Consider the following 144179-nt stretch of genomic DNA (forward strand, 5'->3'; position numbering starts at 1 on the left):
TCTTCAGCATGCAGCATCATATCTTCAGCATACAGCAACGTATCCATCCCATCAGGCAAGAGAGAAAGATCACAAATCACGGTTACATGTTTTGACTGTCTCTTACTTTTAAATCACATGCTCACTCTCCCTCTTAGTCACACCCACATACAGCATACCCCATCCCTTTTTCTCTCACCCTCTCTCGCTAGCCGTCTTTCCACCTGATCAATGCGCTCATTTAGTTTTTGAGTCAGTGAATATAACATACCTTTGACATGCATGATTTCTCCGGGGTGGTCGGTGTGTCAGTGACTCAATCCTAACAGGCTTTTCCCACAGCCCTGACCCATCCCGGGCTAATGAGCAAGGACAGTTTGAGTCATCGGGTGGGACAGGCTGCCATGTTGGCTGTCTCCTCACCCCCGCAACAGTCATGTGTTGTGTCTATGGGCTGTCAAAGGACTTCTGAGCAATATTCTTTCGCCCCTGCAAACCCACTGTCCTCGGGCTGACATTAGAACCTTTGAACGCACATGGGGTTTAATTTGTTACCATGGTGAATTTAGTATCTGTAATAAGAGTACAAAAAAACCTGAAGTAAAGAGAAACTATTTACACTAGTACGCTGGATTATTGTAGTATAATGAGCATGGGTTGGGAATTGAAATCTCTATGAATTTCAAGAGGTTTGGAGTGAATGTGTTAATATAGTTCAATGAACAGACCATTATCAGCGCCTATAAGTGACCCTCTAGGTACCAGACAGTAAATCAAATCAAATAAAATTTTGTTGGTCACATATACATGTTCAGCAGATGTTAATGTGAGTGTAGCTAAATGCTTGTTCTGACATTGTAACTATCTAACAAGTCATCTATCAATTACACAATTACCTAATACACACACATCTAAGTAAAATAATGGAATAATCATATATAGATATAAATATATGGATGAGTAATGACCGAGCGGCATAGGCAAGATGCAATAGATGGTATAAAATGAGTGTATAAACAGTTGAAGTCAGAAGTTTATATACACTTAGGTTGCAGTCATCAACCACTCCACAAATTTCTTGTTAATTATCATACTATAGTTTTGGCAAGTTGGTTAGGACATCTACTTCGTGCATGACACAAGTAATTTTTTCCAACAATTGTTTACAGACAGATTATTTCACTTACAATTCACTGTATCACAATTCCAGTGGGTCAGAAGTTTACATACACTAAGTTGACTGTGCCTTTAAACAGCTTGGAAAATTCCAGAAAATTATGTCATGGCTTTAGAAGCTTCTGATAGGCTAATTGATATAATTTGAGTCAATTGGAGGTGTACCAGTGGATATATTTTAAGGCCTACCTACAAACTCAGTGCCTCTTTTCATGACATCATGGGAAAATCAAAAGAAATAAGCCAAGACCCCAGAAAAAAATTGTAGAACTCCACAAGTCTGGTTCATCTTTAGGAGCAATTTCCAAACGTCTGAAGGCACCACGTTCATCTGTAAATACAATGGTACACAAGTATAAACACTATGGGACCACGCAGTCATCATACCGCTCAGGAAGGAGACGCGTTCTGTCTCCGAGAGATGAACGTACTTTGGTGCGAAAAGTGCAAATCAATCCCAGAACCACAGCAACGGACCCTGTGAAGATGCTGCAGGAAACAGGTACAAAAGTATCTATATCCACAGTCAAACGAGTCCTATATCAACCTAAAAGGCTGCTCAGCAAGGAAGAAGCCACTGCTCCAAAACCGCCATAAAAAAGTTTGCAACTGCACATGGGGACAAAGATCATACTTTTTGGATAAATGTCCTCTGGTCTGATGAAACAAAAATAGAACTGTTTGGCCATACTGATGTTTGGAGGAAAAAAAGAGGACGCTTGCAAGCCGAAGAACACCATCCCAACCGTGAAGCACGGGGTTGGCAGCATCATGTTGTGGGGCTGCTTTTCTGCAGGAGGGACTAGTGCACTTCACAAAATAGATGGCATCATGAGGACAGAAAATTATGTGGATATATTGAAGCAACATCTGAAGACATCAGTCAAGAAGTTAAAGCTTGGTCGCAAATGGGTCTTCCAAATGGACAATGAGCCCAAGCATACTTCCAAAGTTGTGGCAAAATAGCTTAAGGACAACAAAGTCAAGGTATTGGAGTGACCATCACAAAGCCCTGACCTCAATCCCATAGAAAATGTGTGGGCAGAACAGTAAAAATGTGTGTGAGCAAGGAGGCCTACAAACCTGACTCAGTTTACAATAGCTCTGTCAGGAGGAATGGGCCAAAATTCACCCAAGTTATTGTGTGAAGCTTGTGGACGGCTACCCGAAATGTTTGACCCAAGTTAAACAATTTAAAGGCAATGTTACCAAACACTAATTGAGTGTATGTAAACTTCTGACCCACTGGAAATGTGATGAAAGAAATAAAAGCTGAAATAAATCAGTCTCTCTACTATTATTCTGACATTTCACATTCTTAAAATAAAGTGGTGATCCTAACTGACCTAAGACAGGGATTTTTTCTAGGATTAAATGGCAGGAATTGTGAAAAACTGAGTGTAAGGTGTATGTAAACTTCCAACTTCAACTGTACATATGAGATGAGTAATGCAAGATTTGTAAACATTATTAAAGTGGCATTATTAAAAGTGACTAGTGATCCATGTATTAAAGGCAGCAGCCTCACTGTGATAGTGGTGGCTGTTTAACAGTCTGATGGCCTTGAGACTGAAAAATACCTTCTGACTCTCGGTCCCAGCTTTGACGCACCTGTACTGACCTCGCCTCATGGATGGTAGCAGGGTGGACAGGCAGTGGCTCGGGTGGTTGTTGTCCTTGATGATCTTTTTGGCCTTCCTGTGACATCGGGTGCTGTAGGTGTCCTGGAGGACAGGTAATTTGTCCCCGGTGATGCGTTGTACAGCCCGCACCACCCTCTGGAAAGCCCTGTGGTTATGGGCGGTCCAGTTGCTGGATCAGGCAGTGATACAACCCGACAGGATGCTCTCAATTATGCATCTGTAAAAGTTTGTGAGGGTTTTAGGTGACAAGACACATTTCTTCAGCCTTCTTCACCACAATGTCTGGGTGGGTGGACCATTTCAGATTGTCTGTGATGTTTATGCCCGAGGAACTTAAAACTTTCCACCTTCTCCACTGCTGTCCCGTCGATGTGGATAGGGGGGTGCTCCCTCTGCTGTTTCCTGAAGTCCACAATCATCTCCTTTGTTTTGTTGACATTGAGTGAGAGGTTGTTTTCCTGACGCCACTCTGAGTTTGTTCGTATAGGTGCATACTAAATACCCCATATGAAATACAAGAAACATAGTATGGTTGGTGCTTCAGATGAATAGTTGTATTTGTAACAAATAAAAAACAAAGTACTATATTGCATTCAAAGTGTTTGTATTTCTCTCTCTTTGACAACAGTGGGTGGCAGAGACAGATAGGAAATCACTCGGACAAGAGATTCCAAAATGTCGCCACACATTGGTGGAGCCTGAGGCTAATCTCTAAATGAAAACAACAAGACACCGTAAACTCTCTATCCCCTGCCAAGAAACAATTATCTGCTATCATCCCCTCTATAAATCACACAAAAAAGTGTGTGTGAATTGTGTGTGTACATGCATGCATTTGTGTGTGCGTACGTGTGCATGTTCTGCACATGTATACATTGTGTGTGTGCACTGTGTGTAGTTGCACATATATGCACTATGCATGGGTTCTAGTCAAATAAACGTGTCACTTGGTGGGAAAGTTACTGAATTTGAATTGTAAAGGGAGCTCAATTCCACCCTGCTCTGCCTCGGGAGTTGATACTTTGGCGTCCAGATTCCCGATATAGAGACCTCATCTCAAAAACCCCACCAGTTCTACATCAGGTCCTTGTCTGTCTTTCAGATGACTGACAAAGGGACACTTGGAATCTCCCCTAAACAGCTGGCTGACCAGACCAGTAAGTACAGTGGCCTGTGGACTGACAGCTGAAAACCACTATTCAAAATAGACTGTGCTTCATTCCTCTACTGTTGCCGATGGACCGGACAGCTCAGAGGTGATTTCTGGTACAGCTTGTGTGTGTATGTGTGTGCGTGCGCGTCTGTGTATGAGTGAGTGTGTGTCTGATTGTCAGTACCAAGTGTGTGTGTGTGCTTGTCTGCTTGTGTGTGTGTATCTGCGTGTGCAAATATGTGCGTGTCTGACTTCATTTGTTTGTGTGTGTGTTTGTGTGTGACTGTAGGTCCCCGGTGGCTCACTGCCCTTTAGCCCCTTCACTTTGCATTAATCTGCAGTCACTTGATAAAAGAGGAGCGTCGGCCAGCAGCGATGTACGAAGGAATTCAAGTAGCCAGTACACTCAGGCCACCCCAAGTCCCCTGATAGAGGAGAGACCCAGTGCAGTGCAAGGGTGACACACACACAAATGCTACGCACTACACACACATGTACTTGGTATACACACACGAAATTGGTACCCACCACACACATTACCCACGACACACAGCACCAGAGACATGTGGATGATGTCATTCCCTGCCGCCCTCCCACTAGCCTGACTGCTGCCAACACACAAACAGACAAGGCCCAGCCAGGAAGCAAGATCATACCAATGGAGGTCTCCCCTCTCAAGGCTGTGAACAATAAAATGTCGGCAAGTTAGTCATCCTCATTGCATCCCAAAATGAAATAATTAGGTTCTTCAAGTCTGTGAGGTGCCGTTACATTTTTAAAGTCATTTGAAAGTAAATCGGTCAGACTTTGTGTTTACTCGGCCCACCCAATAACTGCAACATTAACTTTATTATAACTATCTTTATGGGACTATTGTTATAGTTTGACAGAATGTAGTATGCCTCTATAAAAAAAGTATCTTAAGAGTATGAAAATGCAATATTTACGAAAGGATGCAAAAACACAATGTAGGATGGGACATTGTAGTGATATAGTTCTGTTTATTTTCAGACATGGATAAGAGATCATTGACATTCTTCTTTGACTTTTTTTTTTTACAGCAGCTGATAAAACAGATAAAATCTTTTAGTTCCTCATGTGTGCGGATGTAAAAAAAAAAAAAAAAAAAACTAGAGTTGACTGAAAAAGTACAGAAGATACTGTAGCTTCAAGTGTTAGAAAAGACACAGTGGCATCCAGGAAATCTTCATCTTCATTCCTTCGACCGTTTAGAAAACTCTTTAGTTTGAAAAGTGGATTGTCGAATACATCACCTATGTCTTCATTCTAGCGTCATCACAGAGTCAATCAAATATTTTAAAAGCTGATTACTTTATCCATATTACATAGTTACCCCATCCTTAAAATTATATTTATCCTAAATCACAAATGTACCTAATTTTATTGATAAATAGGAAGTCATCGATGGAACCTGGGAGTTTACTTTCTCACATATTAGCATTAGCATTGTTGCGTGCAAAATAATAAGACTTATAGGAGCCATGGTAGCATGATCGAAGCATTCCCAAATCAACTCTGTCACTTCATTCCAATTCCCTACCATTCCCATTGCTTTGTGTTGTTAGGTTCTAATTCTCAGAGTAAAAACACACATTATGAAAGCCCAGAGGGTCAATACAGCTGCATTCAGACAAAACACATTTCCACCACCACAAGTATATAAACTCCAATTTAGGCACTCCTCCTTCTCTCAAATCCTTACATATTCTATGGTTCAACAGGAAGACTAAGTAATAGGGTAATAAACCATAATTTCTCCCTTAAGGGGATCTGACCTTACCTCAACCCCTCATTTGCCTAATCCACAGTCCATCCGTATCCCCTGTAGCACTCCTGTGACGTCTTCCCGTCCATCCAATACATTCCAAAGCCATCTGGCTCCTACAGATAACCATTAACTTCTGATGTAAAAACCAGTCTCTTTCACATCTTAGATACTATAACAATGTTCCAAGTTTAACGCAGAATCTAACAGTATCCAACACCGTTAACACTAAGTAAACAACTTTAAAGATCGCGCCAACAGACATAGTCGCCCTGCTTCTAGCTCCTAGACAACTTTGCAGTATTTTAGTTTTTTTTGTATTATTTCTTACCATTATTTTCTCTATTACCTACAGGCGAAAATAACTTTTGGATATTAGATTGGTGGTCACTCACCATAAATTGAACTTCCTGGACCCTTTGTTTAAACTGCCCGAGGCAACTCCATTCATCCCGGGTGACACTCCAAAACAACTGCCGAAGGAGGAGAAGTGGGGACTTAGTCAGACTCAGGAAAGAGGCATACCACCCACTGCTTCAGAGTATATTACTCTGTAACAGTCAATCCCTGGACAATAAAATAGATGAGCTCAGGGCAAGGATCGTCCAGACAGAGACATATTCTGCTTTACAGAATTGTGGCTCTCTCTGGACACATTGTCCCCGTCCAGAGAACCAGCGTGGTCCTACGTTCATTGTGTGGTCAGGAACAAAGAACTATCCGGGAAACACAAAGGCAAGGAGCATGTTTCATGACAAACAACTCATGGTGTTATTGGGTAACGTACAGGAAATCAAATCCTTTGGTTCTCCCGATCTGGAATACCTCCTTCAAATGCCGACCACATTACCTCCCAAGATAATTGTCTTCGGTTATAGTCACTGCCATGTACATTTCCTCACAAGCAGAGACTGCGACGGCACTCAAGAAACCGCATATCCTGAAGGCACATTTATTGTAGCTGGGGACTTTAATAAAGGAAATCTGAGGAAAACACTACCAAAATGCTATCAACATCTTTGCTACTCATAGTGCGAAAATTCTTGTTCATTGCTACTCTCCCTTCCAGGATGGCTACAAGGACCTAACCTCCCTTCGGAAATCTGACCATACCTCTTCCTCAACGTCAACAAAAGCTGATCGTGGACAGGAGTTGATCGTGAACTACAGGAGACAGCAGAGAGAGCACACCCCCATCCAAATTGACAGAGACCTGAAATGATCCCTTCACACCAACAATGTGGTGAAGGCGCAACAACGCCTCTTCAACCCCTAAGTCCCTCACAAACATCTACAGATGCACTCTTGAGAGCATCCTGTCAGGCAGTATAACCGCCTGGTACGGCAATTGTACCGTCGATAACAGCAGGGCACTCTAGGGGTGGTACGGTCAGCCCAACGCACCATCGGGGGCACACTGCCTGCCCTCCAGGATATCTACAGCACCCGGTGTCACAGGAAGGCCAAGATCATCATCAAGGACCTCAGCCAACCGAGCCACGGACTGTTCACCCCGCTACCATCTAGAAGACAGAGACAGTACATCAAAGCTGGGACCGAGAGACTGAGTGTTAAATAGCCACCACTAGATGGCCTCCACCCAGTACTGTGCTATCTGCCCACTACCCTACTCTGCCCCTCAGTCACTATAACTAGCTGGCCACCACCGGGTACTCTAGCCTGCATCTTAGGGACTACTACATAGTCAATGACCACTGGTCACTTTAATAATATTGACATACTATTTATACATCCATTGCTGTACTACATAAAACATTTTAAAAATACATTTGCGATTATTGTGTGCTTGTTGAAATTTACTGCACCGATCGATAGGAACATAAGCATATCGCTGCACCCACTATATAGCACTTGTTAAACTGTGTACGCAAACAATAACATTTCATTTTAAGAAATCAAAATCTTCGGTCGCTGACTCTCCAGGTCCATAGACCACTCACTAAAGGTAAATATGCAATTTCAGTGAACTATCCCTTTAAAATGTAAAACAAATAGGCACAATGAGCTAAAAACATTCTTACATCACCAGCATTGCTTCTCAGCCCATGCTAAACTATTCTGTCCAGATATCCCATACAGAAAATATATTTGCTTTCAAAAAAAGCAGTCTAGTGACTCCAAAAATATTTTCCCAAATAACTTATTGGCTTTTAAAATGCAAACCAAGGAAACCTAGGTGTTCACTGTTTCCTGTAGCATTCAAAGAGCAACAAGGAATTTACACAAGAAAACATCTCACGTTACTTGACCACTTTCTAAGTACAAACTGCTTGCGAACTTTCAACTCAAGCCTTAACACATAACCGACCATAGGACCTCTCACCACACGTGCTGGGCCCAGTGGTCGGTTACGTGCTATGGCTTAAGTTCAAAGTGCCGCAGTCTCAATCACAATTCAACACTGCATTGCCATAGGAGGGCGACTCTCGTCTAACTCTCACTCCATTCGCTAAGACACCAGCAATTTGGCGGCGTATAGAAGTAGTCCGCCCAGGCCGGCAGCGGTCGCTATGGCGATGGCCCTGGCCAGCAGGAACTCCATAGAGTCCTCGAGCTTGGTGTGTAGCCGCAGCACCTGGCGCTGGGTGTCCTCGCGGCTGCCCGAGTTTTCCACCACGTGACTGGCCAATCCCCGCTTCTCATTTAGGGGCATCTGGGCAGCCACACGCTGCTCCGCCTGCTCCTGGGTCAGCCCGTCCCGGTTCATGAGGCGCGACAGCTGGGTGGCCGGGTCACTGGATCAGGAAAAGAGAACATGCTTAACCCTTTACACTGGCAGATTTGGACAATGATAAGCGCCTAAATTGGAATGCAGTGGCTGTACAGTAACATGATATACATGACATCAGAGGGTTTTGACTGACATTGCATGAGAATAAGTCGCACCCATTCCTCCAGCTAATTGGGCAACTTTTGCAACTGTTTTGTTGTCTGGGTGAGGGAAATGCTGTAAATTACAAAAATGAGACTTGAGGAATATAATACTGATTTGATGTCATACAATGCACTCATGACTCTGTTCTATGGCCACCAAAATTACAATGTGCTTCTGTGAATTGCCTTGTGAAAGCTTAACACTAATATAGTATTTCATAATTTAGCTGGTAATGTTAGCGAAAAGAACAAGCTTTATATGTATGCCCACCTGACCCAGATTATGATTTATAATGGACCGTTGTTGGAAACAACACCTCCACTTCGCTGATCTTCAACACAGGGGCCCCACAAGAGTGCGTGCTCAGACCCCTCCTGTACTCCCTATTCACCAATGACTGCGTGGCCACGCAAGCCTCCAATTCAATCATCAAGGTTGCAGATGTCACAACAGTAGTAGACCTGATTATCAACAATGACGAGACAGCCTACAGGGAGGTGGTGCAAGGCGCTACAAAGAGTAGTGTGTATGGCCCAGTAACCCGTACATTGACTTGGTACTGGTACCCCCTGTATATAGCCTCATTATTGTTATTTTACTTTAGTTTATTTAGAAAATACTTTCTCACCCTGCACTGTTTGTTAAGGGCTTGTAAGTAAGCATTTCAAGGTCTACACCTGTTGTATTAGGCGGATGTGACAAATAACATTTTATTTGACCCATAATGTTCCCCAGATGTTTGAGTGTCCAGTTTTCAGTTAGTTAGGGGAACATTCTATGTACGTTAGCAAAAACCTCCTGAAACCTATTTAGCAGGTTCTGGCATTAGAGTTAGGAGATTATTCCCTAAATATTAAACAGAATGTGGTCACCATGACCTCAGAACATTCCATATTAAATGTTCTAGACACGTTTAATTGGAACGTTGCAAGAATTGTATCCATGGAATATTCTTTGAAGGAATATTCCCATAACCCTCTGAGAACTGAACACAGAAATGTTCTAGCAGCGTTCTCACGAAACGTGTCTAGAACATTAATATGGAATATTCTGAGGTCATGGTGACCACGTTCTGGGTAAGTTCTGTTTGACATTAAGGAAATGGTCTCTTGGAAACAGTACTTGCCCTTGTTGAACTTCTCTCTGGTCTCGGTTAAGGAAAGCTAAAAAGGCGCCGCTTGGTCGTGCGCAGCACGAGGTCAGCATTCAATTTACCTGAATTCTGAGCGCAGCGCACTACCCCAAAGCACCGTGCTGCAATAGTTGTCATGATACTCAGTATCACAAAACTCAATGTATCATGGGAAGGAAAGTCAACATGAAGCAGAACACATTTCTTGAGGAAAATAGTCCTAAGGTAGGAAGCAAACAGATATTGTCACATTTATTTATATACACATTTCCAAGCTAGAGCACATATTTTATGTTGAAACCTTTAAGCAGGTTCAAACCTTTAGAAATGAAAGGTCGAAGAGCCGTAGTTGGTCTTACCAGTACACCACCACAGTGTGGTTAAGGAAGCGGGTGAGACGCCTCGTCTCGAAGAGCAGGGGCACGTCTAGCACCACGTAGCGATAACCTGGAGGGGAAAGAGCAGCAGCACTACAATAGAGCCCTCACACCAGAGCCATGGAACTGCTGTACTGTACTGTCGCTCCTACCAATCCACTCTCTATGGAAAGTTACAATGTTAGGTATTCCATGGTTTATTCTCCATATGTCCCATTAAGAATTCCTTACACTTTTTCATATGATAGTTATGACATATGCAATTTAGTGGCTTTACAATATATGATACATTTGCTGTAGACGGGAAGACCACCCCAGGAAAATATAAATAATTATAATGTACTGCTGTAATTGTCTTTTTTACACTTAGTTAGCTAACCTCGGAGGAAGAAAAATAAGATCTGTTTGAGCATGGCCTTGTGGATCTCTGGGTGGGTGATGGAGTTAAGCAGGCGCCGCTTGTCCTCGCTGGCGAAGATGAGCTGACCCAGCTTCTGCCGGTCGATCTCTCCATTTTCCAGCAGGATCTCGGGGCCAAAGTGCTTCACGATCCGGCAGTAGGCCGGACTGTGGGGCTCCACCACTGGCAAAGACAGGACACGGTTAGCTTAACCTGATTAAAGACATGTTCATTAAGGCACGCAACAGAATGTGTTCTCAAACATTTGCATCGGAAAACAAAAATGAGCATTTCTTAAATTGACAAGTCCATGTAGTACCTCTCGTTTTCAGTCACATTTGACCCCCTATTTGGTGTCTAATGAATAAGACAACCCTTGCCACGGCTTTCTCACAGCCATCCAATATAAATATGCCTGTGTTGTCTAGGGTTGAATAGTTTCCCGGGATTTTACAAAAATGTATTTAACCGCCAAAACAGGTAGTCTCAATTTAAAGCATATAAATATGTCTGGATTTGATTAGAGCTTCTAACGGCTTGAACATTCAAGCCTGATGATACCTGATGAACCCTACATTAAGAATATTTTATGAGCCCATGCCTAAAAATGCCCAAATGATTTTGCCATTAACCAATGATTTACATGATAGATAGACTACCGCACATTATGCACGACAGAAGAACACGACAGAAGCCCATAGATGTAGTTATGCTAAATGGTAAGTGAATGCAACAAGCTCCAGTAAGCTAATCTTTTTGAGTGTGGACTGTATTATGCTGCATTACATGGACTGGAATTACACACCGCGTTCAAACCATGCGATGCTGGTGCTGGACATGCAGCCTATAAAGGCTAGCGAATTTGATTTAAATTGTGAAGTATAATAGAGCTTATTTTAAGCATATACAGTTGAAGTCGGAAGTTTACATACACCTTAGCCAAATACATTTACACTCAGCTTTTCACAGTTCCTGACATTTCATCCTAGTAAAAAATCCCTGTCTTAGGTCAGTTAGGATCACCACTTTATTTTAAGAATGTGAAATGTCAGCATAATGATAGAGAGAATGATTTATTTCAGCTTTTATTTCTTTCATCACATTCCCAGTGGGTCAGACGTTTACATGCACTCAATTTGTATTTGGTAGCATTGCCTTTAAATTGTTTAACTTGGGTCAAACGTTTCGGCTAGCCTTCCACAAGCTTCCCACAATAATTTGGGTGAATTTTGTCCCATTCCTCGTGACAGAGCTGGTGCATTTGGAAGACCCATTTGCGACCAAGCTTAAACTTCCTGACTGATGTCTTGAGATGTTGCCTCAATACATCCACATCATTTTCCGTCCTCATGATTCTATCTATTTTGTGAAGTGCACCAGTCCCTCCTGCAGCAAAGCATCCCCACAACATGATGCTGCCACCCCCGTACTTCACGGTTGGGATGGTGATCTTCGGCTTGCAAGCCTCCCCCTTTTTCCTCCAAAAATAACGATGGGCATTATGGCCAAACAGTTCTATTTTTGTTTCATCAGACCAGAGGACATTTCTCCAAAAAGTACGATCTTTGTCCCCATGTGCAGTTGCAAACCGTAGTTTGGATTTTTTTATGGCGGTTTTGGAGCAGTGGCTTCTTCCTTGCTGAGCCGCCTTTCAGGTTATGTCGATATAAGACTCATTTGACTGTGGATATAGATACTTTTGTAACCGTTTCCTCCAGCATCTTCACAAGGTCCGTTGCTGTTGTTCTGGGATTGATTTTCACTTTTCGCACCAAAGTACGTTCATCTCTAGGAGACAGAACACGTCTCCTTCCTGAGCGGTATGACGGATGTGTGATCCCATGGTGTTTATACTTGCGTACTATTGTATGATGGAATTTTCTGGAATTTTCAAAGCTGTTTAAAGGCACAGTCAACTTAGTGTATGTAAACTTCTGACCCACTGGAATTGAGATACAGTGAATTGTAAGTGAAATAATCTGTCTGTAAACAATTTTTGGAAAAACTACTTGTGTCATCCACAAAGTAGATGTCCTATCCGACTTGCCAAAACTATAGTTTGTAAACAAGAGATTTGTGGAGTGAAAAACAAGTTAATGACTGTAAACCTCAGACTTCAAATGTATAGGCTACCTTTCATAATAATTTCATAATTTCCTCCTCGCTTTCAACAGCTAAATTAAATATGTTGTACTTATCTTCATAATTGTAAATGACATAATGAATAATATAGGACTAGAATAAGATGCAGACAGCTTTCAATTATTTTCACAAAGATTGAATGGTTATGGTCTGAATAAATAGGCCTAACTTCTGTAGCCTATCCCCATTGCGTGTGTTCTCTCTCTCTTCTTTCAAAACTCCCCGCGAGTTCTATTGGCTGCTGTAATTAACAATCAGCAAACAAGAGCTTGCATCCCACTTCGAATAGTCTATTATTAAACGGAAAAGAAACAAAAATGTCCAGCAAGAGATTTTAGTCTAGCTTTTCCTGGGACTCCAAGAGCTAACCCACTTGGCACAGATGTCAATTCAACGTCTGTTCCACATTGGTTCAACCAGTGTGCGCCCTGTGGGAAGAAGCGTTTAAAGGAGAGAGGCCAGCGTAGCGCAGGTGCGTAATTGCGCAAGAGACAGAGGCTATAAGTTAGAAGTTTATGCATCACCCATCATTCATTAGATAAATAACCCTAATACTGCATTCAATGTATTACCTGAAAGAGGTAGGGTAGGATTTTATATATACTGAACAACAATATAAACGCAAGTGTAAAGTATTGGTCCAATGTTTCATGAGCTGAAATAAGATCCCACAAATGTTCAATATGCACAAAATGCTTCTCTCTCAAATTTGGTGCACAAATTTGTTTACATTCGAGTTTGTGAGCATTTCTCCGATGCCAAGATAATCCATCCACCTGACAGGTGTGGTATATCAAGAAGCTGATTAAACAGCATGATTACACAGGTGCACCTTGTGCTGTGGACAATGAAAGGCCACTCTAAAATGAACAGTTGTCACACAACACCACAGATGTCTCAAGTTGAGGGAGCGTGCAATTTGAATGCTAACTGCAGGGAACGTCCAGCAGTGCTGTTGCCAGAGAATTTAATGTTAATTTCTATACCCTAAGCCGCCTCCAACGTCTTTTTAGAGAATTTGGCAGTACGTCCAACTGGCCTCACAACCACAGACCACGTGTATGGCTTCGTGTGGGTGAGCGGTTTGCTTATGTCAACGTTATGAACAGAGTGCCCTATGGTGGAGGTGGGGTTATGCTATGGCAGGCATAAACTACAGACAAACACAATTGCATTTTATCGATGGAAATCTGTGACCAACAGATGCATATCTATATTCCCAGTCACGTGAAATCCATAGATTAGGGCCTAATTCATTTTTTGAATTGACTGATATCCTCTTAACTCAGTAAAATCAGTGTGTATCAATGTTCAGTGTGTATACAGTGCATTTATTCCACATTTTGTTATGTTACAGACTTATTCTAAAATTGATGAAATAGTTTTTTTGGGGGGCGTAAATCAGAAAACCCGTCAGTATCTGGCGTGACCACCATTTGCCTCATGCAGCGCGACATCTCCTTTGCATAGAGTTGATCAGGCTGTTGATTGTGGCTTCTTCAATGGCTGTGCAAAGTTGCTGGATATTGGTGGGAACTGGAACACGCTGTGTACACGTCAATCCAGAGCATCCCAAACATGCTCAATGCATGATATGTCTGGTGTGTATGCAGGCCATGAAAGAACTGGGACATTTTCAGCCTCCAGAAATTTTGTACATATCCTTGTGACATGTGGTCGTGCATTATCAGGCTGAAAAATGTGGTGATGGCAACAGATGAATGCACAACAATGGGCCTCAAGATCTCGTCACAGTATCTCTGTGCATTCAAATTGCCATTGTTAAAATGCAATTGTGTTCATTGGCCATAGCTTATGCCTGCCTATAGCATAACCCCACCGCCACCACGGGTCAGTCTGTTCACAATGTTGACGTCAGCAAACCACTCGCACACACACAACGTCATCTGTCCAGTACAGTTGAAACCGGGATTCAGCCGAGAAGAGCACACTTCTCTAGTGTGCTAGTGGCCATGAAGTCGGTTACGACGCCAAACTACAGTCAGGTCCAGACCCTGGTGAGGTCAATGAGCAGGCAGGTTAGCTTCCATGAGATTGTTTCTGCAGAAATTGTTCCGTTGTACAAACCCAGTTTCATCAGCTGCCCAGGTGGCAGGTCTCAGACGATTCCGCTGGTGAAGAGCCCTGATGTGGAGGTCCTGGGCTGGTATGGTTACAGATGGTCTGATGTTGTGATGCCAGTTGGACATACTGCCAAATTCTTTAAAACGAACGTTGGAGGCTACTTATGGTAGAGAAATGAACATTAAATTCAATGGGATAACTGTGGCACTGTATTGTGTGACAAAACTGCACATTTAGAGTGGCCTTTTATTGTCCCTAGCGCAATCTGATACCTGTCAGATGGATAGATTATTTTGGCAAAGGAGAAATGCTAACTAACGGGAATGTAAACAAATTTGTGGACAACATTTTAGAGAAATAAGCTTTTGGTGCATATGGAAAATTCCGGGGATATTTTATTTCAGCTCGTGAAACATGGGATCAACACTTTATATGTTGCGTTTGTTTAGTGTAATATACCAGTTTCTCAGTTACTTATCCTTGGAAAAGCGAGTGGGTTTGGGATGTAAATCTCAGTAATTCTCAGTAACCCGGTTCCCGCTATTCAACCCTAGTGTTGTCAAAACAGACAGAATCCCTTTAAATATGTCAACAGGACAGTTATTTCAAAAGGAGTCTGGATTGAATACGACTGGATTCATGATGGCATATCAGAAAAGGCTGGTGGGAGGAGCTACAGTGGGTACAGAAAGTCACCACCCCTTTAAAACATATTCACATTTTGTTGCCTTACAGCCTGAAATGAAAACATAACATCCAGCTTTATTTACACACAGTAACCCACAATATTCAAGTAAAACATATTTTTTACACTCTGGAAACAAATTGCAATTGCAATTGCAAACTTGCTGAGGTATAACCAACCACCTTCCAGATCACAAATCAAGCTAATTGGCTTCCATCTGTGATCAATTGTAGTGACTTTGATTAGTTCAGAATAAAAGCAGTTGTTGATAGAAGACTCCACTGCTCAGTAGTGCAATTCAAAGCAAAGAATCCACTATGGGCGGAAAGGTACTTTCAAAAGAGCTACGAGATAAAGTTGTGGAAAGGCACAAGTCAGGGGATGGATATAAAATATTTCAAAGGCTTTGTCTATCCCTCTGAGCACAGTTAAGACCATTATTAAGAAGTGGAAGGCGTATGGCACCACCCAGACCATGCATAGATCAAGCCATCCCTCCGAACTGGATGACCGGGCAAGGAGGAGACTGATCAGAGAGGCAAGAAGAAGAGAAAACACATCAAGTCTCATTTGAGCTTTGCCTCAGATGAGACCAAAATTGAACTTTTTGGGCTGAATGTAAAAAGGTCTGGCGAAAACCCAATACAATCTTTCCACCCAAAGAACACCATGTCTACAGTAAAGTATGGCAGCATCCTGTTGTGGGGTTGTTTCTCTTCAGCAGAGACAGGAGCACTTGTCAGGAAAGAAGGGAAAATGGACAGTGCAAAATACTGACAGATTCTTGAGAACCTGCAGCCCTCTGCCAGGAAGTTGAAAATGGTTCACGTTTCAACATGACAATGACCCAAAGCACACCGTCAAAGCAACCGTACAGTGGTTGAAGGACAAGAAGGTGAATGTCCAAGGATGGCCTAATCAGAGCCCCGACCTAAATCCCATCAAGAACCTGTGGAATGACTTGAAGCGTGCAGTTCATGAGCGGTCACTGTGCAATTTGACTGAGCTTGAACAACTCTGCAAGGGAGAATGTACAAAGTTAGCAGAGACGTATTCAAAGAGACTCATGGCTGTAATTCAAGCAAACGGCAGTTCCACCAAGTATTAACTCAGGGTGGTGTTCACTTATCCAAATAGGGTATTTGACTGTTTGAAATAATTTTCAGATTTCTTTGTATTAAAACAATTCACTTGGATATTGTGGGTTACTGTGTGTAAATTAAGTCAGATTATATGCGTTTTCATTTCAGGCTATAAGGCAACAAAAGGTGAACATTTTGAAAGGGGGTGATGACTTTCCATACCCACTGTATAGAAAGAATGGCTGGAATGGAATTAATGAAATGGCGCCAAATGTGGTTTCCATGTTTGATACTGTTCTATCGATTCCATTCGAGTCTTTACAATGAGACCACTCATATCTCCTCCCACCAACCTCCTTTGCATGACATAGTGATCAATACAAATAACTGGGGCACGCTCAAGTAAATTTTGCAAGGGCTTTAAACTGCACAATGGTTTTTAAAACAAATGCAAATACAAGCGTGTGGAATGTCAAAATGGACCCAACATCCATTGAGTGTGTGTGTGTGTGTGTGTGTGTGTGTGTGAAAAATCCCTTTCAGTCCCATAGCCTGTACCTTTTCGAGCCACCACATCGGCATCGATAATGGGGCAGCCAAGCTCTCGCAGCAGAGAGGACACAGTGCTCTTCCCTGAGGCGATTCCTCCTGTCAACCCCACCAAAAACATCCTACAGAAACACGAAGATAGGTCAGAGTAGGTATTTATATTTATTATGGATCCAGAGTAGGTATTTATATTTATTATGGATCCACATTAGCTGCTGCCAAGTCACCAGCTACTCTTCCTGCGTTCCAGCAAAGTTGAGGAAAGTTATACAATTTTAAAAACCTTACAATACATTCAAAACAGATTTCGCGACACATTAAGTGTGCCCTCAGGCCGCTACTCTACTACCACATATCTACAACACAAAATCCATGTGTACGTGTCTGTTTGGTATGTATGTATGCATGTGTCTGAGCCTGTGTGTGTCTCTTCACAGTCCCTGCTGTTCTAGAAGGTGCCTTTGTAGCTGTTTAAAAAAAATCTGATTCTACTGCTTGGATCAGCATAGAGTTCCATGTAGTCATGGCTCTATGTATATGACATTTCGCAGACGCTTTTATCCAAAGCGACTTACAGTCATGTGTGCATACATTCTACGTATGGGTGGTCCCGGGAATCGAACCCACTACACTGGCGTTACAAGCGCCATGCTCTACCAACTGAGCTACAGAACCACGTAGTAGTACTGTACACCTCACATAGTCTGTTCTGAACTTGAGGACTGTGAAGAGACCTCTGGTGGCATGTCTTGTGGGGGATGCATGGGTGTCTGAGCTGTGTGGCAGTAGTTCAAACAAACAGCTCGGTGTGTTCACCATGTCAACAACTCTCACAAATACAAGTATTTAGGCCTAAGGTTTGCAGTGTGGTTAGGTTTAAAATCACACTTTCAGATCAATTGTAGAAATAGGCGGGGTTTATTACTTTGTGGCAACTTGTGATAACCCTGATTAAATCAGTAAACACATTTATGAACTTACTTTTGACCTCAATAGTCCTTTCTTTCAATTAAAAAGTGTGCAGGGGTAACGTTAGGGCAATCCGGTCCAAGAGACTGCACTGCAGCTATAACGTTAGCTCGCTAGCTGACGTCAGTTGTTGACAAGTCTTGTTCTTGTTTCATAACACGTTTTCAAAACCATACCTATTTGCTCCAATAAGTCTGCACAGTCACTGCCATTTCGGCCACAGACATTACGCATACCGTTGTCGACGATTTCAGCGCAATACAAGCCCAGCTTGACGAAAGTTGACAGTGTTCGGTTTACGTTAGGTCAACGATTTTTATAACTAATCCACCGTAGACCACACCAGATCGCTGTCTCATCAGCAACACTAAAAAAAGTACGTCCGGGTCACAGAATTGAGAAAATATTCAAAATAAAAGTCCACCACGTAATAGTAGAAAAGTGTCAATAGCCTGTATGTATTCATGATATATGAAAAATAATTGTCTAAACATTAACAATGATTCATATTTCTTCATATTTAAGTGACATTTGAATTAAATGTGGGTTTTTAAACATGTTCCAAGGTCAAATAAATGCCCCAGAAGCAAATCACTGTATATGGAATACACATTGGTTTATAGAGCAAAAACTATTCTAGGTGCCGCAGTAAAAGTATTGTAGGAAATACTCAGTAGGATGTATATGGTGTCATTTCATGAGGCTCTGAATAATATGTAGTATTGCTGGCCTTTTACTCCACCCATTCCATTGGCCACAATACAAATCACTGTATATAGAATACATATTGGCTTATAGAGCCAACACTATTCTAGCAGGCAATACGCAGTAGGGCCTATAGTAGGACCTCTGAATAATACAGTGATTCCTTATTTTCTCAGCACTATCTAGATCACAAATTACGTTTTTAAATTCAACACAATGATCCCATTGTTGTCTCTACCTTCTTGACCTTTGTGCTGTTGACTGTGCCCAATAATGTTTGTACCATGTGTTGCTACCATGTTGTTGTTATGTTGTGTTGCTACAATGATGTGTTGTCATGTGTTGCTGTCTTGCTATGTTGTCGTCTTAGGTCTCTCTTCATGTAGTGTTGTGGTGATGTGTGTTATGTCCTGTGGTGATGTGTATTTATTTATCTAAATCCCAGGCCCCATCCCCACAGGAGGCCTTTTGCCTTTTGGTAGGCCGTCATTGTAAATAAGAATTTGTTCTTAACTGACTGGCCTAGTTAAATAAAGGTTCAATCAATTAAAAATTAAGGATTTCACGATGGAGTGGAGGCAAGGTAGTCCAGATCTCCAGGGCCCCCACTTCTAGAGGACACCCATTAGGACCCCTGCGTAGAGCCTCACCTGATGGCCCACATGCTCCTACTCCTGTTGCTTCTCCATCAGTTCAGCCATGTGGATGCAAGATGTTTTTTTGTGCAACAGTGGCGTGCAAATCAGTACTTTCAAGACATCTATAGGGTATGTTATTTACTGTTGCTATTGGCTGAGATTTCATCCACATTTCTTTTAAGTGCATGTGTTAGAAAGTATAATAATCACTGGGAGTGGTCAGGGGGAGAAGGGGGCAGGCAGCAGGGTAAGATCAGGGAGTGGTCAGGGGGAGAAGGGGGCAGGCAGCAGGGTAAGATCAGGGAGTGGTCAGGGGAGAAGGGGCAGGCAGCAGGGTAAGATCAGGGAGTGGTCAGGGGGAGAAGGGGCAGGCAGCAGGGTAAGATCAGGGAGTGGTCAGGGGGAGAAGGGGGCAGGCAGCAGGGTAAGATCAGGGAGTGGTCAGGGGAGAAGGGGGCAGGCAGTAGGGTAAGATCAGGGAGTGGTCAGGGGGAGAAGGGGCAGGCTGCAGGGTAAGATCAGGGAGTGGTCAGGGGGAGAAGGGGGCAGGCAGCAGGGTAAGATCAGGGAGTGGTCAGGGGGAGAAGGGGCAGGCAGCAGGGTAAGGTCAGGGGGAGAAGGGGGCAGGCAGCAGATCAGTGCATGCTCAGACAGTGAAAGAGAGGACAGAGACCTATGGATAATCCTGCTATTTCATTTGCAATTCATTCTGTTCTGCAGCACAATGACAGCATTGATAATGCATTTTGGAAAGAAGTTCTGCAATGGCCAACTGCTACAAAAAAACACAGAAAAGATTAGTGTCAGGTAGCTTAAGTGGCTGTGGAAAGATGAGAATGGTGATACATGCACTCGTGTTATGCAGCTAAAGGAAGGATTAAGCAGAGTAAGGTGCTGAGGCAATAACTATGTAAAGAGTCTGGGCCAAACACTGGTGTAATCAAGTGCTTGAATTAATTGAGTCACAGGAAGGAGTAGTAGGGTGGACCTAGTCCTATGGTAGGAGATGACTGTACAGATAGTGATGCTGTTGTCTGTGGTGCTAGACTTAACTGTGTTGTTGACCGTACTGATAATTTGACCATTGATCAGAATAATTTGACAGATTATAAACGCTGCTGAACTAAATTTGACAAATACATTGTATAGGGTGGTCGTGATGTTGAGGAGCAACAGAAAGTTAAGACTTGCCGAATGAAAGGGGGAAAAATTTATGTTTGGATTATCATGCTATTTCAATGGCAGTATAATCAAATATTTGATTTCCAATTTTGGAAGAAAGTTGCCAAATTTTTGCAATGGCCAAAAGGAACAACCATTGTGGAACAAGAATAGAAGTAACATTCAAAGTCTTCTTAATCAGATTAAGTTCATCAACCCTTTGAGCCTGTCACCCATATATAAGGAGATGGAAGATAAAAACCCAAGTCAGTGCAACATAGTCAAAGACAGTACACTAATTGGCACAAAAACACCAAACACAGAGTGGGAAGGAGAAATGAGGTGACACATAAATATGGTGAGAATAGGTCACACAACAAATAAACCCAAAACACTGTGTTACACGTTCGATGTCATTTTTATTTCAAGCGTGTTGTGCAGATGAGCAGATCTTGACGTGATTGCCTTAAAGCACTTCATGGCTACAGACATGAGTGCGAAGGGTCGGTAGTCATTCAGGCAGGTTACCTTGGTGTTCTTGGGCACAGGGACTATGTTGGTCTGCTTGAAACATGCAGGTATTACAGACTCGATCAGGGACAGGTTGAAAGTGTCAGTGAAGACACTTGCCAGTTGGTCTGCGAATGCTCTCAGTACACATCCTGGTTATTCGTCTGGCCCTGCAGCCTTGTGAATGTTGACCTGTTTATGGTGCATTGGGATGCTATCGGAATCATTAACATTTGTAACAAGCGTTTGCTGTTTCACTCCTGTAATTATAGACCGCAATTATATGGTGTTATTAGTGTAACTATGAATAATGGATATTGAAAATGTACTACATAGTAAGGATTTTAATATTTCCTGGAAATATGCCTACCCATGAGAACTTGTGGTAACACTTCATTTTAAGGGGTTCTTATTACACTAACAAGTATTGTAATAATTGTAATTATTCATAGTTACACTGTAATAACACCAAGTTATCATGGGTAGGCCTATTTCCAGGAAATATTAAAATCCTTACTATGTAGTATATTTTCAAAATCAAATTTCAGTCGCTCAGAAAAGGATATATAAAAAAAGCATTTAAAAATAAACAGATACTGTGGCCTTTCTTTCGTCATGTGAGCTTAAATGTGTTGTGGACACTGAATGCACTTGATGTCCTTGTTTAATGTTCAGGCAATATCACACATTCAGATGAAGATGGTATGAAGACCATTCCGAGCTCCAGAGAGGGATCGACTTGCATTGTCATCACATAATTTCCTGTGAGCTTTATATGGGGCTGTATTAACAGCCAATGCCGACTTCAGATGTTTGGCCGCTCAGAACAGAAGTGGCATTGGACTAGATACATCAGTGTTGACAAACATCCGAACAATGCACAAAAACAACTTTTGGGATTCTGATGAAATCAAATCACTGCAATTACTGAAAGAAATAACTTGAAGATGACCAAAATACAGCTATCAAGGGATTTATGTTTTACAAGTATATCCTGTTAAAAAGGTCATACTTGTTTTACTGGGGGTATGATATGACGAAGCACAGTGCAGCATTCTGGGACACCACTGGTGGTGGGATCAAGTCTAGAGTCAATAAAAATAAGGATTTTGCTCTGATAGTAGTTTGGTGCGGCAAGGCAAGCTGCAACTATGCCCCTGTAGTAGTAAGCGAGGATCACACACAAATTGTAATAGAGCAGTTTCTTTATGCAATGAGGGACAAAGAAAGGCTGGTGCATGACAGTAAAACGGTACCTGTACAAATGGTGGTCGGTCCATAAGTGTTGTTGAATACAGCTATGAAAATGTTCAATAGCGACAGTATGTTGCTGTATTTGCGGCGCTGCTGAAAAATAGTCACAGGACAAGCCACGGCAAAAGATCTGGACCCCTCTATCATACGAGCCAGTGAAAATTACTTAAGTGAACCACGCAATGCAATGGATGAACTGCGCTGCAGTTTATCTGAGGAACTGGGCAAAGTTCTGAAAGAAACAAAAATCATCAAAGACAATAGTGGTAGTGTCCAATGCACAGATCAAAACCTTTTAAGGGATGTTGGACACACTTTTCAAAAACATTCTCCTTGTAATACCAATGTGATCTGACCTTTTGGCAGAAGATTTAACAGATGTTTTCAGCCTTATACAAGTCAAACCCAAGACAGAATAAGTACAGCAATTAGTGAGGTAACGTCTTTTGTTTTTTATTTCTTGATGAAACAAAACATAGATTTGACTATTGTAATGTCAAATTGTATACTCTGCATAAAGCTGGCCAGAGAGACGTGAGGAAATCAAACTTCGCAATCCCAAAAAACACAAAGCTGCCAACCTGAGGAAAGCTGTGAAAAAGGAAAATAAAGAACCAAAGTATCCCTGAAGGTCTTTTCAAATTCCTCCAGCTATACATTCTAAATCGTTCAGTCTTAATAAAAAGACAAGGATGAACAATGATCAGAATTTACAGTGTAGTGGACCACCACACTAGATACTAATTGTTCTTGTCGTACCAGTGTAGCAGAAAATGTTACAGTTAAGAGACCCCATTTTTCCATCCAGTACAATTGAAATCCCAGTTGTTGGCAACAAGAAACAGATGTACAGATTGAGTTCTGTAATATTTCACTCAGGCACAAAATCAACAAGGGGGCATTTCTGGTCAGAGCTAGATTTGAACACTTAAGATACGGGCAAATGACTTACACATTTCAGTTGGCACGACTAGGGAAGGGATTGGACAGAAGGGGTTTTATATTTCTATGAAGTAGTTAAATGAGCCTCAGACAAACAAAACTTGATTCAAAATGATATAATTTCTGTAATTCCACAGTATGAATACTTTCCAGTCACACAGTAGATAAAATGTTACCCATTTACATCTTTCTCAATACCGCATCAGAATTCTCTGGCTGCCATAATAGATTACTTAGAGCTAACCAATGGAAACCGTCTCCTCACTTCAAAAATACTAATTTCCCAGTTTGAAGCATTGAATTCAGTGACATTTTCACCACCTACGGTTCAAGAACTGCATTACAGTGGTGTAAAGGACATAGTTGAACATTAGTGTTCAGGAAATTCCCCCCTCAAATGATATTCTCTAAATTCACAGTCTAAACATTTCCAGTCAGTGTGATACCCAGGCAGTGTATGGCCAGACTACAAAACTGATAGAACCCAGGGACATTTCTGCAGCAAGAAATACCTTGTTGGTTCGAATCGACAGAGAAGTGTGCACAATATATCTAAGAATTCAAAAGGCTCTCAACGATCAAGCTTTCATGTAACCCATGCCCCACAGACTTTGCTTGTAAAAATGGACATGGCTAGGTTCAAATGACCTAGTAGCTTTCCTCTACCTTGCATATTTATCACATACATAGAATTTGTCCGGCAGTCACATTTTCAGACGAATACCCATTTGTGAAATTTTATACATGTCATAACCATCTTTGGCACGTAAAACTGCACTGAGACATGAGTCATCAGTGGGCTATAGATTTGAATCACTCAACAAATAGCTGCACAAAGACACGTTGTCTAGCTGCAATTGACATTTTAATAATGTAGCAGACGCTCTTAACCAGAGCAACTTAGAGTAGTGAGTGCATATTTTCCTTTGTACTGGTCCCCCATGGGATTCAAACCCACAACCCTGGCATTGCAAATGCCATGCTCTACAAACTGAACCACAAGGGACCACATAAGTAGTGTAGAGGTTCTCCACTTTGGTCTGAAAGAAGTCATTCACTTATGCACTGTCAACTGCAAGGAATGTGATTCTTTAACATAAAAGGCATTCAAGTCACATGCGCCGAATACAACAGGTTACCTTACCGTGAAATGCTTACTTACAAGCCCTTAACCTCACAATGCAGTTCAAGAAATAGAGTTAAGGAAATATTTACTACATTTTTAAAAAAATGTAACATTCAAATAACAAGGCTTTATACAGGGGGAACAGATACCCATATACCACCCACCACTGCGACCTGTTTGCTGTAGTTGGCTGGCCCTCGCAACATATTTGTCGCCAAACCCACTGGCTTCAGGTCATCTAAGTCTATGCTAGATAAAGCTCCACCTTATCTCAGCTCACTGGTCACGATAACAACACCCACCCATGGCACACGCTCCAGAAGGTATAAATCAAATCAAATTTTATTTGTCACATACACATGGTTAGCAGATGTTAATGCGAGTGTAGCGAAATGCTTGTGCTTCTAGTTCCGACAATGCAGTAATAACCAACAAGTAATCTAGCTAACAATTCCAAAACGACTACCTTATAGACACAAGTGTAAGGGGATAAAGAATATGTACATAAAGATATGAGTGAGTGATGGTACAGAGCGGCATAGGCAAGATACAGTAGATGGTATTGAGTGCAGTATATACATATGAGATGAGTATGTAAACAAAGTGGCATAGTTAAAGTGGCTAGTGATACATGTATTACATAAAGACACAGTAGATGATAGAGTACAGTATATACATATGAGATTAATAATGTAGGGTATGTAAACATTATATTAGGTAGCATTGTTTAAAGTGGCTAGTGATATATTTGACATCATTTCCCATCAATTCCCATTATTAAAGTGGCTGGAGTTGAGTCAGTGTGTTGGCAGCAGCCACTCAATGTTAGTGGTGGCTGTTTAACAGTCTGATGGCCTTGAGATAGAAGCTGTTTTTCAGTCTCTCAGTCCCAGCTTTGATGCACCTGTACTGACCTCGCCTTCTGGATGATAGGGGGTGAACAGGCAGTGGCTCGGGTGGTTGTTGTCCTTGATGATCTTTATGGCCTTCCTGTAACATCGGGTGGTGTAGGTGTCCTGGAGGGCAGGTAGTTTGCCCCCGGTGATGCGTTGTGCAGACCTCACTACCCTCTGGAGAGCCTTACGGTTGTGGGCGGAGCAGTTGCCGTACCAGGCGGTGATACAGCCCGCCAGGATGCTCTCGATTGTGCATCTGTAGAAGTTTGTGAGTGCTTTTGGTGACAAGCCGAATTTCTTCAGCCTCCTGAGGTTGAAGAGGCGCTGCTGTGCCTTCTTCACGATGCGGTCTGTGTGGGTGGACCAATTCAGTTTGTCTGTGATGTGTACGCCGAGGAACTTAAAACTTACTACCCTCTCCACTACTGTTCCATCAATGTGGATAGGGGGGGTGTTCCCTCTGCTGTTTCCTGAAGTCCACAATCATCTCAGTTTTGTTGACGTTGAGTGTGAGGTTATTTTCCTGACACCACACTCCAAGGGCCCTCACCTCCTCCCTGTAGGTCATCTCGTCGTTGTTGGTAATCAAGCCTACCACTGTTGTGTCGTCCGCAAACTTGATGATTGAGTTGGAGGCGTGCGTGGCCACGCAGTCGTGGGTGAACAGGGAGTACAGGAGAGGGCTCAGAACTCACCCTTGTGGGGCCCCAGTGTCGAGGATCAGCGGGGTGGAAATGTTGTTGCCTACCCTCACCACTTGGGGGGGCCCGTCAGGAAGTCCAGTACCCAGTTCCACAGGGCGGGGTCGAGACCCAGGGTCCAGATGGGTCCAGATGGGTTAGGGTAGTGTGGTTGAGATTGCATCGTCTGTGGACCTATTTGGGCGGTAAGCAAATTGGAGTGGGTCTAGGGTGTCAGGTAGGGTGGAGGTGATATGGTCCTTGACTAGTCTCTCAAAGCACTTCATGATGACGGAAGTGAGTGCTATGGGGGCGGTAGTCGTTTAGCTCAGTTACCTTAGCTTTCTTGGGAACAGGAACAATGGTGGCCCTCTTGAAGCATGTGGGAACAACAGACTGGGATAGGGATTGATTGAATATGTCCGTAAACACACCAGCCAGCTGGTCTGCGCATGCTCTGAGGGCGCGGCTGGGGATGCCGGCTGGGGATGCCGTCTGGGCCTGCAGCCTTGCGAGGGTTGACACGTTTAAATGTTTTCCTCACGTTGTGGTCCTTCTGTAGCTCAGTTGGTAGAGCATGGCGCTTGTAACGCCAGGGTAGTGGGTTCGATCCCCGGGACCACCCATACGTAGAATGTATGCACACATGACTGTAAGTCGCTTTGGATAAAAGCGTCTGCTAAATGGCATATATATATATATATATATATACACGTCGGCTGCAGTGAAGGAGAGTCCGCATGTTTTAGCTGCGGGCCGTTTCAGTGGCACTGTATTATCCTCAAAGTGGGCAAAAAAGTTATTTAGTTTGCCTGGGAGCAAGACATTCTGGTCCGTGACTGGGCTGGTTTTCTTTTTGTAATCCGTGATTGACTGTAGACCCTGCCACATACCTCTTGTGTCTGAGCCGTTGAATTGAGATTCTACTTTGTCTCTATACTGACGCTTAGCTTGTTTGATTGCCTTGCGGAGGGAACAGTTACATTGTTTGTATTCGGTCATGTTTCCGGTCACCTTGCCCTGATTAAAAGCAGTGGTTTGGGCTTTCAGTTTCACGCGAATGCTGCCATCAATCCACAGTTTCTGGTTTGGGAATGTTTTAATCTTTGCTATGGGAACGACATCTTCAACGCACGTTCTAATGAACTCGCTCACCGAATCAGCGTATTCGTCAATGTTGTTGTCTGACGCAATACGAAACATAACCCAGTCCACGTGATGGAAGCAGTCTTGGAGTGTGGAATCAGATTGGTCGGACCAGCGTTGAACAGACCTCAGCGCGGGAGCTTCTTGTTTTAGTTTCTGTCTGTAGGCAGGGATCAACAAAATGGAGTCGTGGTCAGTTTCCCGAAAGGAGGGCGGGGCAGGGCCTTATATGCGTCAAGGAAGTTGGAATAGCAATGATCCAAGGTTTTTCCAGCCCTGGTTGCGCAATCGATATGCTGATAAAATTTAGTGAGTCTTGTTTTCAGATTAGCCTTGTTAAAATCCCCAGCTACAATGAATGCAGCCTCCGGATAAATGGATTCCAGTTTGCAAAGAGTCAAATAAAGTTTGTTCAGAGCCATCGATGTGTCTGCTTGGGGGGGAATATATAAGGCTGTGATTATAATCGAAGAGAATTCCCTTGGTAGATAATGCGGTCTACATTTGATTGTGAGGAATTCTAAATCAGGTGAACAGAAGGACTTGAGTACCTGTATGTTGTTATGATCACACCACGTCACGTTAACCATATCTCACTGGTCATCGACAAAGCCTTTCCTTCCAGTTTTCTGCTGCCAATGACTGGAACGAATTGCAATATTATTTTAATTTTTTTAACTCTGAAGCTGGAGACTTATATTTCCCTCACTAACTTTAAACATCAGCTATCAGGGCAGCTAACCGATCGCTACAGCTGTACATATCTCATCTGTAAATAGACCATCCAATCTACCTACCTCATCCCCATATTGTTTTTTAAAACTTTTCTGCTCTTTTGTACACCAGTATTTATACTTGCACATCATCATCTGCTTATCTATCACTCCAGTGTTAATTTGCTAAATTGTAATTACTTCGCTACTACGGCCTATTTATTGCCTTACCTCCTCTGGGCATTTGTACACTGTATATACTTTCTTTTTTTACTATTGTGTTATTGACTGTACACTGTTTATTCCACGTATAACTCTGTGTTGTTGTGTCGCACTGCTTTGCTTTATCTTGGACAGGTCGCAGTTGTAAATGAGAACTTGTTCTCAACTAGCCTACCTGGTTAAATAAAGGATAAATCAAAATAAATACAGAGACAATGTGCTGGGGTACAGGTTAGTCGACTAAGCCAACTCAGAGGAAACTGTCTTCATTCACAGCTGAGAATATTGATACAATAAGCAATTGAAATTGGTTCAGTGATAACATAATTAATGTTTACCTTAAACTTGTAAAATCTCCTTTCGAGGATCACTTTGTGTTGATGTGCCCTGATTCTTTTGCAAGCCAACAATGACAATCTCTGTTCTGAGAGGATAGATGCTCTGCCTTGGGTACCTAGAATAGCACACAATTGGCGGTGTTCTGAGGATGTTACAGGTATGTCAATCTATATAACATAATTTTGAAAAAAATCATCATCAAAATCTGTCAGTTTAAGCTAGAGATATCTGGGTGCCTCTCAATCCACTGCATCCGCTGATGTCGCACTTCCGCATTGAAAGGAGGCAGAGCTACTGCGATCAAGTGTTTAACCTGTTGCAACGAGCCATCCCGGATCCGGGATCGTGAATACAGCCTCAAGCTCATTACCATAACGCAACGTTAACTATTCATGAAAATCACAAATGAAATTAAATCAATATGCTAGCTCTCAAGCTTAGATTTTTGTTAACAACACTGTCATGTCAGATTTTCAAAATATGCTTCAACCATTGCAAAACAAGCATTTGTGTAAAACTATTGATAGCTAGCGTAGCATTTAGCGTAGCATTTAGCGTTAGCATTCAGCAGGCAACATTTTCACAAAAACCAGAAAAACATTCAAATAAAATCATTCATCTTTGAAGAACTTCAGATGTTTTCAATGAGGAGACTCTGTTAGATAGCAAATGTTCAGTTTTTACAAAAATATTATTTGTGCAGGACAAATCGCTCCGTTTTCTGCATCACGTTTAGCTACGAAAGAAATCTGTATCCAGGATTGTGTAAATCTATCCACAAGCTCATTAGCATAACGCAATATTAACTATTCATGAAAATCGCAAATGAAATGAAGTAAATCTATTTGCTCTCAAGCTTAGCCTTTTGTTAACAACACTGTCATCTCAGATTTTCAAAAATATGCTTCAACCATTGCAAAACAAGCATTTGTGTAACACTATTGATAGCCTAGCATAGTATTATGCCTGACATGCCTGACATTCAGCAGGCAACATTTTCACAAAAAACAGAAAAACATTCAAATAAAATAATTTACCTTTGAAGAACTTCAGATGTTTTCAATGAGGAGACTCTCAGATTGCTAATGTTCAGTTTTTACAAAAATATTATTTGTGCAGGACAAATCGCTCCGTTTTCTGCATCACGTTTAGCTACGAAAGAAATCTGTATCCAGGATTGTGTAAATCTATCCACAAGCTCATTAGCATAACGCAATATTAACTATTCATGAAAATCGCAAATGAAATGAAGTAAATCTATTTGCTCTCAAGCTTAGCCTTTTGTTAACAACACTGTCATCTCAGATTTTCAAAAATATGCTTCAACCATTGCAAAACAAGCATTTGTGTAACACTATTGATAGCCTAGCATAGTATTATGCCTGACATGCCTGACATTCAGCAGGCAACATTTTCACAAAAACCAGAAAAACATTCAAATAAAATCATTTACCTTTGAAGAACTTCAGATGTTTTCAATGAGGAGACTCTCAGATTGCTAATGTTCAGTTTTTACAAAAAGATTATTTGTGTTGACAAATCGCTCCGTTTTTTCCATCACGTTTGGGTAAGAAAAAAAACGAAAATTAAGTCATTAAAACGCGAACTTTTTTCCAAATTAACTCCATAATATCGACAGAAACATGGCAAACCGATGTTTAGAATCAATCCTCAAGGTGTTTTTCACATATCTATCGACGATAAATAGATAAATCCATCGTGGCAGTTGACTTTCTCTTCTGAAGAAATGGAACGCACATGGACCTAGAGATTACGCAATAATTTCAACACAGGACACCGGGCGGACCCCTGGTAAATGTAGTCTCTTATGGTGAATCTTCCAATGATATGCCTACAAATACGTCACAATGCTGCAGACATCTTGGACAAACCGCAGAGAGCTCAAGTTCATTCATGGCACATTCACAGCCATATAAGGAGACGATGGGAAACAGAGCCTCAAATTCTGCTCATTTCCTGTTTGAGGTTTCATCTTGGTTTCGCCTGTAGCATGAGTTCTGTGGCACTCACAGATAATATCTTTGCAGTTTTGAAAACGTCAGTGTTTTCTTTCCAAAGCTGCCAATTATATGCATTGTCGAGCATCTTTTCGTGACAAAATATTGCGCTTAAAACGGGCACATTTTTTAATCCAATAATGACATAGCGCCCCCATAGGTTGAAGAGGTTAATAGATGAGAACATTTGCAGAATGTTGGCCAAAATCCTTCTTGCGCCATCTTCTCCCAATGCCGGCCACTGGGCTTCCTCTCATCAACATATTTGGTGGTGATTGGAAATGCCTACCGGATGCTTCAGATTTATACATCTGGTTCATTGTTCCATCTGTGGATAGGTAAGAAACATCTAAGTTCGCTAGTCAACTTTCTTTAGCTTACTAGCTAGTTTAGCTCAGTGCTTCGATAATAAGCTCCCGGTATTCACTCAAATTCTACGAAAAGGTTCTGCCTGATTGTGACAAATGTTTCGACTTGAGCTTCCTTGGTGAGAACAGAGATCCTATTAAAGTACTATAATTAATTCTAATTCTATGGGTGGGCCACATAACTTGACAAATCTTCAATGATGAAAGGTTATTTTAATCCCCTATCCAAGTTCTCCATTAGACATTAAACCCTTTTGGATGAATCTCAAATTGATTTATTCCAGAGAATAACAAAAACCTACAATTGTTTCTCCATTACATAAAAAAATAATCTAAAAGTAAAATAACAGCATTAAGAATTCAGACAATATTATATGATAAGTCCAATTTCTCTAGCAGGTGTCAATCTTATGGTTTCTGATTGTCCCTGGGGTCAGAAGGACGGCGACACGTCGGGGAGGACAGACGAAATGGAGGTTTTGTGCGAGTGCTTTGGCCTTTTGCCCTTGTGTACCGTTTCGCCACCATTTTCCCCTTCTTCTCGTTCAAGCCTGCCTCTTTTAACAAAGTGTTCTATCCTGGACTCCAGGCTCTCGCAGCGTGGACGCTCAAGCAAGGGCCGATAGGTCCGCTGTTTGGTACCTTCCATCAGCCAGCAATGGGGAGAGGAGGTCCCACCTGTTGATGGAGAAAATGGGTTGTTCCATTACACACCCCCATACAAAATCCCAATGTAACCTGAGTATAAGACAACTAGCACTTGCTCATACAGGCAACTGCCAAAATAATGGTAAGTCTTGAGTAAATGAGAGATACAAAGTACACTGAAAGCAGGTGCTTTCACACAGGTATGGTTCCTGAGTTAATTAACATTCCCTCATGCTTAGGGTAATGTATAAAAATCACAGGTTGGTGGCACCTTAATTGGGGAGAACGGGCTCGTGGTATTGCCTGGAGCGGAATCAGTGGAATGGTTTCAAATACATCAGAACACACGTGTTCCAGGGGTTTGATGCCATTCCATTTGCTCCTTTCCGGCCATTATCATGAGGCTCCACTGTGCTGGACAGGCCATTATTTTCGAAACCATGGCTATGACTCCATCCACAGGGCATGAATGGTCCCGGAATGGTTTGATGAGCATGAAAACGATGCAAACCATATGCCATGGCAGTCTCGTTCACCAGATCTCAATCCAATTCAAGACTTACGGAGGATTTAGAAGCGGCGCCTGAGACAGCGTTTTCCACCACTGGAATTTCCCGTTGAAGAATGGTTAAGCATCCCTCCAATAGAGTTCCAGACACTTGTAGAATCTATGACAAGAACCATTGAAGCCGTTCTGGCTCGTGGTGGCCCAAAGCCCTATTAAAGACACTATGTTGGCGTTTCCTTTATTTTGTCAGTTACCTGTAGCCTTTGTACTTCTTGACCACAGTCTCCTATGCAGTGCTAGACAATAGGATAGGGATAAATAAAGTTGGATTTGATTTCAATGAAGGATTGACAGACCTGTGCTGTCTAGGCCTTGGATCATGCCGTGAATGACCTGGGTCTTGACTGCTGTCTGTGTCCAGTGGTGCTGCAGCGTGGCCAGGGCATGTTCCACCTCCTCAGCCTCCCTGCGCCAACTCAACCCCTCAAAATGGCAGTCGAACAGCACCAGGGGAAAGTCCACCGCCATGCTGAATGAAAAATAGAAAGACCACTCGCTTTTGTACTGGGTTGTGTTCATTAGGGCACACTAAGTCAAAATATTTTACAATGGATAAATTACAAGTTTTGGACATGTTCAGATATTACCTCCCTACTTGAGTGTTTTCTTTCGTTTGGTGAACACGACAAAGCACTATGGTGGACATGTTTTCTAATGACTTGTCTTGTTGTCCAAAATATATGTTATTTGCTTTTCTAATAAGTGTTTGGAAGAGTCTCTGGATAGCAATGCCTAGACCAACTCACCTGTATTGGGGTTTCCTGGGATTCGTCTTCACATCCAGGAGTTGATCCACTATCTCTGGGGGTTCCAGCTTCTGGCCAATCAGCAGCAGCACTGCCATTATGCACCGCACCTGGTGGAAAGAACAACAGACAACATAGCATGGAGTTAGTACTGGGTGATATAATAATACATTTTATTTGTAACGAGCTGTTCAAAAACCCAAAGCGTTAAAACATATGCAATAAGCCACAGATGAAAACATGTATGTCCAATGAGTCAGGGAGCATTCTCTGACCTGGTGATAGAGGAAGGCCAGTCCTTTGATCTCAAATATGAAGAGGTCGTATGGGTCTGCGGTAGTGGACGCAGGAGGGGGAGTTTGATGGACAGGCTGGACCGTGGCAGACAGGATGGTCCTCTGGAACTGCAGCACTCCGTTGCCCACGTCCATCTTGCAGAGGTTGCGGAAGTCGTGAGTGCCTTCGTAGCTGTAGACCAATGAGTAAGGAGAAGATGCAGGGCTGTCAGTTCAGCTTCTAAAATGACTATTGTTTCAAACTGTGGTGGCGTTTCGCCTGCTTTTTAATCTATCAGGGCGGGTTGTCCCAGCCTACCCATACTGCTGCCAACCTGACTAAATAATTTAGCTTCAGTCAGCATCATTTGACATGTTTAGATTCAATAGCAAATATTGTTCCGAAGACCTAAGCTTTGCAACCTGCCCTAGAAAGAATCTAGGGTAAACAAGACAATATGGCTCATTGTTTATTTGACCAGTCTTCAAATTACATGCAGGATAATTTGGCACCACCCACCGTTTGGCAGCCTCTGCCATCAACGTTACATCCAGAGCCCCGCGTGGGAAGTAGTACCGGTAGGTTCTAGACTGACAGTCGAAGCGCGCACTGAAGCCCTGCGGAGCAGGTGACCAGTCGAGAATCCTGATGTCCTGGGGCAGGACTCTGTTCAGCATCTTCACATAAGGTAGCTCCGCCACGTCCACTTCGTTCTTGACACCAGCGTCGACATTGGACGGGAGAGTCACTCCTAGGCCTCCACAAAACTGAGTGGAGCGCAAGTCTATGGACATGACCTGTCAAGAAAAAAATATATATATACTGTTAAGGCTACATGAGGGCAAAAAACAAATGAGAGTTGGGAATTTGTTACAATATACATGTTTATGTCCATGCATGGACAGCTAGCAACCATATAGCCTTGCTAACTTAATCTAAGGCATAACAAACTTGTCCATATGATTTGAAGTAACATAGTTGGGTTGGGAGAGGTTGCCCGCTATTGTGCCAATGTTTTCAAGAACTATTATTGATGGAGGTGTAGTAGGCCAAGTTATCTGACCTGGGAAAAGGCACTGACTCCTTTGTCAGTGCGGCCACAACGGTGATAGTTAGAACTCTGGCGATCCTGGATCAGTCGAGTCTTCAGAAGAGCCTCGAAGAGCCGGGCTTCCACAGTGCTGTCTGTGTTCTCCTGGACAGCAAAGCCCTGATAGGACCAGCCCAGGTAGGCTAAGCGGAGCGCAACATGGCGCCGAGGATGGGCAGAGAAATCAAATGGTCGGTCCCGACTCCCTCTTTTGCCCTTTTTCCTGCCACCAGCATCAGGCTTGCTGGTATCCTTCTTTCCATCAGAGTTGGTTGACACCGCCATCTCACCCTCAGTTCCTTCCTTGACCTTCTCTCTCAGCTGTGCTTTCAGTCTCCCCACCTCTCCTTCCAGGTCTCTCACTCGCTGTAGTAATTCCTCAGACATGTTGCTTTGCAAACGGCAAAATAACTTATCTGGAAAGTAAGTTAGAATGACAAAGAGTTGGACTGTGTTTGAATGTAGCTAGTAACTAAGACATTCCTTTGTAGAGTATTTCTGATTTAGTTAGTCACCAGACAGTGACAAATCTACCATACGAACTTAACCTACACAATTGTCTGCTGCAGAAGGTCAGCTTGCTAGCTGTGTAAAGATATATACATTTAGTCTAGTATGTGATTCAGATGTAGTTAGCGTGTTAGCTAGCTAGCTACCCCATTCACTGATGGTAAATGCTTTAGCGCCTATTGACGATAGTATCTTCTGACCAGAGTTTTATTAAGAGCCCTGATGCTTGCTCTAAACATTAATACGGATTACTTGCAGCACATGTGGTGGAAGAGTCAGAATTAGTTAGGTAACATAGATAATTAAGATGTCTTAACTGCATAATATGCTTATATAATTGAACGGTTGAACTCATTATTAGAATGTTTCCCTTCAGACTCTGGTGTTGGCAGTTGCACTTCCTCCCTCAGTTGGGGCTCAGTCACCTGGGGCCCAGAGAGGAGAGAAGTCAGGCTTGTCTATCACATGTCCCTGGTGCTATGCAGAATATCAGAAAGAGAAGGACAGGAGGGAACCTCGTCTTCATATATGAATGTGTCTAACTATTTTAAACCACGTGAAGGGATGGTGTGATTAATGGGGAACCAATTACTTGTCTCCACAATGTCTGTGCACCAGTCACTCCCTCCTTTGGCCTTGGGGAGATGAGGTCTGAGACAAGATGTGTGGGGTAGTGTCTCGAACCATTGTATGTCATCTCGGATGTTCCACCTATCCTGGGATAATGTATGACCTAGAGGCTCACTCCCCTCAGTGAGCTTGTCCAGGCGTGTGGTCAAGAAGGGGTTTTACTTGAGATAGGAGTGTCTGGAGTTCACAATTGTATGTATGCCATAGAATGAGTTGGTGTTTGTGTTATGAAGTAACAGGGGTGAGATCCTAGCCTCGTCTTAGGGGCCAAACTCTGAACAATAAGAACAGCCTTCATAGCAAATACTATCTGGCTCTGGGATACTCCTTTCTTATATATATATCAAGTTTCACCCTGTGATCCATTCCATACATCTATTGTTTTTCATGTAGACTAAAAGGGCGTAACTCTGCTGTAAAATATATTTGTATTCTTTGTACATCAAATTTGCTTGCCACAACACGGGAGTGTTGAGATGACGTTATTATAGAAGCAATTAATTACTCTATTCAAAACGTATTAATAAGGAGAGCATAAAGTCATATCCCGATTGGTGATTGACCGCTCTCATTATTGAATTAGAATTTCCACGACACACATTTTTTGGAAACATAAGGAACGCATCTTTATATCAGCAATAAATTATAAAATAAAAGTAAAAAAGGTTAAATCACTACACAGCTTTATATTGGTTAGGTTTACTGTTCCCACATTGCTCGTTTACTGAAGACAGATGGAAGACATAGACAGCCACATGTACTACATGTATTAGTTATCTAACTGCTCTGAACACCTGTGTGTAAGCATAAATGTAGTCCGTCAACTGGAGGAACAAGGCTTGAGTATCTGTTCAAAACTGCTACAACAACTATTTTTATTTGAAATATTTCTCGCTGATATGGGCCATAACAGCATATGTTCACACCGAGAACCGGTTTGAAAGCGAAGGTTTACTTTTCTAAACGTAAAAACACAGCGTCGGAATGGTAGTTTATGTGGATCCAAATGCAGGCGAATGTAACGGCTGAAAACCCTAGCTTCTCAGTTGAAGCTGCTGAGGGGAGGACGGCCCATAATAATGGCTGGAATGTCGCAAATGGATTGGCATCAAACACATGGAAACCAATGTATTTGATACCATTCCACCTATTTCGCCCCAGCCATTACCTCGAGCCCGGTCTCCCCAATTATAAGGTGCCACCAACCTTCTGCACTACACATGAATAAAACGTGTTTTCGAGTAGTTAGTTAGCTAGTTAGCTAGCTAGCTTTATTCTGAGAACGAGGCACCAGTGAAAATAGTTTCAGCTTGCATCAGCACAATAATATCAACATATTTTACCTTTACTTTGACGTGTCGCTTTGATGAGTAAGGTTATCATTCCCTATCAAGATACTTTGGTAAAACGTGACAATGCATGCTTCAACTCGTGCCTCTACCTCGGAATTAACGCTTCAGTTCGTTCTGAATAAGACGCAAATTCTAGACGGACTTATTTCCTGTAAGGGTTTCTGGGAGTTGCAGTTCATTGTTGATACTCATTGGTATTTTAGGCAGCTATATCTTATATTTTTATGTTTATGTTGTTGGCTATAAATAAACAAATATAAAGCATGGCATCATCAAATAAACTTTATTCCCAACAAAGAATACATTTCAAGCTAAAAAAGTTTCCAATGACAGGGTAAAATATATGTGGACAGAAAGCACGCCAAGCAAACACAATATCAGCACCTTACTAACAGTAGCAGATGTGTGGAATTTGTCATGATAGTATCATTTTTAAGTACATTTTTTCGTAGCTTCTTCGTCTCAAGTCTTGAAATAGACACATTCCGAGTAAGGCTCCAAAGACCTAGAGGACACAACAAATTAGTCAGTTAGCTGTGAATGTGTTGACACACATGTTCTACATATGCCTCTTGTTTGTGTAAATGTGACACAATAACGCATGTCTTATGCTGTCAAAATAGAACATGATGGACAGATTGACATTTGTTTACCTCCACAACCCCCAGACCAATACAGGCAGCAGCCACCCATTCCAGGTTCTTCCCCGGGCATTGTCTGATGGTTTGGACACAACCCTAAGGATTATACAGTCACTATCATCAATCAATATGATGACACTATGATGGCTCTCTCGTTCTGTGTGTGTGTGTGTGTGTGTGTGTGTGTGTGTGTGTGTGTGTGTGTGTGTGTGTGTGTGTGTGTGTGTGTGTGTGTGTGTGTGTGTGTGTGTGTGTGTGTGTGTGTGTGTGTGTGTGTGTGTGTGTGTGTGTGTGTGTGTGTGTGCTGACCTTCAGTTATACAGTGGTTTTACTAATGACGTGGCCACAGAAATCATACTCTACCAGGCAGCATGAGGCTGGGACTGAGCTTCTGTTGCCCCAGCCCTTACTGCGGAACCAGTCGGTGTAGTTCTCTGCACCACAGCAGTGGTACTGCAACACAGCAACATACAGGACAACATATGAAGTACACACACACACATGCAAAACACACACACACACAGGTCCAACCAATGTCAGACTATATTACAATATATTACAGTTGCGTGTAATATACAACTTCCAATGGATGGATTTCCTTTTTCATAATGCATCACAGCAGTTACTGACGGATACAACAGGTGATCATTGTTCTCGTCAATAGTGATAGGCCAATGGTTGAATAAAGCTGTGGTAACTGTGTCACCTCATCCTGAACATCATCTATGACAGGTCTGTTCTTCACGCTGAGATCACGGAGCGGGCATTCTTTTTGATTGTCTCATCCACCTGCAGAGGGCAGTATAGGACATAATGAATTACATTTGCAATTATACAGCACATTCACCAAAACAGCTCATCGGTTCCCCACTATTTCGTCCAAGGCGCTGCACAGAGGCTTTAGATGTAACAATTGCAGCAGCAACCACAAACCTTTCCTATTGAAACTATTGTGGGCTTTGAAGTAGGGGGCAGCAGAGCTAGGCAGAGGGGCGTAGCTTTCTGCCCAACAAAATGCATGGGAACTCGAGAAGCACTGCTGTTTATTGTGAAATATTTATCTTCAATACTGAAAAGCATTTGCAAAATGCAACACACAATTGACATATATCACCTTACTTTGAAGGACATTACAGGGAAATCCCTGCTACAATCTCCATAGTCAGGATCATGACAAGGATCTCAGCATTATTAAATGGCAGAGCAAAGAAAACGTGTTATTGCAAATTATTTTATTTATTTATTCATTATTTTACCAGGTAAGTTGACTGAGAACACATTCTCATTTGCAGCAACGACCTAGGGAATAGTTACAGGGGAGAGGGATGAATGAGCCAATTGTAAACTGGGGATTATTAGGTGACCATGATAGTTTGAGGGCCAGATTGGGAATTTAGCCAGGACACCGGGGTTAACACCCCTACTCTTACAATAAGTGCCATGGGATCTTTTTTTAATTCTTTTTTTTATACAATGTTTATTATTTTCCAGCCATGGGATCTTTAATGACCTCAGAGAGTCAGGACACCCATCTGAAAGACAGCACCCTACACAGGGCAGTGTCCCCAATCACTGCCCTGGGGCATTGGGATATTATTTTAGACCAGAGGAAAGAGTGCCTCCTACTGGCCCTCCAAAACCACTTCCAGCAGCATCTGGTCTCCCATCCAGGAACTGACCAGGACCAACGCTGCTTAGCTTCAGAAGCAAGCCAGCAGTGGTATGCAGGGTGTATGCTGCTGAGTATTGCAAGCTCATGGAGCTTTCTTTAATTCTGGTCTTGATGACCACAAGGTGTTGATTCCAACCTGATTCAGCCTGCACTCATGGTATCCAAAATAATTAGCTTTAAAGGTCCAAAGCAGCCTTTAAGTACCGTACTGTGATTGCTTTCAATTAAAATAGTTTTAAAAACATTTTTTGAAATAGTTTCTTAGCAAAAAGCTATTTCCCAAGCAAGAATTTTGCTAGGACTGTCTGGGAGTGGTTTGAGTGGGGAGGGGAAACTGAACATTTGCTGTTATGGGTAGAGAGGTTTGGAACTTTTTTTCTTATTGGTCAATTAACTAATTTACCTCATGGTGATGTCATCGTGAAAGGCCAAAACCCCATCTCATCCAAAAAGGTCTTTTCTAACAGCTCTTACACTAAAACGGCATTATCATCATTTTCACAATTCCAAAGTATGAATCCAACCTCATAGCGTGGAAATATATATAAAACACAGGAAAATCAAGTTGGACTGCACTGGAACTTTAAGGGGCTATAATGCTAACATTGGTTACAGGGCAAAAATGCAGTAGGTCTAATTAATTGGATGTTACTCACTGCGGCCCCAAGGGAGCGACTGTCGGTCCGCGCCCCGAAGCACCCAAGGAAGATGATCGAGACTGTGATGCCCACTACGATGATGCCCTGTGCGATAAGCAACATGGAGGTGCGGGACAGACCACTGCCGGTGAAAGTCGCTAGCTCTGTGTATTTCGTGAGCGACATTGACCCATTGACAATAAGGGCAATGCCAGACACCTAGAAATAAAGCTGTGACTATTACTCCTTCAAATAGATGTTGTATAAAAACATTTAAAAGTGGTTTGAGACACAAGTCTAAGTATAGTTGAGTGTAGGCCTATATTAGTATTTTGACCCTCAAAAAAATAAAGATGTGATGAAAGTCAATACACTTTCTCCAGTTCTGGCAAGACAAGACTTGAAGACATATCATCATATCAAAATATCCTATCAAACTTTTTAAAATTTTTAAATAGAGTGTATCATAAAAAAGTATAGGCTACATTTTGTTAAAAATGAATGAGCATTTACCTTGGCATAATAATCTGCCATTTAGCCCTTGCAATGTGCTCTGAAAAATTATATATCCTCCATGCCATAACACATAGGTTTTTATATATATAGTAAATATACAGTAAATGCATTATTTCTCAATACATTTTTTGGCGAGTTATTAGCTTTATTAAGATGAATGGTAAAGACTAATGGTAGGCTATATATACAAATAAAATGAAAAGGAACTTAATGCAGAATATTCTTAGAATTTTGGAGACACAAAAAAAAGGTTATTCAATTCTGATCACGAAATTAAATGCCTTACCCCGCAGGCTAAATTATTATTCCAAATGTAAGGGTATTGGCGGAGAACAAAGGATAGAAATGGTGATGTCTCCCTCCACTGAATATATAGAATTATCCTATTCTCATTTTCTGAAATTTTGAGCCAGACCTAAACAGATTACGCATCTGATGAATGGTATTGAACAAGGTTTATGCAAAGGTCTCTGAGAAACTTGTTCTACGGCGATGATAGTTTGACTATCAAGTGTTATAGCCTAGTTAAACATTTTTTATTATTATAAAAAATGACTTTTGCCATGACAGGACAATGAACCTACATTAGATACAGTATTATGCTTTTGTAACACTTTTTTGTTGTTGTTGAGGAAAAAAATGTTCAAGATAAAACGGCAGGTGCGAGACGTAGTAATTAGGATTTCTGCAACTTTTGTCGAATAAATAAGAAACGTCACTGATGCGTACGTCATAGGTAACCCATGACACTTGTGTCCCCAAAATTAGTGCAAATGAAATGGCTGTGAGAACCTGAGTCCCTTCGATTGTTTCTATAAGAGGTGCTTTGGGAAGTGATGTTGGAAACCATTCCTTTTACTCTCAACGTGAGAACACACAATGGGCAATTCTAATCGTTAACTTTAGAAGGCCTAGAAGTAACCAATGTGGTCATTTCAGCGTTTATTTCAGCGTTTTCATTTTAGATCGCAAGCTTATTTTGAACGTATTTTTTTAGGCAATAGAATTAGGATCAAGAATACGTAATGTAATAGGACCTCTATGATGTATGTCTGGTTGTGACGTCATGGTTTAGATATAATTTTATACTCCCATCACTGCACTAAAACTCTCCAATTGTCCTTCCTGCAGGGTCAACGCCCTATGTGAGTTTATCTGAGAAGCATGGACCATCCCATACCTGTCACAATGAGAGAGACCCCAGTAGGCAGGATGAAGGTTAGGCTAGTAACATACATTTCCCACTATTTAGCCTTTTTATTGTATTGGTGAAAAAGTAAAAAGTAAGACAAAGATAGGCTATTGATATAATAAGACAAACATATTCTACTGGAGAAAAAAACAGGTTATTGATATAACAATAATTACAACATTTTTTATTTAAAAAAAAAACATTTCCTAAATAATTCACCTATCACTTGTATTTCTAGGGCACCCAAAACCCCGTGGGTCAGGGCAGCAGAGACATAGACCCCAACAGGATAACCTCAGACTTGAAGGAAGTCCTAGATTCTCTGTGAGTACGCGTTGTTTTCTTCTTCAGATTTTTGATCAGAACAACATGAATCAGACAAGCATTATATGCTACTAGGCCTCTACTCCTCCAATGGATCGTACAAAACATTAAGGACACCTGCTCTTTTCGTGACAGACTGACCAGGTCCTTATCAATGTCAATCCACTTCAATCAGTGTAGATGAAGTTGAGGAGACATGTTAAAGGATTTTTAAGCCTTGAGCCATGGATTGTGTACGTGTGCCTTTCAGAGGGTGAATGGGCAAGACAAAAATATTTAAGTGCCTTTGAACGGGGTATGGTAGTAGGTGTCAGGTACACCAGTTTGTGTCAAGAACTGCATCTCTGCTGGGGTTTTCACACTCAACAGTTTCCTGTGTGTATCAAGAATGGTCCACTACCCAAAGGACATCCAGCCAATTTGACATGACTGTGGGAAGCATTGGAGTCAACATGGGCCAGCATCAATGTTCCCTCTAAGCTGCAGCGCTGAAGTATCAGCCTGCATAGAAAAGCACAAGACTGAATTTCACTCAACTTTCTGGAGTTTCTGGGGGGGACAAAATATTACGAAGGTGTCCTTAATGTTTTGTACACTCAGTGTAAAGTGCAGTCTGTTTTATCATTCCAAGATTTTGAAACGACATCTCTTACCTCAATTTGTCTTTCCGCAATTTTCACATCCTATTTCCTCACCTCCTTGTCAATTGTATTGGAGGAGAAGGTCCAAGGTACCTCCTCTCGCACCTTCTCCTTCAAGGCGTCTTGGCAAGGAGACGAGGAGAGAGGAGGCGAGGAATCTAGGAGAGATTCATTGAGCAAGTATGCCAACAGTGCTGAGTCCGTATTATTGAATATAAAGAGGTTTTAGAATTTTAGAACTGTTTGATGACAACGTCCCTTCTTACTTACCAATGTCACACCATGGCTCTGACCAACAGGGGTGTGGGTCAGCTCAAGGACTTGGCAACCATGGTTGCAGAGGAGCCACTGTCGGATGCTCAAGTTGAAGGTGACAAAATTCACCTTGTGACGCAAATAGTGAAAAAAGACAAACACAATCATTTCTATACTTTAAATGAGTGTCAATCGCTATGCATGCCTGTCAAAAGAATTTAAAATGAAAAGAAGGTTTGTTAATTCCAGTAGCACAAACAGAAAAATAATACAATCGGAAAAATTGTGTATTTAAGGGATCTCAAGCTTAAGTTTTGGTTATAGGACCGTCATCAGTGTACAAACCAGCCATTTTCAACCAGAAGGAGTTTGTTTTCTCCTCGGGGACAATCAAGTTAATCCTTTCCTATTCTATCCTATCCCATAGCTTTCCAGGCTGTCTTTAAGCTGTTTGCCACCGATAGTCATGGCTGCATCGACGTAGTGGGTCTCTCTTCCCTATTGGACACAGTAAACATGAGACTCAGCCCCGAGCAGACTGAGGCTGCCCTACATAGGGCCGACTATGACGGTGAGGTCACTCACAAGGACATACACATGCAATGTAACCCAATGCAGGATCAAGGAATGACGCTATTGGAAATTTCACAAGATGAAAACATTCCATTTGCAATTCTAACATGTTCCACTGAATGTGAAATGCCTTTATAACCTGCTTCCAATACATTTTAAATGTATTTAGGAACTAAAAATGAACTCCAAACTAGCCTTTCAGATGTTTGTGAAATCAAAGACGGGTAGAATATGGGGTGGGTGTGAATAGTCGATTCAAGGTTTGTACTCAAAAATGTACAAATGCAGCTATTTATCAGGTACAATGTATAAGCACAGAGAACATTTCAAACTTTTAAATGTGTGTGGAGTATGTCAAGTGCAGTAATTATGTTAAATTACATTTTCAGTTGTGTATCAGAACAACCACAGGCTTAATTGGAAGATCCAATAGGATACTTTTTTTTGCCATCAGCCCCGTTTCACGCTAACATGCAATAACTTGATGACTCAAAATTATTTCGATGAGAGTACTCCAACACAGACGTTCTTTCAAATCCCCATCCCTAGTAGAACATATGAAAGCTATCTGTAATTGTATTGCAAGGAACAATAATTAAAATGTGATTTGTTTCTAGGAGATGGCGAGGTAGGTTTTCAAGACTTTCTGTGTGTGATGACAGACAGTCAGAAGTTCGCCAGGTGTATAAACGGTAAAAAGCCTGTAAGAGAGAAAAGTGTGTTTCGACAGATTTTAGATGGCATGCACATGTTCACAATGACGTCATTTTTTCAAGCCAATGAAACAGGTGCCAACTGCTCCCTCTACTCCTCCTCCCTTAATCTCTCCCTTTCTATCCCTCTCCATTGTCACCCTCTGTTCTTCCCCTTTCCCTCTCCATCAAACCTCCCCTCTCTCTCTCCATTCTCTCTCTTTCTCTCCCTCTCTCTCTCCCTGTAGCAGAGTCCCCTGACCCATCTCAGAGTGTGGATCAGTCAGACTCTGTATTCTACAAAGCCTTGAATCAGATGCTGAATGCGGGCCTCATTCCCAGCAGTGCCACTGGGGAGATAGTTCGGTAAAATACAAACGTTCTCTGAAAATATACACTAGCAGTACTTCTGGTCAGGCACTACATGTATGCAAGATTTTTAAAATTATTTTTTATATATTCAAAAAAGATATACCCCCTTTTCTCCCCAAGTTCGTGATATCCAATTACGATCCAAGTACTATCTTGTCTCTTCGCTGCAACTCCTCAACAGGCTCAGGAGATGCGAAGGTCGAGTCATGTGTCCTCCGAAACATGACCCACCCACCCACTTAACCCGGAAGCCAGCCGCACCAATGTGTCGGAGGAAACACGGTTGAACTGACGACCAAAGTCAGCCTGTAGGCGCCCGGCCCGCCACAAGGAGTCGCTAGTGCGCGATGAGGCAAGTAAAGGCCCCTGGCCAAACCCTCCCCCAACCCATACAATGCTGGGACAGTTTTGTGCCGCCCTATTGGACTCCCGGTGACAGCCGGTTGTGACACAGCCTGGGATCTGTAGTGCCGCCTCAAGCACCGCGATATAGTGCCTTACACAGCTGCGCCCCTCGGGAGGGCCCAAGAATTGTGAGGTTTATTATGAGAATAAATATTAGAGTAAATAATTTGAGTAAACTGTTGCTCCTGACAAAATATGAAGAACAAAGCTCCAAAATAAAATGTTGTCAGCTTAAGTTCTCGTTCTTTGAGTCTCTCTGTCTCCACCCAGGTATTACCATAAGAAGTCGCTGCGTCATGTGTTGCGGGTGGCGCCGCATCAGGACAAGAGCAGGGGTCACGTGATCACCTACTACGCCAAGGCGGCCCATCTGGTGGGCCTGCAGCCCAAGCAGCTGATGAAGTACATCAAACCCAATGGTGAGCAATGTCTGTGTAACATCTGAACAACGTACATCATTTCAGTTCCTGGTTTAATTTTGTGTATATTACTTCCCCTCCTTAGCACAGGAGGTTGGTGGCACCTGAATTGGGGAGGACGGGCTCGTGGTAATGGCTGGAGCGGAATCAGTGGAATGGTATCAACTACATCAGAACACATTATTTCCATGTGTTTGAAGCCATTCCATTTTCTTCGTTCCACCATTATTATGAGCCGTCCTCCCCTCAGCAACCTCCTGTACTCCTTACCTAGCTTTCAATTTTACACTGTACACTACCATTCAAAAGTTTGGGGTCACTTAGACATTTCCTTGTTTTTGAAAGAAAAGCATATTTTCTGTCCATTAAAATGACATCAAATTGATCAGAAATACAGTGTAGACATTGTTAATGTGAAGAGTTGCCTCCTCAACAGTGAAGAGGTGACTCCGGGATGCTGGCCTTCTAGGCAGAGTTGCAATTAAAAATCCATATCTCAGACTGGCCAATAAAAAGAAAAGATTACGACACTGGACAGAGGAACTTTGCCTAGAAGGCCAGCATCCCAGAGTCACCTCTTCACTGTTGAAGAGGCAACTCTTCACATTAACAATGTCTACACTGTATTTCTGATCTCTTCACTGTTGACGTTGAGACTGGTGTTTTGCGGGTACTATTTAATGAAGCTGCCAGTTGAGGACTTGTGAAGCGTCTGTTTCTCAAACTAGACACTCTAATGTACTTGTCCCCTTGCTCAGTTGTGCACCGGGGCCTCCCACTCCTCTTTCTATTCTGGTTAGAGCCCGTTTGTGCTGTTCTGAGAAGGGAGTAGGACACAGCGTTGTACCAGATCTTCAGTTTCTTGGCAATTTCCCGCGTGGAATAGCTTTCATTTTCCAGAACAAGAATCGACTGACGTGTTTCAGGAGAAAGTGCTTTGTTTCTGGCCATTTTGAGCCTGTAATGAACCCACAAATGTGGATGCTCCAGATATTCAACTAGTCTAAAGAAGTCCAGTTTTATTGCTTCTTTAATCAGAACAACAGTTTTCAGCTGTGCTAACATAATTGCGAAAGGGTTTTCTAATGATCAATTAGCCTTTTAAAATGATAAAGTTAGATTAGCTAACTCAACGTGCCATTGGAACATAGGAGTGATGGTTGCTGATAATGGGCCTCTGAACACCTGTGTAGATATTCCATTAAAAAATCTGCCGTTTTCCAGCTGTCTACTCTGTATTTCTGATCAATTTGATGATGTTTCAATGGACAAAAAATGTGCTTTCCTTTCGAAAAGAAACACATTTCTAAGTGACCCTAAACCTTCTTTGGCAACATTGGATTCCTGAATTGAATTGAATCCGAGTCACTGCGTTGTGTGTGTGTGACTCTCTCAGCTCCCAGTACCAGCCCATACTCGAAGCGGCCCAGCCTGAATGTCAGGTCAAAGGTCATGGTGGGCAAGCGGGTGGCGACACAGGGAAGTGTCCCCTCTGCCAAGACCTGGAAGACCGTGGAGATCGAGGAGCGCATCAGACAGGTATGAGCTAAAACGACAGAGACAATTCCATTTAAATTCAGTAAATTTGGTTATTACTTTATTTTATTTATTGCGCCTTTATTTAGCCAGGTAAGTCATCAAGAATAAATAAATTATGTTTTACAATAACGACCTGAATTAAATGAAAATGCATCTGGATCACCGCTGTATTGCATGCTGTGTTGAATATTGTCAAGTATTTTTCATTGATGTAACCAAACTTTATCTAGATGTTATCTTCCCTGGCTTCTTATCTTTAATTCAGTTCTGTATCAGCAATTCATTCATTATTATCCCTATTATGAATCTAAAAATAAAAGGATAATAGCAGGGGAAGTTTAGTCTATTTTACCCAAATATGAAAAGACGGCGATATAAAAGCCGACGTGGGGGCACCCCGACGAAACTACAGCAGTGATTAAATAAACCTCCTCTACCCTTTGTTCTATTGGCGAATGTACAATGACTGGAGAACAAACTGGACGAGCTCCGTTCGAGACTATCCTATCAACGGGACCTGAGGGACTGTAATCAAATCAAATCAAATCAAATCAAATTTATTTATATAGCCCTTCGTACATCAGCTGATATCTCAAAGTGCTGTACAGAAACCCAGCCTAAAACCCCAAACAGCAAACAATGCAGGTGTAAAAGCACGGTGGTTAGGAAAAACTCCCTAGAAAGGCCAAAACCTAGGAAGAAACCTAGAGAGGAACCGGGCTATGTGGGGTGGCCAGTCCTCTTCTGGCTGTGCCGGGTAGAGATTATAACAGAACATGACCAAGATGTTCAAATGTTCATAAATGACCAGCATGGTCGAATAATAATAAGGCAGAACAGTTGAAACTGGAGCAGCAGCACAGTCAGGTGGACTGGGGACAGCAAGGAGCCTTCATGTCAGGTAGTCCTGGGGCACGGTCCTAGGGCTCAGGTCAGTTGAAACTGGAGCAGGAGCATGGCCAGGTGGACTGGGGACAGCAAGGAGTCCTCATGTCAGGTAGTCCTGGGACATGGTCCTAGGGCTCAGGTCCTCCGAGAGAGAGAAAGAAAGAGAGAAGGAGAGAATTAGAGAACGCACACTTAGATTCACACAGGACACCGAATAGGACAGGAGAAGTACTCCAGATATAACAAACTGACCCTAGCCCCCCGACACATAAACTACTGCAGCATAAATACTGGAGGCTGAGACAGGAGGGGTCAGGAGACACTGTGGCCCCATCCGAGGACACCCCCGGACAGGGCCAAACAGGAAGGATATAACCCCACCCACTTTGCCAAAGCACATCCCCACACCACTAGAGGGATATCTTCAACCACCAACTTACCATCCTGAGACAAGGCCGAGTATAGCCCACAAAGATCTCCGCCACGGTACAACCCAAGGGGGGCAACCCAGACAGGCCGACCACAACAGTGAATCAACCCACCCAGGTGACGCACCCCCCCAGGGACGGCACGAGAGAGCCCCAGCAAGCCAGTGACTCAGCCCCGTAACAGGGTTAGAGGCAGAGAATCCCAGTGGAAAGAGGGGAACCGGCCAGGCAGAGACAGCAAGGGCGGTTCGTTGCTCCAGAGCCTTTCCGTTCACCTTCCCACTCCTGGGCCAGACTACACTCAATCATATGACCCACTGAAGAGATGAGTCTTCAGTAAAGACTTAAAGGTTGAGACCGAGTTTGCGTCTCTGACATGGGTAGGCAGACCGTTCCATAAAAATGGAGCTCTATAGGAGAAAGCCCTGCCTCCAGCTGTTTGCTTAGAAATTCTAGGGACAATTAGGAGGCCGTCTTGTGACCGTAGCGTACGTGTAGGTATGTACGGCAGGACCAAATCAGAGAGGTAGGTAGGAGCAAGCCCATGTAATGCTTTGTAGGTTAGCAGTAAAACCTTGAAATCAGCCCTTGCTTTGACAGGAAACCAGTGTAGAGAGGCTAGCACTGGAGTAATATGATCAAATTTTTTGGTTCTAGTCAGGATTCTAGCAGCCGTATTTAGCACTAACTGAAGTTTATTTAGTGCTTTATCCGGGTAGCCGGAAAATAGAGCATTGCAGTAGTCTAACCTAGAAGTGACAAAAGCATGGATTAATTTTTCTGCATCATTTTTGGACAGAAAGTTTCTGATTTTTGCAATGTTACGTAGATGGAAAAAGCTGTCCTCGAAATGGTCTTGATATGTTCTTCAAAAGAGAGATCAGGGTCCAGAGTAACGCCGAGGTCCTTCACAGTTTTATTTGAGACGACTGTACAACCATTAAGATTAATTGTCAGATTCAACAGAAGATCTCTTTGTTTCTTGGGACCTAGAACAAGCATCTCTGTTTTGTCCGAGTTTAATAGTAGAAAGTTTGCAGCCATCCACTTCCTTATGTCTGAAACACATGCTTCTAGCGAGGGCAATTTTGGGGCTTCACCATGTTTCATTGAAATGTACAGCTGTGTGTCATCCGCATAGCAGTGAAAGTTTACATTATGTTTTCGAATAACATCCCCAAGAGGTAAAATATATAGTGAAAACAATAGTGGTCCTAAAACAGAACCTTGAGGAACACCGAAATGTACAGTTGATTTGTCAGAGGACAAACCATTCACAGAGACAAACTGATATCTTTCCGACAGATAAGATCTAAACCAGGCCAGAACTTGTCCGTGTAGACCAATTTGGGTTTCCAATCTCTCCAAAAGAATGTGGTGATCGATGGTATCAAAAGCAGCACTAAGGTCTAGGAGCACGAGGACAGATGCAGAGCCTCGGTCCGATGCCATTAAAATGTAATTTACCACCTTCACAAGTGCCGTCTCAGTGCTATGATGGGGTCTAAAACCAGACTGAAGCATTTCGTATACATTGTTTGTCTTCAGGAAGGCAGTGAGTTGCTGCGCAACAGCCTTCTCTAAAATCTTTGAGAGGAATGGAAGATTCGATATAGGCCGATAGTTTTTATATTTTCTGGGTCAAGGTTTGGCTTTTTCAAGAGAGGCTTTATTACTGCCACTTTTAGTGAGTTTGGTACACATCCAGTGGATAGAGAGCCGTTTATTATGTTCAACATAGGAGGGCCAAGCACAGGAAGCAGCTCTTTCAGTAGTTTAGTTGGAATAGGGTCCAGTATACAGCTTGAAGGTTTAGAGGCCATGATTATTTTCATCATTGTGTCAAGAGATATAGTACTAAAACACTTGAGCGTCTCTTGATCCTAGGTCCTGGCAGAGTTGTGCAGACTCAGGACAACTGAGGTTTGGAGGAATACGCAGGTTTAAAGAGGAGTCCGTAATTTGCTTTCTAATAATCATAATCTTTTCCTCAAAGAAGTTCATGAATTTATCACTGCTAAAGTGAAAGTCATCCTCTCTTGGGGAATGCTGCTTTTTAGTTAGCTTTGCCACAGTATCAAAAAGGAATTTCGGATTGTTCTTATTTTCCTCAATTAAGTTAGAAAAATAGGACGATCGAGCAGCAGTAAGGGCTCTTCGGTACTGCACGGTACCGTCCTTCCAAGCTAGTCGGAAGACTTCCAGTTTGGTGTGGCGCCATTTCCGTTCCAATTTTCTGGAAGCTTGCTTCAGAGCTCGGGTATTTTCTGTGTACCAGGGAGCTAGTTTCTTATGAGACATTTTTTTAGTTTTTAGGGGTGCAACTGCATCTAGGGTATTGCGCAAGGTTAAATTGAGATCCTCAGTTAGGTGGTTAACGGATTTTTGTCCTCTGGCGTCCTTGGGTAGGCAGAGGGAGTCTGGAAGGGCATCAAGGAATCTTTGTGTTGTCTGTGAATTTATAGCACGACTTTTGATGTTCCTTGGTTGGGGTCTGAGCAGATTATTTGTTGCAATTGCAAACGTAATAAAATGGTGGTCCGATAGTCCAGGATTATGAGGAAAAACATTAAGATCCACAACATTTATTCCATGGGACAAAACTAGGTCCAGCGTATGACTGTGACAGTGAGTGGGTCCAGAGACATGTTGGACAAAACCCACTGAGTCGATGATGGCTCCAAAAGCCTTTTGGAGTGGGTCTGTGGACTTTTCCATGTGAATATTAAAGTCACCAAAGATTAGAATATTATCTGCAATGACTACAAGGTCTGATAGGAATTCAGGGAACTCAGTGAGAAACGCTGTATATGGCCCAGGAGGCCTGTAAACAGTAGCTATAAAAAGTGAAATATCCTATGCTTCACGGAGTCCGTGGCTGAACGAGGACATGGTTTATGTCAATTCAACAGTTTTTTCCCTATGCACCAGCAGGACAGAACGGCAGCGTCTCGTAAACTCAAGGGCGTGGCTCTTTGTTAACAACAGCAGGCGTGCAATCTCTAATATTAAGGAAGTCTCGAGTTTCTGCTCGCCTGAGTTAGAATACCTTATGATACGCTGTGTAGACCATACTATTTACCAAGAGAGTTTTCATCTATATTTTTCGTAGCTGTCTATTTACCACCACAAACCGATGCTGGCACTAAAACCGCACTCAACGAGCTATATAGGACCATAAGCCAACAAGAAAATACTCATCCAGAGGTAGCACTCCTAGTGGCCGGTGATTTTAATGCAGGAAAACTGAAATCCATTTTACCTCGTTTCTACCAGCATGTCACCTATGCAACTAGAGTGGAAAAAAACTCTAGATCACATTTACTCCAGATAGAGACACATACAACGCTCTCCCTCGCCCTCTATTTGGCAAATCTGACCATAACTTTATGCTCCTGATTCCTGCTTCCAAGCAAGAACAAACAGGAAGTACCAGTGACATGCTCAATTCGGAAGTGGTCCGATGAAGCGGATACTACTCTACAGGACTGTTTTACTGGAATATGTTCTGGGATTCATCCAATGGCATTGAGGAGTTTACCACATTAGTCACCGGCTTAATTAAGTGCATTGACGACATAGTCCCCATAGAGACCGGACGTACATATCCCAACAAGAAGCCATGGATTACAGTCAACATCTGCACTGAGCTAAAGGCTAGAGCTGCCAATTTCAAGAAGTGGGCCACTAACCCAGATGCTTATAAGAAATCAACCGTCAAACAGGCAAAGCCAATCCTACTACACCGGTCTGATGCTTGTCAGATGTGGCAGAGCTTTCAAACTATCACGGATTACAAAGGGAAACCCAAACCCAAGCTACCCAGTGACACTAGCCTACTAAACGGGCTAAATTCCTTCTATGCTCGCTTTGAGGCAAGCAACAGTGAACCACGCATAAGAGCACCAGCTGTTCTGGACGAATGTAGAATCATGCTCTCCTTAGCCAATGTGAGTAAGACCTTTAAACAGGTTAACATTCACAAGGCCGCAGGGCCAGACGGATTAGCAGGACGCATACTAAGAGCATGCGCTAACCAGCTGGCAAGTGTCTTCATTGACATTTTCAAACTCTCCCTGACCCCGTCTGTAATACCTACATGTTTCAGCAGACCACCATAGTCCCTACGTGAGAATGCTGTTCATTGACTACAGCTCAGTGTTCAACACCATAGTGCCCTCAAAGATCATCACTAAGCTAAGGTCCTTGGGACTGAACACCTCCCTCTGCAACTGGATCCTGGACTTCATGACGGGCCGCCCCCAGGTGGTGAGGGTAGGCAACAACACATTCACCATGCTGGCCCTCAACACGGGGCCCTTCAGGGGTGCATGCTTAGTCCCCTCCTGTACCCCCTGTTCACCCACTACTCTGTGGCCGTGCAAGACTCCAACACCATCATTAAGTTTGCCGACGACACGATGCTGGTAGGCCTAATCACCAATGACAATGACACAGTCTATAGGGAGGAGATTGTGGGTTACTCATCTCCCTATCGCTCTCTCTCTCTCGCTCACTCACTCTCTCTCTCTCTCTTGCTCACTCTCTCCACTTCCTTCCGTCCCTCCCACAGTTATCAATCAAGTACCCAGGAAAGGAGACTAAAGACATGATCACTCCGGTCAAGATCAAGGTGGACCTGCAAGTGAAGGACAGAGAACGTCTCACCTATGACAACATCAACCAAATACGCATCAAGGTGCTCCAGCTCACACTATAACAACAGCATCATGCATTTGCCATTTTAGTCAATACCTTTGCAGTATTTCAGTTAGAAATGGCCATGTTTGAGTCTTCCCCTCTTTCCTCCTGTCTCTGCCTCCCCCTTCCATCTATTCCAAATCTTCTCAGCAAAGATGCCTCTCTCTTCTCTCTATCCCTGCCATTTTTGTGTAACAGTGTGCTATGTGCTATGTAATACGTGTGAATACAATGTAGGGCTACTGTACAAACAATATCTCTGCTTGGAAAGGTCTGGTTAAAGGGAGTTACTCTCTACTTCCCTCTCTCTCTCCTCCATCTCTGTATCCCTCTACTTCTCTTTATCACTACATATATTTATCTATCTCCCTCGCTCCCACCCTCAATCTCCTCCCTCCGTCCCTCTCTCACCCCAGTCCAAAGAGGGCTTGAACACCTACCTGGAGACGCTGAGCCAGTATAAGCAGCGGGATTCCTGGGACTCTTGGGGCTCGCTGCAGAGCTACCACAACTCTCTGGGCCACAATGCCTTCTCTGACACATTCTCCACCTACAGCTGGAGCTGGAGTGGCTGCCGCAACATGCTGCAGCCCTGCGACCTGCTGGAAGAGAGGCACAACTTGCCTCTGCTGCCAAACCAGTATTAGGGAGCAGGGATTATGGAAGGAGTATGGAGGGAGTATGGAGGATTTCCAATTAAAAGCAAGAAATATGTAGATTTTGCACTACATCCTATTATTTCCTATTTCATTTTTTGACCCCTCTTTTTCTCCCCAATTTCGTGATTACGATCTTGTCTCATCGCTGAAACTCCCCAATGGGCTTGGGAGAGGCGAAAGTTGAGTTATGCGTTCTCTGAAACATGACTCACCAAACCGCGCCTCTTAACACCCGCTCGCTTAACCCGGAAGCCAGCCGCACCAATGTGTCGGAGGAAACACTGTTCAACTGACAACCGGACGTAGGCCTGCAGGCACCTGGCCCACCACAAAGGAGTTGCTAGAGAGCGATGAGCCAAGTAAAGCCCCCGTGGTCAAACCTTCCCCTAACCCGTTACAACCGGTAATGACCCCAGGCTGTAGTGACGCCGCATCACTGCGATGCAGTGCCTTAGACCACTGTGTCGCTCGGAAGGCCACTACATTCAAATCACATCAAATTGATTTATTCTTAGATCAGCTTGTCACGCCCTGGCCTTAGTTATCTTTGTTTTCTTTATTCTTTTGGTTAGGTCAGGGTGTGACATGGGGGATTTATGTGTTTGTCTTGTCTAGGGGTTTTGTATGTTTATGGGGCTGTTGCCATTCTAGGTAATTGTATGTCTATGGTTGCCTAGATTGGTTCTCAATTAGAGGCAGCTGTCTATCGTTGTCTCTGATTGGGAACCATATTTAGGCAGCCATGTTCTTTGGGTATTTTGTGGGTGATTGTTTCCTGTGTCAGTGTTTGTGCCATACGGGACTGGTTTGTTTAGTTCACGTATTTGTGTTGAGGTTTTCACATTAAAAACCATGGACACCTACCACTCTGCATATTGGTCCGATCCTTGTTTCACCTCTTCAGAGGAAGAGGAGGAAATCTGCCGTGACACAGCTGATATCTCAAAGTGCTGTACAGAAACCCAAACCTAAAACCCCAAACAGCAAGCAACGCAGGTGTAGAAGCACGGTGGCTAGGAAAAACTCCCTAGAAAAGCCCAAACCTAGGAAGAAACCTAGAGAGGAACCAGGCTATTTAAAAAATATATAATTATTTAACTAGGCAAGTCAGTTAAGAACAAATTCATATTTTCAATGACGGCCTAGGAACAGTTAACTGCCTGTTCAGGGGCAGAATGACAGACCTTGTCAGCTCAGGGATATGAACTTGCAACCTTTCAGTTACTAGTCCAACACTTTAACCACTAGGCTACCCTGCCGCCCCAGTCCTCTTCTGGCTGTGCCGGGTGGAGATTATAACAGAACATGGCCAAGATGTTCAAATGTTCATAAATGACCAGCATGGTCAAATAATAATAATCATGGTAGTTGTTGAGGATGCAACAGGTCAGCACCTCAGGAGTAAATGTCAGTTGGCTTTTCATAGCCGATCATTGAGAGTATCTCTACCACTCCTGCTGTCTCTAGAGAGTTGAAAACAGCAGGTCTGGGACAGGTAGCAAGTCTGGTGAATGCAAAATTCTGACCCACTGGGAATGTGATGGAAGAAATAAAAGCTGAAATAAATCATTCTCTCTACTATTATTCTGACATTTCACATTCTTAAAATAAAGTGGTGATCCTAACTGACTTAAGACAGGGCATTTTTACTAGGATTAAATGTCAGTAATTGTGAAAAACCGAGTTTAAATATGTTTGGCTAAGGTGCGTGTAAACTTCCGACTTCAACTGTACATTCGGGCAAGTAGTGTCATCCTGGCAATGGCCTAATCCAGATTTGTCTGTCGGACTGCCCGATGGAGAAGCGTGATTCATCACTCCAGAGAACGAGTTTCAACTGCTCCAGAGTCCAATGGCGGCGAGCTTAACACCACGCCAGCAGACGCTTGGCATTGTGAATGGTGATCTTAGGCTTGTGTGTGGCTGCCCGTCCATGGAAATGCATTTCATGAAGCTCCCGACAAACATGTGCTGACGTTGCTTCCAGAGGCAGTTTGGAACTAGGTAGTGAGTGTTGCAACCGAGAACAGATGATTTTTACGAGCTATGCTCTTCAGCACTAGGTGGTCCTGTTCTGTGAGCTTGTGTGGCCTATCACTTTGCGGCTGAGCCGTTGTTGCTCCTAGACGTTTCCACTTCACAATAACAGCACTTACAGTTGACCAGGGCAGCTCTAGCAGGGCGGACATTTGACGAACTGACTTGTTGGAAAGGTAGCATACTATGACGGTGCCACGTTGAAAGTCACTGAGCTCTTCAGTAAGGCCATTTTACTGCACATTTTTGTTTATGGAGATTGCATGGCTGTGTGCTCGATTTTATACACCTGTCAGCAATGGGTGTGGCTGAAATATCAGAATCCACTCATTTCAAGGGGTGTCCACATATCTTTGTATATATATATATATATACATATGGTGTATATGCCATTTAGTCAACACTTTTCTCCAAAGTGACTTACAATGAGTACATACAATAGTACTTATGACTGACTGATAAGCACTGCATCAATTGCTGACATGTATATTTCAATGTGCCTACTCATTGCTTTTTGAATTGGGTGACAACAAGATTTTTAAACCTTTTTCCAGAAGTACTTTTCACAATTTGATTATTTTACATGAGCCATTACATAGCTGTGTGTGAATGTGTGTTCATGCGTGTGCGAGTATAAGAGATCACATACCATCAGGTCCAAAATGATTGTTACCCTTGATAAAGATCAAATCAAATCAAAGCTGATTCACCTTACAGTGAAGTGCTTACTTGCGGATTGGCTCTAACCAACAGTGCAAAAAAGGTATTAGGTGAACAATGGGTAAGTAAAGAAATGAAATAAAAACATCAGTAAAAAGACAGTGAAAAACATTAGCGAGGCTATATACAGTAGTGAGGCTACATACAGACACCGGTTAGTCATGCTGATTGAGATAGTATGTGCATGTAGATATGGTTAAAGTGACTATGCATATATGATGAACAGAGAGTAGCAGTAGCGTAAAGAGGGGTTGGCGGGTGGCGGGACACAATGCAGATAGCCCGGTTAGCCAATGTGCGGGAGCACTGGTTGTTCTGGCCAATTGAGGTAGTATGTACATGTGTACATGAATGTATAGTTAAAGTGACCATGCATATATGATAAACAGAGTAGCAGCAGTGTAAAAGAGGGGTTGGGGGTAGCCATTTGACGACCTGTTCAGGAGTCTTATGGCTTGGGGGTAAAAACTGTCTTTTTGTCCTAGACTTGGCACTCCGGTAACGCTTGCCATGCGGAGGTAGAGAGACAGTCTATGACTTGAGTGGCTGTGGTCTTTGACAATTTTTAGTTCCTTCCTCTGACACCGCCTGGTGTAGAGGTCCTGGATGGCAGGCAGCTTAACCCCAGTGATGTACTGGGGCACTACACCGTTGATTCAAATAATCAACTACTCATCAAGCTTTGAGCATTTCAATCAGCTGTGTAGTGTTAGGGCCAAAACCAAAACATGCACTCCTTGGGGTCCCGAGGACCAGGTTTGGGAAACTCTGGCCTAACGTTCTGTCTTTTTCACAAATGGAACTCATCAGACAATAGTTAACTTGAGTTATAGCCTACTTTTGATAGACAAAAAGACAATGACGTACCCCCAGTGAGCATTATTGGTTGATATTTGTTTAGTCTGCCCTAGCTTGGATTTCAAAGTCCACAGACTTAGATTTTTGGTCTGGTCTGGACCGGCCTAGGTTCGGCCCAAAAATGGATTTGATTTTTGCCAAAATGATATACCCCAGTGAGCACTGACTGATGCAGGACATCCATGGACATTGACTATTCCGTCCGCCATGGTCTTGATTTCAATGTCTACAGACTTAGATTTTTTTTCCATCTGGAACTGTCTTTATTTAGCCCAAACATAGACTATGATCTGTTCAGATTTGGTCTGGTCCAGGCCGGCCTTGTTTTGGCCCAAACATAGACGTCTATGATCGGTTCAAATTTGGTCCCACCCTCAGCATTTGGCAAAAATTGGAGACATATGGTTTCCAGTGGAAAAGGAAGGGAGACTATGAATCGACTTCCGCTTTTGGATGTGTGAAAAGATGAAATATATAACTTGATATATAATATTGTTTGTTTTTCTTTGAGATTAAATTATTGACACAAAGTCAACAGACACCACATACCAATTTTGTTGATGTCTTCTTTGGCAGAGATTCCATTAATGCTAGATAACACTTGCTATCTTGCTCTCTGAAGTTGTTTCCATTCTGAATATTAACAAGGTGACACTCCATCTTAACTCCTCCACAACAGTCCAGAAGAGAAGCTTCCCCGACATTTGACCAGAATGTGGGTAATTTAGTTTCAGGCGTTTCTTTTACCCGTGCTACGTTAGGTTAATCCAGACCTGCCAAATTTGGTCTTGTTTGGGGGCAGAGCTTATTGGAATAATACCCAGGGTGCTTTGCAAGTGTTCATTTTTATATTTACAATTTGGTCATTTAGCAGACACTTATCCAGAGCCACTTACAGTGCATACAACTAAGGTAGCTAAACAACTACATATCACAGTCATACACTCCCACAGTTTTAATTTGAAGAACCCCTAAAGGACACTCCAGGAACCTTTTTATTTTTAGAGTGGAGAAAGTCAAATGTTTCTGTAGCCCATACTGAGAAGTTAAAGAGTTCTGTTGGTCGTGTCAGAAAACTTTGAACATGTTCATTGCCAATTCTAAAGCGTTTGAAAAGGCTAAGGTAAGTGCAAGTGACAGATTGTAGCAATAATAACTGTTCTCAATTTTACTCTAATTTGATATTTTATTTGAAAATAAAATGTATGAATGTAACATAGACTTATAAATGTACATATGTACTTACAGATGTAAGTGAAATGACGTATGGTTGAAATGTAGCCATAGAAATAACAACCAAAAAAAGACTTATTTTCAATGTTCATATATGATGATACATATGATACACTTTTCACTTAGAACTGAAAATTAACGTGACTTCAACGTTAGACAAAGACGTCTTTTCAGCGTCTTTTTAATGGCAATAGCCTCACTCTCAGAAACATTGATGCTTGTTGGCTCCGGGGTGAAGATTCCACTAGATACAGATCTAGGATCAGCTTCCCCTCCTCCAACTTAACCTTAACTATTAGTGGGGGAAATGGAAAATTGACCCAAGATCAGTGTCTAGGTGCAGCTTCACCCTTTACCTGCTTGTTGAGGATTTCAGGAGTATTTTTCAAGGTCCCTGTCCCACTGAAACATGTATATGGAACGTGTGGGAACAGGATGAAGAATTGTTAACATATTTGGAATACACACTCAGAGAAAGAAAAAAAATTGAGCTTCCCCATCTGTGCTTTTCCTGTTTGGAATTCGTCAAAACTGAGCGATTTCCTTCTGATAACGATTAGTGTGTAGAACCAGGAAGGCGTGGGGCTTTGAATGCTGATTATATCCCCTTTATGTAATTCTGACAATTACCATGAACTCTATGGCTGTGTTTTCACAGGCAGCCCAATTCTGATCTTTTGCCCAATTATTGGTCTTTTGACCAATCAGATCTTTGAACAATAATTGGTTCAAACATCAGATTTGGGCATCCTGTGTAAACGCAATCAATGTGGTCCATAGAATAGATCAGGTTAGAATCATTATTTTGTCTGTATTCCATCCATTGTAAACAAGTGGAATCCCCTGGTTTGTACTCAGTACATCTTTTTTTCTCAATACATTTATAAATCAATTCTAAATAACCATAGGATTTCCTATTCTACATTATGGATAGGCCATGCTGAATCCTCTCTATCAAGATGTCATACTATGTACTCGTCAGATATCCAGGTTAAAACCAGATGAAGAAATATTTTCTGGTTGCTAAAAAGTCAGACAAAATATCCTCTTAACAACCAGTATACAACTTGAACATGAAGATGTCATTGCAACCTTTTGCATACTGTGTAGTTTTAATCCATTTAGTGACACTGAAAACACATCATGGCTTTTAAAACAGTTTGATCTTCCCGGATTTCATGGTGTACTAACTTTTCTTCACTAGAGATCAAAGAGTAACAAGCGTGGCCATCTTGAAATGATTTAACTCACACAGCCTTCTCATGGCCCATCAATCACCGTGCTTCTTCACGAGCCCACGTTTGCCTACTAAATCATTTCAGATGCTTCTGAACCTTTACCACCAGCCTCACAAGTCTTTAAGTGTGGAGCCCAGTGTCATGCTATTTTTCCTTCTTGTCCTCTCGTTGCTCTTTAATCCATTTGTAAAAATGCATGATGATTTTGTTATTACTGTAAATTCAGACCCGCCATTATTTAAATGTTGTTGACAACATTATTCCATGAGAAACTATGGTAACTATTACTGATCATTGTAGAGGTTTACTTTTTTCCCCAATACATTCAAATGAAATAATTCACTGACTGCTGGTTGGAGAGAACTAAGTTTATAAAGAGATTGATACTATGAGGTATCTAGTAAAAAAAATAAAAATGAGCCTATACCTGCAGTATCACATATTTGACCTAGTGACTCCCAATTAAATGCAAATTACCACTATAATGTATGAGACTGAGACCACTCCCTCAGTATTTTAATGCTATGGGGTTCTCAGACTGATAAAACATTAATCTGTCGTAGGGACTGTAGTATCAGAAGGCAGCAGGATCAGGTGCAAAATAGAGTTCAGTTTATGATAATCAGACCAGGGGCGGTCCTTGCCGTTCTGCCACCCTAGGAGATTCCAGAAACTAGAAAATTTTCAGTAAGCAAAATGACAATGAAAAGATGTCTAAAACACATATTTTCCAGATGTTGAAATCAGGCAATTTTTTGGTTCTAGTTATCTGTTTGGGCCAAATCAAGGCTGGTCTAGACCGTACAAAACTTGAAGCAAACAGATGTCTATGATTGGTTTTTGGTCCGGACAAAATCTGAACCAATGGCAGTGGATGTGGAAAGCAAGGCCAGTCCGAACTGCACCAAAAAATGTTTGAGAATGCCCATCTATGTGGTAAGCCTACCGTTTGTAAAACAAAAAAAAGATGTCCTTCTTTTGGTCCAGACCAGACATCAGCTCGTGCTTACTGGGTTGTAGTGTAACCGAGACGCTGAGAGTCGAGGTGCAGGTCAAACGTTGAATAAAACATGGAACGAAACATAACAGTAGCATAAACACAGGAACGATACTGACTGGGGAAAGAACCTAATGGAGTGCCAGATAAAGGGGAGGTAAGTGAGGTAATGGAGTCGAGGTGTGCCTCAAGACGTGCAGGTGTGTGTGATGATTGATCCCAGGACCGGTGGTTAGCATACTGGCGACGTCGAACGCTGGAGGGGAGGAGTGGGAGTAGACATGACAGTACACCTCCCCGACGCACGGGTCCAGCCGCAGGACAACGCTGACCAGAGGGACGGTCGGTAAAGGTGGAAATCACAGATGTTGGGATCCAGAATGTCCTCCAACAGAACCCAACACCGCTCCTCTGGGCCATACCCGTACCAGTCCACCAGGTATTGGAGCCGACCCCCATGACGTCAGGGGTCCAGTAGAGATCTGATGGCATAGGCTGGACCCCCTGATGTCCAGAGGGTGCGGAGGGGTGCTATGGGGGACAGCATCAGCTAACGGACCAGGAACCATTGGCCTGAGAAGGGAGACATGAAAATGTGAGATAAATGTAGTCACTGGGAGCTGTAACCTATACATCACCTCGTTGACCCTCCGGAGAACGGTGAACGGCCCCACAAACCCGGGGGCTGCTTCTTGCAGGGCAGGCAGAGTGGGAGGTTCCTGCTAGAGAGCCAGACACGATCCCCAGGGTGGTACACAGGGTTGCACTGCGGTCCTCCTTTTAATGGTGGACGGCACGCTGGAGTCTCACGTGAGCGTCGCGCCACACTTCTGCGTGCCTGAACCATCTGCAGCAGGAGCGTTGGTCTGGTCAGGGGGCCATGGATCCAGGGCCGGCTGAAAACACTGGAAGGGGGGCTCAACCCAGTGGAGGAGTGACGTAGCCAATGAAAGGAGTCGAGCCCACTCTCCCTGCCGGTGACTCCTCAGGAACCGCCCCAGCTCCTCGTCCATCCTCACCACCTGCCCATTGGACTGAGGCCTATACCCGGAAGTGAGGATGACCGTGACCCCCAGCTTTTCCATAAAGGCTCTCAATACCCATGACGTGAATTGGTGGCCACGGTCAGAGACAATGTCCTTCAGAAAGCCAGAAGACCTGCTGGAATAGTGCTTCAGCGATCTAGAGAGCAGTAGGGAGACCAGAAAGAGGGATTAAAACTGGATTTTAAATATCTATCCACAACCACCAAAATGGTGGTGAAACCATCAGAGGGGAAATCAGTAACAAAGACAATAGAAAGATGGCACCAGGGATGCTGAGGCATGGGAAGGAGTTTCCCTGCTGGAGCGTTCCAGAGGAATTTGGTTTGGGCACATGCAGAACAAGATTTGGCGTATCGAGTGACATCCTGCGCCACAGTACATTTCAGAGACGGATTGGGTAGTGCGAGAAATACCTGGAAGTCCAGCAACTTACTATCCGCTGGATGCTGCTACTGTCCGGAAGGTGAGTGCGTACTCAGCAGCCATATGGTCCCCCTGACGTAATTGGAGGAGGCGCTCACCCCCCTCTCTGGGTGATCAAAGATGCATTTGAACAGAGCCATGAACTCCTCATATGATTCTAGCTCCTCCTCTCCCATTCCAACACCCGCCCAATCAGCAGAGAAATAACCGTGGGAACCTTGATCCTCTCGGTGGTGGGGGCTCCCATCTGTTGCGTGAAGTAGAGGGAGCACTGATGTAGGTAGCCACGGCATTTAGATGGGGTGCCGTAATGAACCTCTTCCATAGCCATCCCCAGTTGTGTCAGCTTGTCATGATGTTGACGAGCAGGGGCTCGTCAACCATCTGGGAGATATTTTGTTTTCCTGCTGCCTCCATTGTTGGAGTCAGTATTCTGTAACGGAGACACTGAGAGTCAAGAAGCAGGTGAACCACCAAACATTTACCAAGATAACATTAGCACCTACGCATAACCACAGGAACAATACTGACTGAGGAAAGAACCTAAGGGAGAGACAGATATAGGGGAGGTAATAAGTGAGGTAATGGAGTCCAGGTGTGCCTCATGATGACGTGCAGGTGAGTGTAATTATCGATGCCAGGTGTGCGTAATGATGGATCCCAGGACCTGTGGTTAGTATACCAGCAATGTTGAATGCCGAAAGGGGAGGAGTGGGTGTAAATGAGACATGTAGCCTATCATGTCAGCCCACAATGGAATTTTATGAGACCCACCATTTGTAAAGCAAGCCTTTGCTTTAGCTTTATTAGTCCTGATTCCTGTGACTAATACATCTGGATGTTTAAGCTCTGAATATCGGCTACACAACTTTATCAGGAGTAGCCGATAGCATCTTTTAGTGATGGGTCGTTCAAGAATGAGTCGGCTCTAAGAGCTGGCTCTTTTAGGTAAACGTTGGGAGCCGACTCGCATATCAGAAGAGCCGAATCTATTTATAAAAAATATTGGAATACTTCCACAGGAGCACAGTAGGTGCTGAGAAACTAAAGTCTACGCCAGATGGGGATGCCTGAGCTGAGGCTTAAACAAAACTGCACTACAAAGTGGAATTCAACATTTTATATGTTGAAGCGGTTTCTTGAGTCAAAGGATGCCATCATCACTACCCTGGCCATTGTCAATGCACCTGTTGATGCTCTGACCCAAGAGGAATGGGAGGTGGTGGAGGAGGTGTGCAGAGTACTGGAACCCTTTGAGCAGGTCACTGTGGAGATCAGTGGAGAGAGGTACAGTAAGCAGTTATTACTACATCATTATTTAATCCAGTATTATATATGTATATGAGCAGCAGATGGGTATGTAGTAGACAAAACATGAACCTGAACTAATAAGTTACTGAACACCATATGTTCATCAATGGACAGAAAGTTCCACAGAATGGAATATAATCATGTGCTATCAGAAACTGCTGCACTTGACCCCAGGTTTATAAGTTAGCCTTCAGTGATGCCAGAGCGATTGATGAGGCTCTTAAAAATAATAACCTCAGCAGCAGGGAGGGACAGCCCCAGCAGCCAGCTGGCTCAAGCACCAGGGCAACAGGAAGAAGAGGGGTCAGATGGAGCAGAAACACCAGCATTAGTGCCACAAACGTCTGCTGTTCAGATGCTGTTTGACGAGAGAGCAACTGGGTATGCAGCACGAAGGAATCCCTCAGCAGATGCCATAATGGAGGTCCGATCCTATTTGGAGGAGCCTCTCCTCCTCTGAGCTGTTGGAAGAACAAGGCCTCTGTCTACCCACGGCTTACTAAAGTCATGACAAGGAGACTCTGCATAGTGGCCACATCCGTTCCCTCTGAGAGGGTCTCCTCGAAAATGGGACAAATAATTACTGAGAGAAGAAACCACATCAGCCCCTCGAAAGTGAGGCAGTTTTCATTTCTGAATGCAAATCTCTCATAAAAGCAAAATATGGTCAGCATTGCTGTATGCTGCTGGTTATAACATGGCAATAAAGAAGAGAGAGAAAAGTTTAATGTTTAAAATGAGATGCTACAGTTTTGCATCATTGTTTTTCTTTTTCTTTGATATGGTGCAATATTCTATTATTATGTTGTTCAGATTGTATTTGTTTTGAATTGTTACATTCATATGCACTTTATATACATTTATATAAATACGTTTATATACATTTAAAAAGTTATACTTTAAATGCACATGTGTAATAGCATCCTTCTTTTTTACACTTATTTCAATTTGTGGGATGCTGCAGTTTTACAAATGGTTATTTATTTTTCTTTGATATGGTGCAATATTCTATTATGCTGTTCAGATTGTATATGTTTAAATTGGTTAGATTTATATGCACTTTGTTTATATACATTAAAAAGTTATACTTTACATGCAAATTGTTTAATAGCATTCTTTTTCATAACAAACCAATGAATTTTTAAATACATTGTGGTTAAGGTAGACTTTGATTTGATTTAATCATTTCATTTGAATTGTTCTAACACCGATCATAGTCAAACTATCGCACACGGTTTGACTTGAAAAAAGACACTTTTTTTAAAGAGACGTTTGGGAGCCAAAAGAGCCAGAATGCCCATCACTAGAGTCTATTTGCAATATGTTCACACAGCAGGAAATGCAGATGTATTTTCTTCTTCGCTATGATCAGCTTGTCAAAAACTGACGGATACAAACTTGAAACCACTAATGATGACAATGGGGTGAAACAGTTGTGATTGTCCATTCCATATTGTCCACTTTGACCTCTCCTGTTTTTAGGATATGTTGTTAAGATAACAATGCATTGTTTTATTTGATTGGGCGCAATTTAGGTTAGGCTATTAGATCGGTGAAACCTGCACGAGGTTAAAAGAAAGTGTCTTAGGTTAGGCTATTTGGTCGGTGAAACCTGCATGAGGTAAACAAAAAAAAGTGTCTTAGGTTAGGCTATTTGATCGGAGAAAACCTGCATGAGGTAAACAAAAGAAAGTGTCTTAGGTTAGGCTATTTGGTCGGTGAAACCTGCATGAGGTAAACAAAAAAAAGTGTCTTAGGTTAGGCTATTTGATCGGAGAAAACCTGCATGAGGTAAACAAAAGAAAGTGTCTTAGGTTAGGCTATTTGGTCGGTGAAACCTGCATGAGGTAAACAAAAAAAAGTGTCTTAGGTTAGGCTATTTGATCGGAGAAAACCTGCATGATTTAAAAAGTATCCGTCTCATTACTGTCACACCCTGATCTGTTTCACCTGTCCTTGTGATTGTCTCCACCCCCTCCAGGTGTCACTTACTTTCCCCAATGTATTTATCCCTGTGTTTCCTGTCTCTCCGTGCGAGTTTGTCCTGTATGTTTGTCAAGTCAACCAGCATGTGTTTTTCTGTACTCCTTTCTTCTTCTTCTTCTCTTTGCTAGTCCTCCCGGTTTTGACCCTTGCCTGTTTTCTGGACTCCATTCCCACCTGCCCTGACCTCGAGCCTGCCTGCCCTTCGGTACCTACTGGACTCTGAACTGGTTTTGACCTTTTGCCTGTACACGACCATTCTCTTGCCTACCCCTTTTTGGATTAATAAACATCTAAGACTCTATCTGCCCCTTGTGTCTGCATGTGGCTCTCGCCTTGTGCCCTTATACATTACATGGTCATACATTTTATCTCCAGCCTCTAGGCTACAGAAAAGGCCACATACTCTTTCTACCATATCCTCTATCTGCTACATGAATTACGTTAGATATATATTTTTTTAACGGAACGTTGGTGGAGCGCCGCGGAGATGCGTTTCTCTGACAGCACCCTGGAGCGGCGCCCCTGCCTTTGACAAAGTGGGCGCTGCTTATCACAGGGCGGCATCAACACTCACCTAACTAAAAATCCCTTATGCCACTGGTTGAGAGAACTTGCCATCGGTTTAGGGCAGAATTGTGAGGTTTTACATGTTGTTAGAGGTGCATATTGGTCAGTTTAGCTCAGAAAACGCCGCCCTCGTCAATCTGCTTAATGAGCGGGCCTGCCATGAATCAGACTCTCATGTAATTTGTTTTGATAATCTGATATCAAAACCTAAACCTCAATCAGGCCTCCCCTGACAAAATAACCACAGCAAGTTGGGGTATACAGCCTCTCCACACAGCTCACATACATGACCTAGAAGATAACAGGTACAGGTACATATATACAGATGAACCCTCCCTATGGACCATACCCCATGGAGCTCTATTCACCCAAATGTACATATCCCGGCTAAGTAGACATTTAAAACGTTCCTGGCTCAATCTCAAAACAGGAACACTTCTAACAAATGAATATACGCTTCACAATAGTTCTGCAGGTCAACAGACCGAAAAATGTAGGCGTATTACTAATGAGCCGAGCACCTGCACAGGCTCCCATTACAAACTAATGATGTGCTAGAGCGAGTGCTCATTTGCACCTGCACATCCAATGGACTTGGAGGATTGCAAATGGCTAGACCTAAATTACTGCACTCAAATATGAAACTGAAATGGCCAAAATGTGACTTGACCAAACATTAAAGGGGCAATATGTTTTCGGGCAACCTGACCAAATTCACATTGAAATGTGTGTTATAGATCTGTAATTGTCATTTAACATCTACAAATGGTTAGATCTCTTCTATGGGCGGTATTTCTATGCCCCCTGTTCTTTAATTTAGTTTGGGCTTTTACTTTCGGTTTTGTGCACCAGCTTCAAACAGCTGAAAATAAAATATTTGTGGTTATGTAAAAGGTATTTCAGAACGGTTTTGATTGTACAATGATTCTCTACACTATACTTGTTTATTTTGTCACAAAAACTAAATATAAAATATGAACGCGCCAAACCATTTTTAAGGGGAAGTAAACAATGTGCCTTCCAATGATAAGAGTGGCAAGTCAGCTTCTTCACACAGTCCTTTATATATGCATGAGAGAAGATGGACCTAGCAATGGCCCCAGCTAGCAGGCAGAGGGACATTCTATACTACAACTGTGAACCAGTGTTGCCAGACACTATTGACACTTTCCTGCCCAATGCACAAAAGAGTAACATTTTTTTGCCAACCCAATGACAAAACAAATGTTTGTAAAACTGCCCAATCTGGCGAAACTGCTGTAAGCCCTGGAACCATGGAACACACCGTGAACGACAGACACAACAAGACACTCTCGGAAACAGCAAGCCTGCATTGGGATTTCCAAAAGCAAGTGAACATATTCAAGTGAACGTATATCACCTGTACCTCAATTCTATCCACAACATTCTATCGCTGTGAGAAATCCCTAACTGTAAGATTCCTTCAGCTAGAGTGGAGATTGTTATTTGTAGTGTAGTTTGACACAGTGGGTTAGACAAATATAAAAAGCTGTCCGACTTGCTCTCCTAGATTCCTGTGATGTCATTAGTGGCGTAGAGCTTGCCAAACAACATGCCACAGCGAGGCTGTTTTTTTTGTTTGTTGTGTTGTGTGTTCTGTGTGTATGTGATTTATTGTGACAGTTGGCTCGGTGTGCTTGGCAGAGGCGTTTGGTGACCGTGTTTGGTGAAGGACATAACCAAGTAGGTGAACTCTCTCTGTTCATTTCTCTCCATGTCTCTCTTTCGCTTGGTCTCTCTCTATCTCTCTTTGTGTGTGTGTGTGTGTGTGTGTGTGTGTGTGTGTGTGTGTGTGTGTGTGTGTGTGTGTGTGTGTGTGTGTGTGTGTGTGTGTGTGTGTGTGTGTGTGTGTGTGTGTGTGTGTGTGTGTGTGTGTGTGTGTGTGTGTGTGTGTGTGTGTGTGTGTGTCTGTTCTCTCTCTGTCTGTTGTGCTGTGGGAGGGGGAGGCGGTCCACTGGCTAGCCATATAATTGAACCTGATAAATATAGTGGTTTCCTGTGTTGGGGTTGAGAGATAGCCAGTGTGAAAGCAATGCCAGATGAGGTGTGAATTGTGAACCAAAAGGGAACATAAGAGAGTTTCACACATCGCTTTGCAGAGAGATGGAAAGTGAAAGAGATAAGAGTGAGAGAGAGAGCAATCAAGAATAAATAAAAGGAGACAGCCAATAGGAGGAGATTGCGAAAAAGGGGTTGTTGACAGACAGCGAATCGGAAACCTTGTCGTGTATGCTTAACATTGAATGGTTCCCTTCAGATTTGGCTATTTTCACCTGGCAAAGATGGACAAATGCAGCATGGGCTCCAAGAAGACTTTCGTGTCCACTTTTCGGATGGATTTTAAGCCTGCCGCCCCTCGGCAGTTTGTGTTGAAGGGGATCAAGAATGAGCTGGAGGACAGGGACACTGCTCGGGGGGGTAGCAGCAAGCAGGGAACCATATCAACAGGTAAGGAATAAGTTTGAACTATTTTGAATAGTTTACTGTTGTCATCAATCAAATATTTCTGTCTCTTGAAGAACGGGATTCAGACCTTTAAAAATAGCATAGTGCTTTATCGTGGCAATGGTAGTAATTATTTTAGTCATCATTTTGTAGTTATGTGGACGCTTTTGGGCATTGGTCCTATGTGAATCTCAGTGATTGAACTCAAGCATTTGACCCTCAATGATAATCCGGAACCTAATTAGCATATGATTCCGAGGTGTTTGCCTGACTCTCGAGGTAAGCAAGCCCCTAGACTAGTGCTGGATGTTTGTTGTTATTATCCTACCTTGCTGTATGGGCAGAAGGCTCTTTTTTGTTTTGTTGATTTGACAATATCAACATGTTCAAAGGCATTTGTGTATCTATACAACTGAACCACTTATAACATTTTCTAATAATTCCAGTTATAATTATTACATGTTTGAATGCATGAGCCTATTGCCAAAACATTGGTGACGTAAAATAAATAACACCTCTTTAGAGGTTCAAGCCAGCAAAGCTGCCTTATATTTAAATCTAAAAAGGTGTCACATCCTGACCTTAGTTCCTTTTTTTATGTCTCTATTTTAGGTTGGTCAGTGCGTGAGTTGGGGTGGGCATTCTATGTTTGTATTTCTATGTGTTTGGCCTGGTATGGTTCCGAATCAGAGGCAGCTGTCAATCGTTGTCTCTGATTGAGAACCTTACTTAGGCAGCCTGGTTTCGCCCTTGAGTTGTGGGTAGTTGTTTTCTGTCTCTACCAGACAGGACTGTTTCTTTTGTTCTAGTGTTCAGTGTAATTAAAAGATCATGAACATGTACCACGCTGCACCTTGGTCCTCTCCTTCTTCCACCTACGACGATCGTTACAAAAGGATTACATTTGTTTGTTTTTCCCAGCTGATCTACCCAACAAACAAAGAAAAATGATAGACATTTACTAATATTTATCAAAAAGCATGACTTCTGGCGTGTTCAAAATGACTGGAAACTGGGAAATCTCTGACTTCAGTGAGTTCAAGACAACTGGGAACTCGGGGGGGAAAAAACAAGCTCCGACTGGGAAAATACGTTTTGAACGGTCATCCAAGTCAGGAACTCAGGGCTCTTTGTAGAGCTCCGACCTGAAGATCACCGAAGTCATGATTGAACCTTGTTTTTTTCTGAGTTCCCAGTTGTCTTGAAAGCACCATAAATCCAGAGAATGACAGAATTTGATGATGAAGTTTGATGACAAAATTTACCCACGAAGGACCGCCGCGCCACCTTCCTGTTCAAGTGACCACAGCACAACAAGATTGTATTGGGTCTATTAAAAACCCAGATGTATTCCTGCGCCTGTCTACAAATCCTTTATACCAGCGTGACAAGCATATTTTCACCTCTTAATTTCACCTACGTTCCGACTTGGTGGTGCACATTTAGCCAATAGCCTATTTTAGAGAAATGTCATCAAATATTTTAAAAGCTTCTGACTTGGTGTACAGGGAGAATACTGTAAGAACGACCCACGTTCAGAATTCTGTGGTTGCACATTTAAAAAGTGCTGAAGAAATAGTTCTATTGACCATGTCTGTCCTAGCTCGCTCATGAATGTCTTAATCAAAATGACGGATTGCCTCTTATCCACTCGTCGTCCCCTTAAGCCATAGTTTGTACATCTCAATTATCTGTAAAAAACATATTTGTTTAAGCAAGTCAGCCATATCAACTACGTTTTTTTTAAAGGCAGTAAATGAGGCTGAATGAATTGTTTCGCTGCCAGACAAGGCTCAGCTGATAACCAGGTGTAGCAGTGGTAAGGTGTTGAGACTGCTGTTGGGACTTTATGTAGGCCCTAACAGTTTGTGGGCACCGTTTGTCACCTTTATAGTGCAATTCATGTATTGTTTACTGTTGTGTTGTGTAGTGGCGTTGATGGCAATCATCACAATTTTTGTGGTCCTTCTGTAGCTCAGTTGGTAGAGCATGGCGCTTGTAATGCCAGGGTAGTGGGTTCGATCCCCGGGACCACCCATACGTAGAATGTATGCACACATGACTGTAAGTCGCTTTGGATAAAAGTGTCTGATAAATGGCATATATTATTATTTATTATTATTATTTTGGGGGAGTTGGCCCCATCAAAATGGACATGCTAAAATCACCACTGGATATATCCCAAATTAATACAATCACTAGCATCAAAAAACCTTTTAAGCATTGAGGCTGAGGCAACAGATAAGAACGTTTAGCTTAAAATGTTGATAAACTATTAGGCTATTTTTTCACATAAGCACAGCAATAAGCGCAAATGTTCCATTTGCAGGTATAAACACCATTCTCAAAAGTGACCACAAATGTAATGCTTTTATTATAAAGGTGCATATCTATGGTGAAAATGATCTTCCCCAAACTTGAAACTCACACGCTGTGTATGTATGCCAGTTAGGCTCTACACCTGTTGTAAAACGGATTTAAAAAATGTAAACATTTTAAGAAGTTGATGAGCCACTTTAGATGTGATACGGGCCGGCAGGTAGCCTAGTGGTTAGACTTGGACTTGTAACCGAAAGGTTGCAAGATCGAATCCCGAATCCCCGAGCTGACAAGGGAAAAATCTGTCGTTCTGCCCATGAACAAGGTAGTTAACCCACTGCTCCTAGGCCGTCATTGAAAATAAGAATTTGTTCTTAACTGACGTGGTAAAGGTAAAATAAAAATAAATAACAAATACAAACCTTATCAAAAAATATAGGCTTAAGGGCTAGGCTACATGAGTGTGTGACTTTGATTTGAAAAAGTTAGGATAAAAAGCATGCGCTGTCTCTTGCTTTAAGCTGAGCACTAAGATGGCACTCAACGAGCTGTATATGGCCATAAGCAAACAAGAAAATGCTCATCCAGAGGTGGCGCTCCTAGTGGCCGGGGACTTTAATGCAGGGAAACTTAAATCTGTTTGACCTCATTTCTACAAGCATGTTAAATGTGCAACCATAGGGGGACAAAACTCTAGACCACCTTACTCCACAAACAGAGACGCGTACAAAACTCTCCCTCGCCCTCCATTTGGCAAATCTGACCATGACTCTATCCTCCTGATTCCTGCAACACAAACAAAAACTAAAGCAAGAAGTAGCAGTGACTCACTCAATAAGGAAGTGGTCTGATGACGTAGATGCTACAGGACTGTTTTGCTAGTGTAACAGATGTGAAACGGCTAGCTTAGTTAGCGGTGTGCGCTAAATAGCGTTTCAATCGGTGACGTCACTTGCTCTGAGACCTTTAAGTAGTGGTTCCCCTTGCTCTGCAAGGGCCGCGGCTTTTGTGGAGCGATGGGTAACGATGCTTCGTGGGTGACTGTTGTTGATGTGTGCAGAGGGTCCCTGGTTCGCGCCCGGGTATGGGCGAAGGGACGGTCTAAAGTTATACTGTTACACTAGCACAGACTGGAATATGTTCTGGGAATCTTCCGATGCCATTGAGGCGTACACTACATCAGTCACTGGCATATCCCAACATATCCCAACCAGAAGCCCTGGAAAACAGGCAACATCCGCACTGAGCTAAAGGCTAGAGCTGCCACTTTCAAGGAGTGGGACACTAATCTGGGCGCTTATAAGAAATCCCGCTATGCCCTCAGACGAACCATAAACAGGCAAAGCGTCAATACAGGGCTAAGATTGAATCGTACTATACCGGCTCCGACACTCGTCGGATGTGGCAGGGTTTGCAAACTTTTATGGACTACTATGGTAAGCACAGCCATGAGCTGCCCAGTGACACGAGCCTACCAGACGAGCTAAATAACTTCTATGCTCGCTTCGAAGCAAGCAACACTGAAGCATGCATGAGAGCATCAGCTGTTCCAGACGACTGTGTGATCACGCTCTCTGTAGCCGATGTAAGACCAGACGGATTACCAGGATGTGTGCTCCGAGCATGAGCTGACCAACTGGCAAGTGTCTTCAACCTGTCCCTGACCAAGTCAACCTGTCCCTGACCAAGTCTGTAATACCAACAGGTTTCGAGCAGACCACCATAGTCCCTGAGCACAAGAACATCCAGGTAACCTGCCTAAATTACTACCAACACATAGCACTCACGTCTGTAGCCTTGAAGTGCTTTGAAAGGCTGGTCATGGCTCACATCAACACCATTATCCCAGAAACTCTAGACCCACTCCAATTTGCATACCGCCCCCAACAGATCCACAGATGATGCCATCTCTATTGCACTCCACACTGCCCTTTCCCAACTGGACAAAAGGAACACCGACTTAAAACAAAAAAAATTACTTCAGTTTATTTTAGTAAATACTTTAACTTTTTTTTCTTAAAACTACATTGTTGGTTAAGGGCTTGTAAGTAAGCATTTTTCTGTAAGGTGTTGTATTCGGCGCATGTGACAAATTCCATTTGATTTGATTCGCAAGTTATTATTATTATTATATTATTATTATTAGTGATAGGCTAATATTGTCACCCATCAGACTATTCTTGATGTAATCTTGTCTTTACATATACTAAATAATATATGTGTGAAATTAGTTTTGATTTAGAATGGACCAATATCATTCACCTGTCTCGAAACAGGGGCAGAAGAAACATTTTTACTTCATCTATGCACTTAAATAGTGAATAGAGGACGCTTTTCCCATGGTTCATTTTCATGCCAGCCATGTAGGCTATACTCCTGTTGTAAAGAGAAGCAATGTTCTTAATATTAGGAAAGTTGTGAAATAAATATAGTAGGCCTAGCCTATAGAAAGCTGATGGGATCCTCCTCTTTTTAATAGAGGCCTTCAGTCTGTTTTCTCACACAATTGCATAGCCTATTGAATTGCTGCGCAACGTGTTTGATGAGATGCTCAATCGCATTTGCATTGATGTCAGAGTGATTAGAGGGACAATAGAGTGCTGAGTACCATGCAGATAGCACATTTGGAAGGCTACTAATGACCATCGGTAGCATCAGAGCTTGGAGAAGCCTAGTTACCGTGACTAAACGGTCATGTGGAATTTGACTGCCGGCATGACCACCGGTGTGACAGTAATAAGTCACCGTAACAGCCCTGGATGTGTGCACCCAAAAGTTGGATGCGATCCGCCAAACAAATCCCAAAGAAGAAGAAGGAGACGATGAGACAGGAGAGAGGATGCGAGAAGTAGGCAATTGCGATCTTCCACCCCCCCCCAAAAAAGTTAGAATATTAATTGCTATCTTCCCATAGTCAATCACCTATGTAATGTGACACTTTTTTTTTCAGATATCACCTCAAAGAGAAGAGTCTCCACTGAAAAGGGTGAGTTGGTCCATTGACAACTGCTTGTCTTCCAGTCAGATTTAGAATAACAAGTATCAAGACAAAGGCCCTCCTATTCGCAAGTGAAAGTACCAAGAACAAGTCAAACTTTACCCAACTTGAAATATGCTTCAAACCGGCAGTTTGCATGCTTTGCAAAAAAAGAGTTGAGCTCAGTGATGTAATGTTAACCACTCGTTGTCTCTGCCTCTTCCAGGTCCCCTGCTGGAGTTTCTTGACCCCCAAGAGCAGTTGGAAGTGCGGGTGGGAGGGCAGGCCAAACTCCACTGTGCATTCAGGAGCTGCAGTGTTCCTGTGGCTTCCTGCTGGATCTACAACAGAGAGCAGGTCTGGGTTGAATTGGCTTGGGGTCAGAAATAAGGCTGTATTCCTTTACCATATCTATTGTTGATACTTTAAATAAATGTACAACTTTTCACAGATTAAGTTAAATGTTTTACTTCTCAAAACATCTGGGACCAGTTTACTGGACTCAGATTAAGTCTAGTCCTGGATTAAACCCCAATCTCAAGTGCATTTTAGTCCAAGAATAGGTTTATTCTGCCTCTTCTCCCTCTATGCAGGTGGTTGCAGGCAGGCCGAGGACTCGTGTAGAGAGCAGTGACACTGACAGCAGTGTGGAGATATCTCAGGCTTGTCCGGACGATGCGGGTACATACACTATATTGGTGCGGAATCGCAGGGGCTTGGCTCAGCACACAGTCACCCTCAGTGTTATCGGTGAGTATCCTGGGGCGTGTTCATGAACACTAAAGTTTCAACTGTTCAATAAACTAGGGCCATATTCACTAGGCACCAAATGAAAGAAAACGTACTGAAACAGAGAGGGACTAGCTGAAATCCAGCTTGTCCCTCTCTGTTTAAGGTTTTTGTTGCAAAACATTTTGCTACCGTGTACACTAATGAATACGACCCTGCCTTATCCCAATTGACAATTATTGCTGATAGATTGCATTACCACTACATAATACCAATGAGCCTCGATTCTGCTCCTGGAGAACCACAGAACAAGACGAGATGGTTACTCACACGTAACAATTCCAAGAATAGTCCTACTAGTAAACTCGATGTCAACGAACCCTTCGGGTCGGGGAATGTGTCTTCCTCTTGAATAGTCTTGTTCAGGGTGAAGCAGGAAAAGTTCACAGCTGCTGACCTCGACTACGTCAAAAGAGGTTATGCATTTGGTCTCTCGGAGCTCAATTGCTTCCATCTAAAGTTGACCATGGGCCCTCTTCCAATAGTTTTAAATGGCTTCCTTCCTTCTTTCCTACATTGAGGTATCATCACTGCTCCAACAAGACTGAACTAATGAGTTAAGTCAAGTATTAGGAAACCACATCTAACTTGGGCCCTGTTCCAATTCTATACCACATCTACCTTGGATCTTGTTCCAATGCTTTCAAATGGCATCCTTCCTTAGGAATCCAAATCCACCACACCAGTCATGTCAGATCAGTGCTTTCAAAAGGAAGCAAATGTAATCTCACAGGCTCTGTGTTTGTCTCCCTGTCTTCTCAGACCGGCCTCACCCTCCGGCATCTAGTCCCATGGTCTCCCAGCTCTCCTCCTGCTCCCTGGTCCTGTCATGGTCGGGGCCCAGCTACGACGGGGGCACTGCCGTCACAGGCTACGCGGTGGAGGTGAGACGAGAAGGCACTGAGAAGCCCGAGGACTGGACTGAGGTGACGACCCGCTGCAAGAACACCTCATACCGGATCCGCTCGGTCCTGGAGCCCCTGGGGGAGTACCGCTTTCGCGTTCGGGCCTACAATTTGGCAGGTGTCAGTGAGCCGAGTGAGGTGTCAGACTGTGTCAAGATGGACACCAGAGGTTGGCGGATATTGATTTTCTCCAAACAGTGACTTTGATGATTACTACAAGTTTAGATCTTAAAACAGTTGCTGATCTGATTGGTTTTCTCTGTCTATTGGTTTTTCCTTTAAATGTCTCGTATCTGCATTCTGTTGAATTCAACTACACATATACTGTACAGTAGTTCTTTTTGACTAATCTTGATTTTGTGCTTTTGAAGGAGAGCCAAAAGTGGAATCCCAATCGTATGTGACTGTCACCATTGACACCACACACAAAGTCAAGGATCATTACAATGTGCATGAGAAGCTGGGAGTGTAAGCATTAGATGGTCACTCACTCAGTATATTGACTCATTGCTGAACTGGGTTGCGTTCAGTTGGCATGCAACAGAACAAAACTGTCCGAAACTGAAGTACTATCTGGGTTGTATTAATTTGTGTTCATCATAGCAAACAAAAAGTGACAATGAGTGTTCTCATTGGACAAGTTCAGGTATTCCCTCCCAGTTTTGTTTAGTTTTCTTCTGTTTGGCGTCTAGTGAATATGACCATGAACTTGTCGATTTTGAATTTCTATGGCGACCCATTTTAAAACACTTGAAAACATTTTGCTACTGTGTGTCCTAATGAACACAACCCTGCTAACTGCCTATTGGAACCTCAACAGGGGGAAGTTTGGCCAGGTTTTCAGGCTGAGTCACAAGGAGACAGGTCAGGTGTGTGCAGGGAAGTTCTACCGGGCCCATAGCTCCAAGGCGAAGGCTGTGGCGCGCAGGGAGATCGAGCTGATGAACTGTCTCCACCACCCCAAGCTGGTGCAGTGCCTCGGGGCCTATGACACCCGCTCCGAAATCATCATGGTGATGGAGTAGTAAGCACAGCCTGTTCCAATCATTAAGATTATTCTAGGCAGTACAATTGCATTGATGTCTTTACTGAGTTTCCATTACAATATAATGTGTGCATGTCAATATGTGTGCATGTTTATAGTGTGTTTCTCTTCTCTTCTGCACTTCCCTGGAGATGAGGGTCACTGCTTGTAGCCTGCTTGCAGCCTGGTACCTAGATCTCCTATGGTTGTTGTCATTGCCAAGTTTGGACTTGGCAAAACCACACAAACAGATCTGGGACCAGGCTACACGGCTGTTGAGAGATCTACATAGTTTACATTGAACGTGCATATCCAAGGGATCAGTCTAATAATGGGCTTGTATCATCGAGGCCTATCCAACCCTCTAGAGCTACAGGATCTATGGATTGGTTTGACATGAGGACCTTGGTCTTCCTTATACCTTCTATATCTCTAGCATTGCCGGCGGGGAACTGTTTGAGCGCATCGCGGACGACAACTTTGAGCACACGGAGCCTACCAGCGCACGCTACATGCATCAGCTCCTGGAGGGCATGCAGTACATCCACCGGCAGAACATTGTCCACTTGGACCTCAAGCCAGAAAACATTGTGTGCGTGGACACCACGGGCACGCGGATTAAGATCATCGACTTTGGCCTGGCAGCCAAGCTGGGTGAGTGGGTTTGGAGAAGAGACTAATAGCATTTTCAAACTATCGTGCTGACCCGAACGCTATTTTGCTACTTTCCTGGCTCAGATATTTTGTTTGCACAGTACAGCTTGGCTGAAGCTCAACCCAGTAGTGTAAAAAGGGTCTTCATAGTGTCCTGCAGATACAAGGGCCATGTGCCAGTAGGGCACAGCGTTGGGGAACGTTCAGAATTAAGGTCAAAATAAATATTGAGTAGAACAGACCTACAGTGCCTTCAGGAAGTATCACACCCCTTGACATTTTCCATATTTTGTTGTCTTAGTCTTTTTGTCACTGGCCTACATACAATACCCCATAATGTCAAAGTGGAATTATGTTTTAAAAATGACACAAAACCAAAACATTAACATCACGCGTAAAGTGTTGGTCCCATGTTTCATGAGCTGAAATAAAACATCCCAGAAAGGTTCCATATGCACAAAAAGCTTATTTCTTTTTTTTGTGCACAATTTGTTAACATCCCTGTTAGTGAGCATTTCTCCTTTGCCAAGATATTCCACCAACCTGACAGGTGTGGCATATCACCAAGTTGATTAAACAACATAATCATTACACAGGTGCACCTTGCAGTGAGGACAATAAAAGGTCACTCTAAAATGTGCAGTTTTGCCACGCAACACAATGCCACAGACATATCAAGATTTGAGGGAGCGTGCAACTGGCATGCTAACTGAAGGAATGTCCACGAGAGCTGTTGCCAGAGAATTTTATGTTAATTTCTCTACCATAAGCCGCTTCCAAAGTTGTTTTAGAGAATTTGGCAGTACGTCTAACTGGCCTCATCACACCAGACCACATGTAACCATACCAGCCCAGGAACTCCACATCCGGCTTCTTCATCAGCGGGATCATCTGAGACCAGCCACCCGGAGCTGTAACTTGGGGTTTGCACAACTGAAGAATTTCTGCACAAGCTGTCATAAACAGCCTCAGGGAATCTTATCTGCGTGCTCATCGTCCTCACTAGGATCTTGACCTGACTGCAGTTCGGCATTGTAACTGACTTGACTGGGAAAATGCTCACCTTCAATGTCCACTGGCACGCTGGAGAAGTGTGCTCTTTCAACTGTACCGGGCAGATGGCAGACGTGTGGGCGAGCGGTTTGCTGATGTCAACATTGTGAAAAGAGTGCTCCATGGTGCACTGGGGGTGGGGTTATGGCAAAGGCAGGCATAAACTACGGACAGCGAACGCAATTCCATTTTATAAATGTCAATTTGAATGCACAGAGATACCGTGACGAGACCCTGAGGCCAATTGTCGTGCCATTCATCCATCGCCATCACCTCATGTTTCAGCATGGTAATGCACAGCCCCATGTCGCAAAGATCTGTCGCATGCTGAAAATGTCATAGTTCTTCCATGGCCTGCATACTTACCAGACATGTCACAAATTGAGCATGTTTGGGATGCTCTGGATCAACATGTACGACAGCGTGTTCCAGTTCACTCCAATATCCAGCAACACACAGCCATTGAAGAGGAGTGGGACACCAGATACTGACTGGTTTTCTGATCCACGCCCCTACATTTTTAACATATCTGTGACCCATCAGATGCATATTTATATTCCCAGTCATGTGAAATCCATAGATTAGGGCCTAATAAATGTATTTCAGATTGACTGATTTCCTTTTATGAACTGTAACTCAGTAAAATCTTTAAAATTGTTCCATGTTGCATTTATATTTGTTCAGTGTCATTAAAAATGAAAAGCTGAAATGTCTTGAGTCAAAGTATGAATGTCTTGAGTCAAAGTATTCAACCCCTTTCTAATGGCAAGCAGGAGTAAAGATTTGCTTAACAAGTCACATAATGCGTTGCATGGACTCACTCTGTGTGCAATAATAGTGTTCAACAGGACTTTTTTAACGACTACCTCATCTCTGTACAGTGAATTTCAAACACAGATTTAACCAGGTTTTCCAATACCTCGCAAAGAAGGGCACACTTATTGGTAGATGGGTAAAAATGTTTAAATATGACATTGACTATCCCTTTGAGCATGGTGAAGTTATTAATTACACTTTGGATGGTGTGTCAATACACCCAGTCACTACAAACGTGCAGGCATCCTTCCTAACTCAGTAGCCAGAGAGGAAGGAAACTGCACAGGGAAGAGTCTTGGTGGTTCTAAACGTATTACAATAAAGAATGGAGGCCACTGTGTTCTTGGGGACTGTCAATGTTGCAAACATTTTTTGGTACCCTTCCCCAGATCTGTGCAGCAACACAATCCTGTCTCGGAGCTCTACGGTCGATTCCTTCGATCTCGTGACTTGGTTTTTGCTCTGACACGCACTGTCAACTGTGGGACCTTCACATAGACAGGTGTGTGCCTCTCCAAATTATGTCCAATCAATTCAATTTAGCACAGATGGATTTGTAGAAACAGCTCAAGGATGATCAATGGAAACAGGATGCACCTGAGCTCAATTTCAAGTCTCATAGCAAAGGGTCTGAGTACTTATGCAAATGAAGTTTTTCTGTTTTAATCTGAAATAAATTTGCAAACATTCCCCAAAACCTGTTTTCACTTTGTTCTCACTCTGTTTTCCTTATGGGGTATTGTGTGTGGATTGAGGAACATTTGTTTTATTTAAACCATTTTAATAATAAGGATGTAATGTAACAAAATGTGGATAAAGTGAAGGGGTCTGAATGCTTTCTGAATGCACTGTATATAGATTTGTAAAATAGCTGGACAGCTATTTTTTGACAACAGCTTGGACACACGCAGAGGAGGCTGGTGGGAGGAGATATATGGCAGACTCATTGTAATGGCTGGAATGGAATGAATGGAAATGCGTCAAAGGTGGTTTCCATAAGTTTGTGTTCGATACACTCCATTTATTCCATTCCAGCCACTACAATGAGCCCGTCCTTCTATAGCTTCTTCCATCAGCATCCATTGGGCATGTGAGAGCATGTGAGCAGAGTTGAGCGGTTGGAAACCCCTATCCGAGCTCATGGAGCACACCCCTTCGCCGCTGACATTTAATCCTAGTAAAAATGTCCTGTTTTAGGTCAATTAGGATCACCACTTTAATTTAAGAATGTGAAATGTCAGAATAATAGTAGAGAGAAGGATTTATTTCATCTTTTATTTCTTTCAACACCTTCCCAGTGGGTCAGAAGTTTACATACACCCAATTTGTATTATTTGGTAGAATTGCCTTTAAATTGTTTAACTTGAGTCAAACGTGTTGGGTAGCCTTCCACAAGCTTCCCACAATAAGTTGGTTGAATTTTGGCCCATTCCTCCTGACAGAGCTGGTGTAACTGAGTCAGGTTTGTAGGCCTCCTTGCTCGCACACGCTTTTTCAGTTCTGCCCACACATTTTCTATGGGATTGAGGTCAGGGCTTTGTGATGGCCACTCCAATACATTGACTTTGTTGTCCTTAAGCCATTTTGCCACAACTTTGGAAGTATGCTTGGGGTCATTGTCCATTTGGAAGACCCATTTGCGACTAAGCTTTAACTTCCTGACTGATGTCTTGAGATGTTACTTCAATATATCCACATAATTTTCCTACCTCATGATGCCATCTATTTTGTGAAGTGCACCAGTCCCTCCTGCAGCAAAGCACCCCCACAACATGATGCTCCCACCCCCGTGCTTCACGGTTGGAAAGGTGTTCTTCAGCTTGCAAACGTTTCCTCCAAACATAACCATGGTCATTATGGTCAACCAGTTCTATTTTTGTTTCATCAGACCAGAGGACATTTCTCCACAAAGTACGATCTTTATCCCCATGTGCAGTTGCAAACTGTAGTCTGGCTTTTTTTAGTTGTTTTTATTTTTTATTTTACCCCCTTTTTTCTCCCCAATTTCGTGGTATCCAATTGTTAGTAGCTACTATCTTGTCTCATCGTTACAACTCCAATACGGGCTCGGGAGAGACGAAGGTCGAAAGTCATGCGTCCTCCGAAAAACAACCCAACCAAGCCGCATTGCTTCTTAACACAACGCGCATCCAACCCGGAAGCCAGCCTAACCAATGTGTCGGAGGAAACACTGTGCACCTGGCAAACTTGCCATTAACCACTGCGCCACCCGGGAGGCACCGTAGTCTGGCTTTTTATGGAGGTTTTGGAGCAGTGGCTTCTTCCTTGCTGAGCGGCCCTTCAGGTTATGTCGATATAGGACTTGTTTTACTGTGGATATAGTTAGTCTTGTACCTGTTTCCTCCAGAATCTTCACAAGGTCCTTTGCTGTTGTTCTGGGATTGATTTGCACTTTTCACACCAAAGTACGTTCATTTCTAGAAGACAGAACGCGTCTCCTTCCTGAGCGGCATGACGGCTGCGTGGTTCCATGGTGTTTATACTTGCGTACTATTATTTGTACAGATGAACCTTCAGTCGTTTGGAAATTACTCCCAAGGATGAACCAGACTTGTGGAGGTCTACCATTTTTTTCTGAGGTCTTGGCTGATTTCTTTAGATTTTCCCATGATATCATGCAAAGAGGCACTGAGTTTGAAGGTATGCCTTGAAATACATCCACAGGCACACCTCCAATTGACTCAAATGATGTCAATTAGCCCATCAGAAGCCTCTAAAGCCATGACATAATTTTCTGGTAATTTCCAAGCTTTTTAAAGGCACAGTCAACTTAGTGTATGTAAACTTCTGAGCCACTGGATTTGTGATACAGTGAATTATAAGTGAAATAATTTGTCAGTAAATAATTGTTGGAAAAATGATTTGTGTCATGTACAATGTAGATGTTAAACTATAGTTTTGGCAAGTCGGTTAGGACAAGAAATTTGTGGAGTGGTTGAAAAAATTGTTTTAATGACTCCAAGTGTATGTAAACTTCTGACTGCAACTGTAGGTATTTGTAGTTTTCCACATATTCTAAGACAGAACCGTCCAAAGTAGTTATGCTAGTTGGGCGGGCAGGCGGGTGGGCGGGTGCAGGCAGCGATCGGTTGAAGAGCATGCATTTAGTTTTACTAGCATTTAAGAGAAGTTGGAGGCCATGGAAGGAGTGTTGTATGGCATTGAAGCTCGTTTGGAGGTTTGTTAACACAGTGTCCAAAGAAGGGACAGATGTATACAGAATGGTGTTGTCTGCGTAGAGGTGGATCAGAGAATCACCAGCAGCAAGAGGGACATTATTGATGTATACGGAGAAAAGAGTCGGCCCGAGAATTGAACCCTGTGGCACCCCCATAGAGACTGCCAGAGATCCGGACAACAGGCACTCCGATTTGACACACTGAACTCTGAGAAGTAGTTGGTGAACCAGGTGAGGCAGTCATTTGAGAAACCAAGGAGACAGAGTTGAAAGCCTTGGCCAGGTTGATGAAGACGGCTACACAGTACCGTCTTTTATCGATGGCGATTATGATAGCTTTTAGGACCTTGAGCGTGGCTGAGGTGCACCCATGACCAGCTCAGAAACGAGATTGCATAGCAGAGAAGGTACGGTGGGATTCGAAATGGTCGGTGATCTGTTTGTAAACTTGGATTTCAAAAACTTGGCTTTTTTAGAAAGACAGGGCAGGGTGGATATAGGTGTGTAACAGTTTGGGTCTAGAGTGTCTCCCCTTTGAAGAGGGGGATGATCGCGGCAGCTTTCCAATCTTTAGGGATCTCAGACGATACGAAAGAGAGGTTGAAAAGGCTAGTAATAGGGGTTGCAACAATTGTGGCAGATATTTTTAGAGAGAGAGGGTCCAGATTGTCTAGCCCAGCTGATTTGTAGGGGTCCAGATTGCTCAGCTCTTTCAGAACAACAGCTATCTGGATTTGGTTGAAGGAGAAGCGAGGGTGGGCTTGGGCAAGTTGCTGTAGGGGGTGCAGAGCTGTTGGCTGGGGTAGGGGTAGCCAGGTGGAAAGCATGGCAGGGCGTTGAAAAATGCTTATTGAAATTCTTGATTATCGTAGATTTATCGGTGGTGACAGTGTTTCCTAACCTCAGTGCAGAGGGCAGCTGGAAGGGGATGCTCTTATTCTCCATGGACTTTACAGTGTCCCAAAGCCTTTGCTAACTGACTGTGTATATTGGTTCCTGACTTCCCTGAAAAGTTGCATATTGCGGGGGCTATTCAATGCTAATGCAGAACGCCACAGGATGTTTTTGTGCTGGTCAAGAGCAGCCAGGTCAGGAGTGAACCAGGGGCTATATCTGTTCTTAGTTTTACATTTAGTTTTACATTTTTTGAACTGGGCATGCTTATTTAAGAGGGAGAGGAAAGCACTTTTAAAGAACAACCATGTTTTCTCTACTGACGGGATGGGGTCAATATCCTTCCAGGATATCCGGGCCAGTTCAATTAGAAAGGCCTGCTCGCTGAAGTGTTTTAGGAAGCGTTTGACAGTGATGAGGGGTGGCCGTTTGACCGCGGACCCATTACGGACGCAGGCAATGAGGCAGTGATCTCTAAGATCCTGGTTGAAGACAGCAGAGGTGTATTTGGAGGGCATGTTGGTTAGGATATCTATGAGGGTGCCCGTGTTTACAGATTTAGGGTTGCACCTGGTAGGTTCTTTGATCATTTGTGTGAGATTGAAGGCATCTATCTTAGATTGTAGGATGGTCTGGGTGTTAAGCATATCCCAGTTTAGGTTACCTAACAGTACGAACTCTGAAGATAGATGGGGGGAAATCAATTCACATAAGGTGTCCAGGGCACAGCTGGGGGCTGAGGAGGGTCTATAACAAGCGGCAACAGTGAGAGACTTATTTCTGGAATGGTGGATGTTTAAAAGTAGAAGCTCAAACTGTTTGGGCACAGACCCGCACCGCACTCACTCTCTTGCTCTTGGTCCTCATCTTAGTAAGTCACCTTGATTTAGCATCTGTGTGTTTCGATCAATTTCTTTCTGAAACTCCATGACAGTAGCTAAAGCAATCGGCTATTAGCAGCACACAAGTAGACTACAAATGCCCTGAGCTCAGTTCTGAAGTGAGGCTGGAGCGGGAAAGAAAGCCTACGCACCAGCCTTTGGTCACCTCGCTCCACGCTCCAGTAAGATTGGGCACGATCCTCTCCTCGCTCACATACTCTGCCGGGCACACACTATCAGCAGGGGGGACAGAGGTCAGTAAACAGGAAAGGGCAGTCCACATATCCTGCAGCTGCACTGGCTAGCATCGCTTGTCAGCAGATGCATGCATGGGCCCTACACTACCTGCTATCCAGCACCAACTACCCTTTTTCGTTTTTTGCATTCTGATATCCACTACCCATTTTTATGTTTGTATTTGACTACTGGACATTGGGAGAGCATAACTCTTGAGACGCTTGCTGCCATCCTTTAGCGTATTATTGTCGATGTATTTGATTGTTTTACTGTAAAGTAGACTGTATTTAGATGTGAAATTCACTTTAAGTTTGTTCCATTGTGATTTCATCTGCTCTGTACAGAGATGGAGGAAAAATCTTGAACACAATGGGCACGTTACAGGTCACCTTTATTCCAGGCTTGCTGTGCAATTGACCAGATCTCACAATACCACATTAACGTGACACAGCAGTCTTCTGAGACTGCAATAAAGGGAGCCTGGAACGTGGCCGGTATCAATGTAATAACCTTGACCAGCATGTTTTTCAACTGTTTTCCTCTCCAATGCCAGAGCCTGGTACTCCACTGATGGTGATGCATGGGACGCCTGATTTTGTGGCCCCTGAGGTGATCAGCTACGAGCCGGTAGGGCTGGCCACTGACATGTGGAGCATCGGAGTCATCTGTTTCATCTTGTGAGTTATGAACAGGCCCAACGACTTGCTTCTATTCAAGTATACCAGGGTCCGGTGTTCAGTAGGGCGCACTGTGGAATAAAATGTCTAGGTTGCGTTCACACTGGTGCAACATGCTTAACCTTTCAGATAGAAATACCGTGAATAGAGCATTTTTTTTTGCTGACTCTACATGTCACAGAGACATGGCTGTTGTACAACATATATTTCTATCAGACAGTTTGCAACATTGTGCATTATTGAACATGGTCAAGCTTAAGTTATTTTGTGGCAATGGGTGTAAAGCTTGCCTTTACTGCCATCTGCTGGCTATAAAAATATAACAAACAGTGCCCCATAGGAACTGTCGAAAGGTTCAATAAACACAATGGGCAATGTGACCCTGCTTCTCTGCTGCCTCCCAGGCTGAGCGGTGAGTTGCCCTTCCAAGGTAACAGTGACGCAGAGACCCTAAGCCTGGTGACGGCCGCCCGCTATGAGTTTGACCAGGAAAGCTTCGAGGACATCTCGGACCAGGCTAAAGACTTCATCACCTCTCTGCTCAAGAAGGACACAAGGTTTGTGTCTCCTACTGTCAAGATGTTGGCTGACTGGATGGCTGCTTGCTGGCATCCATATTGTCTTATGCACTGGGGACACGTGTACATGCGTGCCTGCATGTTTAGTCTGTCAGGCTAGATTTTATATTCCACCAAAATGTTCTCCTTAGCGAAACATTACTGACACTTGCTTAGTTACGACCTCTGACACGCACCCAAATTCTGTGTGGCGACCTGCGGCGTGTGGTGAAGTCACAGAGCCTCTATGTAGTACATCTAGTAGAGTATAAATCCAAAGAAATGGCTAACAATATACTACTGGAGTTGGAGCAGGTTATTCTGCGTTGTGCTTGCAACTGAATGTGAAACCAAGCGAGAAATCGTATAAGGGTGTGCTCTTGCCCCTCCCCAAACCCTGACCCCGTCTTCAGGTGTAGGCTGTTGTGTGACGAGGCCCTGGCCCACCCCTGGATGGCCTCTTTTACCCTTCTGGTCCGCCGGCCCACCAAGTCCCTCAAGAAGGACAAGATTCGACGTTTCTTGGCCAAGCGCAGATGGAAGGTATATTACCTTACACAAATCAATTCTACATCACATTCCATTTAAAACCTTTCCTGCCCTAATGAACACATCCCTGGCCCCATACGGTATGTGCTGAAGCCAACTCTTCAGTCATTATCATGTCCAGCCATACAAACATCTTTGGCACGACTATGAACAGAGAGGAGTGAGCTAAAGCACAACTCAGTGAATGAACCCACAAGGGGTGTGTTAATAGCATCTCATTGATTCAAATGGCAGATGCCTGGTTCTCAGTGATGTGGTGTTTTATCTCTCTCCATAATTATAGAAAACAGGCAAGGCTGTCCTGGCACTGCAGAGGATGGCAAACCTCACCAACGGACCCGACACTCCTGGCAGCCTTGGGGAGGGTAAGAGACACATCCATTGACCATCCAGGGCTCAATGTCAGTGTTTTGCCTTTTTAATGTTAAACCGACCTCTGAAAAGTAGTACGCTCCATGGTAGTGTGCTCCTGTTTACTAGCCATTGTTGGAAGATGACAGTATTATTTTCCCTCTCTCCTCCCCCCACCCAGAGGCGAGCTGGAGCCCGGCGGCAGAGCAGGCCATCCAGACCCTGGATCAGGAGCTACAGAGCGAACCCCGCTTCCAGCAGGTCCTAAGGGACACCAGCCAGCCCCGGGGATCTTCCGCCCGCCTGGCCTGCCGTGTCCAGGGTACGTTTGGTTGGAAGCTTAATCAAGAGCAGTGGTTGGGGCCAATTCAAATTGAAGTCAATTCAGGAAGTAAACATATTCGATAATTGAACAAAAAATGTAATCCATTTCCAATGACTTCTCAGTAAATGGAATAGGAGAAGCTATTTTTAAAAGTGTTTCCATTTTGGAATTTTCAATTCAAATCATTCCAATTTGAGCGACTTCAGTCAGATTTGACCTCAACCCTGCTCAAAACCCATTTGCTACACACGAGCAATGAGAGCACTCTGTTGCCAGTGAAGCAGTCTTCCCATCGGCGTGCTCAGGGTGACCCTCGTGAACTTCAAGTTGAATTTTAACCCCGGTCTGATGTTGCTTGTTATTGTAACCTTTAGTTTTCCGTCGCTCGTCATTTGAACCCGTCACTCACAATTTTAACGCTATCCCAGTCACTTGCCCTTTGCACCATTGACAAGCCACAGGGCGAGACATTTCAACCCTTCTCGCCCTTTCACTCATCATTTTAACCCTGGTCTCTCCCCATCACAGGCTACCCCGAGCCGGAGGTGGTGTGGTTTAAGGATGAGGAGACCGTGGAGTCATCGTCGAGGGTCACCGTGGGGTACGACGGCATGTGTGAGCTGGTCCTGACTGACCTGGGACCTGCCGACACTGGGGTTTACAAGTGCAGAGCTACCAACGTCCTAGGGGAGGCGCTGTGCTCGGCCAAACTTACAGTGGAACTGTAGCCTGAAAACACAAAACAACTACATCTGGATCCCTAATCTCCACCCATTTCCCCAAAGTGTGCACTTTCCGTTATGGATTTAACAATGCTGGAAACTCCCTAGTAGCCGATGATAACACCAATCCAATGTTTTGAATCCATAACGGGAAGTGTGGAAGTGCACACTTTGGGAGAAGGGTGCAGAATTGGGATGTAGCCTACAATCAATGTTGGGGAAGCTACTCTGAAAAGATAGTTTACCAAACTACCAATTACTTCACACTGGAAGAAGTTAAGCTACAAATTGCAAGAACCGATCACTCTTGTTAATAGAATGTTTTTGTGCTTAATAGGACAAATTACACAATGTTTCAAGTGAGAATTTGACAGGTCTGATGTCGAAAAAGAAAGGAAATTGCCTACTTCACCCATATTTTAGCAAAATAAGTGTGTAGTAGTTAGCTTAATGGCAAAAAAAGTAATTAACTGCTGAAAACACTATCAAGATTTTAATTTAGCTTAACTACCATCAAGCTACTGCAAAATATAGTTTAATTAGCAATTGAACTACAATGCAATCGAGAAGGTGACCTTGGTCTAAAATGTATAATCGTTGTGAACTGCTCTGAGGTGGAAGAACCAGTGAAAGCAAATTCCAGGGTGTTCATTAGGATACTGTAGACCTGTTTTCATGCCCTTTCTTTGTTGCTTTTTCTGTGTTTTTGACCCTGGGATAGATTGACCACTGTCGGTCATGTTTCTTTCCCATCTCCTAAGACTTCCGATCATTGCAAGATGTAGGAGAGATGAGAAGGCCACTTTAGAATTGAGATACGGTCATTGTTCAACTGTCCACAGATGTCAAGTGTGGCTCAAAGACAATAGAATACACAATGGACTGAACTGAGGTCTAAAAAAGTCACAGTAAAGCTTAATGTATAGTAAGGGCAAACTAAAAAATGACAAGTGCACAAGGATGGGTAAATTCACTATTGCATGTTGATTTTTGTCATGACTTCCAGACAGTAAACTGTTCCTCAATGGTGCCTCTCACAGCTAGACGCACAAGGAGGGTGTAGAAAGGTCAAACCACACCACTTTCCATTCACTTTGATTCAGTTGTGACACTTCATTTGATACACTAACTTTCATTACCAGCAAAGTACAACGCTTTACCAAACCCACATTCCACATTTTGTCACAGCCTGAATTTAAAATGGATTAAATGTAGATTATTTTTTGTCGTCACTGGCCTACACACAATACCCCATAATGTCAGTGGAATTATGTTTTTATAAACGTTAACAAATTAATGAAATGCTGAAATGTCTTAAGTATTCAACCCCTTTGTTATAGCAAGCCTAAATAATTTCAGGAATAAAACTTTGCTTAACAAGTCACATAAAAGTTTCATGGACTCTCACTGTGTGCAATTATAGTGTTTAAAACCTCTTTGGGATAGGGGGTGGTATTTTGACGTCCGGATGAAAAGCGTGCCCAAAGTAAACATATCCTGGCCCAGAAGCTAGGATATGCATATAATTTGTAGATTTGGATAGAAAACACTCAAAAGTTTCTGAAACTGTTGAAATAATCGTCTGAGTATAACAGGACTGAATTGGCAGGCGAAACCCCGAGGACAAACCATCCCCCCAAAAAACAATGTAGTCCTACCACTGATTTCAATGGCTAGCACTTTTATAATAGGGCGAAATCATGCCCGGTTGCAGTTCCTAGGGCTTCCACTAGATGTCAACAGTCTTTAGAGTTTCAGGCTGGTTTTTGGAAAAATTTGCCAGAAATTGTAGTTTTTCTAGGTGGCTCCCATTTTGGATGTCATGTTTCCAAGCACGTGAATGAGAGCGCGTTCTTTTGTATTTTTCTCCGTTAAAGACAATAACGATTCTCCATCTTAAATGTTATCGTTTATTTGCGTATTTGGGTACCTAAGGGTTGATTGACTTGTTTGGATAAGTATTGGTAAACTGAATTTTTACGGATATAAAGAAGGAATTTATCGAACAAAAGGACCATTTGTAATGTATCTGGGACCTTTTGGAGTGCCAACAGAAGAAGATCTTCAAAGGTAAGGCATATATTATATCGCTATTTCTGACTTTCATGTCGCAACTCCCTGGTTGAAAATTATTTGTTATGCATTTGTGTGCTGGGCGCTGTCCTCAGATAATCACATGGTTTACTTTTGCCGTAAAGCCTTTTTGAAATCTGACACAGCGGCTGGAATAACAATAAGTTAAGCTTTATTTTGATGTATTACACTTGTGATTTCATTAAAGTTTAATATTTAGAGTACCCAGTCACGACAAAGATACAGGTGTCCTTCCTAACTAAGTTGCAGGAAAGGAAGGAAACCACTCAGGGTGCTCACTTCACCATGAGGCCAATAGTGACTTTAAAACAGTTACAAAATAAGTGCTGCGAGAAGATAGAAAACTGAGGATGGATCAACAACATTGTAGTTACTCCAAAATACTAACCTAATTGACAGTGAAAAAGGAAGCATGTACAGAATAAAAAATATTCAAAAACATGCAACAAGTTACTAAAGTAATACTGCAACAAAAAAAATGTGGTAATGCAATTCACTTTTTGTCCTGAACACAAAGTGTTCAGTAGTATTGGATTTTCCCAACATACGAGTACCATTTTCAAGCATTGTGTTGGCTGCATTATGTTATGGGTATGCTTGTAATAATTTAAAACTGGGGTGTTTTTCAGGATAAAAAAAGAAACTGAATGGGGCTAAGCAGGCAAAATCCTAGAGCAAAACATGGTTCAGTCTACTTTCCACCATACACTGGGAGATGAATTCACCTTTCAGCAGTAATAATCTAAAACATGGCCAAATCTATACTGGAGTGGATTACCAAGAAGAAAGTGAATGTTCCAGAGTGGCCGAGTTACAGTTTTGACTTATATCTGCTTGAAAATCTGTGGCAAGACATGAAAATGGTTGTCTGGCAATGATCAACAACCAATTTGACAGAAGAATTTTGAAAATAATAAAATGGGGAAATGTTGGACAATCCAGGTGTGAAAAGTGCTTAGAGACTTACCCAGAAAAACTCACAGCTGTAATCTATGCCAAAGGTGATTCTAACATGTATTGACTCAGGGGTGTGAATACTTACAGTAATAGTCAAAAGTTTGGACACATACTCATTCAAGGGTTTTTTATTTTTAATATTTTCTACATTTTAAAATAATAGTGAAGACATCACAACTATGAAATTACATTTTTTTGGGTTACTACATGATTCCATGTGTGTTAAACAAATCAAGATATTTTTTTATACTTGAGATTCTTCAAAGTAGCAACACTTTGCCTTGATGACAGCTTTGCACACTCTAGGCATTCTCTCAACCAGCTAACACAAGATCAGGAATAAGTGGAGGGGTATGAATACTTTGAAGGCACTGTATCTACGCTCTCCTAAACTGGTCCCAGATCTGTTTGTCCTGTTTAATCCATCTTTTCTCAATCTAGAAACAGCACAAAATTAGTGCTACATTTTTTATTCCACAATTCCTTATAAACATCCCAAACATTATTTTTCACTATACTCAACACTTATTTATGTTTTACTTAAAGCTATATTAACAAATACTTGATTGACCCTAAGCCCTACAAAAGAAACCGTAGTCAAAATGCCCACCGCTACTTGACTCGATTTATGCAGTCTCGTGTCTGAAATATTTGTATTTACAGTAGTTTGGTCTTTAGAGTATATTATACCTAGGATTGTCTGATGTCCGATGATCCATTTAAACATCCATATAAAACCAGGTCGCGAGAGACTTTTATTTGTTCATTAAAACAGCAAATCTTCAAACTTATTCACTAAGTAGTAACATTAAGAGCTCGATTCAATCCATATCACGGAAGATCTGCGGTATAGCGCATTTTAAATTGTAAGGCAATGTTTTTTCCTGCGTTCGCAGAGACTGCATTCACAGTAAATGCTGCATATGTCAGCACAATCGGAAATAATCTTTAAATTGCGTTACACCGCCGATCTTCTGCGATACGGATTGAAATCGAGTCCTAATTCTCTGGCCATGTTTTGTCTCGCACTATATCCACCCAAATGACAAAGAAACAACTATTTCTAAACGAGTGTGTGAAAAGCCAACCAGACAGACACACTGGGGCCATACTTACGAACATTAGAAACGTAAAATCGTAGATGACAGAACATTACATTGTAGCTGGTCGCATCAGATAACCTGGTACACCAGATGACAGTGAGTATTTCCTGCAACAAGTTCTGCATCAGCCAATTGCAAACCACCATGGACGTGAACAAATACTTCTCAATGAGAACGTCCTTCACAAAGTCTCTCGTTATCATCCCACAGATGACAGTCTTGCGGCAATGTTGTTATTTTCAAGATGTACCGCGAGTCCGGACTCAAACTCACGTTAGCAAGCATCCACACTAGAGGAAAAGTTCATTGTTATTCGTTCTACAGCACAGCTGTCAATCGTCTGATCAACACATCCTACTGCACGCGGTAGACATATTAATAAGGTCATAAGACAATTCAGTGCTTTCAGAGTGTGTTTGTTGTCATAGCGACAACCGCAAATAATACTTCATTGTACATACATTGAAATATAAAAACGTATATTTAAAAATGTACCAATTCAACAGCAAACACAGTTTAGCCTGCATATCTTCTACAGCATGTCATTGCTTGCCTCGTTGCTCAAAGCTCCCCTAACGATTCTACAACACAAAGCAATAAGGAATGTATTATTGTTATCAAGTGAGTAACCGGTGGTCTATAGATCAAATTTTAATAACCGCTCAAATGTCCTGTTTTGTTTTAGCCGAAATAACTGCATACGACCTAGGCCTGATTATGCAACCATTTGGAACAGCTATGGGTATATTCTAGACAGTTTAGGAGGTCCAGAAAAGGAGTACATTAGCAAGCCACTCATAAGTTGTATTTTGTCAGGATGTATCGGTGCTAAGATATGGGCTTCTTCTGACACAAATGTCTCTCTCGCCTTTCCAACTCCCCACCAGCTCTTAAAGCTGTAGCCTATTTTACATTTACATTTTAGCAGACGCTCTTATGCAGAGCGACTTAAAGTAGTGAGATTTCTTTATATATATATATTTTTTTTTATTCAGTAAGCAAGAGAGCATCTCTCCTCCAATAGGCTATTATTAAATAATATAAAGTCAAAACAAGTGTCCAACAAGCAATTGTAATTTGGCTTTACCTAGAAATCCACACGATTTCAGACGAATAGCCGAGGCAGCGAAGATGCCAGGTGCATAATTGCGCAACAAAACCACGAACACAGACCGGCTTGAAATGTGTAGCCTAAGTTATAAAAGTGTATGCATATTAGGCCATAATTCGTTAGCTCAATGCTAGGCTTAATACTGCAGTGAATATATCCAGTGAATCTACACACACAAAATTTAAAAAAGTTATCAGATAACGAAATCACAGGTAGCCTACACTCCCAGTCCCCGGGCACGCAGTTTGAAAAGCTAACCTATTGGTTATATTTTATAAATGTACTTTGCATTGACTCGAGGCCCAACAGTGAAGCGTTTTTTTCCTTGAATAAAAACCTTGCCCTGAGGGGGATTCGAACTCATGGCCTTCATACCTTGCAGTCTCTGGGCTTACAGCCTTAGAGGATCACACCACCAAATATTCATAGCGTCTTTACTTTACAAAAAAAAAACGATATATGAATATAAACGTACATGTTGTATAATCCTCCTACATCTTTACTGTTGTGAAAGCACATTAATGTGTGTGAAATGGACAGACCAAATTTGGGATTTTGTCATATTTGAAAACGTGAACATTTTGTCTAACGTTAGTACTAGTAGCCTAGTCAAGGATGCATCACTGCAATATTGGCACACACAATTGTTACAGACCAACGGGAACAAAAGTAAACCTTAAATTTGTAGGTTTAAAATATCCCTTTAGTGACCTGGGTTGACCTATTTTAAGAAATGCCAAAGACGGGTTACCTTCCAACGTCAAGAAAACAACGCACACACTTCAATGGGGCAGAAGTCGGTGTTGTTGTGATTCTGGATGGCCAGATATCTAGCAACAATGACAAGAAGCTGCCATGTGGGGAATTGTAGGTGGCTCATTTCATCTAGTTTTTATCTTGTTCTTGATACAATGTCTTGTTTTGAGGTGTTGACTGATGTAACATCTATGCTAATATGGATCAAAGTTGTGCAAATGTATTAATGTCTTCAATAAATATTGGAGACAAAATTAGTTTATATGTTGTCAACAATCTAAGTTTTGCCCCATAATTGCGTACTTGTCGGTTTTGTTGCTAAACAACCAGCATGTCTATTGGTTGGTGGAAATAAAGTCTAAAGATCTTTGATAGGCTGATGAGGGATTTTGTTCCAGGAAATAATCACTGTCATCTGGTGAGGTTAGCATAGGGCTAACGTGTGCCAGGTTATCTGATGGAACCAGCTACAATGTAGCGTTCAATTCATTTTAATTGGCTGATGCTCATTGAGACGGAGAAACTGTTTCTAATGTTCACAAGTATGGCTCCAGTGTCTTTTGCAGGCACACCAAAGCAACCGCTGTGGTGCTCTTTTTAAGGCAGACACGTCCCTAACATGATTGCACCCTGGCAGTTTTGGAGCCACCCTCGTCCCTTGCAGGGCTTACAGTCGGTATGTGTGCAGTTCACTGTTGTTGTTGTGGTGTGCGCGCGGAGGTCTGACTCAGGACGGTGGCTTGGCTCCTTCCCGACTCTGTTGGATCCGCTTCTGAAGAAGATCCCAGGCCTTCCGTACCTGGGATTTAAATGCAGAGGAAGACGTGAGAAAGGGTTTGTTTATACAATGCATTGATTGGTATCTATATCCTCGCTGAAAGTCATAATGAAAATACTTGGTTGTTAAACGTTAATGTGTAACCTGCGTCCAGATTCTTCATTTTTCCCCCCCAAAGTGTTCACTTCCACACTTCCTGTCATGGATTTAACAATGGTGGAAACTAGGGATGTGCCGAACTTGCCATACTCTTATTTGTAGCCGTAAATTCACAGGGATAATACTCGTAATTGGAAAAACTGCTTTGAAACGCCTAAATAGAGGTTGGCAATACCTAACGTCTCTCTGCATTTTCATATAAACCAAGGAAGCTGCAGATCAGGAGCAGGGTAGATGTGTTTGCTGTCAGAACGCAGGGGTTAAAGCAAAAAATAATTTTAAAAATACTAAAAACGTCCCATCTCGATCTCAGATCGATTGTCTGCAGGGCCAAGTTAACCTCCCATGTAAAAAGGTCATGACCATCATGCTTTTAAGGAAAGAGGATCATTTTGTACATTGAACTGCAAGTTTGACCAATTCCAATCTTTTTCAATAATGTAAAACACAAAATCATTGACGGAGAACTTTAACCCCTGAGAACGTACGTCAACATTTCATCTTTTTTCCTACCCTCCCTCGGCTTGTTAGATATTTTTTTTAATCCATGTTTTTCCCAATCATGGAAAATAACAACAAAAAAATACATCCGTTACAATACTCGTTTTGTCCGAGTAGTCACCCCCGAAAGGCGTCCGCATACTAGGTTTGGTTTTCTCCTAGCAGAACTCGGCTACGCGAAGCGAGCATCAGTGCCTTGCATACTGCCTTAAAAATACATTTGAGAGCGGGAAAATGGGTTTTCCCCCTTGAGACATCGTAGCAGCAACATAAACAGTAACACTTCCTCAAAATAGTCAGAATCAATCTAAAGATAAATCAAGAACACTGTCATAATTTTTTTTACTGAGGTCTTAGCCGCAATTTTACATCTAAGTGCAGTATTTTTAAGGTGACAAAATGTGCATGAAAGTTGTCATTCAACAACAGATGACTAGTTAACACTTAATTGAAGAAACCCTACTGTCGACCACTCACCGACGAAGGGATGTAAGGGTATCGAACTTGGGCTTGCCTCAAGAAATACATTTGTGTGCTCGAACAGCTGTAAGAAAATAAAAACTGCCGAACACCAAAAAGTCATAGAATTTAGTCATAATTCAAACTGTTTTGACTGGGAAGCATACGGTAAGCTTTAGTGGAAACTCTCTCCAGCCAATGTTTACACCAATCCAATACTTTTTAAATCCATGATTGGAAGTGTGCAAGTGGCATGGCCACTTTAGAAGAAGGGTGGAGAATCTGGACGCAGCTTAAGATACATAAAAATGATTGTTCCTATAAAAATGCAAGAAGCCTTTTTGTGTGGATGGTAAAGGTTTCAGGACTTTTCAAATGTGCTTTATCAAGCCATTTTCCCCCCGTCAGTGTGTCTGGCTTCGCCCTGGGTCATGTTCATTAGGGAATACCGTAACAAAATGTTTTGCAATTAGAAAATGGACCAGTCCCTCCTTGTTTTCTTCCTTTTGGTTCCTAATGAACAAGAACCTGGTCTCCCTCTCCCTTCCTTACCTGTTTCTGGGTGATCTCGGGCTCCCACAGAGTGCAGAGCACCACGTTGGCCTGCTCCACCTGCTGCGTGTTGGGCCACTGGCTCTGCAGCCGGCGCACAGCATCCTCTTGGCTGACACCGTCCCTCACCGTGATCCGAGACACCGCCTGGGGGGGTAGGAGTGTCGGGGTGGATAATAAATAAATAATTATTTTTAAAAAAGTGTCTGTATCAGTGTTGTGTCTTTTAGCATTGGATGTTATGCAAGAGTCTTACTCACAGTTACTGTGATAAGAGCATCTGCTAAATGACAAATGTAAAATGATCATGTAATTGAACTAGCACTGTTTAAGTACCGTTTTGTTTATTATTTTCAATTCAAAATGTTCTGGTATGTTGTCACTTTGACATTGAGGACAAAGTTGTGTTGAGGAGTTATGCCTAAATTCCAGGTTGTGTGTAATGCATCAAAATGAAAGAGTGCCCGTTGCGCAGTTATCTATGAGGTTATTCTCAGACGTTCAAAGCACAGATGTGGGATACCTCTTCCTCAGGAATGACGGCGACCCAGACCTCGTGCACGATGTCCGTCCAGCCGGCCTCCAGCAGCACAGCCGCGTCCACCACACACACCTGTTTCCCTAGGGGGAATAATAGAATACATGCCATTTCGAAGACACTTTTATTCAAAGCGACTTACAGTCATGCGTATATACATTTTATGTTCAGATCCCACTCTTCTGGCGTTGCAAGCGCCATGCTCTACCAACTGAGCTACAGGGGAACACAAGCCCACCGTCTGTACACACAGGTGAAAGCACACAAACACTGACACACACAAACATACATACATATATACACACACAACTTTGACAAGTATCAATCAGCAACATACCTTCCTCTCGGGCCTGTCGGATCCTTTCCTTGACGAGTAGAGCCATCTCCGGCCACACAATGTCGGTGAGGGCTTTCAACCTCTCCTGCAACAATAGTAATACTAATTTATTACATTTGTAAAGCGCTTTCATTACACAAGTGTAATCTTAATGTGCATACAAGAAAAATGTTACAAGAAAAAACAAGTACAGAATAACATATCTTAAAAGCATACAAGCATAGTTTGAGGATATCAATTGATATAATGATTAACAGAAGCTGATGCCATTAAGTCACAGAGCTAAACTGACAACACATTTTCAGGCCCGATAATGTTTTGGGAAAGCAGCCCACAAAGTGCCTTTAGAAAGTATGCATACCCCTTGACTTCTTCCATATGTTGTGTGTTGCAGCCTGAATTCAAAATGGATCAAATACAGTGCATTTGAAAAGTATTCAGACCTCTTGACTTTTTCAACATTTTGTTATGTTACAGCCTATTTCTAAAATAAGTTAAATAAAATTCATTCTACACACAATACCCCATAATGTTAAAGTGAAAACAGCTTTATATTAATGTTTGCTAATTTATTAAACATAAAACACAGAAATACCTTATTTACATAAGTATTCAGATCCTTTGCTATGAGACTCCGAAATTGAGCTCAGGTCTATTGATCATCCTTGAGATGTTTCTACAACTTGGTTGGAGTCCACCTGTGGTAAATTCTATTGATTGGACATGATTTGGAAAGGCACCCATCGGTCTATATAAAGTCCCACAGTTGAAAGTGCATGTCAGAGCAAAAACCAAGCCTTGAGGTCAAAGGAATTGTTAGTAGAGGGTACTGGGGAAGGGTACCAAAATATTTCTGCAGCATTGAAGGTCCCCAAGAACACAGTGGCCTCCATCATTCTTAAATGGAAGAAGTTTGGGGGGGCTTAACAAGAACCTGATGGTCACTCTTCCAGAAGGACAACCAACTCTGCAGCACTCCATCAATCAGGCCTTTATGGTAGAGTGGCCAGACGGAAGAGACTCCTCAGTAAAAGGCACGTGACAGCCGGCTTGGAGTTTGCCAAAAGACATCTAAAGACTCTCAGACCACGTGAAACAAGATTCTATGGTCTGATGAAACCAAGATTAAACTATTTGGCTTGAATGCCAAGCATCACATTTGGAGGAAACCTGGCACCATCCCTACGGTGAAACATGGTGGTGGCAGCATCATGCTGTGGGGATGTTTTTCAGAGGCAGGGACTGGGAAACTAGTCAGGATTGCAGGAAAGAAAATAAAGTATGCACACCCCGTGACTTCTTCCACATGTGTGTTGCAGCCTGAATTCAAAATGGATCAAATACAGTGCATTCGAAGAATTTAGACCCCTTGACTTTTTCAACATTTTGTTACGTTACAGCCTTACTCTAAAATAATATATTTGCTAGCTAAGTACAGAGAAATCCTTCACAAAAACCTTCTCCAGAGCGCTCAGGACCTCAGACTGGGGCGAAGGTTCATCTTCCAACAGGAGAACGACCCAAAGTACACAACAAAGACAATGCAGTAGTGGCTTCGGGACAAGTCTCTGAATGTCCTTTAGTGGCCCAGTCGAGCCAGGACTTAAACCCAATCAAACATCTCTGGAGGGACCTGAAAACAGCTGTGTCGTGACGCTCCCCATCCAACCTGGCAGAGCTTGAGAGGATCTGCAGAGAATAATGGGAGAAACTGCCCACATACAGGTGTGCCAAGGTTATGGCATCATATCCAAGAAGACTCAAGGCTGTAATTGCTGCCGAAGGGTCTGAATACTTACGTAAATGTAAGTTTAAAAACAACAAAAAAATCTAAAAACCTAATTTTGCATTGTCATTATGGGGTATTGTGTGCCGATTGATGAGGGCGGAAAACGATTTAATCCATGTTAAAATAAGGCTGTAATGTAACAAAATGTGGAAAAAGTCAAGGTGTCTGAATACTTCCCGAATGCACTGTAGTTCCCTTGTTTTACATCACTCAAATATCCAGGTGACCAATTCTGAGAGACATCGTGAGGCTACCCTCACATATCTGAAATTACATCATCAATTGATGTTTACCGATCATGAAAGCAGTTACTTGCTGTTTAACTGATGACAGTGCTAATTGTGCGCAATTGTTTTGCATGGAATAATCAGAAATCTGAAGTTCTGACTGTGCTTTTCAAGAGGTGATGACATTACAACCAAATAGTTAACATTTATTTACAATCCCATGAAAATGGCAGGCAGTTGTCAATGTTTTTAGCGGAGGTAAAGCGAATAACTCTGCACCTGATTGGACGTTTTACTGATAAACTACTGAAGGGATAAGCTGTCCCCCTGGAACTTTACAAAGGACTTAACGGTACAGTAGGTATCTACATCTGGTAAATCAATAACAACTAAAGGGATGAAGAGAGTTTGGCTTCTTATTTGCTAGCTGACGTTAGCAAAGATCAAGGTGTCTTATAGTTATAGAAATAGGACAATTGGAGGAAATATGTGTTTAGCTAGCAAGCCTAAGTTACTTCTTTGTTGATTTGTTAGCTAGTTAATTGCAGCCAATTAGCTGAGGCCGGACAAAGTTGAATTGCTATTTCACGGATGCCCAGCCTCACTTTTCTCCACACACCCAATATATGCGGCTCTTTGTTTATAATGCATTGTCCGCTCTCCCAAGTTGATGCCCAAGAGACCAAACAGTCTCAGATCAAGCGCTCAGATCTGTTCCGAGCCTCGGATTGGAAAGTGACACACACACGCTCACACCTGCAGATGTTTCATTTCTCTCATGTCGTCATGGCTGAAGCCAGCGCAAAGTCCTACTATTTATGTGACCAGGTTACACGTGGGACGTCCCTCAAACAAATAGTCGGTTAAATGAATGGTTATTGCATCATTTCCAGATCTATTAGATTCGTTGAATACAATGCAATTTAACCAATTGACTGGCCAGAGAGCATGGCATTCATCAGCAAAGACGCAGTGCGAGCTGATAGTATTTTTGGACAACCAAATTTTTGTCAAAAATTATTAATGAAATCGCAGTGTCAGCTCTACGGTGATTTGCGATTCATAACTTACATTTTACCGGTACAACCTGTAGTAGTAGGCCAACCGATACCACGACGGAATGCGTTTGAAGTGATAATGCGCCACCGAGAACAGCTAGCATGTTCAGCAAAGTACATCGCCAGTGGCACGCACACACTTCGTGTAGATCAGCAGGTGGGGGCTTTTCGTGGCCGCCAGTCGAGACAATCGAAGGAGGATGCTAAATTAAATTTGGCAGACCTAACTTGATTGACCCTCTTTCTACAAGGCCTCTAGTCTATGAGAGGCCTAATCATATTTGTATGAATATTTTGTTAACGCCTAGGCTATAGAGACACATTCAGGTAATGAACTCATTATTATTCATCAACGTTTTAATTTGATTACAATTATTTATTGTTAATCATTCTGCACCTGGCGACCGCGTCAGCATGTACTGCGCCCGGCCCGCCACAAGAGTCACTAGTGCGCGATGGGACAAGGACATGCCTGCCGGCCAAACCCTCCCCTACCCGGACGACGCTGGGCCAAATGTGTCTCCCGGGTCGCGGCCAGCTGCGATAGAGCCTGGACTCGGACCCAGAATCTCTAGTGGCACAGCTAGCACTGGCACTGCAGTGCCTTAGACCCCTGCGCCACTCAGGAGGCCTATTCCATTTATTTTGAATCATAAAAAAACTCCCTAGTTCTTGCCGATGACAAGCATACCCATAACACGATGCAGCCACCACCAAGCTTGAAAATATGGTACTCAGTTATGTGTTGGATTTGCCCCAGTTCATTTCTTTGCAACATTTTTTACAGTTTTACTTTAGTGCCTTATTTCAAACAGGATGCATGTTTTGGAATATTTGTATTCTGTACAGACTTCCTTCTTTTAACTTGGTCATTTAGGTTAGTATTGTGTACTAACTAGAATGTAGTTGATCCATCCTCAATTTTCTCTTATCATAGCCATTAAACTAACAGTTTTAAAGTCACCAATGTCATGGTGAAATCCCTGAGCAGTTTCTCCTTCGGCAACTGAGTTTGGAAGGACACCTGTATCTTTGTAGTGTCAGCATGTATTGATACTACATTCAAAGTGTAATTAATAACTTCACCATGGGATATATATATATATATATTTTTACCCATCTACCAATTGGTGCCCTTCTTTGCGAGGTATTTGTTAACCCTCCCTGGTATTTGTGGTTGAATCAGTGTTTGAAATTCACTGCTTGACTGAGGGACCTTACAGAGATTAGGTAGTCAGTCAAAAATCATGTTAAAACACTTATTGCACAGAGAGTGAGTCCATGCAACTTTTGTGACCTGTTACGCAAATGTTTGCTCCTGAACTTATTTAGGTTTGCCATAACAAAGCAGTGGAATACTAATTGACTCAAGACATTTCAGCTTTTCATCTTTAATTAATTTATAAAAATGTATAAAAACAATATTCCACTTTGACATTATGGGGTAGTCTTGGCAAGTGACAAATTTAAGCTTTGACACATCAAGGGGTGTGAATAATTTCTGAAGGCACTATATCTCTGCTGATATAGTCCATTCCATTGATATTTGAAAAGAAAATGCTAAATACAACTAAATAAACCAACATTTTGTTTTTACATCTCTTGCCATTTGTCTAAAATATCAAATATTATGTTCTCAAATATTATTGGGCTGTATTTCACACATGCCACACACAAACATTACCTTGTTTCCAAAAACTTTCCTGCCTAGAGCGCGTCTGTTGATAGTTTTGTCCTCATTAATAAGATCTGCAAATGATAAGAGTCATTCATTGAAACAGATGCTTTGGGTAAAGCCTTACATTATATCTGTTAAATCAACTCTCCACTATACAGAATATGATGACAGCTTCTGTCAGCTATGTGGACGGAAGACCCACCCGCACCTGATCCAAACTCCTCCAGCACCCTGTTGTAGGCAACCTCCCCCGGCCGGTAGGTCTCGTGGCCCAGCTGGTCGCTGTCGATGCGGACCGCACCCAGGGCCTCCAACTGCTGGGCAATGGAGCTCTTCCCGCTGCCACTGCCCCCGGTCAGGCCAATCACGTAGGGCACCGGGGGGAGATGGGACTTGTTCTGCTTCACAGGGGATAGGCAAGACGGGTAAAGGTGAACGGGGCATCAAAATGCATTGGCAGTCATATGGGGGCTTGTGTGTAAATAATCACACTAAATGTCTGACATATCATATATCTACGATACTGACTACACATCGTTTAATCATATACTAACTTAAGGCTCAGGTCCAATTAGACTACAATGAGATAAGGAGGAACTGAATTGTGAAAAATCAGGTCTTGTGATACCTGATGCATCCCAACAACGTGCTTGACAAAGCACTCACTTGTGAATAGTAGTCTATTGTGTGACTGCAATTGCCACTGAAAGATAATTTGCGGAAGCTGGATGAAAAGCATGTTTCTTCTGCTTGAGGAGAAAGAGTCCCTGAATATAGCCTTCTCTACCCTGGTAACCTTGCTGGAGTAACTATCAGTTGTTCTGAAAAAGCCCTGTCTGGGTCCCTAATGGCCCCCTTTTTTCCTATATGGTGCACAACTTTTGACCAGAGCCCTAGTTAAAAGAATTGCACTATATAGGGCAGGGATCAACTAAATTAAGCCGCTGGTCAATTTTTTTATTGAGTGGATGATCGGGGGGCTGGAACATGATTACAGATAATTATTCAATTGCAAATAGACCGCAAGCAGCACAAACAGATACAATATTTGACTAAAACAATCATTTCAAATCTTGCTTACATTTGTCTACAATGACATGTCTCTCTATTATGCATGGAAATACGTGGGAACAGATTTCCAAAATTAAAATCACTTGGAGGCTGATTTCCTGGTGTTTTTTGGTCTTTTATGTCCAACAATGAAAATTGGGGGGTCAAATAAAACCACCTGAGGGTGAAATTCAGCCCTCCGGTTGGGTAAACCTGATATGGGGAATACGGTGCCATTTGAGATCAAAAAGATCAAAAATACTGAAATTAGCCCCATCTTTTGCCGGTGTCAGCGACAAACTACTCTCAGGGGTACACAAAATCCCTTTCTCTCTCAAATACCAAGTAGAAATTAGTATGGTATGTGTGACACCCATGAGCAGGCTGGAAGGGAAGAGGGGGAATGTGTGTACTTTTGGGTCTGTGAGGAGGGTCCCCAGGAGGCGTGAGCGGAGGCTGGAGGAGCTGATCTTCTCCTCCTCCATTTCAGTGTGGTGGGCATCCTTCAGCAGCTGGATCTCGTGCAGCACCAGTCCTGGAAGACCCTAATAGGGCAGACAGTTGATGACAAGACACCAGACATAACAAAGAGAATATATAGGCTACGTTCAGACGTAACACAAACAATACATAGCCAGCCATCCCTCAGCCTGTGCTGTATCAAGAGGTCCACCTACAACAATATGACTGTCTTTGCCAGCTAGTAGACACCATTGAAGCTTGTTCAAGTTGTACTGTATGTTTCTAAACCCAGAGACGCAACATCACGAGACTTCCGGGAACGCTTGCGAAACAGACCAGGCCTGAATTTGGGATTCGAGAAGTCAATGAGAGAAGTGAAGAATTCTTCCTTAGTAGTTTGTTGATTGTCTCGAAATCTAAAGTCACAACCTGGATTTGAGCCAATGTCTTTAGTTCAACATGTATATTACTCCAACCTCTGAAAGTGACAAACTAAAATGTTTTAAATTATATCGAAGGAGTGCTTTTGATTTGACGGCCTGCACATGCGCAGTTTGGCGCGAGAAGACCATTAAGCCCAACGCACTTACATTTTCGAGGCGCTTCTTGTTCACAGCCTCGCCTCCCCTGCGGGTCTCCTCGCTGACCACAATGCATTGCAGCTGGGCATCAATAACGGAGGGTCCAAAGGGGTCCGAAAGGGGCACGATCTCGTACTGCAGCGAGGGCTTGACGTCCTGCAGGAACTCTTGGAGCCGCTGCACCCGCAGAGCATATGGCTCAATTAGCTCCTTTAGCACCTTCTCTGAGGATAGGCAGAGAAAGATAAGAAAAAGAGGTGGAGAAAGAGGAAGAAGAGAACAAAAAAATAAGAGGCAAGGAAAATGGCAGGGTAGGGGACATCAAACGTTTTATTCCGCTATTGTGTAAGCGTATCCGTAAATCCACACTCTTCAATGTCAAGGGTGAGTGCAGGGAATTTTCTGCCGCCTAAGCATTTTTTTCCGGGTCTCCTAAATCCAAACAGTGTACAAAAATATGTATAACAATAAAAAACAAACTTTATACATTTGTGATGGGAAAACACTTTCAGTGTTAACTTAAATGACTAAAAACAGAAAATATGTAGAAAAGATAATCGACCTCTATGTTTTTCAATAATATCATCTTTGAGAATTAACAATCTCCAAAATAAAGACTAGACAAATCGGGGAGAATTTAAAATACCAAAAACAATGAATTTAGCAGTATTGATTTTGTTATTATGTTTGCGCAAAACAACACAGTATCAACACAGTAACAACAACACAGTAACAACAAAACTATTTTCTCTCAGCTCCAAGAATTTGAATAACAGGAAATGACCTTAAAAATTCAAAAATGTCTACATTGTCACGATGGGGGACCTCAAATTTTGCACCGCCGACAGTCTGCACCCACTGCCCACCACCTGAAACACTTTTCGATCCAGAGAAAAAAACCTGGAGCACAGTGAATTCCAAAGTCCTTTTAACAATGGCAATCCAAATCAGATTATATAGCCCATTATGGGGTAAGGAACACAATACCTTGTGTATGGATAGAAGACAAGGAGACCTAATAATGCCCAAAGAAACTTGTTTACACAGCAATCATTGTCCTTTCTCATCATTCCACTTACTTTTTAGAAGTTCTTGGTCACACACCCCAATAAGGAACCGCTTGTTCGCCAAGAGGCAAGAGATGTTCAGCAGCGTCTTGTGCGCCCCGTGGAGGCGATCGAACGTTCCCCCTACCACCACCTCACTGTAAGTCTCCATGCGCTCCGACCTACTATCCCAGTCGTCCTTTTGACCCTCCTCTACCTCTTCCTCCAGCTTCTGCAGCTGCGGGTGGAGTAGCACCGAGGCCAAGCCGGGCGTGCAGACGTAACAGTGGCACGTGTACCTCTGCAGACACTGGGCCACCAGCGGAGACTGGCCCGGGTCCTGCAGGGCGTAGTCTGTTAGCACCACCTCGGGGGAGTGGGAGAGGGGCTGTGGGGAAGGGAAGGGGTTACATGCTACCCCTGTCCCACCTGTCTCTGGGCTGGAGGCGTTGTTGGGCTGGGCGCGGACGTTGGTGAGGAGCACTCGTACGTCCAGGTGGCCGCACACATTGGCAGCATTGCTGTAGAGCCCGGTGATAAGGCTGGACAGATCCACCACGGGCTGGATGAAGACAGGCCTGGGCTGGCCCCCACCTGCACCCAGGTTCAGGCCTGGATGGAGATGGACGTAGAGGGTGCGCTCCACCACCTGGGCAGCCGAGCTGAGTACAGGGGCAATGCGCAGAGGGAGGGTGTGGAGGGGAGAGGTGAGCACCAGGATGCCCGTGCTGAACATGGACATGTTGGCCAGATGTGTCACCGGAGCAGGGACACACGCTACGCACAATGTCTGGGGTAGATCAAAAGGCAGGGTCACACCATCACAAAAAACACTGACAAAACCTATACCTATTAATTAGTTACCTAAGCTAAAGGTCGTTATCAATAAAACGTCACAATACCATGCAGAGCGTTCAATTTGGCTGCTGGGGAGCAAGGCGCTGCTGAAATGTGTATTTATTTAACCTTTATTTTATCAAGGAGTTATTTTTTCATCTATCCAGATATCTGTAAGCAGGGATCGACACCTTTCAAAGTATATGTTGGTACTAATATGGACACCTTTCAAAGTACATATGCTTAAATCAGAGTTATTTTTATGCGCTCTTCAGAACATATACAACATATACTTAGAATAGACCCCTGTGGGACACCTTTCGTAATATTCAGGAAACCTGATTTAACACCATCAGTGGATACACTAAGTTCTATCTGTCAAGTAATTTTTAAACCAGTTACATGCAGCCTGGTCTAGGCCAATTGAGAAAAGCCTCTGAATTAACAGGGAGTGATCAACCGTACAGAAAGCCTTTGACAGGTCAATGAAGATTTGACAACTACATGCCATTTTCAAGGGATTGCTAAACAAATGTTATCTATTTGGCTTTAATATCATCACCTCTTGAAGAGCATAGTCAGAACTACACATTTCCAATTATTCCACATTTAACTATATGATCAGCGTTATATAGAAATGCTTTTCATGATCAGTAAACATCAATTGATCATCTATTTTCAGATTGGATAGGCTACCCTCACCTATTGGCATGTACTGTACCTAGCTAGCTAAACAAACAACATGTGTCATTTAGCTTGCTTCATCAGAGATTAAGCTTTTGGAAAGAGCTTTACATGGGTAAGCCCTCCTTCTGGTAAAGTTGTAAATCGGACTACTGTCTTCAGCACTATAGATGGCGAGCAAGTATAGCCATCGAATTTATCCCCTGAAAGATAACGTCAATATAACAAGCTATCCCTTATATTCTGCTAGAAAATTTAACACGTAGCCTATCATGTCTGTCAGCTGCAATCTTGATGAAACTCTTAAAAACAAACTTTAGGTCTACTTACCAATATGCTCAACCAACTGTGAAACGTTTCTACCGGTAGAAATGGCAAAGTAGTTTATACTATGCAATTATATCTACTGGTAGAAACTTTGCACAATTGGTTAAACATATTGGTAAGTAGACCTACTGTATTTTTTAAATAAAGGATGGGAAATGAACCTAAACCACTCATACCTGTCAGGTATAGTTCACTTTTATATCACTCAAATATCCAATTAGTTGTGGCCAATACTGAGAGATATCGTGATGCTACACTCACGTATCTGAAATGACACGATCAATTTATGTTTACTGACCATGAAAGCAGTTAATTGCGGTAGAACTCTGATAGCGCTAAATGTGCGCAATTGTTTTGCATGGAATAATAAGAAATGTGTAGTTCTGTGATGATATTTCAACCAAATAGTTGACATGTATTTAACAATCCCTTGAAAACCGCACGCAGTTGTCAAAGCTTTTAGCGGAGCTGGGGGGTCTGCACCTTAATGTGACGTTTTATTGATAACGACCTATTTAAGGGAAAGCTGTTACCTTGGCCTTGTACCAATGACTAAACCGTAGGTAGCTACGTCTGGTAAATCAATAACGACTAAACAAACGGATGAAGACGAATGATTTCTTATTACTATAGCTAGCTAAGTTAACTATAAGACACATTGACCTTCGCTAAAGAAATAGGAACATTCGAGGAAATGTGTTTAGTTAGCTTTTCTACTTGACTTGTTTTTGTTAGTTCGTTTCTGGTACTTGCAGCTAGCTGGATAGCCAAGTAGCTAACGTGAACTAGCTAGCTACGTTAACGTTAGTTGGTTATGATCAGGACATTGCCAACAAGCCAACCTCAACTCCGCGTTGTGGAGTAGCTAGCTACAGTTTCCATTTTACTTGGCAACGACGTACACCCCGGAATATTGTCAAAATACTACACCTTGACTTTACTACCATGACATACACAACCCATAGCTATCATTGAAGTATGTCGCTAACGTTAGCTGACTAAAACCGAGCAAGCTAACGTTAGCTACAGTAGGTTGCGGCGTAAGCAAGCTAGCACGGACAACTGCGTTCGTGCGTAGAAATAACATGAAGAGTGACAATAGTTAGTTACTTTACCTTGTGCAAATGCTGTAGCAAGGTAACGTGAGTTAAGTTTAAATCTGGTCTGTAACTGGCTATTCCTAATGGCTAACTACATTGTTGTACCACTGTCCAATATTGTTATTATTCTTTCGATAAAGAGACATGCCCATTTGACCTAGCTAGCTACCGGTTGCACATGGACAACATTCATTGGTTGATAAATTGATTTGGGGACATCTGGGTAATGCAGTCAGCGAAAATATCTAGCTATTCATTTCCATTTCATAATCAGCCGACAGAGGTCACTATTGATATGTTGGTGCTATTTGTGAAATACGAACTTAAAACAACATTTCTGCGATTGATAGAATAAATCTGGTTCCATTTTATTATATAATTTATATTATACAATGTTTTATTTATTTGTAGGCTATCTATTTTATTGCATCACACAGGAGTGTTATTTAACCAGGCAAGTCAGTCAATAACAAATTCTTATTTACAATGACGGACTACCTAAAACCTAACCTGGACGACGCTGGGACAATTGTGCGCCGCCCTATGGGACTCCCAATCACGGCTGGTTGTGATACAGCCTAGAATCGAACCAGGGTCTGTAGTGACACCTCTAACACTGACTCAACTCCAGCCACTTTAATAATGGGAATTGATGGGAAATGATGTAAAATATCACTAGCCACTTTAAACAATGCTACCTAATATAATGTTTACATACCCTACATTATTCATCTCACATGTATACGTATATACTGTACTCTATCATCTACTGCATCCTTATGTAATACATGTATCACTAGCCACTTTAACTATGCCACTTTGTTTACATACTCATCTCATATGTATATACTGCACTCAATACCATCTACTGTATCTTGCCTATGCCACTCTGTACCATCACTCATTCATATATCTTTATGTACATATTCTTTATCCCCTTACACTTGTGTCTATAAGGTAGTCGTTTTGGAATTGTTAGCTAGATTACTTGTTGGTTATTACTGCAATGTCGGAACTAGAAGCACAAGCATTTCGCTACACTCGCACTAACATCTGCTAACCATGTGTATGTGACAAATAACATTTGATTTGATTTGAGATGCAGTGCCTTATACCGCTGCACCACTCTGGAGAAAGAAAGAATACAATCACAGACAGGAAATGGACAGTAGGCCGACCACCTGTAAACACCTGCTTGGCATCTCAGCAATGAACTTTGTAATGAACCTCAAACCCAGTCATGTTGCGATTCCCACCATCATAGACTATAATGTTTCTTTTAAAACAGATCATTGTCCAAACTTCAGTTCAACATTTATAAGTTGCACCAGACCCGTAATCACAAAGCATCTAAGAGTCGGAGTGCAGATCTAGGATCAGTTTGACCTTTTAAGTCATATTGAAAAAAGGTAGAACCTGAGCCTAGATCAGCACTACCGCTCTGAGAAACTTTATATGCACCCGTCTCACCGGTCTCAGTCCTTATTTCTGCTGCAGATGAGAAATCATGGCCTTTATCCATTGTCAACAGATAACAGATCAAATCAAAGTTTATTTGTTACGTGCGCCGAATACAACAGGTACAGTACAACCTTACAGTGAAATGTTTACTAACCATCAGTGCAATTTTTAAGTAAAAAAAAAAAAAGGTATTAGGTGAACAATAGATAAGGAAATAAAAAAACAGTAAAAAGACAGTGAATAATAACAGTAGCGAGGCTATATACAGGCACTGGTTAGTTAGGCTAATTGAGGTAGTATCTACATGTAGGTATGGTTAAAGTGACTATGCATACATGATAAACCGAATGTATATTATAAAGCAGTTGCATAAAAGAGTGGGTGGCAGGACACAATGCAGATAGTCCGGGTAGCCAATGTGCGGGGGCACCAGTTAGTCGGGATAATTGAGATAGTATATACATGAATATATAGTTAGTGGCTATGCATATATGATAAACAGAGAGTAGCAGCAGCGTAAAAGATGGTGGGGGGGACACAATGCAAATAGTCCGGGTAGCCATTTGATTGCATGTTCAGGAGTCTTATGGCTTGGGGGTAAAAGCTGTTGAGAAGCCTTTTAGTCCTAGACTTGGCGCACCGGTACCACTTGCCATGCGGTAGTAGAGAGAACACTATGACTGGGGTGGGTGGGGTCTTTGACAATTTTTAGGGCCTTCCTCTGACACCATACACACTACCCTCTGTAGTGTTTTGTGGTCGGAGGCCGAGCAGTTGCCGTACCAGGCAGTGATGCAACCAGTCACAGGATGCTCTCGATGTTGCAGCTGTAGAAACTTTTAAGGATCTCAGGACCCATGCCAAATCTTTTTAGTTTCCTGAGAGGGAATAGGCTTTGTCGTCCCGTCTTCACAACTGTGTTGGTGTGTTTGGACCATGTTAGTTTGTTGGTGATGTGGACACCAAGGAACTTGACGTTCTCAACTTGCTCCACTACAGCCCCATCAATGAGAATGGGGGGCGTGCTCGGTCCTCCTTTTCCTGTAGTCCACAATAATCTCCTTAGTCTTGGTTACGTTGAGGGATAGGTTGTTATTCTGGCACCACCCGGCCTACCACTGTTGCGGGCGGCCCATCAGGAAGTCCAGGATCCAGTTGCAGAGGGAGGTGTTTAGTCCCAGGATTCTTAGCTTAGTGATGAACTTTAAGGGTACTATGGTGTTGAACGCTGAGCTGTAGTAAATGAATAGCATTCTCACGTAGGTGTCCCTTTTGTCCAGGTGGGAAAGTGAGAGTGGAGTGCAATAGAGATTGCATCATCTGTGGATCTGTTTGGGCAGCATGGAAATTGGAGTGCTAGGGTTTCTGGGATAATGGTGTTGATGTGAGCCATTACCAGCCTTTCAAAGCACTTCATGGCTACGGATGTGAGTGCTACGGGTTTGTAGTCATTTAGGCAGGTAGCCTTAGTGTTCTTGGGCACAAGGGACTATGGTGGTCTGCTTGAAATATGTTGGTATTACAGACTCAGACAGTGACATGCTGAAAATGTCAGTGAATAAACCTGCCAGTTGGTCAACACATGCCCGGAGAACACGTCCTGGTAATCCGTCTGGCCCCGCAGACTTGTGAATGTTGACCTGTTTAAAAGGTCTTACTAACATCGGCTCCGGAGAGCGTGATCACACAGTCGTCCGGAACAGCTGATGCTCTCATGCATGCCTCAGTGTTGCTTGCCTTGAAGCGAGCATAAAAGTGATTTAGCTCGTCTGGTAGGCTTGTGTCACTGGGCAGCTCGTGGCTGTGCTTCCCTTTGTAGTAGTTTGCAAGGAGGGCATAGTTTGTTGGAGGGCATAGCAGGATTTCTTATAACCTTCTGGGTTAGAGTCTCGCACCTTGAATGTGCTAGCTCTACCCTTTAGCTCAGTGCGAATGTTGCCTGTAATCCATGGCTTCCGGTTGGGGTATGTACGTACAGTCACTGTGGGGACGACGTCCTCGATGCAATTTTTGATAAAGCCAGTGACTTGTGGTGTACTCCTCAATGCAATCGGAAGAATCCCGGAACATATTCCAGTCTGTGCTAGCAAAACAGTCCTATAGCTTAGCATCTGCTTCATCTGACCACTTTATTATAGACTGAGTCACTGGTGTTTCCTGCTTTCATTTTTGCTTGTAAGCAGGAATCAGAAGGATAGAATTGTGGTTAGATTTAACAAATGGAGGAGGAGGGAGAGCTTTGTACTAATTTCTGTGTGTGGAGTACAGGTGATCTAGTTTTTTTTCACCTCTGGTTGCGCATTTAACATGTTGATAGAAATGAGGTAAAACTGTTTTAAGATTCCCTGCATTGAAGTCTCCGGCCACTAGGAGCACCGCCTTTGGGTGAGCTGTTTCCTGTTTGCTTATTACAGCTGACTGAGTGTGGTCTTAGCGCCAGCGTCCATCTGTGGTGGTAAATAAACAGCCACGAAAAGTATAGATAAACTCTCTTGAAAAATAGTGTGGTCTGCAGTTTATCATAAGATACTCTCTACTTTCTATACTGTAAAATCTTGAGACTTCCTTAGATTTCGTGCACAAGCTGTTTACAAATATGCACAGACTGCCCACCCTCGTCTTACCAGTGTGCTGTTCTATCTAGCCGGCGCAGCGTATATCCTGCTAGCTGAAAATTCATGTCATCATTCAGCCACGATTCCGTGAAACATAAGATGTTACAGTTTTTATGTCCCGTTGGTAGGATATTCGTGATCGTACCTATCTAATTTATTGTCCAATGATTGTAAATTGGTGAGTAATATTGACGGTAACGGCAGCTTTCCCTCTCGCCTTCTCCAGATTCTTATGAGGCACCCCGCTCTGTGTCCTCTATACCTGCGTCTCTTTCTCTTGCCAATAACGGGGATGTCGGCCTTGTCGGGTGTTCGCAGTATATACTGTGCTTCCTGCTTGTTGAAGAAAAGAATCTTAGTCAAATCCTAGGTGAGTGATCGCTGTCCTGAAATCCAGAAGCTTTTTTTGCAGTAAAATACAGTGGCAGAAACATTATGTTCAAAATAAGTTACAAATAACGCAATTTTCTTTGTTGCACAATTGGTTAGGCGCCCATAAAATTGCTGCCATTTCTTCCGGCACCATTTTACACGGCTGATCGATACAGAATTAAACCTCAAGTAGTTTGGTGGATTGAAGACGTTGCATTGTGTCAACCTGGTTGTGCGTCACATCATCAACTGCATAGTCTGCTTCTGATTGCCATATCGTGGTTAGCTGATATGTTTTCAGTTTATTTTATAAAGAAATAAGGAATTATTTAAGAAAACTGGTTATAGAAATACATTTATTGGAAATGAGCATCAAGATCATCACCATGCACTTCACCCCCCTGTGCAGTTCACCATAATATGTCATCTTCAGCCTAATAAACCACTTTTACAAATCGTAAAAGGGAGGACCAAACAACACAACCTGGACAGCCGCTAGTGGTCGCTAATTACCTGTCTTTTGAAGGGTCCACTATCATCGACGCACATTGTAGGCTACGTCGGCTAGCACATTAATTTGGCCCTTGAGCCAGCAGGTACATTAAACATGTTCTATTCAGACTGCAATAGCATCAGTTTTATCTTTTACCAACTTAGAAGGAATATGCCGACAATCTTAATAAAACAGTTACCACCATCATGCTCGTGCTACACCATGAAGTTGCATATGGCGGTCAGCCAAACACTGCACAAATGGACCAAGGCATGACTCTTTGTTAAGGGTCACCTAATTGGCTGAACACTGTTAGCTACACTTAGCATAGAGGGGATTCTATTAATGGCTAAGGCCTGGCCCGAGTCAAAGTGTTGAAGTTGATTGCATTAGTTTTGGAGCTGGGCTGCCCCAGTGCCCTATTCTGAATACAAAAGTGAGATAGGTTAAGCACGTGGAGTAATGAGTAGAATTCTGTGTTTTCACATGCAAAAGTGATTGCTTTGATAAAAACACGTTATTTATTTATTTATTGAATCAAGAAATCACTTAAATAGAACCTGTCTGACAAAGTGAAGTAGGCCAAAATATCTCAAAAAGCAAGACATCATGCCGCGATCCAAAGAAATTCAGGAACAGATGAGAAACAAAGTCATTGACATCTATATCAGTCTATAAAGCGTTACAAAGCCATTTCTAATGCTTTGGGACTCCAGTGAGCCACGGTGAGAGCCATTATCCACAAATGGAGAACATTTGGAACAGTGGTGAACCTTCCCAGGAGTGGCCGGCCTACCAAAATTACCCCAAGAGTGCAGCGACGACTCATCCAAGAGGTCACAAAAGAACCCACAACAACATCTAAAGAACTGCAGGCCTCACTTGCCTCAGTTAAGGTCAGTATGCATGACTCACCCATAAGAAAGAGACTGGGCAAAAATGGCATCCATGGCAGAGTTCCAAGGCGAAAACTACTGCTGACCAAAAAGAGCAAAGGCTCGTCTCGCTTTTGGCAAGAAACATCTTGATGATTCCCAAGACTTTTGAGGAAATATTCTGTGGACTGACGAGACAAAAGTTGAACTTTTTGGAAGGTGTGCATCCCGTTACATCTGGCGTAAAAGTAACATAGCATTTCAGAAAAAGAACGTCATACCAAAAGTCAAACGTGGTGGTCGTGTGATGGTCTGGGGCTGCTTCAAGACCTGGATGACTCGCTGTGATTGAATTCTGCTCTCTACAAAACAATTCTGAAGGAGAATGTCCGGCCATCAGTTTGTGACCTCAAGCTGAAGCGCACTTGGGTTCTACAGCAGGACAATGATCCAAAACACACTGGCAAGTCCACCTCCTAAATGGCTTAAAAAAAAATTTAAAAAAGGTTTTGGAGTGGCCTAATCAAAGTCTGGACTTGAATCTGATTGAGATGCTGTGGGGTGACCTTAAAACGGCAGTTCATGCTCTCAAACCCTCCAATGTGACTGAATTAAAACAATTCTGCAAAGAAGAGTGGGCCAAAATTCATCCACAGTGATGTGAAAGACTCATTGCCAGTTATTGCAAACACTTGATTGCAGTTGTTGCTGCTGAGGGTGGCACAACCAGTTATTAGGTATAGGGGGCAATTACTTTTTCACATAGGGCCAAGAAGGTTCGGATAATTTTATTTATTAAGTGAAAAAAAGCTATCACTTAAGTGCATTTTGTGTTTACTTGGGTTATCTTTGTGTAATATTAAAATGTGTTTGATCAAACATTTGTGTGACAAATGTGCAAAAAGAAATCAGGAAGGGGGCAAATACTTTTTCACGGCACTGTACGTACTACCAAATTGTCTAAAATTACATTGGAGGCGACTTAATGTAAAGAAATTAACTTTCAATTCTGTGGCAACAGTTCCGGTGGATGTTCCTGCAGTCAGCATACCAATTGCATGCTCCCTCAACTTTTTATTTTTAGTGTGTAGATCAGCTTTAATATTGCAGATTGTAGCTTCGATCAGCGCAATTGTCTGCATTATTTCCAATCCCCCATATTTTTTTGCAAATATATACAGTACCAGTCAAATGTTTGGACACACCTACTCATTTTTTGGAGTTTTCTTTTATTTTGACTATTTTCTACATTGTAGAATAATAGTGAATACATCCAAACTATGAAATAACGCATATAGAATCATGTACTAACCAAAAAAAGTTTAAAATATATATATTTGAGATTATTCATAGTAGCAACCCTTTGCTTTGACAGCTTTGCACACTCTTGGCATTCTCTCAACCAGCTTAATGAGGTACTCATCTGGAATGCATTTCAATTAACAGGTATGCCTTGTTAGAAGTTAATTTGTGAAATTTCTTTCCTTCCCAGGTTAATTGTGGCTGTTGTCCCCGTACAGGGACCAACATCAGGGGAAATTTCAGAGTGACAACTAAAAATACAATTTTGTAACATTAAACATTCTTGAAAATGCAAGTGTCTTACACCCTTCAAAAGATTAGAATCTTGGTAATCAAACTACGTTTTCCAATTTAAAATAGCTATTACAGAGAACAATTCCCATGCTTTTGTTTGAGAAGAGCAATCAACAAAACATTTTCCGCCATGACAGTTTAGACTTTCACATCTGAAAGTAAAATTATGACTTACATTCTGATATCTTGCTCTTATTTCTCTTCCTGAGTATCCCATTGATCAAATGAAGTGCCGTTTTCTTTGATAAAATCAATTTTATAGCCTAAATCTAAACATTTTGTAAAATATTTGTGCCGGGAATTCCATCTCTATCATTTTTTTTATTTTTATGTGGCAACTGTGTAGGTGTAGACACATGGTGTTCCATGATCAGAACTCTGTAATCAGAACACTAAAACTGCATGAGCTGTCAAGTCAACCACCTGATAGAGGTCCTAGATGGCAGGGAGCTCAGCCCCAGTGATGTACTTAGCTGTCGGCACAACCCTTTGTAGCGCCAGGCGATCGAGGGGGGTGCTATTGCCATACCAAGCAGTGATGCAGCCAGTCAGTATGCCATTTAGCAGACACTCTTATCTCTACCAACTGAACTAGTGACAGAGGACTAAATTAAAGCATAAATGCTTCAAATGAGTTTGCAACTAAAGTTTGTCAATATAACTTATGACATTGCATATGTTTTGTGATTGCAATGTAATGTGTCCTGACCCTCTTATGACAAATGCAGGTTATACAACAAAAAGTTAACATAATTTGCAGGAGATTCTGGTTCCCTATAGTCATGTTTTTTGCTCGTCATTATCAACATATATAGAATAAAATTCACACAACTGGAGCTATGTAGTAATCACATTCAAACATTAAAGAGATTTAGTGTTTCAGTGTAAAAATAACCATCCAATTAACCAAAATAACTGTATTAAAAACAAAACATTGAATTCCTATGCTGTTTTTAAATCAAGGATTAAACCATGAGAATATTGTGCCTCTAGTACTCCTAAGAAAAATGTGAGCCTCAAGGTTTCCCCATCGGCAGCATTTTGACAGCTGAGTATTTCGCTAGTGTTTGACAATGTAGAGAGACATTACTACCACACAGAGACCATGACTTTTATAATTTGTGAATTTTCTGGTGTGATTTTAGGGAAGATGCCGTTGTGAAACTTCTCCCACAGTCCGAGCAATAGTATGGTTTCATTCCAGTGTGTCTCCTCTGATGATTTTTCAAATCTGTTGAAAAAGCAAAGCTTCTCTCACACTGAGAGCACTGATATGGTTTCTCTCCGGTGTGAATTCTCTGATGCTGCGTTAAGTTTCCAAATGAAGAGAAGGCTTTGCCACAGGCAGAACAGCCGTACGGCTTGTTGTCTAGCCTGTGCACTCGCTGATGTGCCGTTAAAGAGTCTGCCCTAGCAAAACCCTTCCCACATTCAGTGCATAAGTGAGGCTTCTCCCCTTTATGAATTTGCTGATGTGTTTTGAGGTGATGTGATCTGGAAAAACCTGTCCCACAATCAGGGCACATGTATGGTTTCTCTCCAGTGTGCACACGCTGGTGTTTTTGCATGTTACCAAAATGTGAGAACCCCTTTCCGCATTCAGGACAGTTGAAAGGCTTCTTTCCTGCATGCACAGCGCTCTCATGCGATTTGAGGTTTCCCAATTGAGAGAACCGCTTTCCGCACTGAGAGCAGGGATAGAGTTTCTCTTTGGTGGGATGCTGCACCCTCTCTGAAGTGTGAACTCTCTTGTGTATGGTTAAGATGTCTGACCTAGCAAATACCTTGCCGCACACAGAGCATTTGTATGGTTTCTCTACACTGTGAATTTTCGCATGTTTTTTTAAATAGTCTGACCTTGCGAAACTCTTCCCGCATTGAATACAGACATAGCGTTTCTCTCCTGTATGCGTTTTATTGTGTAATTTCAGATGTCCCAATTGGGAAAATCCTTTTCTGCACAGAGAGCAGTTGTGCGGTCTGTCTGATTTGGGCAGCTCTCTGTCTGATTCCCCTGACTCTGAGGAAGTCTTCCCACCGTCGGAGTGTGAGTTTGGGCTCCCTCCTGGCCCTGGCAAAAACAAACAAGATCTTGAGTTAGAGCTTAGTAAATCTCCACATGATAAATTGTCATGTGACCAATCCAAATCAGGGCTCTAGACTCCCTATTCCTAGGTTTACGTTAGTGTAGGGGACTGATTTAGACCTGGGACAACAGGTGGGAACAAATTATCTGGTAGAACAGAAAACCAGCATTACTCTTGATCTTGCAGGGTAAAAAGTGCTGCATGGTCAATACAACGTCTGCATTGGCCGTGCAGTATTTACGCTCATACTTCTTGTGCTTCGCAGAGCAGCGCAGAGCTGTTGTCAAGGAAGTGAGTTTGTGTTTATACAGGAACTCCCGCCCCCACCTACCATCAACCAAAGATGTCAATGCAGAGCTATACAGAACCACCGCATTGTTACAAAATTTGGGATGCGCATGGCGATGCGGTTCAGAACTCAATTTGGCCTCTGCATGCCTCCGCCATTGCGTCGTACCCTTTTTACAAGTCACAAGTAAGTCTCAAGTCTTAGAACTCAAGTCCCAAGTCAAGACCGACAAGTCCCAAGTCCTTAAGTCATGTGCTCTTCACCAAATTGAAATTCAAATTTTTAACAAGAGTAATAGTTAGTATATTAAATTTACACAAATCATGAATGCTTTTAAAAATATATATTTATTACTTTCCAAATAAACTTGATATTTTCATGGAAATATATGGGTAGCCATGAGATAAACATCAATGAAACAAACTAATATTGTAGTGCTCTCTCTCTCCACATATACTCTAGACACCTAAAACAATCCTATCATAAAGTTACAATAATTTTATAAAATCTTCTTTGGGATCGGTGTCCCTTCCATGGGACGGTTGAGCTAATGTAGGCTAATTTAATTAGCATGAGGTTTAAGTAACAAGAACATTTCCCAGAACATAGACATATCTGATCTATCTGGCAGAAAGCTTAAATTATTGTTAATCTAACTGCACTGTCCAATTTAGAGTAGATATTACAGTGAAATAATGTCATGCTATTGTTTGAGGAATGCACAATTTGAACATGAAAAGTTATTAATAAACAAATTAGGCACATTTGAGCAGTCTTGATACAACATTTTGAACAGAAATACAATGGTTCTTTGGATCAGTTGAAAGTTTTGCACATACACTGCTCTAAATCTAAATTGCACCTGGGCTGGAATAATACATTATGGCCTGTCTCTTGCATTTCAAAAGGTACAATTAAATACAAAATAACTGTTGGTTTATTCATTGTATTACCATTTACCAGATCTATTGTGTTATTCTCCTACATTCCTTTCACATTTCCACAAACTTCAAAGTGTTTCCTTTCTTTGTGCAGCTTCAAATGTCAAACAAAGTTGGAAGTTGTTGCGCCGCAGTCTAATTTTCTTCTCGCATGTTTTCCAAGTTGCAATCTGTTGTTTGTTGACTACATTGTAGTCTTTATATCCAAAAATAATAATTTGGGGTATCATCTTTCCAAGGGCTCCGTCTGAATTCACCTGCCGACGTTCCTCTGCACTGCCACGCGCAACTTTTTCTCCGCTGGCACAATTTGATTGGCTGCTCTCTGATTCAAACTGTAATCCGTTAAATGAAGAATTGATGCGCTGAACACTTTTTTAATAGCATACTTTTTTATATTTGGGCTTGGGGAGGGTATCAAGTCAGTTTGAGTCAAAAGGCTCAAGTCCAAGTTAAGTCACAAGTCATTGGTGTTAAAGTCAAAGTCGAGTTGCAATGTTTTTTTTATTTTGTCAAGTTGAGTCTAAAATCATCATGTGACTAGAGTCTGACTCGAGTCCAAGTCATGTGACGAGTCCACACCTCTGATATATCATACACTGCATTTGAGGAAACAATGGATAAGTAATTTGTATTTGAAAGTTGATCAACTTGTAAACTCACTTTTGAGAAAACCATCTTTCAATGTTTTGGTACTACTATTAGAGAGCTCTTCTTTGTCTACACCCATTCACACCCTCTTAAGCCTTAGCCCCACCCATCTCTTTAAGGGTTGATCTGACCATTCTGTACTAACTTGCCAGCTACTTCCAGACATCTAAGCGAGAGAGAACCGCTCACTGAACATTACTCGTCCTAGCAGAGCTGGTTAGGCTGTTATGTTATCTTCTGGGGGCAGTATTGAGTAGTTTGGATGAATAAGTTGCCCAGAGTAAGCTGCCTGCTACTCAGGCCCAGTTGATAATATATGCATGTAATTAGTAGATTTGGATAGAAAACACTGAAGTTTCTAAAACTATTTGAATGATGCCTGTGAGTATAACATAACTCATATGGCAGGCAAAACCTGAGAAGAAATCTAACCAGGAAGTGGGAAATCTGAGGTTTGTAGTTTTTTAAGTCATTGCCTATCGAATATACACTGTCTATGGGTTCATATTGCACTTCCTAAGGCTTCCACTAGATGTCAACAGTCTTTAGAACCTTGTTTGAGGCTTCTACTGTGAAGGAGGGGGGAATGAGAGCGGATTGAGTCAGGGGTCTGCCAGAGTGGCATGAGCTGATCACGTGCGCTCATGTGAGAACGACCTGCGTTCCATTGCGATTCTAAAGACAAAGGAATTCTCCGGTTAGAACATTATTGAAGATTTGTGTAAAAAATCCAAAAGATTGATTTTGTACATCGTTTGACATGTTTATACGAACTGTAATATAACTTTTTGAACTTTGTCTGAACTTTCGCCTGGACTTGCCCGCGCCTCGCGAGTTTGGATTTGTTTACCAAACGCGCTAACAAAAGGAGTTATTTGGACATGAATTATGGACTTTATCGAACACACATATATTGTGGAACTGTGATTCCTGGGAGTGCATTCTGATGAAGATCAAAGGTAAGTAAATATTTATAATGCTATTTCTGACTTCTGATGACTCCACAACATGGCTCGTATCTGTTTGGCTTGTTTTGTTGTCTGAGCGCTGTACTCAGATTATTGCATGGTGTGCTTTTTCTGTAAAGTTTTTTTGAAATCTGACACAGCGGTTGCATTAATTAAGGAGAAGCGTGTATATAATTCCATGCATAATAGTTGGATCTTTTATCAATGTTTATTATGAGTATTTCTGTAAATTGATGTGGCTCTCTGCAAAATCACTGGATGTTTTGGAACTACTTAACATAACGAGCCAATGTAAATTCAGATTTTTGGATATAAATATGAACTTTATCGAACAAAACATACATGTATTGTGTAACATGAAGTCCTATGAGTGTCATCTGCCATAAGAAGTTATCCAGAGTGTTAGTGACTGCAACTCTGCTGTCAGATTGTCTGTTTGTAAATTCAGAGTGTTTCACGTTCAGAGCGCACACTGGATCCTCAATAAGTAAGCTTGTTCTGAAAGCTCTGACCTCACAACTAGTCAAGCACCCAAGAAAACTGGCTAACTACTTCCAGACACAATGAGAAAACACCCCACTCTGACCATTTTACTCACCCTAGCAGAGCTGGTTAGGCTTGTTTCATGTTATCCAGAGCATTGGCGTCTAACTGTGCTGCTGGCAACAATTGAATTACACTTTGTTGATGACGTTTACTGACACCGGACATATTCAACTGGTGTTGAACGTTAAAATATTATTATGCACTCTGGCACACTAAGACAAGCTTCTTTTGTTAAGACATATAGCTAGATAGCTAGCTAGGTAAACAATGAATCCAATGCATGACGTAATGTTAGTTAGCAAGCCAGCCAGCTTCATTAGCTAGGTAGCTAACAGTACACTAACTTGAAATGAAAATACTTTGTCAAAATTAGAGTGGAGTCTTTTGTTAAGACACGTCGCTAGCTAAACAATGGACCATAATCACAACTCATGACGTTACTACCCTGCATGAATCTGCAGCTAGCTAGACAACCAGGTGTGGGGAGCTCCTTACTAATTAGTGGCATTTAATTAATCAATTAAGTATTTTGTTAATGATATAGCCTTGTTCTGTTCAATGTTCTCTACCTATATAGTACTCTTAATACCCCCAAATTAATGTTATATTCAAAATAATACAAGATATAAATTGCTGACACCATTCAAACCAATGAAGGTTCGGAACTTTAAAGCCAATTATCTCAGAATCATCTTTTTGCAGATAGAACCTTATACTGTAGCTCTCGAATTCCCTTCTCAGAGAAGGACATGTACACTTCACAGGGAGGGAAAGAAGATGGTTGCCTACGCCTGCACTCTGGTCCTGGGGTGCTGCAGGCACTTCATGTTTTTGATTTAACTGACCTCGAAGACCAGGTGTGTTCATTTTTAGCTCAGTTGGTCAGGGCTGCGTTCAGTACATAAAAACGTAATAGAGTGTTCAACTGAACAGAAGCCATGCTGCACTGATCGACCAGTTGAAAAAACAGGAAGGGCTGGGTTGCGAGTTCAAAATGCACCCCTGCCCTTTAAATACGTCACTCGTTGCTTCAAGTCTGTTAAAGAACGTTTTGTGAAAACATGTAGTTCAGTAGAAAACGTTCCGCAACGCAGCAAACGTTCAAGCGAACTGAACGCACCCCTGATCAGGGCCTAGATTAAACAAAATCCAGCAGTACCTGTGGCATTCCAGGAACAGGATTGCCTACCCCTGCAATAGCGCGTGGGCCACTTATTCTGCCAATATTCATTGATATGTTTTCTCTATGTAATCAAAATGCAATTAACCAGTCCCATAATTCATCTTCCACATAACAATAAACTAAAGTAAATAGCAAATTAAGAAAAAAGGGAATTGAGGATTTTTTAAAAACCACAACACTTATCCAGTAATAATCAGCCAACACTCTTACTTTGATAACTGAAATCGCCATGGTCCTCTTCTTCTTTGACTTTCAACTCCGTCGGTTGGTATTTATTCACCGATATCCTGCCATGAGCCTGCGTAGATAAATGTATATATTAATGAGCACGAACGCATTCTATAAAAAAGCACGAGTAGCCTATATCGAGCTCAAAATCCTACAAGAGCTCCACGTGAAGTGTCTCCTGCCTCAAAGTTGTAGCAGACATTAACCAAGCAAAGGGGCAATGGTGAAACAGGCATGCCAAATGTACCTCTTCTTCCATCGCGTCCCGCAAAATCTAGTAAAGAAAATGAAGCCTATGTAAGAGGCTATTATTTTGAGCAAACTTTGTGTTAAAGTATAGTCTGTAGGCTAGTCTGTGTCCGGTAAAGCGTCGACTAACGATGTAAACGCTCCCATGGGGCAGAAGTCAGCTTGTTGTTGTGATTCTAGATTGCCGGGACGTCACGCTCCAGGAAATCGATGAATCCGGGAGAAAGAGAGCGCGCGTGTTTGAAAAGGGGAAATCGTTGTGGTAGCTATTGATAAAGAATAACATCAAGATGAAGCAGCTGCTTTACAAGTGGGACGCACTTTTGAGCGCTACATCCGGAGGAGGTTCGTGCTGATTTTAGGGAGATTGTGAGGTGGTAGTTTTTGGAAAAAGGGGACCCTTGCCTTTTGGCTGATCCATTTGAAGTTTGGGCTCCCGAGTGGAGCAGCGGTCTAAGGCACTGCATCTCAGTGCAAGTGGCGCCACCATAGTACCTGGTTTGAATCCAGGCTGTATCACATCACACGGCTGTGATTAGGAGTCCCATAGGGCAGCACACAATTCGCCCAGTGTCATCCGGGTTTGGCTGGAGTAGGCTATCATTGTAAATAAGAATTTGTTCTTAACTGACTTGCCAAGTTAAATAAATAACTATGTTAAATAAATAAAAATTGGGTGCTGTGGAATCTGAGGGTAACCATAAGTGGTCTTGTGATAATTATGTGTTTCTGTTGGTCAGAGGGATCAGGCGCTACATGTTAAACGTGTGGGGGCAAGAGATGTGAATTGTTGTTTTGCTCTCTCAAGAAAAGGGCACCATTGAAAATTGTGATTACTGGGATAGTGGTAAATGTGAAAGCTGACCAACTGAAGGGGGAAATTCACAGTATTTGTGATGCTCATCGTTTGAGGCGACACAGACAGGGTGGCATCAGTGGAGAAACAGAAGTCATTGTCTTTCCTGTTGAATTTTGATGTTGAGTTTTTGCCCCGACAAAGTGATGTTAGGATATAGAAGTGCATTTGTGCTGACTACATTACGTTGTTACAGGTGTCAAGCTTATGGGCATGTTGCAGCAGTGTGTAGGAGGGAGGTTCCTAGGTGTGAGGAGTATGCAGAAGGGCAGGAGACAAAATAATGTATAGCATTGGGGAAAGTAGTGGTATGTGTTAATTGTGGGGGTGTCCATGGGGCTGGGGATCAGAAATGTCCTGTGCGAGAGAGGCAGGTTGAGGCTTCCAGGGTTAGAGTCGTGAAGAAGTTGTCATACGCTGAGGCAGTGAAGAAAGTAGAGGAAGATGGATCAAAGGGGAGGGATCCTGAGCGGAGTGGTGTGAGTAGTAGATTTGTACCAGTACCAGAGGGATAAAACAATTGATATGTTTCAGTAAGGTTTTTGGGCATTTATGGCAATGGTTATCAACTGTATTGCAGGGATGGATTGTGAGTTGCAGAAAATAGAGGTTGCAGAAAGGTTTTTGAGTGTGCGAGACTTGACATCAGAAGAGTTACAGGGTGTGTTAAGTGGTGGTGTCCCATCCTTCAAGGCTGTCGGCCTGAAGTAGGACTAAATCGATTTAAATAGTGGAGTATGGTATTTATTATTTTTAGTGTGTAGTGTTTAAAAACATTTTTTTTTTAATTAAGCAAAGTATAAGGTGATGCAACGTGTATTGGATGCCAACCGCCGTTAAACCTAATCGAAGAAGAAGAATTCTAGATGGCCAGATTGATAGCAAGAATGACAAACTCGTCGTTAAATAAATTGCACCGTTAAATAAATTGCACCAATGCATCCCATCCAAAAGTGAGACTGTTCCTCAACATTAAATCCCTGGCAAGGTTACATAATGGAATAAGAGTTTGTGTTGACCATTAAGTGTATTTATAAACCATTATTCAGCCAAGCTTAATAGGCTTACAATTTGGCAAGCATCAATTTAAACCATTACTGTTTCTTAATGTAATAAAAAAAAAATGGTTAAAGTAATTGACCCATTGTCAAATGCAACATTAAATGATTCAACAAGTATGTTTTTTTTTTATGTGAACCATTTGTTAACCCGTTTTTGCCATTGGGCCTGGGCATCACACTCCAGATCTTTATTGCCGAGTTGTGGCAATGAGGTGGTCAGTTTTCAATTGGCTAACACTGATCATGAGGTTTGTGCAGGCTGAAATACAGTACAGTGCATTGGGATGCTATTGGAAACTTGTCCACCAGCATGGTAACAGGTATTTGTTGTTACACCCCTGTACTTAGACTGCAATTACCACCAGTTACATATTACTACAGTGTATTACAATACTTTGTGTAATTACACTGTAATAAGGACCCCTTAAAATTAAGTTAAACATTTTCTTCCACGTTTCTTCTATTAGAATATTGTGTGTAATCTGTATATAGACCCTCATAAAACTGACTATCCTACCTATCCTTGACTTCGGTGATGTCATTTGAAAAATAGCCTCCAACACTCTACTTAGCAAACTGGATGTAGTCCATCACAGTGCCATCCATTTTGTCACCAAAGCCCCATATGCTACCCACCACTGCGACCTGTATACTCTCGTTGGCTGGCCCTCACTACATATTCGTCGCCAAACATACTGGGTCCAGGTCATCTATAAGTCTTTGCTAGGTAAAGCCCCGCCTTATCTCAGCTCACTGGTCACCATAGCAACACCCACCCTTAGCACACGCTCCACCAGGTATGTTTCACTGGTCACCCCCAAAGCCAATTCCGCCTTTCCTTCTACTTCTCTGCTGCCAATGACTGGAACGAATTGCAAAAATCACTGAAGCTGGGGACATATCTCCGTCACTAACTTTAAGCATCAGTTGTCAGAGCAGCTTACCGACCATTGCACCTGTACACAGCCCATCTGTAAATAGCCCACCCAACCTTCCCCAAATTGTTATTCATTTCTGCACCCCAGTATCTCTACTTGCACATCATCATCTGCACATCCATCACTCCAGGGTTAATGCTAAATTGTAATTATTTTGCCACTATGGCCTATTTATTGCCTTACCTCCCTAATCTTACTACATTTGCACACTGTACATAGACTTTTTCCTATTGGTGTTATTGACTGTACGTTTGTTTATCCCATGTGTAACTCTGTGTTTTTGTCACACTGCTTTGCTTTATCTTGGCCAGGTCGCAGTTGTAAATGAGAACTTGTTCTCAACTGGCGTACCTGGTTAAATACAGATGAAATTACAATTAAAAAAATTAAATAGAGTGAATGTTTGAATGCATCCCACATGCGACGACATGCACACAAGAAAAGCTACATCAATGCACCCCTCCAAGACACAAATCTCATATTTCCATTGCATTTCTTATGAGGCGAAATCAGCCATTTAAAAAAAAATAGCTTCACAGAAAAGAGAAATTTCTCAAGCAAGAATTTTTCTGAAACTGTCGGAGTAGTTTGAGTAGGGAGGGGTGTTGTAACTCTAGGGGTCATGGGATCACATTCCCATAGTGTGATTGTCATGAGACGGGGTGATCTCTCTCTATATTCACCCCCAAAGACCCCTTTTTGCCCAACCCTCATATCATGAGTCATAAACCTTTCAGGAATCAGGGAAGGGACTGTTGTTTCTGGCCAACCAGGAATAATTATAGGCAGATGGAATCAGACAGACAACTGACTTGTCTTCCTGCTCTTCTGAGATATTGCTGACAGAGTGTTCACTAGGATGTATAAACAAAAAGGAAGCAGTCACACCAGGAAAAGTTTGAAATCTGTCCCTCAAGAGACACGACCGAGGTCATGTGGTGTGTCTAATAAAAGGTTTCCTTGTTCAACATCCCATGATGCTGGACAGGAAAAAACCCAACTCCCTCTCACAAGAATGTTCGTAACACAGACAAACGATTAAGCATAGATTTTTTAACTCCATCCCCCATGATGAGGCCATCGTAAGAGTCACACCCACCCTAATAAAAACTGCTCCCTGGCAGTTGTAAATGGAGATAAACTCAGCTGAAGGACAGACAGGAGACTGGGAAAATACCTGTCGAATAAGAAGACTAAAAACAGAGGGTCTGTTCAGGGGGGACCATGCTATGGCTTCCCAACTACACCGACTAATGGAAAATGGAACAGACTTTGAGGAGAAAGAGACATCTTACAAGACGGAGAGAGGAGTGTAGGCATTTTGAGTTGTCAGTCTTGAATTGAAGCTTTAGGAAACGGCCTCTGAACTCAGAGGCACATCTTCCTCACAGAGAAACATAATACTGACCAGGACTAAAGAAAAATGGACAGACCTTAACACTTAGCTGAAAAACCAAATGGCCCACGTGTGGGGTCTTACACACCTTCATACCATGTGCTGCAACACAAAGTTGACTCAACCCCATCCAACACCTTTGAGATGAATTTGAACGCCGACTGTGAGCCAGGCCTAATCGCACAGCATCAGTGGCCCGACCTCACTAATGCTCGTGGCTGAATGGAAGCAAGTCCCGACATCTAGTGGAAAGCCTTCCCAGAAGGCTTCCAAAAGGCAGGCATCAGCAGCTTGTGTGCATAGAGGCCTGGGGATTCTGAAAGTGTTTGTTAATTAATGGTCAATTACCAAGAAACCAGCAGTCATTTGCATGATTTCATGACCGCCACAACTGATACCATTCCATTCAATAATTTAAAAAAAGACAATACAAGTCTCTAGTAAAATATTTATGCCGAGTGCCAGGGCTCTCTATTCAGAGACATCAGTATCAAGCCCATCCGTCAGTCTGGACTTAATCACATCATCTTGCAAGTCTGTATTAATAGTAATCCCTAGGGATGTGCATCTTTTCCATACGTGTTTCTGTGAACACATACACAGTGTCACTGTTCTATAACCAATGGCAGTTAGGATAGGTAATATCTGACACAAACGGGTACTATGTTGAACATGTCAGATTAAACCTAACCCATCTGGCAAAAGCATATCCAGACCATGTGTAGATATAGGCAGAGTTGAGGCACATGGAATGAAAAGGGTGTAATTATTGCTGGACATTTGTGCTGTACTGTATTATTAGTAATCCCTAGGAGTGTGCATCTTTCCCTTTCAAGGCAATTTGATACGTTGGCTATCAAGATACATTGGCTCCGATAAAATACAGGAACGATACGTATAAGTATGAAACGATTAGGTGCGAATTGGTTTGATTTGAGATTGATGCAAACTCGTTCCATGCAATAAGATACGATTCCATGCATTAACATCTGTTGCAAAAACACATTTTTCCATTGTAAATTAAAATCTGCTGCTGATGGAGCTCCCGAAGCCACTCCTGCGTTGTCTTGGCTGTCTACTTAGGGTCGTTGTCCTGTTGGAATATTAACCTGCTCCAGAGCGCTCAGCACCTCAGATTGGGGCAAAGGTTTTCATCAAGAATCTCGCTGTACTTTTCTCCGTTCATCTTTCCTTCGATCCTGACTAGTCTCCCAGTCTCTGCCTCAGAAAAACATCCCCACAGCATGATGCTGCCACCAACACCGCTTCCGAGTGTATTACTCGCTAATGTTCAGTCTCTGGACAATAAAGTAGACCAGCTCAGGGCGAGGATCTCGTTCCAGAGAGACATCAGGGACTGTAACATACTCTGTTGTCTCACAGAATCATGGCTCTCTCGGAATATACTGTCTCTGTCCATATAGCCAGCTGGGTTCTCAGTTCATTGTGCAGACAGGAATAAAGAACTCTCCGGGAAGAAGCAATGTGGGGGTGTACGCTTCATGATTAACTACCCAGGGTGTGATTGTGATAACATACACGTATGTATGTACTATGTAGGCACCTGTGCAGAGCCATAAGGGAGACTAAGCATCTACTACCACAATCAGATAAGGGGGTGCAATGTAGAACCTCTTGTCTCCCCAACTTTGATTCTGAAATCCCCATCACCCGCTAATTAACTTGTAGTTCTTGCAGATTAAATGTTTGAGCTTGTGACGTCTCAATCAATATTTGTTTACGAATTAGCTATGACATGAATATTTAGCATTATTAATAACCTAGCTAATTCCATAGGTTGTCACTCAACTAATTAAAGCCTAATATCGCGCAAGGTCCTGCGTAGAGATGTGCAAGAACAGGCTGCCTACCTAGTGTTGGTCAGCATTTAAAGTTGGGCAGTGTGCAGTTTGACCACAGCAGGCTACTGAGATTGCCTGGGGCATGCAAAATTACTTGTAGATCAATGACTATCAGCAGTTAAATGCTTAGTTCGACACTGGAGATGAGGTTTTAATGGGAATTGTTGTGTTTGTGTTTATAACAAATGTCTGTGTTCTATTTATGTGCTGTTCTATAAACCAATTTCTGTGTTCATTCAAGTGGCTGACTGTACAAATCACCTATCATTAGCTGCAATTTGGCAGTACACCCAGACTGTTTTGAGAACAAAAGATCTCAGTTTCAAGGTCTCAGCTTAGAGAGAAGCTCCGTGAGGTGTTGGTAGGTCACATGAATGAAACAAAACTGTAATGATTAATTAATTATGCTAAATCATGCAAATATAACTTGTCTGTGTATAGCCATATATAAGACAACTGTTGGGACAGCCCAGGCACAGCTCCTGATTGACATGTGTACTATGGTGCATTGAGTTGGTTGGAACCTCTCCAGCGCGCTGACAAACAATGATTAATTTAAGATTGACTTCAAGTGTCCCTGTGTAAGAATTTTTCAACAACAAGGTATTTTCAGGAGGTAGAATAAAAAAAAATGTATGAGCAAGAATAAAAATGGTGAATCAGCAATTCATAATGTTTGATTGAATACATTTTCTGACAGATGCATGCCACATATGGACAGGTTTGGGGTCTACGGACCAATGCACTTGACTAGAATCTTAAACATTTGAATCGTGACGATTCGTATCGGTGAATGTTACATCCCTAGTAATCCCCTCATTGTGGATACGTTGAGTGCCAGGTCTCTCTGCATCTGAACACATACACAGTGTCACTGTTCTATTACCAATGGCAGTTAGGGATAGGTGATATTAAGCTTTATTAATTTAAATCGGCTTTAGAATATCCCCTCCTCTCTTCTCCAGACCATTTCCGGAGACCTTCTCCCTTACCTCACCTCGCTCATCAACTCATCCCTGACCGCTGGCTACGTCCCTTCCGTCTTCAAGAGAGCGAGAGTTGCACCCCTTCTGAAAAAACCTACACTCGATCCCTCCGATGTCAACAACTACAGACCAGTATCCCTTCTTTCTTTTCTCTCCAAAACTCTTGAACGTGCCGTCCTTGGCCAGCTCTCCCACTATCTCTCTCAGAATGACCTTCTTGATCCAAATCAGTCAGGTTTCAAGACTAGTCATTCAACTGAGACTGCTCTTCTCTGTATCACGGAGGCGCTCCGCACTGCTAAAGCTAACTCTCTCTCCTCTGCTCTCATCCTTCTAGACCTATCGGCTGCCTTCGATACTGTGAACCATCAGATCCTCCTCTCCACCCTCTCCGAGTTGGGCATCTCCGGCGCGGCCCACGCTTGGATTGCGTCCTACCTGACAGGTCGCTCCTACCAGGTGGCGTGGCGAGAATCTGTCTCCTCACCACGCGCTCTCACCACTGGTGTCCCCCAGGGCTCTGTTCTAGGCCCTCTCCTATTCTCGCTATACACCAAGTCACTTGGCTCTGTCATAACCTCACATGGTCTCTCCTATCATTGCTATGCAGACGACACACAATTAATCTTCTCCTTTCCCCCTTCTGATGACCAGGTGGCGAATCGCATCTCTGCATGTCTGGCAGACATATCAGTGTGGATGACGGATCACCACCTCAAGCTGAACCTCGGCAAGACGGAGCTGCTCTTCATCCCGGGGAAGGACTGCCCGTTCCATGATCTCGCCATCACGGTTGACAACTCCATTGTGTCCTCCTCCCAGAGCGCTAAGAACCTTGGCGTGATCCTGGACAACACCCTGTCGTTCTCAACTAACATCAAGGCGGTGGCCCGTTCCTGTAGGTTCATGCTCTACAACATCCGCAGAGTACGACCCTGCCTCACACAGGAAGCGGCGCAGGTCCTAATCCAGGCACTTGTCATCTCCCGTCTGGATTACTGCAACTCTCTGTTGGCTGGGCTCCCTGCCTGTGCCATTAAACCCCTACAACTCATCCAGAACGCCGCAGCCCGTCTGGTGTTCAACCTTCCCAAGTTCTCTCACGTCACCCCGCTCCTCCGCTCTCTCCACTGGCTTCCAGTTGAAGCTCGCATCCGCTACAAGACCATGGTGCTTGCCTACGGAGCTGTGAGGGGAACGGCACCTCAGTACCTCCAGGCTCTGATCAGGCCCTACACCCAAACAAGGGCACTGCGTTCATCCACCTCTGGCCTGCTCGCCTCCCTACCACTGAGGAAGTACAGTTCCCGCTCAGCCCAGTCAAAACTGTTCGCTGCTCTGGCCCCCAATGGTGGAACAAACTCCCTCACGACGCCAGGACAGCGGAGTCAATCACCACCTTCCGGAGACACCTGAAACCCCACCTCTTTAAGGAATACCTAGGATAGGATAAAGTAATCCTTCTCACCCCCCCCCTTAAAAGATTTAGATGCACTATTGTAAAGTGGCTGTTCCACTGGATGTCATAAGGTGAATGCACCAATTTGTAAGTCGCTCTGGATAAGAGCGTCTGCTAAATGACTTAAATGTAAATGTAAATGTAAAATAAGGCTGTAACATAAGAAAAATGTGAAAAGGTCTGAATACTTTCCAAATGCACTGTAAATTATGTTTCACAATTTGGTTATCAAATGTATCAAAGTAATGACGTGGGTTTACGTGAGGGCATGTCTGCATGATGCTGATGCGGGCCCCCTTGCTGGTATACTCTATACATGTTCAGGTCAAACTGGACATCTCTCGAACAACTGCAGCAGACAATCATATGAGGTGGTATTGACTTGGAGGGCCTGTGACAGGGTGATATAATAGACAGCCAAGTAGTAAATTGCATTTTGTTCTACAGAAAGGACAAAGCTTTTGCTAATTCACTTCATAACCAAAACGGACTCTAGTAGTTATATCTGCTTGGCTGGGGAATTAGACTAGTTTATCAAGCAGGTTATTTTTGAATACAACTTTTCACTTAACACACACTACCTGTTGTTGTTGATGAAGCAGTCTGTGTCGTCAGAACAGTAACTGTCAGAGGCCTCGGTGTTGGAGTGTCTTTTTCATAGGAATCGACGGATACTCTGGCAACAACGAAGGTGTCACACAGGTACTTGTGTCACATGACACTTATTCTGAGGTCTTGCCTGACAAACTGAAAATAGCACGTAAACAGTGAATTAAATTATTTTTGGAGGTCGCTAAACCATTCCTAAAAATGTTATGATACCCACCTTTGCGCCTTCTGGTAGGTCCTGGCATCCGTTCATGACTAGGGGATCAGTCTAGCACCCAATTGTGCACTTTGTTTAACAGAAAAGGGGTCAACGATTGTCATAGCGCGATAAATAATGTGATCTCATATGGAAGCTAATTCTATGCCTTACAAATGAAGACTGACTGGCTCGAGATCGGATTAGACTCAGGCCGGCGATGCAATTACACTATGCAACCAACTGTGACATGTTTTGCTATGGCCCTGGGTTGGTTTGAGTTTGTTGCTGTTAGTTACACATGACAGACGAGTACCACCATAGCTGCATCCGATATTGATTTGTGCCCTAGATATGGGTTGACCCTCGGAGGGTAACGTGACTGTTTCATCTGAATTACACTAACTTAGTGGCATGGAAATACGATGACATTGCTAAAATATGCAAATAACTAGTAGGAAACAACATTCCCATATCATGTTGTATGAGGATTCTGTGTTATGCACTATAGCCCGTTACCATATATGTGATTGAATATTATTTGCTGTTGGCTTGTGTGGGTATATGTGTTATGCAACATAGCTGACTTGAGACATTGTTAACAGTTTCAGGGCCATGGGCCTTTCTCATGATGGAAAAATACAGAATAACATGACATGAACTGTGCAATGAGTAGGGAGGGGGCACATTCAGAACGTAGTGTTGTGAGAACAACCGGCCTTTTGTTAGATAACAGGAGCCAGGTGCCTGATAACTGTATATTCTACACAACTACAACGACTGACCGCTGAAGCGCTTAGGGGGCTGGTACCAGCTCGTGCGCCAACAATCAACGATAGGCTAGGTGAGTCTAAACCACGCCCAGTCTCTACTCTGTGACAGGCCGGCTCGGAAGCAGGAACTACCTCTGTTCAGAGTATATTATAATATCTTTGTCAGGAACAAGTCAGTTCTCTGTTTTGTCCTGCGAGGTGTGACAGAGAGCCCGTATATACGAAAATTGCATTTACCATTTATTGCTTAGCTAATAAAAAATACATAGCATACAATACGGTGACTCAATGTCATTTATCCTGATATCAGATTCGATTGATGCAACCCTAATAGTTGTAAAATGTAATTTAGAGAGTTGGAAATGTTGACATTAGTTACTAACAAAGTTCATTAAAAAAAGCTAGCAATGCTAATGTTAGCTAGCTAAAATATAGTGGCCCCCTCAATCGTAGTTAGCTGGCTAAAGTTATACTGCATCTAAAGTCAATTTGGCGACATCACAATCACAACAAAAGGTTTTCCTACTAATCATTTTCCTACTTTTTAAATGTTTGTGTTTCCAAGCCAAATCCTAGTTGTATTGAGCTAGCTAGCTACCTTAACTAGCTGGCTAACATCAGCTATGCTAGCGGTGATAATGATTGTCAAAATATACATAACCATCGGACTATGGTCTATTATATATTGGCACGGTTTCGACTTCGTTTTGGGCCTAACACCAGTGCCAATATATCCTCCAAACACCGGCATTATCACTTATACTCACCACCACTAGGGACCAACGAGCCCTAACCATCTATTCTGCATGATAGGGTCCTTTAGCAGGGCTGGCAAATGATTTGGCTGTGGATCCTGCTGGAAGTATGCATTACATGGTCAATTCATATAGGGCTTTTCAGTCTAAAACGTCCGTGATCCTTTGAACGTGTTGGGGGCAATGAAACAACAGAGCCCCATTGAATGAAGGAAAGCAACGTAGGCGAAGGGGACATTTGAACATGGAGCATGATTTGATGACAATTGTAATCCAAACCCAACCTTCATTTACTCATGGTGACGAACTGAGGTTCCAAACTCAGTTTTAGACCAGACTGCCTTTATGACCAAAATATTTCCTATTTACACTTTAGTCAAATTTGACACTAGAATAAATGCTTTTGGCTCATATTGATGCCACATAATCCCCTTGAAAATGGCCTAGTTGGTTTTTAGTGGGAGTCCCTCTTTCACAATCTCCCCCTGAAGGTCCGATAAGAGGTTACACAAACCGGTTGAGTGTGTATAATAAATATTTATGCAACTTGTACCTCCCCTCAAAGATATTACAAGCAGACTGTAGATAGGCAACTATGTTCTTTGGCTTGTCATTTTTATCTCAGAATTTGTTTTTCTTAAAAGACAAAACAAGCTTTACCTTGATAAAGTCCTTCTATATCAGAAAGAGGATGTCATACTGGTCTCCCAGGGTGGACCACTCTCATACAGTGATTTCAGAAAGTATTCACATCCCTGGACACGTTGTTACAGCCTGAATGAAACATTTATTGACATTGTTTCCATTGAATCCATTAAAAAGTGATGTTTTTTTTGTCTGGCCTTAAAAAAAAAAAAATGAATAAAATAAAATTGGCCATGCAGCATTTATGGTGATATGGCCTACGGAGAAGTCAGGGCATTCATACTTCTTGCGCGTCGCAGAGCTGTTGTCAAGGAAGTGAGTTTGTGTTTATACAGGATGTATCACCGCCACCGATCGGCAACAAATCATGTCAACGTGGAACTATACAGAGCCCTCCGCATTGATACAAAATTTGGGAGGCGCATGGCGATGTGGAACAGAGCTTGTTTTTGGCCTCTGGGGGCTCAGCAATTGTGTCACACCCTCCTACCACATTTTTGGATCAACCATAAATTGGCTTTTAGTGTAGGCCTTTGCAATGGATTAGTTCACTGTCATTGTTTTAGTCGAGCAGTGAACCATCTCGGGCGACCAACAGCCTAACGATCGACTATTGGGGTCAACCCTAATTTATTTAAATTTACTGATTTCCTTATGAACTGTACCTCAATAAAGTCTTTGAAATTGTTGCATGTTGTGTTTATATTTTTGTTCAGGATATCATAACGCACTACCATTTTTTTTTACAGCTGAAGCAAGCACACATTTCTTAAATTGACCATTTTTTAATAGGTCGTTTTATACCATTTTATAGGTCGTTAAGCCATGCTAAACCGCTTCCACATTAAACGTCTTAGAATGTCCCAAATGTTTAATTGTTAACAAGATTAGAAGTAATGTATTTTGTAAATCACAGAGCATAAGGGCGAAGACCAAGAAGGCGGAATCACTTTCCTTAAACGTATTCATACGTTTATTCACATGTACGCTCAATTCATATGATCCTACATTTCTTGATTCTCTGAACAGCATATTGTTCAAATTAACTGAATTCCATCTGGTTATTTGAACAGACATGAATGCCATGGGAGAAATCTAATAAAACCAACTACAATCCACATGCAACCAAGGCTCTCCAGTATATAATCTCTGATTACAACCTCATTGATGCCTGACGAGCACATAATCCTAAATAAAAAAAAACAGTACACTTTCTCCTCAAACAGGCATATAACATTCTCACAAATCGATTTCATACTATTATCTACACCTGCATTTTATTTCATTAAGGAAATAGAAATTCAACATATGAGCATGTCTGACTACCACGCTTACTACTGCCAACTTCAGAATCTCCTAGAAGAATCACAAGATGGCGTTTCAACGTTTCTTTACTAAAAAAATCCAGAATTCTTTGATCAATTTGAAATTAAATTAATTCATAATGACCAATAAAAGATTTCAGTCGATGACCCCTGGATTCTATGGAATGCCACCAAAGATTTTATTAACAATAAGGCAACTGCATTTGGATCGAATAAATCACAATTAACATTTAGAAATCGGATTTCTTTAACTGTGTTAGAGCGTTCTCCACAAACTCTTTAGACCAGGTAACCATTTTTCCAAAGTCAAGACAGAACTTAATTTATTGATTAGACAGAGAGCATAATTTGCCATCAATAGAGTAATACTCAACCATTATTTCCATGGTAATCGTCCCAGTTGTTTACTAGCCAACAAGCTAAGTAGTAACGATCAATTGGCTGATATTAGCAACTACTGAATCTGAAACACGGTAATTACTATCAGAACACAAAATAATTCAAGATTCTCTCGCTTCTATAAAGACCTGTACACCTCAGATTGCTCCTTAACGCATCGAAGATCATAGCTTGAGCTCAATGCAGCTTCGTCTATAAAACGTATCTAATCAAAATCAGTCCTAATGCCCCTCAAGGCACCGGTGGAGGACTCCATCTCTCCTTATGGAATCCCAATAGTTCCCATTTAAAATATTTGAGAGTAGAAAGCTCCCCTTCTGGCTATTGGGATCAAATTCATATTGCGGTACAAAGAGGGAAAGACATAGGACTATCCGTGCCAAGCTTTCAATTTTATTTCCAGGCACTGGCATTTCGCCACATCCTAAATTGGTTAAGACATGATTCTTCTGCACACCGGCTGAGTATAGAGAGACATACGGTGTCTGCTATTGCCCTGGAAGAGGTAGTCTTCACTCACACGGTATATCCCTTCAACAATGTAAACTACACTTTGGTCCCATTATTGCTCACACAATTTATATTTGGCGCAAAATGGAAAAAACAATGTAACTGGGAATCAAAATGGCATGCCCATACGCCAACATTCCACAATAATGCCTTGCCATCTGGAGGACGGCCTTTTGCGTCACCCCAATAGTCCAAAGGTGGAATCCGTACCCTTATCGATATCATGAACAATAATGATTTGAGAACATTCCAAAATGTGAAAGATACATTCACATTACAGGGCAATTCCAGTTATGCTGGCCTATGTAGTCCCTTGGGAAACCCAACTACTGAAACTTCCAATGATGGGATTCATAAATAAATTATCTGGGCTCCGAAAGGACTGCTCTCTATAATACACTGAGTATACAAAACATTAAAAACATTGCTCTTTCCATGACAGACTGACCATGTGAAAGAGCAGGTGTTCCTAATGTTTTCCACACTCAGTGTATTAATTAATGGTGCAATTACGTCATATATTAATCTATGCCGCTTATAGTAATTAAGTTTAAGGCCCAGTGCAGTCAAAGTTCAGATTTTCCTGTGTTCTGTATAATTTTTGTATAACGGCTGATGACAAGAACACTGTAAAAGTGTGAAAAAGAATGTGATCAGTGTTATTTCCCGATAGTTGCTGGTTGAAAAATACAACCCAGGACCTTCTATTCAGCAGGTTTTGTATGGGTTGTGGCTCGCCTCGTGTTTTGGCTAAGTTATTAGACCAATAATAAAAATAGATTTCCAAACCTCTGCAAATAACAGTTAGTTTTCAAGTTGCATATCCCTCCCATTAGGCCTCTCTGCTTCCTTCCACAATCCTGACTGTGATTAATGCACCACTCTGGTCCCCTTTCCCCGTTCCACACCCAGACAGTCCTAGCAAAATGCTTGCTTGAGAAATAAATTGTACTAAAAAGCTATTTCTTTATTAAAAAAAAAAATTAAATGTAAAACTCCTTGTTACCCAGAAATGATTTGATATTGAGCCAAATACAGCTGCAGTTGGCCTAGGGATAGTTCAGTGAAATGCATGCCAAGGCTCAAGCAAGGCTACTTAACAGTGAAATATAGATTTAAATATTTGTTTCCTTACCTTGAAAGCAGCCTAATTTCCTGCCAAAATCATCACCCTTTCTTTGTTTAAACCAAGTAATTGGTAAGCAATTAGGCAACACAATCCATTTAAGAGATCAATAGGGCATTATATTTAAAACATGCTAAACGAGGGAGATTGACTTGCATTAGTTTTTGCTCTGAAAATGCACATTTTACCAATTGTTGGCAGTGGTAGTTTAACAAAACCGAATAGTGGATTGCAGTCACTCCTTGTCCATAGACTGCTTCGAAGGTAAGAAGAAAAATATCAAAATGTCATTTTGCTGAACTCTCTATTTAATGTCATAGTTCTTTTTCCTTACACATTTAACATATGTTTGGATGTCTCATCTTCAATATGTACATTTGTATGCTGCTCTAGTAATCTCAACAATCCACAATATAATTATTTACAAAATAAAAGGGTATTTTGAACCTCTGAGTACATTCTACAGAAAAGTGATTGGGGGGGGGGGAGAGACATTCTTCTCGCTGTGAAAGGAGATAAGTCTTTCGGCAGATTACAGACAGGCTCACTTTAGTCTCTCCAAAGCCTGTGGATAATACTTGAGGAAGATTCTGCTGACTATGTCGTAGGTGTCACCCTGTGGTTTGGAGGGGTACTTCCGCTTGTTGAAAACAAAGCCCTTCTCCACCTGGAGGACGGCCTGGTTGAAAGCGTCTTGCCTGAAGGGTCGGCCTCTCTCCAGGCACTCCACCAGGGTGTTGACAAACAGGCTCCATCGCTGGGAATAGTAGTCTTCCATCAGGCCACCCCACTCCTTGCTGGCATAGTCCAGAATGTTGCCCTCGGGCCCCCACAGGGTGATCTGGTTTCGGGCGTTCATGTCGTACAGCCGCGCCTCCGCCTCATCCAGGGCCAGGGAGCGTGCCTGCTCCAGCCACGTCCCCAGCAGGAAGTGGCCGTCACTGGACAGCAGGCGCTCAAGCTCAGGGAGGAGGTCGTACACCAGCACGCCCCCCGCCGTCAGGAGTTCCGGAAGCTTCTGAGCCTGGAAGGCATCCCGGATCTCGTGGTAGTAGTCGGTGGTGAGAAGCTGCAGAACCTCTCGGGTGACATCCACCAGGTCGTATCGAAACGTCTCTTGGGCCATGAGAGGCCAGGCCGCCTGGTACAACAGCCTCCAAGCCTCGTACAGGTCGGCCCGCTGGTACCACACCTCTGTGGTCTTGTGCAGCGAGGGCCGGTGCACCAGTGGACTCTTGTTGTGGTTCTTGTAGTGGGGCACGGTGCAGTTGTAAACGCTACCAAAAAGCAGTCTCCAGGCGGCTGTCAGGTTCTCGTGGGTGCTGCCGTAGCGGCGAACCGCATACAGCGACACCCACTTGGCCAGGTTGACTGGCTCTTTGCGCCACGCCAACTCGCTCATCAGCTCGTACACCACAGGGTTCTGCTCGATGCCCTCCGGTGCCAGCCCGAGCCCAACCAGGGTGGAGTTGGGGAAGGCGAGAGCATCGAAAGGCCCTGAGTTGATGCTCTCCACCGTGCCAAAAAGCCCGCTATTGCCGCCAAAGTTGTGAAGCATGCACCATATGAAGGGCTGGCCGTAGAAAGACTTGGTTAAGGAGAAAGCCGGCGTGGACTCTGCAAACAAGTCCAGCACGATCATCCGACCGATGGGCACTCCGTGCAGAAGGGCCTGAATCTGGGCAGGCTTCCAGAATGCTGTGTCAAACACAAAGAGCCAGCCCTGCATCAGCCAAATGGCCCGGGGATCCACTGGAGACAAAAAAAGATTTTGGGGTGAGAGAGAAGAAAGGCAGAGCTCTTGATATGGCTAGGAGTATGGGCAAGGGGTCTGTGTACAACCCCCACAGGTGGTACTATGGCAGGGCACCCTGGGGTTATGAAAGTAGGACGATTACAGTAATTACGACCCAATCTATACTGCCATTTTAACATCCGCTAACTGTTGTGGCCGGAATTCCCGGAAGAAAAACTACTTAACACATTAGAGGGTAACAAAGCTAGTGTCAGCTAATTAACAGACAACGTTTTTTTTTTACGGCGTTCGGCATGCAAGTCTCACCAGAGGTCATGGTGTCGAAGACTGCGCGGCTGACCGAGGACAAGTAGGTGGGGTCCGAGGAGGTCGGCGTCATCTCGTTGAAGGTGTCTGTGTTGTAGATGTGGTCTGTGCCAAATTGCTTGACCAGCTGGGACAGGAACAGGGAGCCAATCGAATGGAAGAGGGGGTCACGGGGGTCCAGGGTATATGCGCAGGAGTAGCTGCAGTTGAAATGGCTCCAGGGCGCCAATTTGGTCACGTTGGCTTTCGGAAAGAGTCTGGAAAATGGAACAAACAAGGACTGAACAATCCAGGAAAACAATGTTGCTGAGCACATTGATCTTAACTGATTCAAATACCTCCAAATGGCTATTTATTTTGTATTCCAACAGCAGCAAAAATATAGAACGGAAGCTATGGATGGATGAAACGGTTTTGAATAAGCAGTCATACCTGACGATGCCCTGAGGCACAATCCCAGAGAAAGCCGGCAGGACAGGCATCATTCCAAAGGATCTCATTCGGTCTAAAATCTTGAACTGGAGTGCAGAAGAAATATACAACATATATATCATTATTATTCCAAATGCAGGAGGGAACGAATGTGTGTATGGAGACCAATCAAAATGTTAGTACTTGAAGGTAGAGCTGCTTCACATGCCAGGACTGTGGTAGGGGTCCGCCCCACTGGAACAGGTTCCCCATACGGTTCCAGGCTAGGAAGGCGGGGCCAGTGAAGAAGTGGTCAATTTCAGTCTGGTTCAGCCCCAGTGAGAGGTACACCTAATCCATCAAAAACAGCTAGATGTCAGAGTTGTTCTAAAATACAATACAGTTAAGACAAAATGTGTGTTTAAATAGGAAAAAGTTAGCAACAAATTACTTTGCACTTTTATCTGGCATTACCCCCACCTATTAGTAGGAAATTAGTTGTAATATGCATTCCAGTTTGCTCTACCTCAGCACACACACCACACACACCACACACACCACACACACACACACACACACACACACACACAGGGATCTCATTACCTCTTGCCACAAGGCCTCTTGTCCAGTAAATGCCAAAGGCAGGTTGATGCCATTCAGTGCCATCCAGTCGATCTCTCTCTGCCATCGTGGCCAGTCCCACCACAATGTGGAGTAGCTCTGAGTGCATACGTTCTGATAGTACCTGAATCTAGAAAAAAGAGAAAGGCATTACCAGGGAGCTACACTGGGACATCGGGAAAACATTGGTGTTTAGTTGCTACACTGGACACAATATGTCCTCAATCCCATTGAGCACATTTGGGACCTGTTGGATCGGAGGGTGAGGGCTAGGGCCATTCCCCCCCAGAAATGTCAGGGAACTTGCAGGTGCCTTGATGGAAGAGTGGGGTAACATCTCACAGCAAGAACTGGCAAATCTGGTGCACTCCATGAGGAGGAAATGCACTGCAGTACTTAATGCAGCTGGTGGCCACACCAGATACTTTTGATTTTGGACCCAGCCCATACCTTTGATCAGTGACACATTATTCCATTTCTGTTAGTCACATGTCTGCGGAACTTCTTCAGTTTATGTCTCAGTTGTTGAATCTTATGTCCACACAAAAATGTACACGTCAAGTTTGCTGACAATAAAAGCATTTGACAGTGAGATGATCCTTCTTTTTTTGCTGAGTTTATATATTTTTGTCTCTACAACAACTGTCAAGTTCAGTCATGGTGTGGTGCTCAGTACCTGGATGTGCAAACTACAAGCAAGCACAGGCTGCTGGGTTAACATTTCATTGGTTGCCTTACTAAGAAGTCGAGCAGAGGTAACGTAGTGTTTATCTAAACCAAAATCTAGCTAGCTTTCATAATATGCTGGCTAAACATTCCGAAGCAAATCAATGGAATTAGCCAGCTGCTATCTGGCAATGTGATTTGTAACTTTGCAAGCAAATGTAAGCTACCGGACCATATCTATCTATTAGCTAGCCAACTAACTACTGTAGAGGCTAACTTGACTGGCCTGTGTGTTCGATTAACATCTGCAGTGACATCAACCGATCCCATTAACATCTGCAGTGACAACATCAAGCTCAGCACCAGGAACTAGCGCAAGTCACCTTTGCTAAATATTTCCTTGACTCTGTGATGAGCAAATAAATAGTGTATTCAGAAAGTATTCAGACCCCTTGATTTGTTCCACATTTTCTTACGTTACAGCCGTATTCTAAAATTGATTCAATAAAAAAAAATATATATATATCCTCAATCTACACACAATACCCCATAATGACAAAACGAAAAACAGGTTTAGACATTTTTTTTAAATATATATAAATTAAATACATTTACAGTGGGGCAAAAAACTATTTAGTCAGCCACCAATTGTGCAAGTTCTCCCACTTAAAAAGAAGAGGCCTGTAATTTGTCATAGGTACACTTCCAACTATGACAGACAAAATGATAAGGAAAAAAATCCAGAAATTCACATTGTAGGATTTTTAATGAATTTATTTGCAAATTATGGTGGAAAATAAGTATTTGGTCACCGACAAACAAGCAAGATTTCTGGCTCTCACAGACCTGCTTCTTTAAGAGGCTCCTCTGTCCTCCACTCGTTACCTGTATTAATGGCACCTGCTTGAACTTGTTATCAGTATAAAAGACACCAGTCCACAACCTCAAACAGTCACACTCCAAACTCCACTATGGCAAAGACCAAAGATCTGTCAAAGGACACCAGAAACAAAATTGTAGACCTGCACCAGGCTGGGAAGACTGAATCTGCAGTAGGTAAGCAGCTTGGTTTGAAGAAATCAACTGTGGGAGCAATTATTAGGAAATGGAAGACATACAAGACCACTGATAATCTCCCTCGATCTGGGGCTCACGCAAGAACTCACCCCGTGAGCAAAAATCCCAGAACCACACGGGGGAACCTAGTGAATGACCTGCAGAGAGCTGGAACCAAAGTAACAAAGCCTACCATCAGTAACACACTACGCCGCCAGGGACTCAAATCCTGCAGTGCCAGACGTGTCCCTCTGCTTAAGCCAGTACATGTCCAGGCCCGTCTGAAGTTTGCTAGAGAACATTTGGATGATCCAGAAGAAGATTGGGAGAATGTCATGTGGTCATATGAAACCAAAATATAACTTTTTGGTAAAAACTCAACTGGTGTTTGGAGGACAAAGAATGCTGAGTTGCATCCAAAGAACACCATACCTACTGTGAAGCATGGGGGTGGAAACATCATGCTTTGGGGCTGTTTTTCTGCAAAGGGACCAGGACGACTGATCCGTGTAAAGGAAAGAATGAATGGGGCCATGTATCGTGAGATTTTGAGTGAAAACCTCCTTCCATCAGCAAGGGCATTGAAGATGAACCGTGGCTGGGTCTTTCAGCATGACAAAGATCCCAAACACACTGCCCGGGTAACGAAGGAGTGGCTTCGTAAGAAGCATTTCAAGGTCCTGGAGTGGCCGAGCCAGTCTCCAGATCTCAACCCCATAGAAAATCTTTGGAGGGAGTTGAAGGTCTGTGTTGCCCAGCAACAGCCCCAAAACATCACTGCTCTAGAGGAGATCTGCATGGAGGAATGGGCCAAAATACCAGCAACAGTGTGTGAAAACCTTGTGAAGACTTGCAGAAAACGTTTGACCTCTGTCATTGCCAACAAAGGCTATATAACAAAGTATTGAGAAACTTTTGTTATTGACCAAATATTTATTTTCCACCATAATCTGCAAATACATTCATTAAAAATCCTACAATGTTTTTCCTCCTCATTTTGTCTGTCATAGTTGAAGTGTACCTATGATGAAAATTACCGGCCTCTTATCTTTTTAAGTGGGAGAACTTTCACAATTGGTGGCTGACCAAATACTTTTTTGCCCCACTGTATATATTTTTTGAAAAATGTCTAAACCCGTTTTTCGTTTTGTCATTATGGGGTATTGTGTGTAGATTGAGGATATATATTTATCTATAAGCATTCAGGCACTTTGCTATGAGACTCGAAATTGAGCTCAGGTGCATCCTTTTTCCATTCATCATCCTTGAGATGTTTCTTCTTCAACTTGATTGGAGTCCACTTGTAGTAAATTCAATTGATTAGACAGGAAAACAAAAACATTTCTGCAGCATTGAAGGTCCCCAAGAACACAGTGGCCTCCATTATTCTTAAATGGAAGAAGTTTGCAACCAGCAAGACTCTTCCTAGAGCTGGCTGCCCGGCCAAAATGAGCAATCGAGGGAGAAGGGCCTTGGTCAGGGATCAAGAACCCGATGGTCACTGACAGAGCTCCTCTGTGGAGATGGGAGAACCTTCCATGAGGACAACCATCTCTGCAGCACTCCACCAATCAGGCCTTTATGGTAGTGGCCAGACGGAAGCCACTCCTCAGTAAAAGGCACATGACAGCCGGCTTGGAATTTGCCAAAAGGCCCCTAAAGGACTGACAAGATTCTTTGGTTTGATGAAACCAAGATTGAACTCTTTGGCCTGAATGCCAAGCATCACGTCTGGAGGAAACCTGGCACCATCCCTACAGTGAAGCATGGTGGCAGCATCATGCTGTGGGGATGTATTTCAGCGGCAGGGACTGGGAGACTAGTCAGCATCGAGGGAAAGATGAACGGAGAAAAGTACAGAGAGATCCTTGATGAAAACCTGCTCCAGAGTGCTCAGGCCCTCCGACTGGGGCAAAGGTCCCCCTTCCAACAGGACAACAACCCTAAGCACACAGCCAAGACAATGCAGGAGTGGCTTCGGGACAAGTCTCTGAATGTCCTTGAGTGACCCAGTCAGCCCGGACTTGGAACATCTCTGGAGAGACCTGAAAATAGCTGTGTAGCAACGTTCCCCATCCAACCTGACAGAGCTTGAGAGGATATTCAGAGAAGAAAAATGGGAGAAACTCCCCAAATACAGGTGTGCAAAGCTTGTAGTGTCATACCCAAGAAGACTCAAGGCTGTAATCACTGCCAAAGGTGCTTCAACAAAATACTGAGTAAAGGGTCTGAATTAGAGGTCGACCGATTATGATTTTTCAACGCCGATACCGATTATTGGAGGGCCAAAAAAGCAGATACCGATTTAAAAAAAATAATAAATAAAAAAAATATTAAAAAAAAAAAAAAAAATCGGTCACTTTTTTATTTATTTGTAATAATGAAAACTACAACAATACTGAATGAACACTTATTTTAATTTAACATAATACGTCAATAAAATCAATTTAGCCTCAAGTAAATAATGAAACATGTTCAATTTGGTTTAAATAATGCAAAACTAAGTGTTGGAGAAGAAAGTAAAAGTGCAATATATGCCATGTAAGAAAGCTAACGTTTCAGTTCCTTGCTCAGAACATGAGAACATATGAAAGCTGGTGGTTCTTTTTAACATGAGTCTTCAATATTCCCAGGTAAGAAGTTTTAGGTTGTAGTTATTATAGGAATTATAGGACTATTTCCCTCTATACCATTTGTATTTCATTAACCATTGACTATTGGATGTTCTTATAGGCACTTTAGTATTGCCAGTGTAACAGTATAGCGTCCGT

The 144179-nt window shown here is 42.5% G+C and overlaps 7 protein-coding genes and 1 long non-coding RNA gene across 15 annotated transcripts in view; 2 read left to right on the forward strand and 6 right to left on the reverse strand.

Annotated features, from left to right (window-relative positions):
• Positions 1–4920: 4920 nt before the first annotated feature.
• Positions 4921–18427, reverse strand: dcakd (dephospho-CoA kinase domain containing). The gene is made up of 5 exons (XM_035747566.2): positions 18067–18427; positions 17095–17207; positions 10522–10725; positions 10125–10212; positions 4921–8493 (listed from the first exon to the last, which is right to left on the reverse strand). The coding sequence occupies exons 2-5, from the start codon at positions 17204–17206 to the stop codon at positions 8208–8210; spliced, it is 690 nt and encodes a 229-aa protein (XP_035603459.1). The 5' UTR covers position 17207; positions 18067–18427; the 3' UTR covers positions 4921–8207.
• A 12538-nt stretch (positions 18428–30965) lies between these two features.
• Positions 30966–36749, reverse strand: pus3 (pseudouridylate synthase 3). Of its 2 annotated transcripts, XM_052487422.1 has the most exons (8): positions 36584–36723; positions 34928–35035; positions 34074–34516; positions 33530–33807; positions 33010–33202; positions 32735–32844; positions 32285–32457; positions 30966–31450 (listed from the first exon to the last, which is right to left on the reverse strand). In XM_052487422.1, the coding sequence occupies exons 3-8, from the start codon at positions 34485–34487 to the stop codon at positions 31206–31208; spliced, it is 1413 nt and encodes a 470-aa protein (XP_052343382.1). In that variant the 5' UTR covers positions 34488–34516; positions 34928–35035; positions 36584–36723; the 3' UTR covers positions 30966–31205. The 2 variants fall into 2 exon arrangements, with proteins under 2 accessions (XP_052343382.1, XP_035603276.2); XM_035747383.2 differs by lacking the exon at positions 34928–35035 and having other exon boundaries at positions 36584–36749.
• A 9587-nt stretch (positions 36750–46336) lies between these two features.
• LOC127913880 (EF-hand calcium-binding domain-containing protein 3-like) lies at positions 46337–53914 on the forward strand. Its single transcript, XM_052487491.1, has 3 exons — positions 46337–46471; positions 52361–52486; positions 52905–53914. Exons 1-3 carry the CDS (start codon positions 46385–46387, stop codon positions 53133–53135), a joined length of 444 nt encoding a protein of 147 aa, XP_052343451.1. The 5' UTR covers positions 46337–46384; the 3' UTR covers positions 53136–53914.
• A 5804-nt stretch (positions 53915–59718) lies between these two features.
• On the reverse strand, positions 59719–62215 carry LOC118365484 (uncharacterized). Of its 2 annotated transcripts, XR_004821775.2 has the most exons (3): positions 61690–62215; positions 60909–61412; positions 59719–60803 (listed from the first exon to the last, which is right to left on the reverse strand). It is a non-coding gene; the product is annotated as an uncharacterized LOC118365484 (long non-coding RNA). The 2 variants fall into 2 exon arrangements; XR_008087095.1 differs by having other exon boundaries at positions 60909–62215.
• Positions 62216–67157: 4942 nt separating this feature from the next.
• LOC118365135 (myosin light chain kinase, smooth muscle-like) lies at positions 67158–87059 on the forward strand. The gene is made up of 15 exons (XM_035747100.2): positions 67158–67267; positions 67842–68032; positions 73299–73334; positions 73552–73682; positions 73919–74075; positions 74877–75188; positions 75391–75487; positions 75840–76043; positions 76480–76697; positions 84331–84454; positions 84859–85011; positions 85425–85554; positions 85844–85925; positions 86093–86233; positions 86765–87059. Exons 2-15 carry the CDS (start codon positions 67867–67869, stop codon positions 86962–86964), a joined length of 2151 nt encoding a protein of 716 aa, XP_035602993.1. The 5' UTR covers positions 67158–67267; positions 67842–67866; the 3' UTR covers positions 86965–87059.
• Positions 87060–90121: 3062 nt separating this feature from the next.
• On the reverse strand, positions 90122–107431 carry coasy (CoA synthase). Of its 6 annotated transcripts, none has more exons than XM_035747122.2 (10): positions 107158–107418; positions 104228–104984; positions 103158–103372; positions 102519–102650; positions 101258–101456; positions 101062–101126; positions 96304–96388; positions 95952–96049; positions 95429–95575; positions 90122–93778 (listed from the first exon to the last, which is right to left on the reverse strand). In XM_035747122.2, exons 2-10 carry the CDS (start codon positions 104934–104936, stop codon positions 93707–93709), a joined length of 1722 nt encoding a protein of 573 aa, XP_035603015.1. In that variant the 5' UTR covers positions 104937–104984; positions 107158–107418; the 3' UTR covers positions 90122–93706. The 6 variants fall into 6 exon arrangements, with proteins under 6 accessions (XP_035603015.1, XP_035603024.1, XP_035603033.1 ...); XM_035747131.2 differs by having other exon boundaries at positions 101258–101453; positions 107158–107415; XM_035747140.2 differs by having other exon boundaries at positions 101264–101456; positions 107158–107415.
• Positions 107432–111927: 4496 nt separating this feature from the next.
• Positions 111928–122099, reverse strand: LOC118365357 (zinc finger protein 239-like). Its single transcript, XM_035747516.2, has 3 exons — positions 121695–122099; positions 121430–121517; positions 111928–116625 (listed from the first exon to the last, which is right to left on the reverse strand). Exons 1-3 carry the CDS (start codon positions 121704–121706, stop codon positions 115667–115669), a joined length of 1059 nt encoding a protein of 352 aa, XP_035603409.1. The 5' UTR covers positions 121707–122099; the 3' UTR covers positions 111928–115666.
• A 12079-nt stretch (positions 122100–134178) lies between these two features.
• Positions 134179–144179, reverse strand: part of naglu (N-acetylglucosaminidase, alpha) — a 21662-nt gene continuing 11661 nt past the window's right edge. The window contains exons 2-6 of the mRNA XM_035747092.2: positions 139669–139816; positions 139270–139416; positions 139087–139172; positions 138655–138911; positions 134179–138344 (exon numbers count right to left, since the gene is read on the reverse strand). Coding sequence (XP_035602985.1) covers positions 137137–138344; positions 138655–138911; positions 139087–139172; positions 139270–139416; positions 139669–139816 — 1846 coding nt within the window. The 3' untranslated portion in view covers positions 134179–137136. The remainder of the gene's footprint in view (positions 138345–138654; positions 138912–139086; positions 139173–139269; positions 139417–139668; positions 139817–144179) is intronic.

Source organism: Oncorhynchus keta, chromosome 3 (assembly GCF_023373465.1).
Source record: "Oncorhynchus keta strain PuntledgeMale-10-30-2019 chromosome 3, Oket_V2, whole genome shotgun sequence".
Lineage (NCBI taxonomy): Eukaryota > Metazoa > Chordata > Actinopteri > Salmoniformes > Salmonidae > Oncorhynchus > Oncorhynchus keta.

What these genes read in the sequence shown, in the direction of transcription:
- dcakd (XM_035747566.2), bottom strand. Translation starts at nt 17,206, where the DNA reads ATGTTTTTGGTGGGGTTGACAGGAGGAATCGCCTCAGGGAAGAGCACT. An exon ending in CGATGTGGTGGCTCGAAAAG is followed by an intron (nt 10,726 to 17,094) that starts GTACAGGCTATG and finishes TGTCTTTGCCAG; the next exon opens with TGGTGGAGCCCCACAGTCCG. An exon ending in CACACTGTGGTGGTGTACTG is followed by an intron (nt 8,494 to 10,124) that starts GTAAGACCAACT and finishes TTCCTGATCCAG; the next exon opens with TGACCCGGCCACCCAGCTGT.
- LOC127913880 (XM_052487491.1), top strand. Translation starts at nt 46,385, where the DNA reads ATGGTGGGCAAGCGGGTGGCGACACAGGGAAGTGTCCCCTCTGCCAAG. An exon ending in TCGAGGAGCGCATCAGACAG is followed by an intron (nt 46,472 to 52,360) that starts GTATGAGCTAAA and finishes TCCCTCCCACAG; the next exon opens with TTATCAATCAAGTACCCAGG. An exon ending in TCAACCAAATACGCATCAAG is followed by an intron (nt 52,487 to 52,904) that starts GTGCTCCAGCTC and finishes CTCTCACCCCAG; the next exon opens with TCCAAAGAGGGCTTGAACAC.
- LOC118365357 (XM_035747516.2), bottom strand. An exon ending in TGGCGATTTCAGTTATCAAA is followed by an intron (nt 116,626 to 121,429) that starts GTAAGAGTGTTG and finishes TGTTTTTGCCAG; the next exon opens with GGCCAGGAGGGAGCCCAAAC.
- pus3 (XM_035747383.2), bottom strand. Translation starts at nt 36,623, where the DNA reads ATGATAACCTTACTCATCAAAGCGACACGTCAAAGTAAAG. An exon ending in AGCGACACGTCAAAGTAAAG is followed by an intron (nt 34,517 to 36,583) that starts GTAAAATATGTT and finishes CTTACTTTCCAG; the next exon opens with ATAAGTTATTTTGCCGTTTG. An exon ending in CCAAGGCCTAGACAGCACAG is followed by an intron (nt 31,451 to 32,284) that starts GTCTGTCAATCC and finishes CTCCATCAACAG; the next exon opens with GTGGGACCTCCTCTCCCCAT.
- coasy (XM_035747122.2), bottom strand. Translation starts at nt 104,936, where the DNA reads ATGTCCATGTTCAGCACGGGCATCCTGGTGCTCACCTCTCCCCTCCAC. An exon ending in TGACCAAGAACTTCTAAAAA is followed by an intron (nt 103,373 to 104,227) that starts GTAAGTGGAATG and finishes GCCTATCCTCAG; the next exon opens with AGAAGGTGCTAAAGGAGCTA. An exon ending in GGAAAGTTTTTGGAAACAAG is followed by an intron (nt 96,389 to 101,061) that starts GTAATGTTTGTG and finishes CTATTGTTGCAG; the next exon opens with GAGAGGTTGAAAGCCCTCAC.
- LOC118365135 (XM_035747100.2), top strand. Translation starts at nt 67,867, where the DNA reads ATGGACAAATGCAGCATGGGCTCCAAGAAGACTTTCGTGTCCACTTTT. An exon ending in GTGCATGAGAAGCTGGGAGT is followed by an intron (nt 75,488 to 75,839) that starts GTAAGCATTAGA and finishes GAACCTCAACAG; the next exon opens with GGGGAAGTTTGGCCAGGTTT. An exon ending in GGAGTCATCTGTTTCATCTT is followed by an intron (nt 84,455 to 84,858) that starts GTGAGTTATGAA and finishes GCTGCCTCCCAG; the next exon opens with GCTGAGCGGTGAGTTGCCCT.